The sequence below is a fragment of the Nasonia vitripennis genome, assembly GCF_009193385.2.
Source record: "Nasonia vitripennis strain AsymCx chromosome 4 unlocalized genomic scaffold, Nvit_psr_1.1 chr4_random0005, whole genome shotgun sequence".
NCBI lineage: Eukaryota > Metazoa > Arthropoda > Insecta > Hymenoptera > Pteromalidae > Nasonia > Nasonia vitripennis.
This window is the reverse complement of record NW_022279640.1, coordinates 15,115-137,010: the sequence shown is the minus strand read 5'-3', so window position 1 is coordinate 137,010 and position 121,896 is coordinate 15,115. Positions and strand designations below refer to the sequence as shown.

Genomic DNA, 121,896 nt, shown 5'->3' with positions numbered 1-121,896 from the left:
GTTGACAATCAACTGATTATTAGCTAATAACCAGCTGATAATATGCTGGTAATCTTGCCAAAACGCCAGCTGGTGATCAGGTGATATCAGATAATATTTTTATTTAAGCTGATAGTTACAAATATGCGTTTATATGAGATAAAATGCTAATGATAATCAGCTGATTATCAGGTGATAATCATCAACAATTTTTTAACCTTTAGTATATTGTTTCGAAGTTGTTTTAAATCAATAAAATTTCTTAAATTCACATAGTAAGGGGCAATACGAGTTTTCCATCCAGATGATAACACCAAAACACTGGCTGTGAGCTACAAAATTGCTTGCTAGCGTGATAAGTCATATTCCACCTCAATCTAAGTATAGTCTAATACACTACATTGCTTACAGTAGAACTAACTCTGGGAATTGGAAAATATATGATGATCTAAAAAAAAGTGTCATCAACCAATGGTAATATTGAAGTGAAAATAGCGATACTATTGTATATTTATGATAAAAATTAAAATTCTTAATGATGATGCAAAATGATTAATCAATTAATATCAGGTGTGACTAGTATCAGCAGCAATTAGATCCAATATTTGAATTTGTTAAATGCAGTTACATAAAACACTGTAATGAAAAAAAAATTAAATTCTTAACATTTATACAAACTACTGTCTGGTTAATTTTGAGACTTGTTACACGTGAGGTATAATAATTTTGAACTTTTAAATAATTAATAAATGAGTATATGTAGGTGCCCCACGTTAGGTGGCAGCACCTCCCGACTGCGGAGAGAGAGAGAGAGAGAGCAGCCATGCTGCGAGCGAGCGCCGACGCCGCAGCAGAGTTCCGCAGACCACGGTACAAGTCGGTTGAGCTGGAGAGAGAGAGAGGAGAGAATAAAGTTATCGTTCAGGAGAAGAGTGTCTAATCTCTGGCCTAGCCCAGACGTCCTCTTTCCACATTGGTGACCCCGACGCAGGCTTCTCGACGACGAGTCAACGAGCGCCGACGAGAAGAAGAAGAAACACACATCTCGGCAAGTCTCTCCAGCCGCGGAGTCTTTGTCTCGCACGTCGCGGACAAAGACATTTTGCGATTGCGTCATTCTTCACGCACATCGCACACTCCCGTGTGCACGCTGGCACGCCGGTGCACACGCGGAGCATTATCGACAACCAAGTCGATCTCCTCGACACACGTCTTTTCATGTCGAGAGCGGCAGCAACAAGTCCTAGCGGCGCGCCGTCACTTTGAGCTATACGCGCGCAGGCACGCCGGCGCGTATAGTCTCCCCGCAACTATACGTTGCACAACGTGGAAGCCCTCGCCGATGGACTAAATCTTCTGCGCGAAGCCACCGTCACCGGCGCCTTCTCATCGTCAAGGCCGTAACCTTTGGCGCTCTCCAACAAAGGATTTGCGTGAAGCCATCGACACCGGCGCCTTTTGTCCACCCAACCAACACCTCCTCATCGGCAGCAGTAGAGGTACATGGAGGAATGCTTCGCCTCGTGGTCGCAGAAGCAACCCACGAATCACGTCATTGAAAACAAGGCTGTAATGTCAACGACCTCGACCTTCGCAAGCTCGTCACTGGCAACGACAACAACTGCTAGCACTACCTGCTATAGTTTTTCCAGCTGGACGCCCAACGTCTTCGGCAACATTCCCTCAACTGGTCACACCTTTCAGCCTGACCTGCCTTTTGCTTCACGTAGCAATTCAGGAGCAGACTTCCAACAACGAAATCAGTTTCAAGGAAACTCCATGCTTGGACAGCCACACTGCCTTCCAACGGCACCAAGCACCAAGCATCTACAATTCTGGAACTTCCACAAACACGATCCTCAAGGATGGTTCAAGCAATTGGAAGATCTCTTCTTGACTCACAACGTTCATGACGACGAAGCCAAATTCAACTTCGTCGGCACACGCTTGAGTCAAGACATTCATCACGAGCTCCAGTACAAGATAAACACTCTTGTTAGAGGCTGCAAATATGAGGAACTAAAAAAAAATTCTCACGGATAAATATGCTGAGACTCCGGAGCAACAATTAGACAGGCTTTTCAAAGGTCTGGAAATTGGTTGTAAGCGACCATCAGACTTCCTCGCTGAACTGCTCAGCCTAGCGCAGGACCGAGTGCCCAGAGATACAGTAATTTCGCTCTGGAAAAGCCGTCTTCCAGCACAAATACGACTGATGGTTTGGAACTACAAAGAAGAAGCAGAACTTGTCAAAAGCGCAGATATGGCCTTCGGCATCCTTCAACAGTCACACAACATCAGTGCTTTGAAGGACAATAACCAGCCTGCCGCCTACCCGGTCGACAAGTTCGAACAACTATTAGCTGCACTTCAGAAGACAATCAATCCTGAACAGCAAGGTCGTTCTAGGCCAAACAAGCGTCACAACAGGTCTCGTACTAATTCAAAGAATAGACGCGATTCGACCTCGGGCAGATCAAAATCCAAGCCGCGCTATTCCAACAACACAAACTTTTGCACCTTCCATCGGAAATTTGGCAAGGAAGCGCGTAATTGTCAGCTGCCGTGTGCTTGGAAACGTGGCCCCGGCCAGGAATACAAGATAAGGCAGCCAAAAGAAACGGACAAACAGGAAAACTAAAGAATCCTGCTGTCGAGGAGACTGACAGCCGGTCCAACCTCACCGCACGTCTCCACGTGAGAGACAATCTATCAAATGAAGTCTTCCTGATAGACACCGGCGCGGACATTTCCGTAGTCCCCAAGCCAGACAATTGGCAAGGTAAGCCAGCTGACCTCAAGCTCTATGCGGTCAATGGCTCATTTATGGCGTCAAACGTCGCGAGTTGGACGTTGGCCTACCATACAAAATCGCTTGGAACTTCACCATAGCGGATGTTCCGCATTCAATCATAGGAGCCGATCTCCTGAAGCATTACCATCTTCTGCCAGATCTCAAGCTCAAGAGACTGGTAGATGGAAATCAGTTTACGCACGCTCCCGCTTTCGTCAAGTCAGTGCAGCCAGTGCAAATTTCCTTTTTGGCTCCGAACCATAAATACGCACACATCGTGAACAAATATCCCCAAGTCTTTGGCCCTGACCAGTTCAGAACGGTCAAGAAAAGAGGAGTTTTTCACCACATTGTCACCAAGGGCCAGCCAGTCTCGCAGCGAGCCCGTCCTCTCGCTCCAGCGAAGCTCAAGGCAGCGAAGCAGGAATTTCGGAAATGGTGCGAGCTGGGCATCTGCCGGCCTTCCAACAGTGCATGGGCCAGTCCACTTCACATGGCGCCGAAGAAAAACAACCAATGGCGTCCTTGCGGCGACTTTCGCAAATTAAATCTAATCACAGTCCCGGATCGTTACCCGATTCCGCACATGCATGATTGCATGACCTTCTGCCACGGCAAGAAGATTTTCTCGGCCCTAGACCTACGCCAAGCCTACCATCAAATCCCGGTAGCACCAGAAGATGTGCCCAAGACGGCAATAATTACACCTTTTGGACTTTATGAATTCCTAGTTATGACTTTTGGCTTTCGAAATACCTCATAAACCTTCCAGCGTTATATTCACTCGGCGTTGGGAGACCTAGACTTTGTCTTCGTCTACTTACAAGGAAAGGTACCCAACCCGAACTCACCGATTTTGATGATTTTCATATATGTTGTAGAACATAAAAAAATAAGAGACCGGTATTTTTTTTTATCGGCTAATTTTCACTTTTAAGGGGTAAAAACCTCCCCTAAAGTTAACCCCCAAAAAGCGTTTTTTTTAAATATCTCGGCTTAAAATTAATATTTTTCAATGAAACAAATTGGAGGTTATTTCTTACAAAAAGAGCAAGTATTTCATGGTGATTTGAAGAGTAAGGGTAGCATCCCCTATTTTTTAGGGGTTGAAAACATATATTTTTTGGCATAATTTTATAATAAAAATGTTTAAACCGACTAAAAAAAATTGGAAAAAATGTTTAAACATCCTTAATAACAAAATTTAGTTGACGTCTTTCGGTGTTTTCATAAATATTACCCCTAAGGGGGTTAACCACCCCTAACACAAAATAACTGTAAATATGTAATTCAATACATAATATTTCGTAGAAAGTTTGTATATAGAGGTTTTCGAGGTCGCTGATTACAAATCTGTTATCAGATTTTGAAAATTCAAAATGGCGGATCCAATATGGCGGACGGAAATATCGAAAAAAAATTTTAACTTTCAAAAAAACTTGTTTACAAATGTGTGATCTTTGTAGCCTGTACATGTGAACTAAAGAGCCTTAAACCCTAAACCCCTAAAGAACAAATAGGCTAAATGGTTGTGCATTTTAACCAAACGACTCCAAACCCCTAACCTCCAGACAAGCCGAAGGCCTATGCTTTACCGTAGACACGAGTATAACAAATTAACGATATTTTATTCTATCATTTTGTATGTAACAAATAACGTCGCGTTTTATGTTTCAATCAAAGATTATTTATTTTTCTGCTTTTATAAATTAGCATAATTTCAAAAGTAATTTCATAAATTATAAAGTATTTCATAAATTGCATAATTATATAATTTTATAAATTCAAAAAGTCCACACTTTTTTGCAAATGAAAAAACATAGGTTAATAAAATTAGTTTATCAAACTCTTTTGCGTTTTGTAATAAAATTTAATGTTGTCAAACTTGGGAGTTTTTCATTGTTACACTTATTTCGTAAGCCAAACGTTTTTTAGATGAATTCTCGAAGTAATGATTATTGTATCTATAGTAAAATATTTACAGTCTGGAATTCCATAATAATACTATTTGATACGATTTAATGAATTTATCAAAAAATCTAAATTTAATAATAAATATTATTCTAATTATTATTATTATTTTTCATTATCATTGCTATTATCAGTATTACTGTTATTATTGCTATTGCAATTATGCTTATTCTTCTTCTTCTTATTATTATTATTATATTACTATGATAATTTTTGTTATTGGTAAAAATACATAAAAGAATATTAATACTCGAACTTCATTTGCAATTAAAGAACACGTTGTTATTGAAAGGGAATTTTATATGCATTCATTAGTTTAATGAATGTTATCGTACATTCAATGATAATTCCACAGATAAATGTCTTTCACTCATAAAAGTTGTTGACAATATGTGCGAATCAGTTCTTTTTTTAGATTGTTTTCATCGAGTGTTTACCTCAGCTGTCTGTGTTATTTTTTAGGCAGTGAGTGAGTTTTGTGGGTATTCGGTGCCGGAAAGTACGAATAGTACGTCTTTTTGTTTGTCAGTGGTATCATACAGTTGTAGAAAATTTTCTTTAGTGATTTTATATAGATTTACATTATTCAATTTCAAAGTGAATAAAAGTTGAATAAAACCAAAAATAGAGTTTTCCGAACATCACAAAGTGGAACGAGAATTCTTCTCCAATGCATAAATTAATGATTTGATTCAATTTACATTCACTCGTTTTATTCTGGTAGAAATGTAGCAGTCGTGCCTTACATGCAAAAACACAGCTTGTATAAATTTTACCGCTTGTTTTCATTTTAGATTGAAAAATGAAAATTAATCCGTTAAACGTTCTAAACTTATTATTAGCATACTTTCAAGCGTTAAACATACCAGATAGTGTCACGAATTATCACGAAACAGAGTTGGCCGAAAAAATAAAAGAAATTTTAATAGATGCAACACATGATTTCAACGATGTAGAAATGATTACTGATGACTCTTTGGATTTTCAAGAAGAGTATAAAGACCATAATGTGGAAATAATTGAAGATGAAGTACAACATCATTTTCCTGATCCGGATATAGCACCAACAAATCAATGTACAGCAGATAATGAAGAACTAGATTTTGAATACAAAAAAAGAGCTGTAGAATTTTGGAGAAGTAGCAAAACGAAGCAAAATTTAAGTCTCAAAACAGTGCAAAACAGATTCAAAAAAGTATCATCTATTAGTCAGCTACGTCGTTGGGCTCATTCAATTAATAAAGGTGGCACGTATAGAGAAAAAGTAGCACAAATTTGTCAGTATACCCTGGATAATTTTCAAGCAGCTCTCGACAGTGGTTCAATTATCCATGATGAAGATATAATTCGATGGGCCTTACAAGCTAAAAAAGAAATTGGTTTTGATGATATTAGATTCAAAGCTTCTAAACATTGGTTACTCAAATTTAAGCAAGCACACCGAATAGTTTCTAGGAAAATAAATAAGTTCATAACAAGAAAAACACTAGAAAGTAGTGCAGAACTTACGGCTAAAGCTGAAGCATTTATCGATGACGTTAAATCGTGTATACCAAGGATTGGACTCGAAAATTTGTATAATACAGATCAGAGCGGATTTCAGCTAGAAATGCATTCTGGAAGAACATTAGCAGTAGAAGGAGAAAAGCAAGTGCAATGTCTGGTACAGTCAATTTCAGCAACAACGCATAGTTATACTATACAGCCACTAATATCAGCTACTGGACAACTGTTGTCACCGCTATTTCTTGTTTTAAAGGAACCAAGTGGCAAGTTTGGCCCTATTGTAGAACAAAACATATTTAGACCAGAAAACGTGTACGTGGAAGCATCCAAATCTGGAAAATTAACAACAAGTAAGGGAACTAATAACAATTTTTACATTGTAATATCGTTGATCAGTTAATTAGTAAGTCGTTTAATTGCAGATCACTTCAAAATCTGGTTGGAAAAAATATTTTATCCCTATGTAGGCCATCACTCAATACTATTACTTGATTCTTGGAGTGGTCATTGTGACAAAATTATAGAAGAAACAATGCCACAAAATAAAATTATTAACATAAAAAAATTCCAACTGGAACCACAGGAAAAATACAACCACTTGATGTCTATGGATTCCGTATTTGGAAAAACTTTGTCCGAACATTTTCTGATAATGTAATGTTAATGGATCATGATATGAATTTACATGTGAGAAATAATATAATTAAACTTCAATCATTGGTTCACAACCAACTGTCTTCACCGAGATATATAGATTCGTTTAAATATTCCTGGTATAAAAGCGGTTACGTCAATGAAAAACCAGATAAATTTGATAATCCTATAGATTTCAGTTTTGGAAAGTCTTGTGCAACACATTGTGAAATAGAAGGGTGCACAAACATTGCAATTGTACGATGTGGTTGGTGCAAAAAAGCATTGTACTTTAAACACTTTTATGAGGACTACCATTATTGTAAAAACATCGTAAAATAATATATTTTATGCTCAATACAAAAAATGCACTATGGCAAAAGATAAAAGATTGTAGATTATTATTATACTCTAATATTATAAACAAAAATACATTATAAGTTGAATTTACAATAAAGGAATTTCAATAACATTCTGATAACAATTTCTACGGAAATTATAAAACTGCTTCACACACAGAATTTTCTTGTTTACAAATTTAGGAATTTGTGGTGGTTTGGTTAAAAAGCATAACCATTTAGCCTATTTGTTCTTTAGGGGTTTAGGGTTTAAGGCTCTTTAGTTACAGGCTACAAAGATAACACATTTATAACAAGTTTTTATGAAAGTTAAAATTTTTTTTCGACATTTTCGTCCACCACATTGGTTCCGCCATTTTGAATTTTCAAAATCTGATATCAGATTTGTAATCAGCGACCTCGAAAACCTCTATATACAAACTTTCTACGAAATATTATGTATTGAATTACATATTTACAGTTATTTTGTGTTAGGGGTGGTTTACCCCCTTAGGGGTAATATTTATGAAAACACCGAAAGACGTCAACTAAATTTTGTTATTAAGAATGTTTAAACATTTTTTCCAATTTTTTTTAGTCGGTTTAAACATTTTTATTATAAAATTATGCCAAAAAATATATGTTTTCAACCCCTAAAAAATAGGGGATGCTACTCTTACTCTTCAAATCACCATGAAATACTTGCTCTTTTTGTAAGAAATAACCTCCAATTTGTTTCATTGAAAAATATTAATTTTAAGCCGAGAAATTGAAAAAAAAACGCTTTTTGGGGGTTAACTTTAGGGGAGGTTTTTACCCCTTAAAAGTGAAAATTAGCCGATAAAAAAAATACGTGTCTCTTATTTTTTTATGTTCTACAACATATATGAAAATCATCAAAATCGGTGAGTTCGGGTTGGGTACCTTTCCTTGTTAGTACCTACGGGCAGTGGAAACAGAGGACGAGATACACTCGGTTCCTGCCAAAACCCCGTCTCACGTCGGAATTTTCTATAAAATTGAATATGATAATAGAGTGTTATTTCTTTGCAAAGAAATACGAGATCATCAATTCAACACGGCAAGACTGGGAGATTAGAAGAGACGCCCTGCCCGGTGAAGGAGATATCCGGTACACGAATGGGTCCAGAACTGATAGTGGCATTGGCTCCGGTTAATATTCTCGCAGACTCGGGAGTGGAACCTTCTTTTTCCTGGGGCGGTTTACAACGGACTTTTAGTTAGAGATTCATGCTATATTGAACTGTACACAAAGGATCATGTAATTCGGTGCACTTAACAGAAAAATAAGTATATGCTCAGATAACCGGGCTGAGCTTTAGGCACTTAATACCCAGAAGACAACATCCAAGCTGGTCTAAGACTGCATGGCGACACTGAATCAACTGGATAATATCAAAAAAGTCAGACTACTCTGGATTCCAGGTAACATTGGAATTAGGGGTAACAAGATCGCTGATAGACTCGCCGCTCTGGGAGCTCGAACTCCCCCGATCAGATCAGAAGCTTTTGCGGGCGCTGCAAGGTGCCTGCTGGGAGGGGCGATTTGTAAATTGGTGGAGGATGAGCATACCAGAAAATGGCGTAATACCTAAGGATGTAGATATACCAAAGCAGTCATAGGACGGGACACCAACGTGAACTGAACTAAGTGTGCTAGTGGAGGCAACAGAACACGAGTCCAGACTCCTGTCTCAGATTATCACGGGACGCATACGTCTAAATACTATGTTTGGAAGACGAGAGGGGAGGCCACAGGTGTATGCAGATGGTGTGAGGACGCAGACGAGACGCCGATTTACATCCTGATGACATGCCCTAGATATGCTGAGCTTAGATATGAGCACTTGAGAAACTATTTCCTAACCCACAACGAAATAGAGACTGCTTACTCAGGAGTCATTCTGGAGAAGGGCTAATTTACTTAAGAAGGTAAGTAGAAAGGTTAAGTAGGTTAAGTAGAAAGTCTGTACAAAGAAAGGTACAATGGGTTCTGCCTAATTGCCTGGGATGTGTACGCTCCCTTCCCTATATAATAATAATAATAATAATAATAATCCACGCGGAAAAGCCTGACACCCCGTATGTGGCGCGTCTCCCGGGTGGCGGATGGGGAAGTGCTCGCCGAGGCACACACCTCGGGGGGTAGAGCAGAAATAAAATATGCTCCGTGGACCAAATCAGGCCGCCGCATTTGCCGTGCGGTGCGACCCGTGGGCTGCCAAAAGGAGATCCTAGATGGAGATGCGATCTAACGGTCTCTCTAAGACGTACGGTTGCGTGCCGAAGTGACCCGGACCATCTTTGGCTCTTGCTGACAGCAATACGAGAGGCCGGTTACCTAGCTAGTTTCGGTCAACCGGCTCGAGCGAGAGCGTGTTATTGTGTGACATCCGGCTGGAGAGTTTCCGGGGAGCCGAGCACCTGTGTTCGGGGTGGGAGGCTCGAGAGAGTGGAGGTGGGCTAGTGCGATAGCGCGTGCTATACCCTGACATGATGTACCCAGTCTGGCACCGCCTACAGTCATGTGTTGGGGCCATGTCAGCTGCCCCTATAAAGGGGGGGGGGGGATCCAGGGGGTCGGACACGTGCCAGAATGAAGAAAAATGCTTATAATACGGGAACCACAAACAAACTCGGGGAAAACTGACAGGAGAACCTGGAAGTTGAAATCTTAAGGGTGCCAACAACACAAGACGGTGGATATCCAATCCACAAATCAAGCAGTAGTACCAGTATAGGCAGCGCCATGAGTGCTGCAGCATACCGGTATGACAAGAACGCACCGGTAGGAGAAGAGAGCCAGACCATAAGGGATTGGCTACAAGCCCACGCCAGCCTGTGAGACAAGCTACGGGATGTGCGAGAAACAGCCAGGGAAATGGCCAAAACCCTGGAAAAGCAAAAGGGCGTGAATGTCAAAATCAAAGAAGGCTTACCCTTAATAGGATCCATGATGATCGATGCTTTCACGCTTCTTGACCAGATGGAAGATGCCGCGAAGAGACAGTCCCCCAAACAATCTAGTGAGGATAATGCAAAGCCTCAAAAAACGGTAAAATCGAAGAAGAGGGTACGGGCATCATCTGACGGAGGTGGTGGTACCCCCGCCAAACAAGACAAGAAGGATGTAAGTGCTCCCTCGACAAGTAGGGACAGCGAGGGGAACGGCCAGACTTCTCATGCTCAGACACAATGGGAAGTAGTTGCTGGCAGGAAGGCTAAAAAGAAACAGAAGGTAAAGCCGGAGCAGATCCAACCAAAGAAGAGAGAAGAGAAGGCTCCACGTCAGAGGATGGACGCCATTCTGATAAAGCCGGAGAGTGGCAAGACCTATGCTGACATTTTGTCTCAGATGAAGGCACAGGTAAAGCCGGTGGTTAAGTTTGTTCGCAAAATAAGAGAAGGCGGCGTTCTGGTCGGGGTGGGCAAAAGCAATGACGAAATGAAGTCATTTCAAAAGGCCATCCAAGAGGCAATCGGACAAGCAGGTACAATTAAGGGCATGATCTCCAAGATAATACTAGAGATAAGAGACATCGATGGACTTACGACGAAGGAAGAGGTCAACAGTGTTATCACAGCCGCAACAGGCTGCGACAAATAAGATGCCAAAGTCGAATTGGACCAGACCAAGGCCGCCGCACTGCTCAAAAAGGGAAAGATTGGCATCGGCTGGGTAAACTGCCGAGTGCGGGTGCGAGCGAGCGTCACACGATGCTACCGTTGCCTTGGCTGTGGATTGGATATCCACCGTCTTGTGTTGGACGGCCCTAAACGTAAGCAAGTTCCAAAGATAATGACGAGGATACTCCAAGGAAACCTGCACAGAAGTAGGCTCGCACATGATCTGCTAACCCAACACGTGAGGGAGCAGAAAGTGGATGTCCTATTGATCAGCGAACAATACAAGAACCTAGATCCACTCTTTTGGGTGTCAAACGGCGAAAAAACCGCAGCCATTTGGGTGCCCGGGAGAGGGTTGGTGAATACGGGTGCGGGAGAAGACTACGTAAGGGGAAGGATGGGTCGCATAACATTCTTCAGCATATATCTGTCACCGAACCTAACTGCCGCCGACTTTACAAGGAAACTAGGGGTATTGGAGGACGCTATTAGAGAGGCCCCCGGGGAAATCGTGATCGGGGGCGACTTCAACGCGAGGGCCACAGAATGGGGCATGCCGACGACGAACCCAAGAGGCAGAGCCATCCTCGAGATGGCAGCTAGGCTGAACTTGATAGTAGCGAACGAAGGTAATACGACTACCTACCGTTGAACAGGCTTTGGGGAATCAATACCGGATGTAACCTTCGCAAGCGAAATGAAGATCCGAAACATAAGGGACTGGCACTTTATGGAAGAATATACAGCTTGCGACCACCAGTATATTCCATTCAATATCAACGAAGACCGTCAAACCAGTACAAGGAGAAATCACAGTCGAGCGCCAAGATGGAACACCCGACGCATGAACCGAGAGACACTCGCGGAGTTAATTCAAAGCGCGAGCCTCCCATCCAACGGGATCCCGCACGAATTAGGCGGACGCGAAAGAGCAGAGACAATAGTAGAGAGAACTACTAATCTGATAACTGAGATCTGCGATGCGACCATGCCCAGGGTGTCTACCAGCCACCAGAGAAGACCGGTGTACTGGTGGACAGACGACACTGCGGAGATTAGGAAAGAAAATTTCTATTCTAGAAGAAGGGCTCAAAGAGCCTGGAAGCAGAAAAGGTCTGAAGCCGGGGACCTTTCCAAAAGACAGGACGAATCGCAAAAAAATCTCAGAGACGCGATAAAAGAGAGCAAGCACCGCTGCTGGACGAAGATCATCGACGAGGTCGAGAAAGATCCATTCGGCGATGGATACGCGATTGTTACACGAAAGATGGGCGAAATGAAACGCACGGAATCCATGGAAGCTGAAACGATGGAAAAAGTAATCGATGGGCTGTTCCCCACACATCCCATCAGACCCCAGACAGCAGCGGCGGAAATACCGGCATACGAGATACCTCTTTTTACAGAAGGCGAACTCATCGCGGGAACTTCGTCCCTTAAGAGTGGCAGGGCACCGGGACTGGATGGCATCCCTGCGGAAATGCTCAGGATCGTTGCATCGCAACGGCCTGAGCTGCTCTTGGAGATGTACAACCAGTGCCTGGTGCAGGAAGTTTTTAGCTTGCGGTGGAAAAGAGCGAGACTTGTACTGATTGAAAAACCGAAAAAAGAAGTGGATACAGATACTTCCTATAGGCCACTGAGTCTTGTAGACACAATGGGAAAGACGGGGGAAGCACTGGTTAAACCGCGAATACTAAGTGCTGTACGCGAAACAGGAGACCATTCCGATAAACAGTATGGCTTTAGAAAAGGACGATCCACCATAGGGGCTGTTAGAGAGGTAACAGACACGGTAAATAAAGTAGAGGAAGTTAGACACGCGACTAGAGACATTGTGATTCTGGTAACGTTAGAAGTAAAAAACACGTTCAAATCGGCAAGATGGACCGACATACTTGCTGCCTTAGATTCATTCGGTATGCCGCGATACATTATGAGTCTTACGGAAGATTATCTGAGGAACCGGGTTATCGAGTATAACACGAAAGAAGGGCGCAGAAGAAGGCCTATAACTGCAGGAGTTGCGCAGGGTTCGATCTTGGGGCCAGACTTCTGGGGTATCTTGTACGATGGGCTTCTGAAACTCGAAATGCCGGGGGACGTGATGCTCGTTAGATACGCCGACGACATGGCCGCGGTTATAACAGCACGGAATGTGAGCATCGCGCAAGCGAAGTTAAACGCGATCATGAGCAGAGTGCTATGGTGGATGGCGAACCACGGATTGACTTTAGCACTTGATAAGACCGAAATTGTCCTATTGACAGGAAAGCGGACACCGACCATCATACCCATGAAGGTAGGCAGCGAGACTATAACGACGAAACCATCAGCCAAGTATCTAGGAATAACTCTAGACACGAAGTTGAACTACGGGGAGCACCTAGATCGCGTCTGTAAAAATCCACGACTAGAATAGCGCAACTTAGCCGACTCATGGCTAACGTCCGTGGGCCTAGGCCAATAGTTAGGCGGCTACTCATGGCGACCACTAACTCTATCCTGTTATATGGAGCAGAGGTGTGGGCCGACGTTATGACTATGAATAAGTATCGGAAAAAGATTATGGAAGTACAGCGAAGAGAGGCCCTTAGAATAGCATGCTCCTACCGGATGGTCGCGACCGAGGCATCGGTGGTAATCGCGGGGGTCATCCCCGTAGATCTTCTTGCGATTGAACGCAAGCGGATCTACGAGGCTCGTTTAGCGTCGAATAGCACCTCGATTGCCGCGGAAGAAAGAGAAATAACAATGCGCAATTGGCAGACTAGGTGGATCGATTATCCAAAGGCTAGATGGACTAGGACCCTTATAAAAGATGTGGGCCCGTGAGTGGACAAGAAATGGGGGAGGTCAACTTTTACCTTACCCAGTTTTTTCTCCGGTCATGGATACTTTAGGAGCTACCTGTTCGAGATGGCCAGGGTGGCAACACCGGGGTTTAAGTCTGCGGTGACGAATGGGACGACGTGAGACACACGTTTTATTGACTGCCCCCACTGAGCTGACGATAGGGTCGTTCACACCCGAGACTGTAGTCGAAACAATGCTTGACAGCAAGCAGAACTGAGACGAGATAATGGCGTACGTGGAGACGGTTCTCCGCGCGAAAAACAATGACGGTTGTTTACAAGACTAGTTGACGGCTAGCACAGCTTAAGACAGGCGACCCCCCGAAGGAATGCGAAAGCGGTTACCGGGGGTGTTTTCGCGGCCCTATGAGAGGTGGAGTTTTAGTGAGTATGCCTGGCGTTGTCCCGCGTCAGGAGAGTCTCCTCGCACGGCTCCTGTCATGGTGCATTAAACATTTCTCCAAATCTCTGGATAAAAAAAAAATAATAATAATAAGAAGAAGAAGAAGAAGAAGAATAACAGAACGTGGGCGCTCTCTAAACAAGTATGTCCCTTTAAGTGAGGTCGCAGTACTTCCTGGATATGGGTATTGGGGCACAAAGCTGGAAGGCTGCGGAGAGAAGCTACTTGCAATACGCAGCAACCTAGCTAAGATGATGGCGCTGACAAATATTCAAAGGAATTTCAGGAACGAACTTGCTCAAAAAGAGTCGCATAAAAATCGGGTGAGTCAACTGCCGGATTCAACCTAGGCTTCGCGTTCTCAGGTGCTACAAGTGCCCCGGCTACGGACACATAAGGAAGACTGTATTGGACCAGATAGACGCGACAGCTGTTGGAAATGCGACAAGAATGGACATATAGGCAAGGCGTGCTAAAAAACACCTCGTTTCTTCTGCATGGGGTCAGCCAACCAAGACACTACTCACGGGCGCTGCATTCAAGACAGTTCTCACGGAACAAAGGACAAGACAAATAAAATGGACCTGACAATACTCCAATGCAACTTGAACAGGAGCAGCGTGACAAAGCTACTCTCTCAAATTTCGGCGAAAACGGACTAGAGGTGTGCGAGTCAAAAGTCGAGTTTTACATTTGGTTACGACATTATGGTGCAAATAATTAAACCAAAGACATATTAATATATTATAAGTGTTTAGATTTTAAGTTAACATACGGATTGAACAGATTCAATAGATTACAAAAGCAAAAAAATGTTGATAGGTTGAAAAATAAGTCCAAACAACCAATCAAGTTATTTTTTAGGCAAAAACTCGAAAAAGTACTCGAAGCTTTAAGTAACATATCATTGTTATGAAACAAGGAAAAACCATAGTATTCGATAGATATATGTAAAAACTCGACAATCGTGGTATTTAAGTAGATTTTCATCATCCCAGATTCATTTTGCAATCAAAAAAAAAAAGGTCGAGTTTGACTCGCACACCCTTAAAACGGACGCAGACGTGCAAGCAGTATGTCCGAACGTGCAGACGCAGCGAACAGAAAATGTCCGAGCAGATGGCTTTGTGTGTGTGTGTACGTATACCGTCCTGGTTCTGGAACCACGCGACCGATTGTAATAAAATTGGACATGCATATATGTTTACCGATTTTAAATTTGGGTACATTTTATTTCAAGATTCTAACCATTGTATGACCATATTATGGTCATTTGATGGTCATTTCATGTCCATTTTTCGATTTTAAAAAAACTATTTTTGCTTTTTTTTCAAACTAAATAGTCAAGCGTTTTGAAAAAATTATGATAATAGAAAATAGATAATATCTGCTTCCTGTAAAAATGTTAAGCCATTTTGACGAAATCCGTTCGGTTTTAGTTGACATTTACCTTTTACCTTTTCAAAATGCAAAAAATGCTTAGATCAGCTACGATTTGATCCTTTGTAACTCGAAGAATATTTATGAAAAAATTCTGAAATAATTCATGAGATCCTTGGAACACTTTGGGAACATATTCCCACAGTTTCAAGACAAGACAATACTGTATATTTGAACATCATTTTATGTATTAGAACTATAAATTCAGTTGGGAGAAGCTACGTGCCAAAGAATTGGCAGCAGTTTTTTTTTTAAACCATGCTCTGCTACCATGTGGAATAAATGAGTGTATGTAGACAGGATTTGGTTTATAATAATGATGTGATTTTTTTATCTGCTTTATACATATCACGTCCGTCGGCATTGTGTGCATTCGACGATGGCTCGAACCCAAGAGAGCGATTCGCGAGAATCATATATCATATTGATTCCTGCTGTCAGCTGGCTCCGTCTTGTACCGTCCGTTGTTTCAGGATATCCGTCCACCGTGCAGAGTTGAAGGCATTCCGTCCAGTGTCGCCAACAGAACCAGTGGTCTGGCTCCATGACATATGTCATTCGTTTTATTCACAATGTAATACGTCCGTTATTGCTCCCATGGTTGAGCGACTTTGTCAAAAACCGTGCTGTCGGTCCGAAATGTCACCGGCGGCTTCCACCGCTTGCAACAGTCTCGGTCATAACATTAGTTCGTACAATTTCCCCTGTGTATTGTAGGCCTATGGGAGGACGACAAAGCAGGATCCCCCCCCCCCCCACCTTTAATAATGAGGACCAGCCGCGCGCTCTTCCAAGGCCTGCCAAACACTCCCGCCATCAGACAGCCATTGTAGAGCTGTAGCAGCACATCGGGCTGTTCAGCGACGATGATCTGCATCAGCTTCCCAGGCACACCGTCAGGACCTGGAGCTTTTCAAGGCTTCAGCTTGACTGCAGCAATATCGAGCTTCGCCATCGTGAAAAATGGGCAGTTCATTGTGTTGTCTTTGTCCGTGTCGTCTGTTCTCTCTGGGTGGAATGGAAAAAACAATCGACGATCCTCTCCATCGTGTCCGCGTCCTTCGAAAATTACGATCTGATGAAACTAGTGTAAATAGTGCCAATTGCAATAAAAATAATATGAATTTGAAAGAGAACTGGCACAGAACATTAGGACATGTAAATTTTGGCTGTTTAAATATTTTGAGTAAACAACAGTTGTTGACGGGAATTTCAAGTAAGTTTGAATCGTAAATTTTCAAATGTAAAACGTGCATCAAAAATAAAATGCATAATTTACCGTTTAGTAATAATAGAATGAAAGCTCGAAATATATTGGAAAATTATACACACTGACGTGTGTGATAGTTTTAAGACCCCGGGTCCAAACAGTGAAAAATATTTTGTTTCTTTTATTGATGATTATAGCAAAAGAGCCAAAGTTTACTTCATAAAATCAAAGAATGAAGTAATTGATTGTATGATAAAATATGTAAATGAAGTAGAAAATTTAATGAAAAAGAAAGTTAAGACAATAAGATACGATGATGGCACAGAATACCTGAATAATCCTTTTTACAAATTCGCAAAAGAAAGAGGTATATATTTGGAGAATTAAGTAATTTGGATCTCTATCTTCTACGCTCCATAATAGGAGATAAGGTAGGGAAAGGCGAACGGACCAGGTACAAAGAATAAAGATAATGCTGAGAGCTGATTGTGACTAGATTATAATTATTTATGTACAAGATGACTAGGTCTGTTCGACTCGGCGGCCAGTCCGTAACTGATTCACGAAAGTGACTAAGCTTCTAAGCTCCCCTCGCGCTCGCCACGTCGTGGTGCTCCGCTAGGCGGCACTTCGGGCCACATATATATAAACAATTGTCCAGCGTATGTACATGAATTGAATGGTACTGCCGAAAGGTTGAATAGAACAATGAAAATAGCGCGTTGTTTGTTAGATAAGGCCCAAGTAAATAAAAAATATTGGTCAGAAATTATTAGTGCTGTGACATATTTGAAAAATCGCACGTTAGCAAATACAATTGAAAAGAAAACTCCAAATGATATATTTTTTAGAAAAAAAGCCAAATGTTAAAAATTAAAAATTGTCTGAAAGTAAAAATTTGTAAGAAAGCCAGAACAAAAGAAAATTTTAAAGTGGAATAAAAAAGCTGAAATGGGAATTTTGCTAGGTTATAGTGATATAGGTTATATAGTCTTATTAAACGGTAGAATATCCTCTATTATATTAAAATGTGTCTGATGGTAGTCTCCGACTATAAGTTCACTTCATCCCCAAAACTACCCCATCTTAGGGGCTGGGGTGAACCGGAAGTTGATCGGAAGTAGACCAGAAGTAAAATTCGTATTACATTGTCTTTGTACCACAAACAAGTCCAGTGTCTGTCTGTACTTAAACAAGAAAAAAGTATTTGAATATATTCTTTATGTCTGTATATCAATAGGTTGAATATTAGACAACCTCTGTAAATTAACTGTAGATTGCATATTAAAAATCGAGTAATATTTTAAAATGTTGTTAAATTCAAGTATATGGTTATTATTTAATTGACTTTTAGAATTAGATTAATTTCCAATTCCTATCAAAATAAGCACATGAGTATTATTAATGTAATATAAATCGTCTTATAACAGCAAATAATCTATTTTTTATTTTCATTTTTATCAGGTATTTGTGCAATAATTAATAGTTTGTGATTTGCAGCATAAATTTGTCTTATTATGTCACATCAACAGTGACGAATTGACGTAAAAAACTATAAAATTTTAATACATAACAAAATCACGTCAATGTTCCCGCCAGTGATAAATAACTATATGCATAGATAACTTTTTTTGATAATATAAAAATTTCACGTTGCTTACTAAATAATACTGAGACATTATATTTTTCTATTTGTTTACTAAAATTTTAGCATCTTTATTTTCACGAATCAGTGATTGAATAATTAATTTAACTTGTCGGCATAAATTTAGAAAAATTAATATTCGAAAAAATTAAAGCATGAAAGGCAAAAATTATAAAACTGAAATTATGAAATGGAACAATTTCTAAAACGAAAATGTTGAATTGTAATATTAGGAAATATAAAATAACAAGAGTTTAGAGTATTTTTGTTTTAAGGTTAGAATTTAAAATTAATTTTTTTAACTGTTGTCACGTGTGGATACACGTCACGGATGTCTAATTACTATAAGAGATCGAGTAGAAGAGTGCAATGCGGTGGCGGCTGTGGCGCGACGACAGAACGTCTACCTTGAAAGCCAGAGGATCTCGGTTCAAACCCGGGGTCTGTCACTTTTTCGTTGCCATGTCATCTACAAGTGAACTGTCTGTTCATAGTTATCTGTGTTATCTACAAGGAGAAATAAAAATGTATAATGCGTCTAATATGTGTGTTGCGTTCTGTGAAGAATGAAGTTATCACAAGGATCCGAGCGACACGTGCCGATAATAGAAGAATTCAGCAGTGCTGCGAGCGTTGCATTAACGGGGGCGCCGATCCGTTTGGGCCCTTGTGGATATCCAAACAATGCTTCTTCTTCATTTTTAAACCAACCTTTGGGAAAGTTTAAAAACGATAGTACTAATAATATTTTCGTACATTATTGTAAAATAGATACACCTTGTACCTTTGAGGAGGCGATGAATAGCTATGAAAGTGAAAATTGGAAAAAAGCGATAGACAAAGAAATGAGTAGTTTGTATGAAAATAAAACATGGGAATTAGTTACTAAACAAAAAGGAAAAGGGATTCTAGATGTAAAATGGGTTTACACAAAAAATTTGATTATGTATTTAAAGCCAGATTAGTAGTTCGAGGTTTTCAACAAACAAATATGATTGATGACATATATGCTCCAGTAGCAAAAACTCAAACGTTAAAAATTCTATTATTATTTTGTTGTCAATTTGGTTTAATTATAGAACAAATGGATGTTGTTACAGCATTTTTAATGGTAATAAAGTAAAGTAAGCTTAGAGGTATATGTCTATCAACCAAAAGGTTACCAGGATGGATCAAATAAAGTTTGTAAATTATCAAAGGCATTATACGGACTACAAGAAAGTCCAAGAAAATGAATGTTTTGATGAGTACTTAACAAGACTGAAATTTAAAAGAAGTAATATTGATTATTGTCTGTATACTTATGATGAAGGAAACGAAATTATATATTTACTACTGTATGTAGACAATTTATTAATTTGTAGTAGAAATCAGAAAAATAATTCAGAGAATAAAGATAGCTTTAATGGATAAAAATATTGACTTCTCTGTATTGGTCTTCCCGAGGCAGGTTATGTGGTGAGAAAGGAGAAAAAACTTTAGAAAATTTTTTCTTCTTTTCTCAACGTTTCGACGGATAATGCCGCCCTCATCAGGAGACTTAAGTGAAAAATTGTATTTATTCAAACTTGTTGATGTATAATAATGCATGTACAGTGTAACAAAAAACTTACAATCAGATCTTTCCCACATGAAAAAATCTAATTTTTTTGGAGAAAAACAAATAGTTATTTTGGTTAAAACTAATCGAAATCCAATATTTTTAAAGTTGCCAAAAACCTTTTGAAAAATTTCGAATTTTTAGCTGAAACATTTTAAGTAGCTTGGACATTTGAGTAGCTATATAAAGACCGTGCTTGGTATAAGAACGGGCTGCATGAGTTCTACAAATAATTATTTAAATTAAGAGAATCTAGCCTTCAGCTCGAGAGCCTTATGTTACTAGAGTTACGCGGAGACTGTGAGATCTAAGTACGTCCGACGCTACTAGTCTGTGCATACGCGAATTTGTGTGCGGACGGTATTCTGTCCGCGACTACGTTTGGCGGACGTAGGAGTGGCCACTGTTACTTGCGGTCGTTGAATGCAAGTTGGTTGTGACACTTTGGTTTCTTGCGGAGTCAGCATTATGTCCGCTATTCTCACGTCGTGTGTGGATGCTGTTGGGTGGTTCACAGGAATCAAACTCTTACCTGCACGTCGTGACAGCGTAGTTGATGTGAATTTATCTATACCAATTAAGGTTTAATTATTATTTACGAGGTAATACACAAGGGTTTCAATTGTATTGATTCTTATATTTTTTTGGCCCAGAGCACTTTACATACGTTCAGAATGCAGAGTTTCACTGAATTTAGGTGTTATATTATTATGTTTGCTAGTTCTACGTTTTTACAGTTGTTTCTTAGAATGTTTAGTCTAAGTTCTTAGTTGTATTTATAATTAATCTTAGCAACTTACAAATATTATTATCCTGCGCACTTGAGATGCTGATCGTATTAGTCTACACGCGTTCACGTGGCAATATTTTTAAGTTGGTTAACTGCTCTTGCTAACCCCGGAGATTCCACTCGACGGTCCTTAGCTTGTCCTTATCTCTGTGGTACGGATCTGAGTTCAAAGGGCTCTCCGGTGTATGCTATGCCAAGGGACAGATTTAGCACGATCCCATGGTGTTGGACGGATTTAGCACGCTCCGAACACCAACACTAGCAAACGCCGCCGCTTCACCTTAGAATCAGTCGCTACCGCAAGAGACATGACACTACGCAAAAAGGCACTGCGTGGATCAGCTCCGGGGTTTTTAAAGCCTCGGTGCCGATGCAAGCAGTTATGGAATTTAAATGAAGAAGATCGCGGTAGTCCAATCAGCATTTGCCATACCAAAGATTGACGCGTACGCTTTGCAGTCGTGGTTCACGCACGAGGAGTGCTGACACATAGGTCAGAGCACTCGCTACGATTTTCGGCGCTCAACATGTTTTGCAATCTAGTTGCTTCCTTACTCGGTTGTAAATGCATTGTCTGTGTGAATGCATGATTGCAATCACGCAGACGTCATTTTAGTCTTATATAAATCGTTGCATATATATTTTTATGTACTCGTACATTCATACTCATTCTTAACATATACACACATATATACATATATATTTATATAATTTGAACATGGCACATTACAGCTGGATTTTTTAAGTGCCCGACTCGACTTGGTACTCGGCTCGAGCTCGACGAGTCGAGTTTTTCAATCGAGTAACTAGAATTTTCGAGTACTTGCACAGTCCTATTCAAAATAACCGATAAATCCTTTTAATAATCTTTGAAATGTTACTCTACTGCCACTCTGTCTCATGGAAAGACGCGTATATTACCATAATTTGCGACACGAAATAATAAACACCGTTATTTCTTTCAACGTTTCCACAACGTTCGGTAACTTCTATAAGGAGGGGTGTGGAGAGAGCGGAGGGAAGTGGGAGGAAACGAAAGCGGGTGTAGCAATATATACATACACGTATTTTTTTCGGTTTATTAATTTAATAAAGCAAAAGAGTAACTTTTAGTTTAAAACATTATTATATATCTGTATAACTTAGTATGATGAATTTATAGGTGAAATAACGATGTGTAGTTTTAATGTATCTTTATTGGGACCAAGTAGATACTTTGATACTACTGTATTGGAACTTATAGAATCTTGTAAAGGATTAAGTTCTTCGAAAGGTAATATATTATCCAAGTTGAGTATTCTATCATTGGAATTAAATCTATAAATAACTTCTTTGACTCTAGCTATGTGTTCGACATCATCCTGAATTCCATAGATTAGTACTCCAATTTTAACTCGCATATCCAAATCACTATCACTGGGGGGCTCTTTACATGTAAGTGATAATCGAACTGATCGTATAACATGTTCTGGCATTTCAACGGTGCCTTGCCAAACAATTAAAAAAAACTTTTTGAACCATACACCTTTGGGATACAAATCAACAACCCATTCACAAGTTTTATCACCTGCATAATCAGACAAATGAGAATGACTTGAAAATACAAGTGTTCTTGTGTGGTAAGAAAGTAAACTATGAAAATTTTCAACCGTCAGCAAAGAGCTACAAGTATCTACAGTATAAAGCCTAGGTTCAAATAAAAGTAAACCATTATCTTCGGTTTTGATAATTTTGCGCACACGTTCGTTATGACCTGAATGAAATGACATGCCAATAGCCATCCTTTCTACGAAAAACTCCTTATATTTTTGTGTTAAAGGTGACAATAATAGTTCTGCTAACTGTCTAGGAGACATCATCGGAAATCGTATTGGTATCATGACTGCAATCACCATTTGCTTTAAAGTAGTCTCAACATCTGTGATAGGTAATTGACTTTTCAAACGATCGTTTTGATGATTAAGCCAAATTTCAAGATATTTAAATAATGACAATTCATCGTATATCACAAGACTACTTTGATGCAACAAAGATACAAGCACATCTAGTTCAAAATTAGCAAAGTCTGGCGTAGCTGCTACTAGTTCAATATTCCATTTGACAAAATTATGACACGCATTTGTTATTTCATTGTGACCGCAATTTAAACTATACTGAAACCAAGAGACAAGAGTCCCGTGTATAGCAGCTACAGGAATGTGATCTCGCATAAAATTTAAGCATGAAGCAATAAGATCTCTAACGTTGTATTTATCAGCAAGAGAAAGTATTGGTAAAACAATTTCATTACTAAAACCAATATGTCCAGTATAAAAGTAACGCAAGAATTCACTAAAAATAGTTGCGCATTGAGGTGTTTCTTGGAGTGCTACACGACTCTCCTGTGATTCACTCCATTGAGGACTCATTAGCATAACCTCGAAAACATCACTTGAAGCACATAAAATTAATCGATGAGCAGGGTATTCTACATCATTTACTACTAAACAAATATCGTTCATCAAACGCTCAGCATACAGAGTAGCAATTTTCATAAGAACGGTTCGGGAATTATCCACCTGAAACAAAAACATAGAAAACACATAAATATTTAAGAATCACTAAATTATTGAATCAATAATATTAAAATTTCCTTTAATATTGCACAAAAATTTGAATTTCTTCAAAGTATGATCATCATAAAGTTGATTAAATCTAAGTATTGCTAATCATTATTATTTTAAACTAGGGGGGTACCTCCCCTGCACGCTTCGCTCGCCAACCCCCGCGTTCGTTGCAAATTGGTGTGCCAGTGTCTTCAAAGATAACGCGTTTTTTTATAATAAAAAGTTTTACTGCCGCTGGTTCAGAAATTTAAAAAGTAGAGCGAAGGTAAAAAGAATAGCAAGCTATGCTATAAAACTTTTAGTTTTTATTAGGCTTACTTTAATAACAAAAAAACATTACAATTTTTATGCCGAGTAAATAAAATCAAGTTACTACAAAGTCTTCACAAAACAATTCCTGTATTTTTCCCAAACAGTTTGTGTTAACGATAATTTGTTTACAATTAAAAACCAAGCAAAAGCAAACGCCATTGCTTTGGTAACATAATTGTACATGCCTCATCTAATATACAGAAAATTCCTTCATCGGTTTCAATTAATCCCATGGCTATTGCTGTTTCAGTAAATGTTGAATACGTTTTATTTTCAAAGTGAAATAACTCTCTTTCGTTAGGAATCACACAGATTCATCTTTCTAAAGTAATTAAATAGTTTGTACGTCTAATCCACTTCTTTTTCGTAAAAACATTATGTTCTGGTATATCACAAAACAAACAATTTCGCGAGCGTGAGAGTTGCTCTCTGACTATAGCTTGATCGCAACCGCGCTTAGGCTGATAATGTGCTTAACTAAGTAAAATCATGACAGCTTTACATTACAATTTACTGCGTACACATGCACGCTGTTCGAATCGTGTCGCGCCGCACTGATAGTTTATGGAAAATTTGTGGAGTTAAACAAGCGATACCTTGACTAAAGTTTAAATTAGCTGGAAAATCACAAAATTGCCAAAATTAATAGTTCGACGAAATTGAAATTAAAATTAGTTCGATCTAAAATTATTTTAATAATAATAATTATTATGCTTGATTTAATGAATTTAATAAAAACCAGTTATATCAGGATATTGCATTAGAAATCTCTGAAAGATGTTCAGAGAAAACAATATAATTCTCTTCACGGATGAATTATAAGAAAGTTTTGTGCTGTCCAGACGGACGAGAAATGAGATTGATCAAAGTTCGAAGAAAATAAATTTGACCGCTTAAAAAATTTAAACGTTTTCAAATAAATATGTATATATCGAAATTCAAATAGCATGCATCATGTGCATGCGTGCGTGTGTACAACAGATCCAAATTATTGTGCTGGCCGGTACTTGTAGTGTAGTGTATGTTGTTGCTGCTACACTATGTATGCTGTGAAATCACAGGCCACGAGATCAGTTAGGCAATTAGCATTGTTCTTTTAATTGTCGTTCGTCAACTGAACATTTGCTCTAAACAACATTACCTCCTGTGATAAAATGCTATTTTTTGATTGTCGTTCGTCAGAGAAGTAGGCATCAAATCATGGAAAATCTAAGCAATCAGCATTGTTATTTTAATTGTTGTTCGTTAACTAAAAATTTGCTAATAAAATTGAAATTGCTTAAGTATGATTTTCCCGTAAGGGAGTTAAAGCTGGAGTAAGTGTGAAAAGAAATCGACAGAAAATGAGCCGAAGAGGTGGCTTCGGCTGAGGAGTTTTCTTTAAGCCAGTATAAAGAAACTCGGTCCAATATGAAATATGATGAGCCTGACAGTGTGAGGACGAATCAGTTCGATATTGTTAAAAAACAATAAGTTCGAAATGTTGGAAAACTTGTATTGTAATCGCAAGATGTGAAACCCACCCCAGTTATAAGTACATACAAATTGTTCAAGGCAGGGAAAGGCGGTCGTGCGCGCGAGATTGTGCTCGGAGTTGGTCTACGCCGTTGTCCAGGGAGCGGTGTTATCGGGCAAAGAGATGGCACGCGTGACCGTCGCGGCACATGCCAGCTCGATGGCATGTGCTTGCTCCTTGTGAAGCCGAGCGGATGAGATAGACCTACTTCCAGGTAGGAAGAGCGGATGGGTGAAGCAGGCAGGCAGGCAGGCAGGCAGGCAGGCAGGCAAAAGAGGCCTTGGAGCGAGTCTGGATGAGGGAGGGCCGCTCAACCCGGTGAAGGGTACACCACCCAGTTATGACAAAAGGGGGGGGGGGAGACTCCGAAGGATCTTCGGAGAGAGTGCTTCGTAAGCACAGCAGAAGGTGTCCCATGTGAAACGAAGAACACTCGGCGTGGAGCGGTGAGCGCTCGGTGTAGAGTGGAGAGCGCTCGGTACAGAGCGAGGAGAGAGCGATTCGTCGCTCTCCTCGCAAGCGATGGTGGTGAATCCGGAGAGTCTGCTAGACGCGGTGATGGTGTGTCTCCTGCTCCGGAGAGTGACGTTAGGCTAATCGGTGGGTCGTCCTGACGGTTGTCCCCTGGAGAGAAGTCGTCTTGGTAGCGACGTTGGTTAGCAGATGTTTTGTAGCAGCTCATCCCTGTTGATTGCCCGGTGAGTGACTGAGAAGTGCTTATCGTGGAAGGGTGAGAAATGATCACACGAGGTAATTATATCTCAAATAAAAATCAGATTTATTGCGTCTCGAAAGGGTTGTGGAGGACTTAAGGAAATAGCTACTAGAAATCGTTTACGATAAATTCTTAAATATTACAATATTTAACAGGAAATACTTCGAAAGGTTAAAAGTATGAGCTGGACAGAGAGATAACGTTGTTAGAGCTTAAACAAACCAAGCAATTTCATTTGGGAAGGATGATTTACTACTACGACAGTGAAGGGCACCACAAGCATAAGTGTAGGTAGGAAGATGTGCATTGGATGCAAGGATGTAAAATGCATGTTTGTTATAATTACCTTAACCCGAAAAACTCAGCTCAAAAAGTTAGTTCAAGAATATGAAAGTCGGAAAAAGCTCGATTTCTCGTATTCTTTATAGTCGGCGTAGTCATATTCGGAATACGAAATGTAAAATTTATAGCGCATCAGACTGTAATAAGATTGAGAGGTCTAAGTCTGATAGGAGTCAAGGCCGAGACTAATAACGACAAAGAAATTGAAAGGCCCTAAAACTGATAGTATTTCTGTTCTAAATTCCAAACCCGATTTCTAGTTGGCTCGTTGGAAAATTAAGAAGTGGTGTAGTGCATGTATCAACTTGGAATTGATTTTTAAATCAATGGCGATACTGAAAAGCTTGATATTTAATATGCGAATTTATATATTTCCGTGATTATAAATCCGGAGGGAGTAAGTAATGGTCGGAGTTACGCTACTGATGATTGTTGAATTGAGTCTAAACAACATAATCTGTCAAGTCATTATCTGGTAAAGTATAGTCTGTAAAAAATTCTTTTATTAAGGGATTAAGTATCCGTTCAGATAGTAGGATCATTGATATTTTAGATCTTATATTTGAAAGAACTTTAATCTCTGAAATGTATAAATAACTACACTGGATGATAGAGAGTAAAATAAACAGTTGGAATGGAAAAGAAAACAGTTTAAAACAAATGAAAGTGGTGTATAGTTAATCTCAGTGTGATGCACGTATTTGACAAAGATATAAACTCTAATAAGAAAAATATGCTCGAAGTTAATAGTTCGATTGTAGATCCAATATATAACAAGTAAGTGAACAATCGACAAAATCAGTTTGAAACTAAAGATGAAATCTTCAAGCTTGAAATTAAATGAAATTTTATGTTGTTGATAAAAACAATAAGTCTTATAAATGTATGCAAATTACTTTAAATGCTGAATTAGATATAGCAATGAGCTATGTTGTAGCTATTCAAACTTTGATAATTCATTGAGAATGTAATAAATAGTTTGAATGAGTTAATTTCTTTTAAAGCACAGATTGTAAATTGGTAAAATTAATTTGGTCGAGTCAGAAAATTTAGTACATACATATAATCATAAAAAGCTTGATTGATTTTATTTTCAATAATTTTTATTGAATTGATGACTTTCACTTTGTATTGTAGATAAATTTAACAATGTTTGTGCAGTGACACATTCGAAGAAAATACAGATTTCATATCTTAGATTAAAAATACATAATATCTGTATAAAATGTAGCTCGAGAACATGTCTCGAAAACATGTGCTCTATTTAGGCAGCATATATGAAAAACGTTGCTGGATAAGTTCACCAACTCTGATATATACCTGAAAATAACGGCATTGCTGAGATGACATCACACTTATACTATCAAATTTTGAACTTTAGCTGGAACGTAAAAGTTATACAATCCAAATCTGAGCTGATAGAAAATTGTATTTGAAGATGAATACAAAATATTTAATAAGTTCGATAAAGAAAATAAAGTTTTGATCTTCGAAACGGAGGGAGAAAATGGTAAATATTAGAAACGGAGGGAGAAGTCGGACAATCTATAACGTCACGTAAGGATGAAGTAAACTTAAACTTACTAAAAAACGTAAGTTGCGTATTAGTTGCGACTGTATAAAATGATCCAAACTCATATGAACTGACTATTGGTGCAGAAAATAAAAGCTTGAATAAGGAAAAATAGTTGTAGTAGAGATGAGTCCGTGTTAACAGAGGAAAAATGAAAGTTCGTTTGCAATTGATATCTCATTAAACTCGAAAGGCAAAAGCCAAATATCATTGTTTCAAAATGAAAACTGAAAAAGAAAGTTGGATTAAACAATAATGCCAGTGACAAAGTTTGGTTCCTAATAAAAGGTTTCAAAGATAAAAACTCATAAATGAAGTCAAAAATATGCATTACGATTGAGAGTTTGATACAATTCTGATTAGCATTAGCTATACTAAAGGAGTTTAATTTCAAAGTACAGCAACTTGACGTTTGAACAGCCATTTTGTAACCGATTAGTAGTGAAATAATATAGAAATACTGCGAGTATTTACTGTTCAACTGAAACTAAGTAAAATAAAGTTTGTAAGATTTGGTGTGCCTGCGACGTTTGCAATGTCGATACGAGGAATCTCGTTCGATGCGGCCAAGCCCTAAGTGCGCGAAAGAAACAAGCGAGTCATCTTGTTGTTGTCGGCGCCGGCCTGTCCTCAAGTTCGAAGAACGGGCTAGCTAACCATCAACGTCGGCGCGAGAGTAAGCATCGTTGGCGCGAGAGCGAGCCTCGTTGTCGCGGGCGTTGATTGGTCCTCCGCATGTCGCGAGCCAATCAGCGGGCGCCGATGCGTGGCTCGTTATCCGCGCGGACTGTGAGCCAATGAGGCGAGTTCTTCCCGACTGTCGACGGAGCACGTCGATTTTTATGAGAGTTATGTGTCCTCCTCTGTTTGTCGACTTGAGGTCGACAATTAGAGGAGATTGGGAGAGTCTCCCGAGTGTGCGAGAGTGCGCGGGTGTTTGCGTGTGTTCTAGGTGCAGCGCGTTGGCACTAGGAACTGCCAACGCCTGGCCGAGCCAGCGACCATCCCGCTCCGCCGAGGAAGGAAGCCAGCCAGTCAACTGCCATCATCGAGAGGACCCAAGCAGTTAGAAACATCGGCGTGGGAGAGCCGAAGCAGCCAGCCGCCACCAGGTCCGGGAGGAGTCCAGGAGGCGACGACGGGAGCACCGACGGACGTCCACCAGGAGCCTTGAGAGAGTTAGTGAGAGAGGGAGAGGGAGAGAGATAGGTCTTTATTTGCTAAAAGCAAAAAATAATACAATTTGGATCATATAAGACTGTGTCGCATACAGTCTAACAAAAAGAGAAAATAAAATATATAAAAATACCGTCACATAAAATCACATTTCGTCACATTTAATTATCACATTAAACTTTTTTAATATTCCGCTGTACATTTAAGGTATGGTCATAGACCTATCTGTATTGCACGCTTGAAATCTATAATACGTAATACTGAAAGAATTTTTACGGCCTAAGGGCCAAGTCTGACTAGATTAAAATTAAGAATGCAGCGCCAGAGGGCTCAGAGTCGTCACGATTCAGTGGCCAGCAGGTGCCGCCACAGTGCCCCCTTGAAGGAGGCAAGAGATGGCAGGTTTCGCAGAGTAGAAGGGTGAGAGTTCCAGAACCGAGCACCCTGGACCTGGAAGTCCCTAGCCTCGGTTTCAGTACTCACGGTAGGGATGCTCAGTTCCGGGGGAACCCCCTATATATATATATATATATATATATATATATATATATATATAAACTGTAACTTAACCACTAAGCATATGTGCAATGTAGATAGGTATATGACCAAACCTAATATGTACAACTCAGAGAAAGCCTATTGTGATATTCTAATGTGATACTTGCGACAGTATTTTACCTTAATTTTATTTTAATCTGCGACAAACAATACCTTTCTACGGCGTTGTTTTTATATATTAATTTGCTATCATTTATTTATTGTATGTTTTATTATTATATCTTATGCAACACAGTTGCCCACTTGTGATATTTTTTAAAAAGTGTATTATTTTGTTTTGCTTTACGTAAATAAAGGTCTCTCTCTCTCTCTCTCTCTCTCTCTCTCTCTCTCTCTCTATCTCTCTCTGGTGAGTACAGCTGTTCTGCTTTTGTTTGCACATCTTTCTTAGAACTCTTACTGCCGCACGCTGCCTTAGGGCCTTTTGTTTTTGTAGTTAGTTGCATGCGCTTTTTGCAACCTTCGTCGTGATATAATAATCACTGGAGGCTGCAATTCTCTTCAACGCTAATTTCCTGCACAAACATCTCTCGCTGGAACCTAACCTGCAAACTCGCTTGGCTTCTCTCCTCTTTGCACGGCGTCTTTTCTTCCTCAAAGCGATCCACGTGGAGCCACCTGTTGGACTCATCGAACACCATCAGCAACATCATCAATCGAAGTAAGTTATCGACGGAGACTCAAAAATTTTAAAAATGAGCGGGAATAGTGGAAAGAGTACCGAATCGCTCCCTACGTGTGCACAATGCAACAAATCGGCTAAGGGGAAGATGAAGATATGCGAGCTGTGCGAAAAGCATTTTCACTCAATGTGTATCAACCTCCGATCCATAATGGTGAGGGATGCCGCCACGCTCGCCTGTGCAGTCTGTGCGGAGGACTACGTCATCGTCACTCCTAAAACCACGCAGACGAGGGCGAAAACGGCAGCAGCAGCAGCATCGAACATCTCGGGCAAGGGCACACCTACAACCGCCGTGCACAACAATAAGAACAATAAGAACAAATCGGCACCCCCCTCCCTTGCGGGCTCCAGAGCCCAGTCGCCTGTACGACCACAAGCTACTACCATTGCATCGTCCCTTAAGGACATCTTTACAGCACTGGATGACATAAGAAAAATCCAGAGTGAGGCCCTTCAGGCGCAAAACACCATGTCTGAAAGGGTCTCACAAATAGAGAAGAGGCTAGTCCCCTTAGAAAACCGCCTCAAAGCCCTCGATGACATTCCTGCACTTAAGACTCGACTAAATACTGTCGAGTCATCTATCACCCAACTGCAGGAACAATACCATCAGCTATCGTCGAGGAGCACTGCAGAGCTTCAGAACATCAGCATCGCCCCTGCCTCAGAGGAGATCATCAACCTCCGCAGCGAGCTGGCTGAGGTTAAAAGGAGGCAGGAGCGCTCTGCCAATAATGTGGTGGTAATCTCTGGCCTGGCCTACACCAAGGAGTCGTCGTTACCGCTCCTGGCTCACGCTGTCCTGGCTGCACTGGATCCCACTGTCCTAAGACGTGATGTGGCAACCGTCAGGACAATGGGAAGACTAGACGCAAACAACATCAATACGCAAGGTGACAGCAGATCTCCACCCCTTGCTGTCACATTATCATCCAGTGCCCTGGCCCGCTCAATCATAGCGGCCAAGGCCAGGAAGCGCAAGTTACACACCACCGAACTCGATGCTGGACTACTGGAGGAAGCGAAAGCTCTATATCCAGACCACCAAGGACTCGTTAACATCAACGAGCTGCTTCCTCCAGACATCCACAAGCTGTGCATCAGGGCCAGGCTGGAGGCTAAAAAGAGGAAAGGCTGCCGGTCGTACGTGAGAGACGGGAGAATCTATATCCGTTCTGGCGAAGACAATGAACGGGCCACCATCATATCATCTGAAGAAAATCTACAGGCTTTTTTAGCCCGAACATCGACTACAGCCAACACGGACAACACACAAACACACTAAAACAGCTACACATCATCCCACCAAAACCTCCATCTAACACATCCACATCTAAATCACTCGCATCTATTTCCAAAGCGTCTCTGTCTGAAGGCCTACGAGTCTGTCATTTTAATGCGAACTCTCTCACGGGTCACATTGAGATGATCAGATTCTTCTTGTCCACTCGTGCCCCCTTTCACGTAATGGCTGTGACTGAAACCTGGTTAAGTGACAAGATATCATCCATCCCTTCACTGGATGACTACACTCTTTACAGACGGGACAGAAACAGGAACGGTGGAGGTGTGGCCCTCTACATCCATCATTCATTAACAGCTTCTATTATCTCGTCATCTGATGGTGAATGGTCGGGCAAACCAGGTAAGCCGGAGTACCTGTTCTGTGAAGTCACGGCTAAGGGAATATCACCCATCTTCGTGGGGGTTGTGTATCGCCCTCCTCATTCTCCCTTTATCTAGGGATCTAATTTTATTGACCAACTAACACTTCATATGCATAACTACTCCACGAAGGTCATCATGGGTGATTTCAACGCTGACCAACTTTCCTCGTCTGAAGACGCCAATTTCATCAAGGCGTTTATCGACGAGAACTCCCTTATGTCTGTGCCATTTGGTGCAACTCACCACAGACCGGACTCCGACACCTGGCTAGACCTCTGTTTAATTGATGAGCAGGATAGACTGCTCTCATATTGGAAGACTGACACCCCTTTCATAAACGGACATGACCTGATCACGGCCACACTCGACGTACAGATTCCACGCTACGTACCTACCACATACACCTACAGAAACTATAAAGGAATCTGTGCTGAGAAGCTAAGGGACTTCCTTAGCGCATGTGACTGGTCATCCTTCGCCACGCCATCACTAGACGAATGCATCACTATTCTCAACACTAACATCTCAAACGCCATCAACATTCTCGCCCCATTAAAAACTGTGACTCCCGGACGCAAACGTCACCCGTGGTTCACCGCGGCTCTTCGTGACCTTTTAACTGAAAGGAATAGGCTCTACAGGCGTTTTCGCAGAAGTCGTCTACTTTGGGACCTATATTTTTATAGAGTTGCCAGAGATGACGCCCACAAACGGATTGAGGAAGCTAGGCTGGATTATTATTATTCACGCCTATCAACCCTGACCGACGTTGCAGAGATATGGAGGGAACTACAAAAACTCGGTATTTCTACCTCTAAATCTTCTCCACCTTCTCGGTTCTCTCCAGATGCTCTCAACCATCACTTTAGTTCCATCTCAAATGATCCTCAAGCTCCATCAGTTGAGGAATATCTGCGAACCCTCGAGAGTCTAGACCTCCCTAAACACTTCATCTTTAGGGAAATCACTGAGTCGGACGTGTCTGCTGCAGTATCGCACTTTAATACCCAGGCCAGGGGGAGTGACGGCATCCCACAGGTTGTAATTACTAAAGCATTGCCAATACTCGCTCCTCTACTCTGTCAAATTTTTAACCTGTCATTGAGCGAGGCTTGCTTTCCCTCGGCCTGGAAATCATCGCTCGTAAGAGCATTAAATAAGATCAACTCTCCAACTGCTGTAACAGACTATCGTCCGATCTCTCTACTTTGTTTTCTATCCAAGGCGCTGGAGTGGCTGGTGCACAACCAGATATCTGAATACCTAGAGTCAAGACTCTACCTCGACAACTTCCAAACTGGTTTTCGCACTGGCCACAGCACGCAGTCCGGCTTAATTAAGCTGACTGACGATGTCAGGCTTGGGATGGACAGAAAGAAGGTCACCCTTCTACTTCTTTTTGACTTTAGCAAGGCGTTTGATACGGTGTGTCACGTCAGGCTACTCAGAAAGCTACCCTCTTTCGGCTTTTCTAAGCAGGTTATCCGCTGGCTTGCATCATATCTATCGGGAAGAGAGCAAGCAGTCATTGGTGACAACAATGAAATCTCTGCATTTCTACCACTTAACACCGGTGTTCCACAGGGGTCTGTCTTAGGACCCCTGCTGTTCTCGTTGTACATCAATGACATTGGCTATTGCCTTGATGCAGATATGTCCCATCTCATCTATGCGGATGATCTGCAGATCTACAGCCAATGCCACCTCGAGGAGCTCGACTCCTGCTCTGTCAGGATGAGTGCTAACGCCGAGAGGATTAGTAGCTGGGCTGCTTTGAACAGGCTTAAACTGAATGTTACTAAAACCAAGGCTATTGTCCTGGGTTCCCCCTATTATATAAATGCTTTACCTAATACCGCTAACACCTATATAAATATAGGGGGAGCCCAGGTCAATTTTGAATCATCTGTGCGTAATCTGGGGCTGGTGCTAGACTCCAAGCTCACATGGAAAGAGCACGTTACGCAAATTTGTAAACGTGCTCACTCTTTAATGTATCGCCTCTATTTCTTTCGGAAGAGCACCAGCCTCAGGCTGCGCAAACATCTGGTGCAGGCACTCCTTTTCCCTCTCATTGACTACTGCTCACTTGTTTACTGTGACTTATCACAAGAACTTGACCTAAAACTACAGAGACTTGTCAATACGGGGATCCGCTACATCTATGGTGTAAGGAGGGACGAGCACATCTCCCCTTACAGGCGTGAGCTGCAATGGCTCACCACCGCCGGACGTAGGAAATATTTTATGGCCTGTTTTCTAAGGAAAATTTTCAACACCTCTACACCATCTTATCTAGTTGCCTATTTTGATTTCCACGTCGCGCTCAGGCCTGTGAGGGGTGAGGTGACTCCACTGGACATTCCGCCCTTCAAAACGGAGACACTAAGGAACTCATTTTTCATCAGCGCCTCTTACCTCTGGAATAGCCTGCCATCTCAAATACGTAACACACAATCCATATCTAACTTTAAAATACTAGCGAAAAATTACTTTTTCAATATGGAAAACACTTAAACATCACACAAACATCCACACTTTCACTTTCATCTCATCTCACCTCATACCATTTCATTTCACACTCGTCACTCGTGCTATCACCAAACTCACACACGCCTACACCAAACTCACACACTGAATACCTTATACTTTTTATTTTACTTCTTTATATTGATATATGTACAACATAATGTACAATAATAAAAATTAATTAATCTAATTAATCTAATCTAATCTCTCTCTCTCTCTCTCTTTCTCTATAAGTACGATCTGATGTGCTCCTTTTCGCTTCACTTTTGCCTTGATTTTTCTCTGCCTTTGAATGCCTTTGGCGCTTTTTTTCAGATCCTTGAACGTACTTTTTTGCAAGCTCCCGATCGTGCTAATTTTTGTTATCTGAGTTCGGTACTTGCGGAGAAAATCCTATCTGAATTTTTCCATTATCGAGGCAACGGAGAGTGAGACCTCTCGCAGCCATCTTGGAGTTACTTGGCATCTCTTTAAATGTCTTCTGGAGCTAGCAGCGTCGATTCTACTAGAATACTAATAAAATTCGCCTGGTTCTCTTCGCGTCCCAGCATCGCCGATGGACCTGGCCTGCATCTGCTTTCCAGCTAGAGTGTCGTGAAGTCGTTACAAATTAACTTTGCGCAAAATATGTGCGGGCTCCGCATCAGCTTACGCGTGTGCAATTTTCAGCGTTAAATATTACTAAACTCATCTAAAATTAAGTTATTCTTATCGTAAATTGTGCGTAACTAAATTTGCTAGCTTATCAGTTACTTAGCTGTGGTCAGTGAACTGTGCACAAGTTAGCCGTTTTAAAGTGCTTTTATAGGTTATGTTACACAGTCACGTGGTAATTGATTTCTTCACCCGTCATTTTATTTTGCAATAAGGAATCGTATTCGGTGCTTGTTAGTTGCGCTGGTGCTAATAAGTTTGTTTTTCTTACATATATATCCGTTGAATTGTCGCGCGGGAAGCCCCTTAGGCGTGGATTCCCGCTTGTTCGTGTTTTGTAATTTGAATAGGAAGAGGTATGGGAGAAAAATAAAGAAGTCGATTTGAGCAAAAACGAGAGTGATTTAATACGCTCAGAATGAGAGGAAAAAGCCGTCCGGCGTAAAACCCCTCTCGAAGATATCACAAGCTGCGGAACAAAGAAGTGTGGACTGTGTGTGTGTGTATCGTGTACTTGATCGACTCTCAAAGAGAGTTTTCACTTCGTGTCAGCGGCGCAGTTCTGCTGACTCAAGTCGGTAGCGCAGTTCTACCGACTTGCACGATTCGACGCGCGTAACCACGTTCGCGGAACCGGTCGCGAGTCAAGCACGGCGTGCAAGCTGAGATAGAACGAAAGAGAGAGAGAATAAGAGACACCAAAACACCGAGATACCCAGAGAGAGAGAGAGAGAGAGAGAGAAGAGAGAGAGAGAGAGAGAGAGAGAGAGAGAGAGAGAGAGAGAGAGATCAGTGGAAGCACCAGCACCACAACACTTCGGCGGACGTTTTCGTACGAGCAAAATTCGCAAGGTCGAAATCGATTCGTCGCTTAGCTAGACAGCGTGAGCTGTCAACGGCTTGGCGTCTTATCGAGAACTGAACTCGGCGCTCGTCCGACCGCGCGCGACACGAGGCCGGCGGCTCTCGCTCGACGCCGTTTTCACGGCGGAACTCTTCTCCTCGGGTCTCGACGGAACATCCGTAAAAGCCATTTTTGAATATTTGTTTGCGTCTGACAGCACGTACACCTGCATCACTGTATATACGGGTTTAAAAGAGCGCTATAGTACCGATGTCTGATTGCATGCCGACCTTGTTCACTGATCTTTTATAATTTTATAAATCTTTTATTTACACTGTTGCTGCGTAAATCTAGCCTTATTATTGCCTAGTTTAATGTATTATTATTGCTAACTTTAATGTATCTTCGCGCTGCCGAATATATAGTTTATAGTCTAGATGCCTAAGTTTAGGAAGTGCGGAAATAATGCGGTTAGTAAATTTGTAACCTGTCAGACGTGCAGTAATGTATTCCATGAAGGTTGTCTTGCTAGATTCTCTAGTACTAAAACTTGCAAACCGTGTTGCCTGAAAACGTTTGAGCAAATCTCTTTAAACTCAAACCAGACCCGTACGAATTCCGATCTCAGTGCTCACCGAAACTATTTCTTCGATACCGGCCGTGACCTTGCTAATTTATCTATTCTTAGTGAGAGTGGGTCTAATCCCATATCACCATCTGACCATCTAACTTCTCTGCAATCGTTCACGAGTAACACAATTTCTTCGTCCTTGATTCCCCAGTCTCCTTTGTCCACAAACATGGTAAATTTGCTTCAGAATCGGCAATCTATGTCGTTAGACGACAAATTAACACAAGTTTTCTGTCTCGTGAACACAAATATTAAAAAAACTGACACATTGAATAGTAAAATAGACGTGTTAACTGAACAGGTGGAAAATCAACGCAAATGTATCGAGGATCTTGAGCAGGAAAACTTTTCACTGCGCATCAAAAATGCTAATTTAAAACAACGCGTGAGTGCTGCCATAGGCTATAAACCTGAAATTAAGGTCACTGGTATCCCCCAAAACTGTCAAATGAGTTTTGTCGATCTGATTCGCGCACTTCTTACAAAACTCGGTGTTCAGCTTTCGGTTATATTTGAAGTTTGCAAGATCAAATCTAGGGTTAATCCTTATAGTCAGGGTGCGCATTCATCGTCACAAGCCCGAGCACAGGAACAGTCACTCTCTTATATTATTCAATTTAAATCAGCCTGTGTTCGCAACAAGGTTCTCAAAACCAAACGTTCGCGTGGCATTCTCAAATATAGTGATATATGTAAGAACGGCAGTTACTCGATTGTTAATAGGTACGAAATGTTAACCCAATATGCGCATAATCTTTGTTTAACTACTAAGGAACGCGCTCGCCCCTCAGGGCACAAATTTATATGGGTCCGCGACGACATAATCTCTGTGCATAAAGATGAAAGCTCCGAAATAATTCAGCTAGTGACCGAGAGCGACCTTGAGCGCATTTCATGACCGTTATCAGCAGGTACAGTCGATGTCAATAACCAAAGTTCTGTAAACAGTTCGATTAGTAATATTGATGTAAATAGGTCTGAGCCTTTGGTGCAAAAATGCGCTGGGTTGCGTGTAGCACATATAAATGCGAATTCGATTAAAGCACATCTTGTATAAATCGAAGCTCTTCTTATCTTTGAAAAAATTGATATCTTCTGTATCTCAGAAACATGGCTCACACCCCTACACGAATTTGCCACTTTTAACATTCCGGGATTCAATCTCGCTCGCAATGACCGTGGCTTAATAGCAGAAGGCTATGCATCGAATTCAAACTTCAGCTCTAACCGTTATATGCAGGGTGGCAGAGTCACATGTTATATTCGCAATGATCTACATTTCGCGATCATTGATGCTCCAAAAATCGGGCATATCAACGACCCAGAGTATTTATTACTTAGCCTAACTTGTGACCGTAAACTTCTACTCAGCTCAATTTATCGTGGCCCGCAGGGTAGATCCCTCGGTGTCTTCTTTACCTCCCTTCAAACCATTGCTCACCTCTACGAGAACATTATCCTGGCCAGTGATCTAAACTCTGATCTATTGGCAGAAGATTATTATAGCTCAAATCTACGACAGAATATATACGAAAACTCATTGCTTCTTGTTCCGTTCGGGCGACCCACCACCTCGAAAATTCGGATACCTGGCTAGATGTTTTTATCATCGATTCTGCTACAAAATTGCAGGCACATAAAAAGTCAGAGGCTCCATTTATAAATGGGCATAATTGTATAATTGTAGATTACATATTCGACGTACCCCTAATCAAAGAGCTTGAAGTCACATCACGCGATTTCAGAAAATGCTCACCGCCATTATTTGCTAATGCTCTAATCGCAGATTTATCAGAGCATATGCCAATTTAAACGATGTGAATGCTGCTCTATATCCTTTTTTTAGAGCTCAGCTATCCAGCTTATCGACAAGTATGCGCATTTTTCTACCCGTGAACTACATCAGCGACCTCTCCCATGGTTTACGAGGCAGCTTAAGAATGCGTGTAAAGCGCGTGATCGTGTAAGTTAAGCGTGACATAAGGAGGGCCAGGGAGTCATATATTATTAAAAATCGTAATGATAAGTCTAAAACATGGCACGGCTGTTTTCTGACTGACTCCGTGTGAGTCTAAATATTTTCAGAAAATCTGGCCTCCCACAGGCTCCACGCGCCGGAGCATTACTGTATGGATCCTTAAAAAGAGCCAGGGAGACCATTCAAAACCTGTAGTGTCCCGGTGAGGTTAGGAGCGCAGCGGAGCAATTCGACGGGATTCTGGCGGACTTTTAATCTTGGCCATTGGCATCTCTGCTCCTTCGTGGTGACGTCAAGACTGGCGCAAAAGTTGAGCATCACTCAAGTGGATACCGCAATGGCACCAGAGGTATGCTCAGTCTGCAATGACGGCTCTACACCACCAACAAGTACGTGCCCGACCTGCCGTCTTCCGTGCCACACTCGCTGTTCAAGCAGGAAGATGAACGCAGTGTGCAAAAAGTGTCGGAAAGCAGAGACGCCAGAGATGCTCCCGCCAGAGACATCCACTCCTGCCGTGGCGACGCCTGCAACCAAGACAGCAAAGCAGAGTGTTGAAACAACACAGAGGAAGCCGTCCCCGCCTCCTGGAAAACATCAGATGAGCGTTCGCGCCGGGCCAGTGCTTCGAGCTAAGTCTGCGACACTTCGCGTCTCCCCCCATCAGCAGACGCAGCGAGCGGCGTCGACGCCGTGTGCAAAGACACGGTCAGGCGATCGCGGCAACAGTACCGCGGCGATCGTCTCTCCTGTCCGCTCCAACACGAAGCAGCAACAGCGCGAGAGCAGCCTGCGGAGCCGAAATACCTCTGCCGGACGGGTCACTGACTTCCAGGCGCCTGCCTCACCGGAACACAGGAGGATAGTCAACAGAGCCCGAACGGATCTATCGGGCGGGTCACCGACTCACAGGCGTCCGCTTCGCTCACATCAGCGTCAATTAATGACTCATCTGCACTGGACCCTGCAATTTTGCAGAAGAATAGAGCAAAGGATGCGCCATTGGGAGACACCAGCCTACTGGGTATCTCAAATATTTTACTTCCTGTGCTGTGCATTTCTTTCAGCGATTTGACATGCTCCAGGATCAGCTTGATGGCCTGAGGGCTCTCGTGAGCAGGGGTTCGGTACCACATGGTGTCTTCTCTGCACTTACAGAAGGGGGCGCCATAGTCGGTACGGAGGAATTGAATACTTGAATCTCTGCTCTTGAGACCCAACTAGACGATAACATCAGCGCGTCTAATAGACTGCTTGACGCCAACAGGCTGCTCCTGGACGAAAATATTATTCTTAGGGACGAGTTGCAACAAACGAAACAAATACTTAAAAAGCTCCATCGTGCTAGCCAGGACCTCGACACGGGCTCGGTGCCGGTTTCGGACTGCGGTCCGTTGCTTGCTTCGAGTCCTAGTATTATTGAGCGTGAAGCCACTGAGGTAGCAGGAAAACGTAAATGCTCCTATCCTCGGATGGCACCTACTGGCGAGTACGCGGGGTCGGGGGGAGACGTTGCTGAGGGGTGCGAGGTCATAATACACGGATTAATTCAGAATAGTGCTAATATCAACGAGAAAATCTCGGGCGCAGATGCCTTCGCACTGCTCAACACCGTTCTTCCCGCCCTACAGAAGAGCGACGTCGCCAGTACTCGTGTACTGCGCCAGCGTAGACTAGACAGGGCTCAGAGCAATAACACGATCGCGGCAAATTCAGCGACGCGTCGAGGTGTGCTGCCATCAATAGTCGTCAAGCTTGCGAGCCCGGGCCTGGTCAGGAAAATTATGCGAGCAAAAAGCACGCTAGCTAACAAAATACCTGACCACAAACGACATCAAGCCCGGGGCTCTAGACCCGGAGACTGCTGCCTGCTTGACCGGACATAAAGTCTATTTAAATGAAATGTTGTCCCAGGAAAAATCTCGTTATTTAAAAGTTTGAGGTCCATTGCACAGGGACTGGGCTTCAAATATGTCTGGCATACGAGTGGCAGGTTCCTGGCTAGGTATAGGGGGGGGGGAGGGGAGCGCGCGCACGTGTTTGCATCTGCTGCCTATTTGCAGGCTATTCTCACGGCGTGTCAGGCCGGCTCGAAACAACCTCGACGACCAAAGACACGCATGACTGTCACTGAAAAGGACGAAAACTCTGACCTGAGTCGGACCTGGCAAGCAAATCGGCTACAACTTTGCCAGCATCGATGCCATCATTGACGACTGTATCATCTGCATCAACATCCATACAGGCGTCATCATCGTCATTATCATAATCTGCGCCCTCTATATGACTCGCGAGGCCCCCTGACAATGCGCTGGGTGCTGGGAGTAGTTTGAGTGCGGGCTTTCTCAATGTGAACTCGCCCCTCGTTTGACATCTTTGGCTTTGCGGAGACATGGCTGGGTCAGACTGTGGATGATAGCCTAGTTAGCATCGGGGGATTTTTCATCATTAGGCAGGATCGAAATGTAAACGGAGGTGGCATCGCTTTGTTTGTACGCAATGGATTGAAAATTAAAAAGCTTGTGTCATCTGATACTATGGGTCTAGGAAAACCTGGAATCCCAGAGTACCTTTTTTGCAGCGTACAAAGGGGCGACTCACCTCCGGTACTATTCGGAGTTATTTACAGGCCCCCGAAAATTCTGATGCAAAAGGACTCAGACCTTTTTGATGTATTGCGGGACTTATGTGGCGAATTTAGTCATAAGATCATAATGGGTGATCTGAACTCGGATTTACTATCTGACTCAGACGACGCTGCTACTATCAAGCGTCTGTCCGAAGAGTTATCTCTTCAGATCATCCGGCATGGTCCCACAAATCATACCTCATCGTCTCACACGTGGATTGACCTTATCATGACCGACGAAGACGACACGATCTTGGACTCTATTACAAGTGCATAGACACAACTAGCCTTGTCGACCTCTTGTCTTGTTGTGACTGGACAGCCATGAATTCCATTGAAACCGATCTGGAGGGCGCTTTATGCGTTCTTAATAATAATATAAATTTAGCAATTGATGAATTGGCGCCTTTGAAAACGGTTTGCCCACGTAGGAAATATGCTCCTTGGTCTGGACCAGAGCTGAGGCTCCTCATCGATAAACACAATGCTACACTCAGACGCTATGAGCGCACGGGGAGAGTGGAGCTTTTCGATGAGGTCCTTCGACTCACCAACGAGGTCGACATGCGTTCTACTCAATAGCGTGAGTCCTTCCTTCGCCAACAACTATCGGACGCCTTTGATGAAAATATAAATATTTGGAAGGTAATGCGTCATCTCGGCCTCCTGCCTGGGCGTAAGGAGTTTTTTGGTTTTACGCCGGGGGAGCTGAACGAGCACTTCGCGGAAGTATCGGTGTCACCCCTCGAAAATATAGACAATGCAACGGACACTATTTTACTTGCAAGCGAGGAGGGCTTTACTTTTAGCCCTGTTAGTATGAGCGACGTCGTCCTTGCTATATCACATTTTTTCTCGCAAGCGAGGGGTGTCGATGGTATTCCATGCGGGGTGGTCGTCAAGGCCCTCCCAATTATTGGCAAATTTATTCTTAATCTATTTAACTGCTCCTTCGCTCAGGGGATCTTTCCGAGTATCTGGAAGCAGGCACAGTTAATCGCGCTAAGAGAGACCAGCGGTCCTTCCAATGTTAAGGACTTTCATCCAATTGCATTGCTCTGCTTCCTCTCAAAGGTACTTGAGAAGATCGCGCACACCCAGATCACGGAGTATCTCAATGAAAATCATATAATCGACCCCTTTCAAGCCGGTTTCCGAAAACACCACAGTACACAAACAGCGTTATTAAAATTGACCGACGACGTACGCATGGCAATTGACAAAAAGAAGGTGACGCTTGTGCTGCTGTTTGACTTTAGCAAGGCCTTTGACACCATCTCACCTTCCAAATTACTATCTAAGCTGAGACAGCTGGGGTTCTCTAGGGCGGCTCTCCTGTGGATTAAATCATACTTACAGGGGCGATCTCAGATGGTAATTTCGAATACAAACGGAACTTCAGAGTGGCTTGAAACCAATCTGGGAGTTCCACGGGGTTCTGTACTGGGACCACTGATGTTTTACCACTATGTCAACCACCTGCAAAATATACTCGACGGCAACACATTTAAACATCTTTTTTACGCGGATGACCTCCAGATCTATCTACACACCAACAAAAATAATTTCCTGGACGGCGTGACTCGACTTGTAGAAGCGGCACGGCTGGTGTCTGGCTGGGCGGAGAGCTCCGGTCTGCGACATAATTCTGGCAAAACCAAGTCTATATTTTTCGGGACTATGAAGAACGTTAACGATATTAAATCATGGAACTTGCCTGGGGTTCCGTTGCCGGAGTGATCGTCCCATTCAGTGAGACGCTCGTGAGTCTCGGTGTTGTATTAGATAGCAAACTTACTTGGAAACCGCAGGTGGATGCTACCACGAAAAAAGTAAACAAAGCCCTGTATAGCCTGCGGTTTATCATGGGCTGCACCACTGAGACTCTCCGCAGAAGGCTAGTTGAGACACTTATACAACCGCACATCGACTACTGTGCTGTGACTATCCTGGACGCGTCTACCGAACAACGAATACGGATACAGAGACTGAGCAATTCGTGTGTGAGATTCATTTTCGGGGTTAGGAGGGATGAACACATCAGTCCTTACCGGAGGCGTCTAGAATGGCTTTGCACCGATTCCAGAAGGCTCTACATTGAGGCCATTCTATACAGAATAATCCGGATCGGTGAACCTTCGTATCTGGCCTCATTGTTCAATAAACACAAGCAAAGACCCTCCAGTAGGGGAGTTCCCCCGGAAATGAGCATCCCTACCGTGAGTACTGAAACCGGAGCTAGGACCTTCCAGGTCCAGGGTGCTCGGTTCTGGAACTCTCTCCCTTCTACTCTGCGAAACCTGCCATCTCTCGCCTCTTTCAAGGGGGCATTACGGCGGCACCTGCTGGTCACTGAATCCTGACGACTCTGGCCCCTCTGCAATACAGATAGGTCTATGACCAAACCTTAAATGTACAGCGTAATATTAGAAAAGTTTAATGTGATAATTAAATATGACAAAATGTGATTTTATGTGATTTTATGTGATTTTCTGTGACGGTATTTTTAGATATTTTATTTTCTCTTTTTGTTAGACTGTACGCGACACAGTCTTTGTGATCTGAATTGTATTATTTTTTGCTTTTAACAAATAAAGACCCATCTCTTTCGTTCTCTCTCTCTCTCTCTCTCTCTCTCTCTCTCACTCTCTCAGTAGAATATTTACCCCATGTGAAATTTCCAAAAAGAAAATTAAAAGTAATAACGTAATTAATCGATTTTCGCATCAGTGTCAAAAAATGCAATTTTGCATTTGTGCAAGTTTTAGAGCAACACAATTGCCTGTGAAAAATCAATATTCATAAATCAATAAAATCTATTTTTATTATTTCAGATCCCTTCTAGCACAGATTTACCATTAATGTGTCGGCAGGCCTTATTGGGGATCGGCTAATAGGGCCGTTTGAGCTCTCACAGAGACTGGATAGGCCTCAACATTTGTAATTTTTGCTAGAGGACCTGCCTGTGATGCTAGATGTTTTGACACCAGCACATTTTGCTCTTTATGTCAGGAACCATATAGACAATGTTTTCCCTGAGAGATGGATTGATCGCGGAGGGACAACCCCTTGGCCAGTTCCGCTGGATTATTTTTTTTTTAGGGCTATTCCAAAGAGCCGGTGTACCATAACAGTGCACTGGCAAATGAAGAACAGTTGCGGGGTGACATTCAAGCGCACGAGAACAGTGTTTCAAACGACATGATCCAGCGAGCTACCCGTGACATCTTGCGACGTGCCAAAGCATGCATCAGAGAAGAAAAAGGACTTTAAGCATTGCCGAAGGGAGGGAAAAGCAAGGGACAACGATTAATATTTAAGAAAATTTTTATGTTTTGAATATACAGGGTGATTCTAAAACAATACAACATTTATATACCATCGTGATCAGCGTAAAAAACTGAGTCTAGAGAAATGTCCAAAAAATTTTCCTTCACTTTTCACTTTGCCATTTAGGAAAGGAAAATCCTCCCACTACAGCGCCCGGCGGAGAAGCGCGTGAGGGGAAGTGAACTCGGCAGCCGCGGCGTGGCAACAAGTGGGGCAAGCCGTTGCTAAGGAGGTCGGCGGCGGCGTGTGGAGGAACAGAGACAACTGTCAGCAGAGTCAATTGTCAACTGTACTCACCAGATTAGATTAGATTAGAAAGTTTTTATTTGCGTACATTATGTTGTACAATAATAAGATTCAGCATTATGAGGTGAAAGTAGAATACAGTAAGTTGAGGCGTGTTTAGATTATGTATAGTGTACCGATGGTGAAAATGCATAGCGCGAGAATGAGTAGGTGTGTACGTGTGCATGAGTGTGTATGAGTTATGTGTTTTCGAGTTGAAAGTAGTAATCTTTAGCAAGTTTTCTGAAGGTGGCAGTAGATGAGGTGTTTCTGATGTGAGATGGCAGGCTATTCCATAAGTATGAGGCGCTGATATGAAACGAGTTCCTCAGCGCCTCAGTCGCGAAGGCAGGTATTTCCAGAGGTGTCACCTCGCCCCTCACAGACCGGAGCGAGACGCGGAAGTCAAAAAAGGCCAGTACGTATGATGGTACGACCGAGTTAAACATTTTACGAAGGAAGCAGACTGTGAAGCACTTCCTGCGTCCGGCAGTGGTTAGCCACTGGAACTCCCGCCTGTAAGGGGAGATGTGCTCATCTCTCCTTATACCATAGATGTACCGGATTCCTGTATTCACGAGCCTCTGTAGTTTTAAGTCGAGTTCCTGCGTCAAGTCACAGTATACAAGAGAACAGTAGTCGATGATCGGAAATAGGAGTGCTTGCATGAGATGTTTGCGCAATCTGCGATTGGTACTCTTTCTAAAAAAGTAAAGCCTGTACATTAGCGAGTGAGCACGTTTACACACTTGTGTAACGTGCTCCTTCCACGAGAGTTTAGAGTCAAGCACCAATCCCAGATTACGCACAGAGGATTCAAAGCTAACCTGGGCACCCCCGATATTAATGAAAGTGTTAGCTGTTGAGGGAAGTAGGTTTGTGTAGTAAGGGGAGCCCAGGACAATTGCTTTGGTTTTTGTAACATTAAGTTTAAGCTTGTTTTACGCAGCTCAGCCCATTATCCTCTCGGCATTAGCACTCATCTTGTTTGATAAAGAATCGAGCTCCTCGAGGTGGCAATGACTGTAAATTTACAAGTCATCCGCGTAAATAAGATGGGAAACATCGGAGTCTAGATAGAAACCGATGTCGTTGATGTACAATGCAAACAGCAGGGGACCTAAGACGAAGAGGAACGCTCGCTATTGTCACCAACGACGGCTTGCTCTCTCCCAGTGAGATAGGAGGCAAACCAGCGGATAACCTGCTTAGAGAAGCCGAAAGTGGATAGCTTCCTCAGGAGCCGGACTGACATACAGTGTCAAACGCCTTGCTAAAATCAAAGAGAAGAAGGAGTGTCACTTTCTTTTTGTTTATCCCGACCCTGACATCATCAGTTAGCTTAATTAGGCCAGACTGAGTGCTGTGGCCAGTGCGGAAGCCTGTTTGAAGATTATCTAGTAGGAGCCTTGATTCAAGGTATTGTGAGACTTGCCTGTGCACCAGCCACTCCAGGGCCTTGGAGAGAAAGCAGAGAAGTGAAATCGGACGGTAGTCAGTCAGGGCTGTTGGTGAACTGACTTTGTTGAGTGCACGCACAAGCGACAATTTTCAGGCAGATGGGAAACGGGTTTCGTTCACAGACAGGTTGAAAATGTGACATAGTAGAGGAGCGAGAACCGGCAGTGCTTTTGAGATGACAACCTGAGGGATTCCGTCGCTTCCCCTGGCCTGAGTGTCGAAGTGCGATACTGCAGCCAACACATCCGATTCCGTTATGGTGCTAAACTCGAAATTTTCCGGGAGGTTAAGACTTTCCAGGGTTAGAAGATAATCCTCAACAGCAGGAGCTAATGTATCATTGGAGATCGAGCTGAAATGCTTGTTGAGTTCATCTGTGCTAAAGCGAGGTGGCAAAGGGGCCTTAGTGGCAGAAATTCCAAGTTTCTCCAGCTCTCTCCAGATCTCGGCAACATCAGTCAAGGTTTACAGTCGTGAATAGTAATAATTCAGCCTGGCTTCCTCGACCTGTTTGTGAGCATTGTCTCTAGCTAGTCTGTATAAGCGGAGGTCTTAATCAAGCCTGTAGTCCCTGAAACGCCTGTAAAGTCTCTCCCTCTCAGATACAAGGTCACGAAGAGCCGTGGTGAACCACAAGTGACACTGTTTTCTCGGTGTCACAGTCCGTAATGGGGCGAGATGATTAATGGCGTTAGTGAGGTTAGCGTTAAGTGTAGAGATGCATTCGTCAAGTGATGAAGCGGTGAGGGATGACCAGTCACATGCGCTAAGAAAATCCCTTAGCTTCTCGGCGCTGATTCCCTTAAAGTTTCTGTAGGAGTATGTGTTCCCAGGCGGAAACCGGGCTAAAAATGTCTCCAGCTCAGCGTCGGTGTTGATGATGGTAGCACGCTCGCTGTCATCGTTGCAGCGCATGTAGAGTCTCCCATCTCTGATGAACGTTTGGCAACCCTGCCTCTTCTTGGCCTCCAGCCTGGCCCTCGAACGCAGCTTGTGGACGTCAGAGCGGAGCAGCTCGTTGATGTTTACGAACCCTTGTTGGTCAGGGCTCAGAGCTTTAGCTTCCTCCAGCAAGATGGCGTCTAATTCGCTGGTGTGCAGCTTGCGTTTCCGGGCTTTGGTGATGACGATCGAGCGTGCAAGCGCACTTGAAGATAAGGTGACTGCTAATGGTGGCAGTCTACCGTCACCCCTGGCGGAGCTGTTGGTTGCATCAAGCCTCCCCATGGTCCTGACTGATGCTATGTCCCTTCTGAGGACCGTGGGGTCAAGCGCGCTCACGACTGAGAAAGCGAGGAGATGCAGCGAGATTTCACGGGTGTAGTGCATGTCGCCTCCTGACCTCTGCCAATTCACTGCGCAGGCTGCAAATCTCCGCAGCGTTGGACACAGTGCTGCTGCTGTCCTGCTGCATTGTCGAGCTCCTCGATGAGAGATCTTGAATTTGTGCTTGCAGCTCGGTGATGGTGGACTCAGCATTTTGTATGCGGGTCTTGAGTGCAGGCAGCTCATCGAGGGCCTTGAGTCGCCTCTCAATTGGGCCCAGACGCTGCTCAATTTTGGAGATCCTCTCCGACACGATGTTCTGTGTCTTGAGGGCCTCCGTTTGAGCATTGCGAATGTCGTCAAGGGCACTGCGAATATCCCTCAAGGCAGCCTCAACGGACCGCGTTGGTGTTGTCACATCGGCCGAGCGGGCTGGTGAGGGATTTCTCGACGTGTTCGTTGATGGTGGTGCTGACCTTATCTTCTTGTTCCCCGGCTGCTGCTGTTTGAGAGTGCTCTTGCCTGCTGATGTTGTTGCAGTTACTCCCGTTGCTGATGTTGTAGCAGAGGTGGACTTAGTCCTCACTTTGGCACCGTTGGCGTTGTTTTTGTCTGCACATGGTAGACAGGCGATGGTCTGCCTGTCATTCACCACGATGGCCTTCACGTTGGCTGTGTTCTGGCACCTGGCGTGATAGTACAGACCACAAAACTCACACCTTTTGGGGTCTTTGTGCTGTATAGGTTGTGTACAGCTGCTGCATGACTGAAAAGGCGCTTCCACACTCTTCTCGAGGTTTGAACTCATTTTTCGTCGATAACTTACTCGAAAAGTGTGAAGACGCCGTGAAGATTCTCCCGCGAGGCAGCAGATGTCGCCACGATGTTGATTGCAGTGAGAAAGAGACGCCGTGCAAATGAGAAATCAAGCCAAGCCTCACCTGGTCATAAAATCCGATCGAGAAAGCCAGGGTCTCCCTGATGCTCATGTATAATCAAATTGCTGAATATCAGCCGATGTTCGCGATCGCCTTCCACTATAAAGAAAAGCGTTATGAAGACTTGTTTTCTAGAACGTAACTAAATTTTGCTTTTCAAGCACATAATAAATTAATATTTGAAATATCAAGGATGAAAATTTACGAATATCGATGTGCTCTCCCTTTAAGTACAATACAATAATTTCAATAATTCGGTAATTATAACTTTCGTGGACTCGACGGTATTTGAAAACATGCTGGCCGTCCTCTTTCATATTTCTCCGTCGCTCTGGCGGCGCGGGTATTACTTCTTCTTCTGCCATAATCAATTAATCACTGCGTTTAGTGTACAACTGATATTGAATGTTGAAGCAATAGTGTAAAGTCAAAAACGAAAATTGAAAACATCACACTATCGTCGCTTCCATGGAGACAGCGCTACGACTTGCGTATGTTAAAAGCATGATATTCTAACATAAAAAATTCTTATCGAATGAACGCAAGCATATTTCGTTACTGCTTCAAAGGCGTAAAGCAGGAAATTTCGTCTTTTGGTCAAGAAAATCTATTGCTTTTTTAAGATTAAGTACGAGAAGTTTTCGGCTACTTTAGCGATAGAGGCATACCAGTAATTACCTGGTTTTTCGTTAAAAAATATAGGTATTATCTGCAGATCTGCAGGCACTGCTTCGAACAAGCACCTCTCGCAGTTCCGAATTTTCACTGTACAAAAAGGCTTATGTTTCAAGAGTTGATACGAATTGAGCCCATCGCGCAGTTTGCTATTTGCTGTTTGCTATAAGTATGGCTGTAGATTTCTCGAGCTTTTTTGGTCTCATCACTGTGGCAAACAGCATGAGAGATTCGATTCGCATCGTCGCTTGGAAGATAAGCTTTATGCCATGGAAAATAAAAAATAGAAGCGCTGCGCTTTAAAAGCTGCCGCTGCAGATTTCTCACGCTTATCTGGTCTTATGGCTACGGCAAACTGCACAAGGGGTTCGATTTGTGGCGACTCTTGAAACAAAATCTTTTGTTATCATAAAAATCCGAAAAACTGCAGCCACCTAAGTAAATGTCTTGCGCAAATCTCAATTTCATTGTTTATTTCAGAAAAAAGCTCCAGCTGAACGTAGACTTGCGAATAAAAGTGTGAGTGTTTTTTGCAAATTTTCGCTCATTATTTATTATCAAAACAGAGTTTGCACGCCTAAATCGGTGTAGCGATTCCAAATTTTTTGGCGCTCTTAGGGTTTTCAGTGATTACTTGTTGATGGAAAGAATATTTCTTACCGTCTGTATACGGCGAGCAGAGCGTACGCACAACGGTACGTGAAATAATGTCGTGCCCGCTAAATATTTAGTGCGCGATGATATTTACGCCCGCGAAAAATTTGTTGCGTACGCGAAGAATTTTCCGGGATTTTCTCGGATCGTAAAACTGTACGCGACGGAAGGGGAAGTTTCGGAGTGGGAAATTTTTCGCGTACGCTTTACTCGCCGTATAGACAGACGCCGTAATCACACATACTTCAAATCATAAGCGTCTTCGGTGATAACCTATCGATTGAAAGCTTGCACGGCCGAATAGGTAAAGCGTTTCCCAATATCTTATAGAAAACTGGATCTTACAGCCCCAGGAAACGTTTCAAAGCGCCGTAGTCGCACATACTACGACATATATGCGTTTTATTATAATTGTTAGATTAAACCTACTTGGATGGTTGGTGAGGAGAACTCGTAATTAAACAAGACTCTAATATTCTGTTATAACTCTCTTTATTTTCTTCTTATATATATAACTCGGGCGAAGGAGCTGTTGCTTCGAGAGCGGTCGGCAGGAGAGTGAGTACTTTGCAGAGCACGCGTGAATACCTAGCGCTGCCCGCATGGTGGCGCTAGATTAGCCCTGTAGTCTACTATAGACGGCAAGCGGCGCGAAGACTCGCCAACAATAATACATTACCATACATGCGACCTAACTTGCATATTTTTTTTGCTCGACGTAAGGTTACGAAGTTGAAAAGCCTAACTTAGACTACGAGTATCGAATAGAATTTTATTGCACTGCATGGCTTAAATCCGCGTTCAAGACACGCTTATCCGTGGCGTAAGTAGTACTTTCTGTCACTGTGTGGTTAGCACCCAAGCGTAGCAAGTCCCATTTTACACTGTTACCGCACGATCGTAGCGGGTGTGATAAACACAGTGCAAAAAGGACTATTTAGGTCACGGATAGGCGTGACTTAAGTGCGGGCTTAAGTCACGCAGTGCCATAATAGTATATTACGATACGTGTGACCTAAGTAGCCGATTATTGCACGGCGTGTATTAACGCCCGAGCGCAGCGAGGGTGATAAAACGCCACGCACTAATGGGCTGCTATGTCACAAGTATCATATACAATTTTATAGCACAGCTGCTTAAATCCGCCAAGTCGCGCCTATCCGTGATCTAAGCAGTCCAATATTGTACCGTGAGGTTAGCGCACAAGCGTAGCGAGTGCGATATACACGGTGCAATAATGGACTACTTAGGTCACGGATATATGTGACAAACGCGGATTTAAGCCATACTGTGCAATAAAATATAAAAGTTGCAATTGATTTATTTTACAAAAAAACTTCTACAAATAAATAGTAGAACCGTGAACTTTTTTATTTTATTTGTTGATACATTTAAAACAATAATAATCGGTTTTATCAAACGATTTTCTAGTTTAGGCTTTAATGCCAACGCAGTGGTAATGATACCAGATCAAACAATTGTTCCATCGAATACTGTTCTCGTTTACAGATTTAGTACATTAACCACAAGTAAACATATGGGTAGACTTTTCTTCTATATTAATTTCTGAAATTTTTCGAAAGCTGCAATTCGCATTAAATTTTTAAAATGTGAATGTCAACATTAAACAACAATCTAATAATTAAGTGATCCAACTCAAGTGAGTTCCGACAAGGAAAGGGTTTGAAACGCTTCGACTGAGCTCTTTTTATATTATTTTTTAATGGTCCGGGATGTCGTGGTATTTAAATCTCTTCTATATTTGAAATTCAATTTATATGCTATTTCTTAGTATTTCGTACTCGGCTAACATATTGTGACCAAGTCTAATATACCTGAAAGGAAATCTTATGTTTGATTTTTTTTAGGTCTTTCTCTTAAACAGACGTATTACTGTTTAAGATACTTTCTTTTTCTCGAATTTTATTCAAAGACGCAGCGTCCTTGAAGTATTCTGAAGAAGGTTCCGTTTGTAATATAAGAAATTGTGTATAGTTATCCTTTAGAGGACTTAATGTCTTTGAAGTCGTACTATCCGTATGCTGAAAAGAAAAAATACAAGAGAAATATATATATATATATATATATATATATATATATATATATATATATATATATATATATATATGTGTGTATATATACACACATTTATTTATATAATTTATTGATTTCTACGTTATACAGTTGTGATTGATTTAATTTTAATTTGCAAGTATAAGAGGCTCGACGCCTTGCCAGCGCCTTAACTCGCGCTCAAAAGAGGTGCTCTGACTGAACTCTACTTGGAAAAGGAGTCTTATTCCTCCTGTCCGTTCGAGCTCGGTCGAGCGAATGAGGCTGAGGAGCTGAGCGAGGCGCCTTTTATCCTGTAAGGCGCTACTGCGCCGAGCCACTGTTGCGCGTTTCTCTCTTCAGTCCGTCGCTGCTACTGCTGCTGCTTCCCCTTCCAGTCCGCCGCCGCTGCTGTTCGCTGATTGGTTCAGCGCTGATCACTTTTTTGATGTACTCCCTATTCGCGATATTTTTTGTGCACGAGACGCTCGCAGTGCACACAAGTCAGGACCGTTACAGGTTGAATGAGTGAAGGGTTTGTAAATGGACACTCGTAAAAACCATTACGGAATAGAGGAAAAAGCCGCAGCAAGCGTGAACTTTATTGAAAGAAAGGAAAGGAACTTATACAATTAAAAGAAAAAGAGAGAAAAGTGACTCTAAAAGAGGATAAAAACTCAAGAGACGCACGCAACGACGCAAGGTACCTTTGTTCGCACGCTGAGAGATCTCACGGACGCGAATTTTCCGCAATAGACGCAAGTTACAATAGCGCAGAAGAACGATGTGAACAGTTATCGCACTGTGAATGACTAATTCACTGATTCACCTTGACAATGCACAAAGAAAGCGTAAGGATGCCAAAAAACGTGCGAATCGCCTGGCGGCCCTGACAGGAATGAACACGTGCGGAAGCGCGCGCCTCGACGCATGCACGCGTTACGCAACGTCGCAGCGGCGCGAAATTCAAACACTCAACCCAAATCTACACTACTTAACCCATTAGCGCTTGAACGGACACTTTTCGACACCAAAGTTCAGAGATTCACGGTACAATGAATTTAATCGAAAAAAAATGTTTGAACCACTGTACCTCATGTTTTAAAGGTCGCTCTTTCGAATAGTTAGAAATCCCTAAAATAAGTACATTTCATACAAATACATAGTGCAATATCAAAATAACAAACTTTATGTGTTCTTGAATACAATTCTTGCGAGATCAAATAAATTTCCGGAACTGGAGAACCTCTTCCGCAAACGGAAAATTTGAAAAAACCTTTTTGTAAATGGTCCTTAGCACATCTGACGTCACAATATCAGGGAAATCTCCTATTTCAGATAAAACGGATGTCAACTTTTTAAATTTTGTCGGGCTATCCACTAATCGAAAAAACACAGACTTTCTCGGCATTTTGAACACGATTAGAATTTAAATCCTTCAAAATACCAGTCGCAAAATAGTAAAGGTTAATGTCGACTATACATGAATTACGTGAACATCGAATATAACCTTTAATTGTCTATCTTGAGCATTTCAAACCAAACAAGCTTTCTTATTAAAGAAAAAAACAATTATTGCTACAATAAAAAATTTATTTTTAGAACATAAATCAAATATTTACTGCGTTTAAGAACAAAATTTAATTAGGTGAAGCAGACCAACTAAAAATACTGATTTGTAGCAAAGTCTACTTTTGTATTTTTAAGAGTGCTGTCCTAAAATCCAATTCTTAAAAAAATTAGCCAATGTAATCTTCAAACAGGACTTATCTTTCAAGTCTTGGCGATAACTGAGTACCTCGTGCTGTTTTCTAGTACGTTAAGGCAAGAATAACGCAAAAAGAAAGCCGCAGCTGTCCCAAAAAGGCAGCTCTCGATCTTTTCCGAATTTTCGCTTTAAAAAAGCCTTATCTTTCAAGTCTCTACGCGAACCGAGCTCCTAGTGCACTTTGAAAGTACGTTAAGGCCAGAAATGCGCAAGAAGACAGACGCATCAGCTCCAAAATCGAAGCTCTTGCCGTTTTTCGAATTTTCGCTCTAAATAAGCTTTACATTTTAAGTATCCACGCGAACCGTGCTTCTGGTGCACTTTGAAAGTAAGTTAAGGTCAGCAAAGCGCGAGAAGACAGCCGCAGCTGCTCCAGAAAGGCAGTTCTCGCTGTTTTTTGAATTTTCGCTACAAATAAGCGAAAGAAAACTGCAGCAGCTGTTCCGAAATCAAGGCTCTCGCCGTTTTCTCATTGACTTAACAATTCGTTGACTTGACCTGGAAATTAAGTGTCTGGAAAATAAATTAAAATCAGTTCTGTAAGTTGAACGAAAATCTTTCGCACATGCAGATCGTCAGACGTTGCGAAATAATTGCGCTTTCCGATCTCTTCGGCTCTCTCTGTTCCTCCATTTGCCGCCGCCGACCTCCTTAGCAACGGCTTGCCCCACTCGTTGCCACGCCGCGGATGCCGAGCTCACTTCCCATTACGCGCTTCTCCGCCGGTCGCTGTGGTGGGGGGATTTTCCTTTCCTAACTGGGAAAGTGAAAAGTGGAGGAAAATTTTTCGGACTTATTTCCCTAGACTCAGTTTTTTATACCGATCACGATGGTATAGTTGGAAACTATTTGTCATGATTGGACCAGTACTTCAAAACGATATTATTCTTAGTAGTTGGACATTGTAGTCAAATGTGTCCAACTACTGCTTTTGTTTTCGAGGTTATATCTTCTATTTTATTACAATACTAAATATAAGAGTGGCCAAGTGTAAGTTTGAATTTTCATTTTGTCTAAGTATTGGGCATTTTACCTTAGCTTATGTTAATGATAAATATTCTATTCAAATCGAATACTTTTGTTTTCAAACATTTTTCAAGAAATTTTTTAAGCATTTTAGTGAGCGACAATAGTACATTACGCAACAATGGGTCAAAGTAGAGGGGATAGAGTTAAAGATTTTAGGATAAGTCTGTCCCGCGGGAAAAATATTCTCGTGAGGGCAGTATAATCAGCTGTTACGAACAGAAAGCAGACATAATCGAAAGGCGAAGAAGTAGACGACGGGACTCGAACTCGCGGACCCGAGAGCCAGAGGCCTGTGCTCTAACCACTGAGCTAACGTCTACGATGCATTCGGACGCCATGCGTAGTACGACTCGGCGAACTCTTATCGCTGACTCGTCTCGGTGCTCGCGTTGCAGACGTGTGCGTCTGTGCCACCACTCCCCTTTGAGGCGAGCCGTCCTCGGCTCGCGCACTTCCTTACCGATAGGCAGTTCCTGCTTTCTTCGGCATTGTGCCTCGGTCCTCGGCCATGTTCGGACACAAGACTGCAGACTGCATTACCACGCAGATTAGAAGCGTCCACGTATGATCTTTCAGACTCATGACTAACAGGGGCTTGATCTGGGGCGTCTATTGGTGGAGTGCTATGGGTAAGGTAGGAATTTGTCGTGGGTTCGAAGAGATCTATTTTAGCCAGGTTCTACACCAATGATCTCCCCCCTAAGGGATGCCAGAATGTTACAGAAGTGCGAGGGAAGTCATGGACGGTGCGGTGTGGTGTAGAGACAAGATAGTGGTTGATGGTGTACAGAGGGAGTTGAGAGCTAATAGAAAAATCTACTTTTGCCTCGTGTTGCATATAGTATTTTGTTTGCCCGCGGCCGACTTTTTTTGCACACTGCTCACTTTTTTGCCCGCTGAGAAAATTTTGCTGATAACTGCAAATTTTGAGGTTGTGAGGGTTTTGAAAATTTAAAAAATTTTAATAAATATTAATACTTGTGTTAATTAATGAAAATGCCCTGGTAGAAAATTTGCCCCATATCTGCGCAGAATCTGGCGAATTTTATGCTGAGTGTCCAGAATATCTTATAGAATCTAGGCAAAATCTACTCCCAGTGGCGACGTTACTCGGCCAGAATAGTAAGTATTTTGAGGTTATACATTAATCAAAACAAGGTTTCTCCTGGAGTTTCGATAGAATTTAAAACGTAATTAGTCAAAACTCGTGACTCGGGGGTTTTGTAAGGTCGCTGAAAACGAATGTAGCGACGGCAACACTCCCCGAGGTACCTGGTGCCCAGGGTAGGCAGTATCAACGTCGTCTCCTGGAGTTTTATGGGAATTTGATAGAAATTGAGTTAAATACGTTACTCAGGGATTTCTTGGGCCACGGAACACGGATATGGTGTCCTACTTTAAATAATTCTAGGAGACGACGTTGATACTGTCTATCCTGGGCACCAGGTACCCCAAAAGACCTTGTCATTGCTATATTTGTGTTTAGCAACCTCGAAAACCCCCGAGTAACGAGTCTCAACCAAATATGTTGTTAATTTCTCGTGAAACTCTAGGGCACGACGTTAATACTGGCCACCCTGGGCACCAGGTACCTCGGAGAGCGTTGCCGTCGCTATATTCGTGTGCAGCGACCTCAAAAACCGCCGAGTAACGAGTTTCGACAAATCATGTTTTAAATTTTCTGTAAAACTCTCGGGGACGACGTTGATACTGCTCACCCTGGGCACCAGGTACCTCGAAGAGTGTTGCCGTCACGATATTCGTATTCAGCGACCTCGAAAACCCCCGAGTAACAAGTTTCGACTAACTATGTTTATTGGCCCTTTATTGACCAAAGAAAATTTCATTTTCATTCAATATAATAAACTTGACTTTAATTGATCTCATTTAGACAGTACTTGCATGCTGATATACCATATTTTTACGTTTTCAATGAAAAAAACAAAGAAATGGATACGAAGAAAAAGAGTTTAGGAAGCCAATTAGAAGTGGAATGTACTTTGTAAATCTGAAGGATCGTGAAAGATTTTTTTTAAGATTATTGTTAATACATGTAAAGGGGGCTTAATTTTATGAAGAATTAAAAACATTGGAGAATGTTACATACGCAACATTACATGAAGTAGTAGTAGCTAGAAAATTAATAACCACCGATGAAGAATGGGACAAATGCTTGGAAAAAGCAATCAAGGTTGAATTTCCGAAAGCCCTGTGTAACCTGTTTGGTTATATATGCGTATTTCATAACCCAGTACATGTTAAAGAATTATTTGAAAAATATGAAGCATATTTTCACAGTCCATTGTTAACTAAAGAATGACGTGAAAATATCTCACTGATACATATCAATTCTATTTTAACAAGTCATGGGTATATAATGACTTCAATTTAACTAAATTTAGTGAGAATATTGAGGAAACCAATTATGAAGAATCTTATGCATAACAAATGAAATTTAAAATGATTCATTATACAATATAAGCTCTTTAACGAATAAGCAACGTGAAATTTTCGATGCAGTAATAAATAGTGTAATTAATAAAGCTAATCGAGTAAAGTGTTTCATTCTTCACGGACCTGGAGGTAGAGGAAAAATCTACTTATTAAATACAATTATCACTCATTTTTAAATAAAGAAAAAATAAGTGTTTGACCTGTAGCATGTACTGGTATAGCAGAAAATTTATTAATCAGTGAAAGAACTTCACATGTAATTTTTAAATTACCATTAAATATAAATGAAGATTCAACGTGCAACATTACTCCCAATTCAATATATCGAGAAAAATAAAAGTTATAATTTGGGATGAAATAACAATGACATCAAAACATGCTTTTCATGCAGTGGATACATTATTTAAAGCATTTCCAAATTTATTATGTAATAATGCCATTGAATTTGGTGGCAAAGTAATGATTGTAGCAGGTGACTTCTGACAATCATTACCTGTTGTCAAACATGGGAATCGAACAAAATTATTGAAAATTGTGTGAAAAATAGTCATTTATGGAGTAAATTCCAAATAATGACTTTAAAAGATAAAATGAGAGTTAGTAATTGTGACAGAGTTTAAACGATGGCTATTAAAAATTGGAAATGGAAAATACTCTAACAAATTTAAAATGGATAATGATAAAACTTTACTTTCAACAGAATTATTATCAATTAGTGATATCATTATGGAGATTTATGGAGATTGCTTTAATGATAATAATGCCAATAAACTTTGCGAAAAAGTAATTTTAGCGCCGTAAAGCAATGATGTACTAAAAATTAAGTGAATTATAAAAGACTATCTAAGTGTAGATTCATGTAAAGATGATAATAAATAGATGTTACCAATAGAATTTTTAAATTCACTTACGTTTAATGGCCTACTGCCTCATAAGTTACGTTTAAAAGTAGGTGCTGTAATTATTCTGCTGAGAAATTTAAATTTAAATAATGAGCTTTGTAATGGTACTTGATTAATAGTAAGGAAAATGATGCAATTCTGTATACAGGCAGAAATAATTAGTGGTAAACAATTTGATAAAGTTGTTTTAATACAACGAATTGATTTGACTTCTTCAAAAGAAGAAATTGCTTTTGACATGACAATACGATAGTTTTAGTACGATTAGGATATGTAATAACAATCGACAAATCACAAGGCCTAACATTTAACAGAGTTGTTGTCTATTTACGAAATACAGTCTTCAGTCATGGTCAATTATACGTAGGGTAACGTTAATTATCCAGGGTAACGTTAAAGAAAAATTTAACAATTTTACTTACAAAAAATTTAAGTTTCAAGGAGAAAAGTAAAAATAATGATGATTCAAATAAGATATATACCAACAATATCGTATATCATAAAATATTAAATTAATAATAAACTAATAAAATATGTCAGTTATTGAGAAAAGATGTGAAAGATTCACGCCACACAGATACCTTAAGTATACTTAATATAATAGTAAGTACATATATATAAATTAATAATGAAGAAATAAATCATCTCCTATTTTAAATATACATTGGCAACATGTAAATAGTGCGCTTTGAATTATAAATAATAATAAACAAATAAAATATCTTCTATTTTAGATATATATGGGCAACATGTAAATAATGCGCTATAAATTATAAATAATAATAAAAAATAAAATTTGTCAGTTGTTGAGAACCCGGTTGAAAATAATTAGGTGAATTTAGTATATGATATTGTTATATAATTTTATTACATTTTTTATTATATAATTTTTTAGTCCCAAATATTCATGTAATAAAATCATGTACAAAAATTATATAACTTGTAACACAACGAAATTTTACCGTGCATCAACGGCGTTTGGCGCGGTCGGGGTAGACCGTCTCAAGGCTGTATGAATGAGAGAGAGAGTGCATGTGATTAATTGCGCCGTTTATTTTTCCGAGTAAACGGCGAGAGAGGAGTAGTGGTTCGTAGTGACAGATGCCACACAAGTCAAGGGCCCTAACGACGGGGAATTGGGAGTCGCTACAGGTTCCACGGCCAAGAGCAATCTTGGTTGTCTGTGAGTGAAAGGCGGTCTGAATGTTATGAGGGTTTGAATTTTGCGCCTATCTTCTCCGACAGTGTGTCCGCGGGAATATCAGTGCGCATGCGCGACCGCGCGACGCGGCAACGGTGCGTGAACCGATAGTGTTGCGAGCAAGCGGAACGTCGGGCCGCGAGGTGCTGACCAATCACATTTGAGTAGCAATCGTTTTTCAACAAACCTATCCCAATCCTGATTTTCACATAGTGTTATTTTCCACTTTCAGCAATGGTCACTTTATGAAAAAAAATATGAAAAAAATTTTAGAAAAACAATTTTTAAATACTTTTAATAAAGTTCCTACCTCAATTATGTTTGTTTTTTCTTCATTTGGTTTGTTCCATTTTGAAGATTTGTCTGGCAAACTATTTTTCTTTATTTGCTTGTTTTCGCGAATGTTATCCATTTAATATTTTTAGTAGCCCAATAATATGCATGTTTTAAAAAAATGTTTCTTTATAATATTTTTCTCTGTAAAAAAATAGAACATGAATTTATTTTATATTAATACGCTTTTAAGATTTCAAGTTATAGTTAGTAAAATAAAGTAAAAAAAATTAGGAGGGTGATCTTGCCTTAATAAATAACAATTACTACCATTGAATAGGCTGTCACGGCGTCCAATAAAATGAATAAGTGACTCAATAAGTGGGACTTAACGAGTTAAGTAAAGACAAAATTGGGGGAAAAACGTACTTTTAAAAATCAATTTTTCAAAAAATTTAAAATCTGTTAAAATAAAACGGCTACAACAAGAAATAAGCTAGTAGGCTGAAACTTTTACAAAATGCACAAACAAATTAAAGATGTTGCCCAAATCACAAGAGCAAGTTATAAGAATCTCTGCATGGCAGATGATAACTTACAGCAATGCCAACGATCAGGAACTCAGGGAAGGAAAATCCAGACAACCTCAAGGCTTAGATCTCGGAAGGCGGATACAACAAAGGAAGCCCCAACTACTCCGCAGGATAGAAATGGAGGAAGATAACCAACCTAAAAAGGCAGCGTGGCAGCAAGTCGTCACAAGAAAGTAAAAGAAAAGGAGAAAAAGGCAAACAAAGAGGATAAAAAGACCCCAGGACCGAAGCGGGCAAGACCTCCCAGACCGAATGCTTTAATCATCAAGGCTGCATATAGTCGTTTGTTTGTACATGCGGGCGACGCACTAGGCTTTCTCACATGGCCTCCTCACAACTCCGGGAACACCTTCCGCCGCTATGCTCCGGTACTATGCACTTAGCATTGCTTTCGGTATTTGTCCACGGCCCCTCGACATTCATACTCTTCTTTTTTACAATCAGCTTGACTGGGCGAGTCATAACATTCACACGTAGCTCGATAAGCCGTAAACTTTCCCTACTCTCCAACACCGCCTACCTTTTCCTTTGCTTCGCAGCTTCTAGTGCATCCGTTCTATTGCTTGGACATGAACCGAGATACGTTCGGATCAACGCAGTCCCCGGGTTCCGGGCCCGCTTTCCGCTTTGTCACCCGGGAGCCTACTGATTGTGCTTGTTATTGGTGGGAACTCACACCCGCTCAGTGGGTGGTGGGACCCATCCAATCCCTACGCGCTCTGCCAGGCACGTACCCGAGTCGTCGCATACTATGCAGCTACTAACGACCTCGAGCTGCTCCCAGGCATTACCTCAGGTGGCCTATGCCTGGCTAAGGCATCTTAGGTTTTCAGACCTCCCCTTAGAACGGCGTGCTCTTGCTCCTAAAGCGATATGGAGCTAATTCAACCAACTGCCACCACGAATCCGTTACCCTGCCAGGACAGGACCGAAGCCCTGCGGCTCCCCAATCCCGTGGTACTGAGTTTATCCTCTCCAGTACAGAGTTCACAAAGGTTTCCGCTCGGCGTACTACACAACGCTACCACATTATAAAACCCCACTTATTCTTAGCATTGGCCAACTATGACTCACGCCGAAGCGTCCCCAGGGCTAGAGGGGGTCAAAACGTCAAAAAAGGTCAAACCCCCCCGCGGTCGATTAGAGCCCGACCAACCACGGGAGCCTGGGAGTACTAGTTTTGTTATTTACCATTACGAGTGGTTCATCCAACACTTGACTAGTCACAGCTCGAGGCATTGCTGCCCCTTCCTCTACACGGAGAAAAAAATAGTAGCGTTTACTGAACCTAGTTAAGTAAAGCATTTCAGTAGATGCTACTGAACAGACTTCAGTAAAATCTACTTGACTGTGTGCGACAGCGAAGGGGGACGGCGCACCTAACCTAAAAAAAGTATACTAGTATGGTGTAGCGTGAGACACGAGAGACTGAGAGAGAAAGAAAGAGATATATAAATATGCAATATAATGTGTCTCATCTGAGACGAGACACAAAGAACGTTGGATCTGCGCCAATCACCCTTCCCTGTGCTCATAACTTCTGTCTGAGGTGCCTTTGCGACACAGTCGAGCATGGCCTTCTTATATTATTATATGGCCTTATTTTGTTGGTTTTACAAACCAAATATGACTAAGGCTATGTCGAACATAGTAATAATATCTATCATGCAATTATTATTTACAAATTTTATTTAATACTGAAGTTAGTTACCGAACTGTTCATTCAGTTGAAACTACGCGAGCGACTTCAGTTAGATTTACTTAATAGCCGTTACTGAAAAATGTAGGTTACATTTACCTAAATTTTGAGTAAGCGCAACGTTTTATTTTTCTTCGTGTATCCTGTCGTGAGAGTCCTTCCTACCGGGCTTACCGAAACGCAGGCTTCAGCCATCTTGACCTGACGGGCACGAACCACCGAAGGAAGGCAAGTCCTGTTTTTGTTTTTACATGCAGTACCTGCCTTTCGGCTCACCCACATGGCCCTCTTGGCACACTTACTAATCAGCAGAAAACTCGCCAGTGCTCACCACTCGGCCTTAATACATCCACACTCTTTATGCACACACACACTTTTAAAACACCACCTCGCAGCTTGTCCCGGCAAGCCTCCACTGATTTTCGATGCGCCGTAGGACAACGGGCCGAGATACGCTCGGCCAACGCGACCGATGAATGCACGTTAACATACATGGCCTACCGAAGCCCAGTGACTTATGTGGGAAGTCAACCGGCCGCTCGGATGGGCGGCGGGATCCCATCCAATCCCTCATGACTCTGCAGGTCAATACCCGAGTTGTGCACTGCAACTCACACATCGAAAGATAAACTTTCTGCCCAGCATGCGGGCTAACCACCGCCATCACGAGTCCTTTACCCTGTCGGGACAGGATATGCTATCCTGCGGCTCCCCGACCCCGTGGTACTGATTTTATCCTCCCCAGTAGAGAGTTCACAAACGTTTCCACCCGAGTGTACTAAGCATGCTACCACGTTTTAAACGTCCCACTCATTTTTGGCATTGGCCAACCATACATTACGCCGGAGCGTTCCCAGGGCTAGAGTTCCAAGCAGCTAGTTAGAGCCCGACTAACTTACAAGGGCCTGGGTATACTAGTTTCGATCTTCGCCAACCGGATGGTCCTTCAATCACTCGACTAGTTACAGCTCGGAACATTACTGATCCTTCCCCCTTCCTCTCGTGGGGGGTATACCGAGGCTACCGAAATCTCAGGGTTCACCCAACTGCCCTGGCAGAAATTCCACCCTCCCGGGGCTCTTCCGTTCGGAGGAAGGCAGAAGGAAAGAGCTATGCAGACATTTTGTCAAAAATGAAAGCGGCTTCATCACTTAACACGCTGGAGAATAGCGTAAATGAAATACGCAGAACAGTTACAGGAGATCTTCTGATAGAGCTTAAACGCACAAGAGAAGTCTAAACCTCGGACTTCCAAGAAGCAGTTATTAGATAGAGCTTAAACGCACAAGAGAAGTCTAAACCTCGGACTTCCAAGAAGCAGTTATTAGATAAAGCTTAAACGCACAAGAGAAGTCAAAACCTCGGACTTCCAAGAAGCAGTTAAAGCAGTACTAGTGGAAGGCGCCACAATAAAAGCACTCCAGCAAGAAAAAACCATTAAAGTAAAAGATCTAGACATGCTTACCTCAAAAGAGGAGGTACTAGAAGCACTACAGAAGGAAAAAGGCGAAGAGAACATCATAGAAGACTCTACGATAAGATCTCTGCGAAAGACGTACCATGACATGCAGATTGCAGTGATACGGATACCAGCTCAGATAGCGGCTAAGATCACTAAGCTACAGAAGATCAGAATAGGATGGGTCAACTGTAGGATCCGAGTGTCTAACCGCAAAAACTAGCCCCTTAGGTCTTCTAAATGCCTAGGTTTTGGCCGTATCAGCAGAAACTGCACAGTAACTGAAGATAGAAGTAAGATTTGCTTTAAATGTGGAAAAAATGGACGCAAAGCGAAGGAGTGTAAGAACTAACCCGACTGTGTACTCTGCAAAGAAGGCACAGGTGGGATGAGTGACCACGCAGCTAGAAGTTATGCAAGCCCAGTTTACCGAGCTCCAGTAGAAGCCACTGACAGACGAGAAAATGAAAATAGTGCGGTTGAATATAAATTACAGCGCGACTGCACAGGACCTACTGAGCCAATATGTCCGTGAGACAGAGATCGACATAGCCATCGTCTGTGAAAAAATGAAAAAACTTTCCAGGAAAAAGTGACAATATGTAATGGAGGATTCGTACGTGCTAAGGTCGCAGGCATACACATTTACAGTTGCTATATTTCTCCTGACGCGTCGATAGAACAATTCAGACAACTGATGGACTGGGTAGTACAGGATGCTGTAGGAAGAAAACCGGTACTGATAGCAGGCGATTTCAATGCCTGGGCAGTAGAGTGAGGCAGCCAAAGGACGAACAAAAGAGGACGAGCGCTAATGCAAGCATTCGCCCTTCTTGACTTGGTCTTAGTTAACCAGGGATTTTCTTACACATTTCAACGAGGAGACGCAGGGTCCATCATAGATCTCACGTTTGTTAGTAGCTGTCTAATTGGTTTAGTTAGATCGTGGACGGTAAGCGATCATTACACAAATAGTGACTATCAAGCGATAATGATGGAGATAGGAATATCAAACCGCAGATCCAACGGGAGGACAACGACAAAAAGAGTTGGTTGGAAAACGAAGGATTATGATAAGGAGACATTTCTGCTGGTTCTAGAAGAAATACAGCTGTTTGCATATGCGAATGATAAGGTCGAGCAGGTAATAGGAAATATTACCCGAGTCTGCGACGCAACGATGCCGATGAGGGCTCCCAATAATAGACGACCATCAGTATACTGGTGGGATAAAGAAATTGACGCTGCCCGCTGCGAGTGTCATCGAACCAGAAGACGGGAACAGCGGGCCCGGAAGAAATACTACGAGACTGGTCGACGTAAAGAAGTAGTAGACGCCCTAAATAAAGGATGCTAAACGGATACTTAAGAAAAAAACCGAGAAAATAAACGAAGGTGCCTCAAATAGTTACAGGACGAGGTTGAGATGGATGCCTGGAGGCGACCGTACCAAGTAGTAATGAAGAAGATAAAGGGAGGTTATATTCCCCCTGCTAAAAGCCCGGAATCGCTGGACCGTATTGTAACCACGCTGTTTCCCCTTTAACTGGAAGCAACAGCTATCCCTGAAGCGGAGGGAAATGACAAAATCATTCCAACAATCACCACAGAGAAATTACTGGCTGCATGCAAAAGAATTGGGAACAACAAGGCTCCAGGCCTGGATGGCATACCCAATATTGCATTGAAACAAGCTGTACAGACACGCCCCAATGTCTTTGTGGACGTGTACAATTCATGTCTCGAAGAAGGGACGTTTCCTAAGAACTGTAAGAAGCAACGCCTGGTACTATTACCAACAGGAGATTAGCCACCTGGAGAAGCTGCCTCATACAAACCACTCTGCATGTTGGACACCCCGGGCAAGATTTTAGAGGGCATAATCGGCGTTAGAATGGACTAACAATAAGTCATCGAAAAACCAGGTGGACTAGCGGAATATCAATACGGCTTCAGGAAAAAACGCTCCACTCTTGACGCCGTCAGCTTAGTAGTCGACACCGCTAGAATTGCAATAGAAGTATTATGTTTACTAAGGACTGGGAGATTGATGAGATATTCAATAATCGACTATACTCGTTGGTGGTTCAGGCGTAACTCTATTTCCTCGGATCATAATATGACGCTAGGAGCGCTAGCGTATATACATGTGTATATGTATAAGTGTACATATACTACATCCTTCCCCTTTTATAATGTTCACATAAATTAATAAAGGAATTATTTACACTATTTACATGGTCATTTAGTGGCATTATAACGTTGAACAGGTTTCTTGATACGCGTGGATTTTCTTATGAGAGCATTACTCTGTGTGCTATCTTTAAGATCGATCGATTCGCTTTTGCGTTCTTTGTATCGAAGTCGTTTCGCCAATGTGTCAACTGATCGTAATGTCTCTTATGTTCTCCTCCCCGTTCAAATCGTACAATACAGCTTCTTGGGAAACGTTCCTTTACAATATCAGCTCTTGACATGTTTGGATGGTATTTACGAAAATCTTTAGCCATTACTACGTCTCCTTTCAAAAGTTTCTTTTCTGTTATCGTGAAATTTTTTTATTTGACTTTCTTGTTTTAATTCTATCAATTTTCTGCTATCAGGACGTAGCAATACTAAAGGTGTTTGTAACTCTCGGTTCTACAACAATTTTGCGGGAGATTCCCCAGTGGTCGTATGTTTGGACGTTCTATACGCAAATAAAAATGTTTGAATCGCGTTTTTCACATCAACTCGCTGACTTTGCATAATAGCTTTTATCTGCCTTTTGAATGTTTTAACAATGCCTTCTACTGCACCATTTGTCGCTGGATGGCTTGTAGCTGTATATGTATGTTGTATACCTAACATTATAAAATACGTATTACATTCGTCGCTCAAAAATTGAGTTCCAGAATCTTTAATAATGTGAAAAGGCAATCCACGTTTCGCAAAAATTTTCTTGAATATTTTTACTGTATGTTGCGCTGTCATATTTTTTAATACATATACTTCGGGCCATTTGGAGAGAGAATCTAATAGTAAGAAATACATGTACCCTAAATAAGGCCCTGCGAAATCTGCATGAACTCTATGCTAAGGTTGGTTGGGATATGGCCACGGAGAAGGTGTTACTCGTTTTGGACTATCTTTAACCGTGATACAATATTTACAATATTTTACTTTCTCTTCTAATTGTTTATCAATTGCCGGCCAACACACAGCCGACCTCGCCATACTTTTCATTCTAACAATTCCAAAATGACATTCATGTAGTTTTTCCGTAACTTCAGCTTGCAACTTAAATGGTATAATAACTCGTTGACCCCACTCTTTTTCAATAGTTATTTCGTCTTTCCGTAACCCAAAGAGTTGTAATTCAGTCGGCCAATCTTTTATTTTATTCTCTGGCCATCCAGTTTGTACCATTCTTTTTACTTTTGATAAAATTTTGTCTTTTGTCGTTTCGCGTGCTACGGCCTTATAATCCAAACAAGCTATTTTGCTCTCGGCTACGTAGTGTAAACCGATAAGGTGTCTGCTACGATATTATTTCTGGTGCTTATGCATTCAATTTTGTAATTAAATGAAGATAAAAAAAGAGAAATTTTGCAGTCTGCTTGCTGCAATTTTAGGTATACCTTTTTCAGGTTAGAAAATTCGCGATAATGGTTTATTATCTGTTCTTAGAATAAATTCTCTAGCAAATACGTAATCATAGAATTTTTTGACACCAAATATTATCGCAGCAGCCTCCTGATCGATTTACGAATAATTTTGTTGAGCTTTTATTAAGCTTTTCGAAGCGAACGCTACCGGCTTATCACCATCGGCATATGGTTGACTAATAAAAGCGCCCTGCGGTGACGCATCAACCGTAAGTATTAATGGTAAAGAAGGATCGTAATTTACAATTATTTTTTTCAACTCTTGCTTTACGCTTTCGAACGCTTGGTTACAACTATCAGTCCATATAAATTCTTTTGTGTTATTACACTTATAAAGTGGCGCTGATATTTGTGCACGGTTTTTAAGCAATCGACCGTAATAGTTTACTTTTCCGTGTAATAATTGTAAATCTGTGTGATCTGCGGGTGTTTTCATTTCAGCGATCCCTTTATATTTACCCTCATCAATAGTGATATTATTGCCCGACAATTTGTATCCAAGATATGAGACTTCCCTTTAGAAAAATTTGCATTTATTTACACGCCCTTTTAGGCCGCACTGTGCTAACTTTTGTAAAACCTTGTCTAGATTTTGCAAATGTGCGGCATCGCTATCACCCGTGACTATTACATCGTCAGCTACAACCGCGACTCCCCGAATATCTTTCAGAATTTCTTTCATCCTCATCTGGAAATATCCGGGCCCTGATGAAATGCCGTACATCATGTATTTATAACGGAATAAACCTTTATGAGTATTTATTGTCATTAGGTGTTGACATTCTTCATCTACTGGGACTTGTAAGAACGCGTCTTTTAAATCTATTTTCGAATACCGCTTACATACATTTTCTTGCCCTTTTGTATCTTGCGTTTGTAAACGTAGCATATCGTATCGTATTTAACTGGGGATTTGCCGTGGTTACGAAGTCGCCAGATGATCGTATGTGGCCATTCGGCTTAAACATGGGTACGACAGGTGTAGCCCAATCGCTTGTCTCTATGGGAACATCTCCGACAATTCTTCCAAGAATTTTCCGTACGCACGCAATAGGGAAGGAAGCTAGGAAGGGGAAAGCAGTGGAAGCGAGCTCGAGCTCATCAAAAGCACGCGAAAAAAGCGCGACGACAGCACGCTAATCTACAGTAAAAACGATATACTAGCCATTTTGAATGAGTTCGACGGATTTTACTTATGCCGCGCCACAAGCAACATTTATCATGATGACGACATAATCAAGATACAATGGCTAACAGCTATCCAACGTTACATTGAAAAAATTAGATAGCAGCTACTTAGCACTGTCGTATAGAAAGCATTCTCGCTGAATCAATAGATTTTAGAGAACAGTTTTTGGGCCAGAATCAGTAAATTCAGACATCTCAGAATTTTCGAGCGAACGCAATATCACCAAAGAATTGCGCCCACACTATCGATACTTGGCATCCATCAAAGGCAAAGAGACACGCTCGAAAAGAAAACAAAGCGCAAATTCGCGAACACTTTATAACCCAAGCAGTTCGGACGACAGCGAATAAAATACGCTTCCGCCGATAAAAATCACAGTCGCTTCTGAAAATTAGTAAGTTTTAACGAGTCGCGCGAAACCAACGTCGCAATCTTTCTCGTGAGAAATAAATAGCTCCTAAACCAGTGTCAACGTTATTCGAGCCTAAGCTAAATGACGCATTGCCATTGCTGGGTGAGAAATTAAACACAAATTTTATAGTTAACGTCAGAGAAGAACAATACGGGAGTAGAGACGGAATTCAAGTTAATATCCACGAAGCAAAAATCCAAAAGGCAAGCGATGGCGAGGAGTCGGGTTGAATCGCGTACATGTCGCATGCAAACGGCAAGAGCAACAGTTTTAATAAAAATAACACCAAGACGGTGAACGCCAACGGAAATTCCAGACCGCGTGAGCGTAAAACAACACCATCCATTGCTGCACCCGAAAAGAGTTAGAGCGAGCCAACACTGCGAGAATAGCCCAGAGGATCGAGAATCATCTCAGATGTAATCCTACCCCGGTCGAGTCACGTTAACGCTACGCTACCACAATTAACTCCGTTGTCTCCGAGCTGCGAAGCCAAAGACATAGGATTAAAAATTTTTAAAGCAGAAATTAGAGTCTCGCATCTTGCTAGAGCTGGAATTAAGTTCTCCCTAACGTTCGACTCATTAGAGGAGGCAAATAGTTTTGTCGAGGAGGGAGTTTCGAAGGTGGATCCACTTTGGAGAGCCTTTATTCCCAACTCTGGAATTTATATTACAGGCGTTGTATTTGGCGTGGGCAGTGATGCGACAAGCGAGGACATTCTTGCGGGTCTTGACCCTGTTTCAGGACAATACATTGATAAAGTGGAAAGAGTTTTTAATGTAATCAGAACTAAGGATGGAAACCCGACTCTATCTCCTTCAGACAAAGTAAAGATCTTCGCTAAGGGAAAGTTCCCTAAATACATAGCTATGTTCGGCATATTCCATAGAGTCTTCTATTTTGTACAATTGTCAACGTTTCGGACATGGTTCAGGTGCCTGTAAAAGCACCCCTAGATGTATAAACTGTGGTGAGGATGACCATTCAAATTCAGATTCATGCCCAAATCAGACTAAATGTCCAAATTGCCAGGGCCCTCATAAAACCTCAGATAGATAGTGCATATGGTTTGAGTTTAATAGAGAGGTGAATGCCATGATGACTGTTCAGAAGATTAGTAAGCAGAAAGCAACATCTTTGGTTCAACAGAAATTTTCAGACATAATTAAATCTTCTTTAGAGCACACACAGGCTAAAATATTCCTTGACGAAAACTCTCCTTTCTTGGATAAGAGAGAGCTTTTTGAATTACAGTATTCTGACCCAGGCATGAATAATATTGAATTTTTGAACAGTACTGAGGCTGAACCCAAACGGGGTGTGCAGGAGGGTGATGGGACACCTGCTCCCAGAGTCCAGTCATCTCCGAAAGATGGATCCTTTACAGATCCATCTCAAATTCTTCCCTCTCAAAGGATGTCATCAACTCCTTAAAAAAAAAAAGATAAAGGGTATGTTTACCAAGCTAAAGGTGATGATGAAGATGCTCCCTGAACTCTCCTCTTTTGCAAATAAACTTAAAAATAATCTTCCAACTCACATCAGAAATCAACTCTCAAAGAAATACAAAATGTTCCTACAAACCTTACCCCAGCTCCCCATCAAAGCAAAAAAGAGTGAATCCTTCAAGCACCCCCTCTCAGAAAGCACCAAAACCATCACCCAAAACTTCTCCACCCAAACCTGTATCTACAAAAATTAACTCAAATGAAACTAAATAAACCCAAGAAAGAAAGTTTGAAGTACTGAAGGCTCTTCAGAAGCTGGGTTAAGAGGTTACAGTCAGCGACTTAAATTTGGATGAATCTGCGCTACTCAATCTAACATGAATAAACTCAAGGTGATTTCGTGGAACGTTAGGGGGCTCAAGGGAAAATGGGCAGATATATCACAAATTCTTAACTCCTGTGACATACTATTTCTTTCTGAAACGTTTCTCAATGACCAGGACTACCACTATCCGGCAAAAGGCTTCAACCTCATTAAAGAGGTTCGAACCAATGGACGCAGGACCTTGGGGGGGGGGGGGGACTCTCCCTTTATATCAGAGAGAATATCCAATACAAAAAGATTACCGTACCCTCCACTCACAACTTTGTTGAGTATCTAGCTATCAAATTAGAATCTAAAATTTCTGAAAATTAATTTTTAACTTTATATATAATCCACCAAACAATAATATCAATGCACGTATTCTTACAAATTGGTTAGAGAATTGTTCATCTTACTCGAATATGCTTATTTCCGGTGGTTTCAACGCTCAACACAAAGCTTGGGGTAGCGAACTTGAGAATGCACTGGATAACATCTTAAGTGACTTTTTGGAATTCTCCCCACACTTTCGAATCCTCAATGATGGATCCACTACCAGGATTTTCTCCAGGAAAAGTTGCCCAGACGTATCACTAGTTTCAATTGACCTACATAGTAAAATCAACTGGGAGGTACTAGAAGATTCAATGGGAAGCAACCATTTTCCTCTTCTTCACTCCATCCTCTTAGAGGATATCTTTCTTACCCACGATCTATCTAAGATCAGGCTGTCTATGATAAATTGGGAACAGTTTACGGATAATATGATTACTCATACTCCAAATATCGACGTATTAAATGCAGGCAACTGCCTTGAAATGTATGTTGCACTCATAAATTCCATATATGAAGTAGTATCATTATCAGGTGGAAAGGTTTGTGACATCGCCAAAAAACCTAAGAAACGACCCAGAAGTTGTATTTGGTGGAATGAGGATTGTTCATCCTTGGTAGATGAGAGAAGAGACGCTCTCAGGAATTTCAGAAACACTCCCAACAGCCAAAACCTAGCTAATTATTTCAAAACCTGTAAAAATGACTCTAGAGGTCTATCAAAAATCAAATCTTCAAAGTTTAAATCATTTCTAGGTACGTTAAGTCCTTCCAACTCCCTGATTAAAAATTTTCAATTTATTAAAAGATATAAGAATAGATTCTATAACGATCTTCCTACTTCTAGGGATTCTCTTTCCATTGATAAAGACCCAGCTCTTAAAGCTGCTTTTGGTAAAGTTTCTTCATTTTACCACTACCATAATACCGAGATCTTAGAAAATTATACTTTCTGCACAGATAGTGTCCTCAACGCACCAATCTCCCATGCAGAAGTAATTTCATCAATTGAAAAGTCTAAAAGTAGATCTGCCCCGGGTTCGGGTGCCATCTCATATGCCTTAATTAAAAATCTTCCCGAGATAACTACCCTCTTCATAACTAAACTATATAACATAATTCTAGATTCAGGAAAGTTCCCTGAAAGTTGGAAGATTTTCAATGTAATAAGGGCTTCAGGCCTATAGCACTATCTAATTGCTATCTAATTCCTTAAAATCATGGAAAGAATAATTAATGACCGCTTGCAGTGGTTCACTGAAAACAAATATATTCTCCCCAACTCATTTTATGGCTTTCGTAGGAATAGATCTTGCCAGGATTGCTTAAGTATTTTAGATACTGATATTCGACTGGCTGGACTAAGAGGTCTTAAATTGGGTGTTTTAAGCCTTGACCTTGAAGGTACATATGATCTGGTCAACTTGGAGAAATTACTGAAGATCCTATCTGAAATGGGAATTCCCCCGAGGGTCCTGAGGTTCATCAGAAATAGTATAAATGATAGAATATTATTCGGATTCTTCAATGGATCCAAATTTAACCAAGGCTCAACTAATCAGGGCCTCCCACAGGGTTCCATCCTTAGTCCCTTACTGTTCAACATCTATATTTGCGCTCTCATCTATAAGATTACCCATAATGTCAAAACTATTTCATTCGCAGATGACATTATTGTATACTGTTCTGATGTAGATGCAACTCGGATTGTCAGAACTCTGGAGGAGAATTTGGCCTCTCTCAATACATGGTTTATATCTCTTTCACTCAAAATTTCTGTACCGAAATCCTCTTTTATTGTCTTCAATGATCCTGGTATCGCTCCTGGTGAGCTGTCAATTAAGCTCGGAAATCATGAAATTGTCAATACAGATAAATGGAAATATCTAGGAATTCTTTGGGACCAGAGTCTTTCTTGGGAACCCCACATCACCAAGCTCAAAAAGACTGCAACCAGAAGCGTTGCCAAGTTATCATCATTAGGCAACTTCAGCTGGGGAATCCACCCACAAACCATGTTGTAATTCTACAAGTCAATTATCAGACCCAGACTTGACTGGGGATCATATCTCTTCGCCAACGCTGGGTCATCCCTGCTCCAGAGATTGGATAAAATACAGAACAGTGCCATCAGAAAATGTATTGGGTGCCTCATAACTACACCTATTAATGTAATCCACCATCTAGCTGGAATCCCTACACTAAGTATACGTAGAGAAGCCTTGACAACAAAATACATTTTTAAAACCACTAGTTATCTGAATAATCAAATCACCCCTAGGCTATTAATCAGAGAATCGTACGATAACAGACCTTTTAAAGAAACATATAACAAGAAATTTGGATACATCTATCACATCTGGTCCTACTTTTACTCTTTAACTGATAAATTCATAAAATCACGTAAACTATTGACATACATCACCCCATATTTCTCTCATTTTCTTAAAGAAAAAGTCAACACAAACCTTGGTAGAAACTTAAAGAGCCACTCAAAAAATATAATAGAGGATTTTAAGAATATTACACGTACTAAATTTCCTAATCACATTTCTCTTTTCACAGACGGATCCAAGATCCCTTCTGGTGGGTGTGGTTCTGGCATTTACTGCGCTTTGCCTTCTGGGGACCGAGAAATATCATTTAAACTTCCGGCTGGTTTCACTATCCTCAGCTGTGAGGTGTATGCAGTGTGGCAGTCTCTGTTGGTCATTGGGAGCAGCTCACTTTCAGCTATCGCTAGGAGTGGTCTCAATTCCTCAATGCATTTTTTTATATTCCAGTGCAGAATGCTTCTGTACAGACTATCATGTTCGGGTTATAACATATCCATGGTATGGATCCCCAGTCACAGGGGTTTACCGGGAAACGAGAGAGCGGATAGAGTGACTGGCGCTGCTGCTAACATTGACCATATTAGTTTCAATAGAATACCTTTCCACGATCAATTGCATGAAATCAAATCTAAAACCGTTAAGGACATAACCTTGTTCACCCAGAATTACAAGGGGTATACAGCAGGCAGAAGATACATGGCCTTTCACCATGACTTCTCACTTGTCCCATGGTTTCATAATGCTATTATAAACAGTAGGAAAAATATATGTCTCCTTAACAGATTAAAATCATTCCACACTAAATCTAGACACCATTTATTTCAAAAAAATATCATACAGAATGACCTCTGTGACTGTGGTGAGGGATATCAGGATGTTGACCATTTGGTCTGGGAATGTCCCTTGCTCGAGGATCATAGAGATGAATTTTTGGACTGGTGCTTGAGCAATGACATTAAAACTGAAACGAATATTAGTGAAATCACAAACGTATATAACTACAGAATTGGTCTTCGTATTGCTTCCTTCCTAAATCTCTGTAAAGTGGATTTGTAGTTTTATCCTCTAAATTTGTGTTTATATATCTGTAACTTGTACATATCTGAATGTTCCCTTCGTAACTAATATATTGACGCACAGCTTCCCGGATGTGAAGAAGATAATGGAGCGGTAATAATCCTCCAGAAGTGGAACTACCGTTTCAAATCTGGCGAGTTTTCCTCGCTTCTCTCTTTGTCTATCAGCACTCCCACCCAGAGGTCGCCGTTAGAAGAAGGAAAAAAGAAGGGAAAAAGAAGGTTAGAAGAAGGAAAAAAGAAAAAAAATTGTCCAAATCCAGCATCTTTAAGTACGCAAATTGGTAATGGGTACATGCGGGTCGGCTACGCCGGACTTGAAATAACCCTCAAGGAGAAAAAAAAATGCTAATCTAAATTATAAACCAGATCAGGACTTTTGTTGACAGAAAAAATTGGAAACGAAAGAGAAATTATGCTGACTTTTGCAGACGTTAGCATAATTTTTGTTAAGATTGCTTTAGCGAAAAAGGACTTATGCGGACAAAAAAAGTCTCTTTTATGTATGTGTGTGTGTATATAAATATAATACTATTGTTACAGTTTTTTATTGTGAAAAGTGACAGGATTTGGTCGCGAAACTTGAATTTCCGACTATATATGTATACACACACACACACACACACACATACAGGGTGAGTCATTTTAATCTTTAATCTCAATTATCTCGTTGGCAAAGCATGCCAGCGAAAAAAGTTTCGGGTAAAAGTTTTAGGATTTTTCCCTGGCTATCTGATGATGACCTTGATAATGTCAATGAGCATGACCTTCAAGGTCATTTGAAGGTCAAGTCGTTTTTTTCAAATAGAAACCCCTACTTTTGGCACCAGAAATGGAAAGAGCGGGAAATTTTACGTTCGAACATGTGATTTTGGAAACAAATCATCTTTTGTGCGGAAATTACCTTTGACATCAGCCGAACCCAGGATGCACCATCGAGGAGGTTGTCAAAAGGATTTAGCATCCCATTTTTTGTTTTATTTTTTTTTTTGTATTTTTTTGTATTTGTTTTTTTTTTGTTTTTTCCCTTTTTGTTATTTTTTGGTATTTTTATGGAATGTTAACTGGAGTTAACCATTGATTAATTGTTCGAAATTACCGCCGTTTTGTTGGATGCAAAGATCAAGTCGAGCTCTGAATTGTCTTATGGTTCTAAGTAGAACATCTCGAGGGATTGCTGCACAAGCTGTACGAATGCGTTCGATCATATTATCTCGCGTTGTTGGCCGTTGAGCATAAACAACATTCTTAAGATATCCCCATAAGTAAAAATCGGGAGGGGTTAAATCAGGTGAACGAGGGGGCCAGGCAACTGGGCCACCTCGCCCAATCCACCTGCCATTGTAGCGGGTGTTAAAATAATCACGAACAATGCGTGCATAATGTGGTGGTGCTCCATCTAATTGGATCCACATTCTTAGCCTTGTGGCTAGGTCTACATTTTCTAGTAATTCAGGTAAAATGTCTCGAAGTAATCTCAAAAAGTTTACCCCATTCACGTTCTCTTCAAAGAAATAAGGACCAATCAAATAGCCATTGATGATTCCGCACCAGACCATAACACTCCAGCGGTGTTGATTGTCTATGGGCCTGAACCAATGAGGATTTTCATCTGGCCAATAATGGCAATTATATCTATTCAATTCTCCAGTATTTCTGAATGTTGATTCATCTGAAAAAAGAACGTGCCTGAAAAAGTCTTGATCTTGTTGAATCATTCGTATTGCCCATCGACAAAAACGTACTCGCAAAATCATATCATTTGGAGTTAACTGTTGTGTTAATGTTATGTGATAAGGATGATATCTTCTCGCTCTCAATATTCGGGATGCTGTTGATTGAGGTATACCTATTTCTCTTTCTATTTGTCGAGTACTAATGTGAGGATCAAGATGAATAATCGCTAGAATGGTAATAACACGAGGATCGTTTTCGTCGTATTCATGATGACAGCGTTGACGAACAAAAGCTCCATTTCGAGCTCTCTGAGTTAAGGTTTGAATAGTAACATTACTTGGGTGTCTCCTATTGGGATAGCGTTCAGCATAAAGTCTGGCAGCTGCTGCATAATTATTTCGACTTTCTCCCAAAATCATGATCATATCAACGATTTCGTTGGGACCATAATCAGCCATGATCAAAATCAAAATAATTTGTTACAGACCAGTAAACAGGGAAACAGATTTTTTTCAATAATAATTATCGATTTACAAGAAGTAAAAAACACGATTAAGCTTTTCTGCACTAATTTGCTATCTACATAACTGTTAAGAGTAGTTCACTCTCAAAAATTGACACTAATACAAAATAATGGAATGACTTAACTACATCAAGAATTTTGAAAATTGACACTAATACAAAATAATGGAATGACTTTGAAAATTTTTGAAAACTGAAAAAATTACGAAAATTTTAGAAAATATTGAAAATTTCTGGAAATATCGAAAATTTTTTCATTTTTGAACGCATGTCACTCTCTTTTCATTTATGGGGCTAAAAGTAGGGGTTTCCATTTCAAAAAATCAACTTGACCTTGAAATGCCCTTGAAGATCCTGTTTAACGACAGGGTCAAGATGACCATTCGTCAGCCGGGGAGAAAACTGAAAACTTTTGTGGGTAACATTTTCTTCTTGAATGCATTCGAGTTCAGCTAACCAGTTGTACTGTTATCGGCATGACCAATGACCTTGTCCATTGAATTCAAGGTCAAGGCAAGGTCATATTCAAACGTAAAATTTCCCGCTCTTTCCATTTCTGGTGCCAAAAGTAGGGGTTTCTATTTGAAAAAATCGACTTCAAATGACCTTGAAGGTCACGCTCAATGACATTGTCAAGGTCATCATCAGATAGCCAGGGAAAAATCCTAAAACTTTTATCCGAAACTTTTTTCGCTGGCATGCTTTGCCAACGAGATAATTGAGATTAAAGATTAAAATGACTCACCCTGTATATATATATTTTTTTTCAGTGCATATTTTAGCGCAATTTATATAACATTGTTAAGCGCATAAACATGCTGTACTATATATTAAGAATATCCCATCGGACAGAAGTTTCGAGAATACGTATATTCACGAAGCTAAATAATAAGAAAGCGAATAGGCGTGTCTATGTATATGGGTGTAAGCCCTGTGTGTATATATATGTGTTTATGTATACGCATGCGGCGTTCAGCGCGTAAGCGCGTCTAACCAAGCAACTAATCTGCCTCAAGCAATAGATACGAGCACACGCATAGGAGTTCGGAAGCTCTCGTGTACATCAAGTCCGATGAGTCCAAGGACGATGATATTCGGTGTGTCGGAATAAAGATTGCTGATTTTATACGCACATTGGAATTATTATCCCGCCCTGTCTCCTCTAATCATCAATAGGCAACAAACGGTGAATCGCCGCTGCACCTGAACAAGTTGGATGGGAGTAATTATCAGTTATGCAAATTCCAGATGCGAGTGACGCTCACGACGAACGGTGTGTTCAAGGTAGTGACTGGTGAGTCGAAAAAGCCAGATGATATGACAAAGCCCGAAGGAAAAACGTGGGCAGCAAACAATGCAAAAGCAATGTGCTTGCCCACTGGCTCAATGATGCCATGCCAACTAGAGAACGTTATCACATGTGACAGTGCATACAAAATGTGGTCAAAGGTCAAACTGATACACGAACAAAAATCGGCAGCTAACAAGGCGAGTCTTCTGCAAAGGTATTATGCGTGCAAAATGGAGCCGACCGAGTCCGTGGTTCAGTTTTCTACAAAGGTGTTAAACATGGCTCGTATGTTAGAGGACCTAGAAGAGAAAATTTCGGAGCTTGGCATCATGTCTAAAATTCTCGGAAGTCTACCGTCGAAATTCAATAATTTTGTAACCGCTTGGGATAGCGTGAGTTCGAACGACCAAACGCTTGACAACCTTCAAGAGCGCTTAATTAAGGAAGAGAAGCGGCTTAGTGAGAACGAAGAAGAAACCACCGCTTTTATTGTAAACACGAGGCAGAATAATAATGACTCAATATAAAGACGAAGAGAGAACGAAACCGAACGAGAGAGAGAGAGAGAGAGAGCGAGAGAGAGAGAGAGAGAGAGAGAGAGCCATGGACAAACAACAACAAACTTGACCTGCTACTCTTGCAAGAAGGTTGGACACTTTGCTCGAGACTGACCCAAGAAGAGAAGATCATTCAGTAGAGCTAAACAAACATCGAATAAGCGATCAGTGGCTTTCATAGCAACAACCAGAGGCGAGCAGTCGAATCCAGATGGCAGCAATGCTCAGTCGGTAGTGGAGAAATTCAGCAGGATCGATTGCCGAGATTCCTGGATAACCGACAGCGGAGCTTCGAGACATCTGACGTACCGGAGAGATTGGTTTATATTCTTCACGCCGTGCAGCGGCGAGAGCGTAACGCTGGGCGACAATGAGGGCTGCGATGTCGAAGGCATCGGCACGATCGAGATTGAGATGTATGACGACAGGTGGGCACCTGGTAAAATTTATAATGTGCTTTATGTTCCAAGGTTACGTAAAAATTTATTCTCGGTCGGAGTCTGTGCTGCAAAGGGTTATCGAGTCGTCTTTCATGGCAAGCGAGTAGAGTTTTTCTTTGGAGATTCAAACAAATCTATAAGATGTTTCGACCCATAATGCAGTGTGAAGCAAATGTCACAACTACCAGCCTGCAGCGGCTGCACGAGCGACTAGGACACGTAAATAAGAAAGCACTTCTGACTATGGACCGAGAAGGATTGGCAAAAGGACTCGATGCCAGGGGGGATGACGCGGTCGTCTGCGAATCCTGCAGGATGGGCAAATCGCATCTGCATCCGTACAACAAGGACCAGGAGCACAGAAGCTGGCAGCCTGGAGAGCTCATACACACGGATGTGTGTGGTCCGATGAGTGTGACCTCGCTCGGCGGAGCGAGATACTTCCTGACATTCATCGACGATGCTACTGACTACAGGGTGGTATATTTTTTAAAACATAAGACAGATGTATTCGATTCTTTTAAAATTTTTGAACGTCAAGTCTTCAATAAGTTTAACCTTGCTATGAGAGTTCTAAGAAGCGATAACGGAACCGAATATTGCAACAGTGCAATGAAAAAGCTGCTCGATGAAAAAGGGATAAAGCACGAGAAGACAGCTTCACACACGCCACAGCAGAATGGCAAGGCCGAGAGGGCGAATATGACCATCGTGGAGAGCGCTCGCACTATGATGCTGGCATCCAATGCAGCAAAGAATCTATGGGGTGAAGCTGTCAGCACAGCTGTATATGTGCTGAACATGACATCTTCAAGCAAGAGCATCACTCCATATGAGGCCTGGACGGGGAGAAAGCCTGACTGCAGCCATCTCAGGGTTTTTGGATCGCCTCCGTATGTCCATGTGCCAAAGATGTTCCGCAAGAAGCTAGATGGAAAAGCATTCAAGGCGATGTTTGTCGGATACCAGGATGACTCTCGAAACTACCGCTTCTACAACCCTAAGACCAGGAAGGTGACAGTATCCAGAGAGGCTGACTTCGTCGAGGACCAGGTTGGACAGGCTTGGGCGGATCCACACGAGCTAGGGCCTGTACTCGAGCTGCGAATGAAACAAGATGACAACGAGCAAAGAGGCAACGTCGAGCAGAGTATTGCAAAGAACAAAGTAACTCAATCGATTTCTCCTAACTCTAAGAATGGAAAAGACACTGCAGGTTCGATCATGGAAACGACTGGCAAAGTCCACGCCCCATCACCAGAGGCAGCTGAGGGTCAGCAGCCAGACACCGTTTCTCGGGAGGCTGACAAGCGAGCCAATGGTCATGCAGCCGCGCAGCAGACAGACGAGAGCACGATGGCAAGGACACAGCGGGAGCATGGCAGCACAGGGGAGCCAACCGATCCCTGTCGCCGTCAGCTGAGAGACAGAGCCAGTCTGAAAACGCCACGGAAGTACCAGGCAAACGTGGCCGTATACGATGACCCGCAAACATATCGAGAGCCGGTCTCAGGACCGGATGTCGAGCGCTGGACAGCTGCAATTGAGGAGGAGTTGCAAGCTCACCACAGAAACGGAACTTGGGAGATAGTTCCGAAATCAGCAGGGCACAACGTCATCGACTCAAAGTGGGTCCTGAAGTACTAGGAGGCAAAGGCAGGCAGGCAGAGTCGCTGCAAGGCGCGTCTCTGTGCTCGAGGCTTCGGCCAAGAGTACGGGAAAAACTATCAAGAGACGTTCGCACCCGTTATCAGGTATGACACTCTACGAACCCTGCTCGCAATCGCAAACCATCATGACTATGACATCGTTCAATTTGATGTCAAGACAGCGTTTTTGTACGGCGTACTCGATGAAGAGGTATATATGTGTGTACCGGAAGGTTTAAGTGTGAGTGCTGAGCGTGGCAATGTTGTATGTAAACTAAATAAAGCGATGTATGGTTTAAATCAGGCGTCGAAGTGTTAGAACACCACTTTTAAAGAATTTATGTACAGTTTAGATTTTGATATGTGTGACGCGGAAAACTCTGTATTCGTGGGTATGATGGATGGAGAGTATGTGTATGTTGCGTTGTTTGTAGATGACGGCCTTGTTATGGCAAAGAATGGAAGTATGCTAAAAAAGATTGTAAGTGCGCTGAGAGAAAAGTTCGAGATAACTTTGTGTGAGCCGCGTGTATTCGTAGGTGTGCAGATTGAGCGTGACCGCGAGCGACGAACTATGTTCCTTCATCAATCTGACTACGCGTGGAAAATGTTGAATCGTTTCAAAATGCTGGACGCCAAACCAGCTGCTACGCCCGCTGAAAAGGAGAAAGAAGATAGATCCAGAGGTGATGAAGGAGCATAGTCCTGGCGAAGAAAGCCGCCCTTATCGCGAACTTATAGGTTCTTTGATGTACTTATGTACGGTAACGCGTTTCGATTTAGCATACGCGGTGAATTTGTTAAATAGGTATCTTGATTGTTACACTGACGGTCACTGGGTGACCGCGAAGCGCATATTACGATATCTAAGAGGTACGATAAACCGCGGCTTAATGTTTGAAAGCAGCGGGAGCGAATGTGAGTTGACGGGCTATTGTGACTCCGACTACGCAAGCGACAAGGAGACGAGAAGGTCGACATTCGGCTATGTATTTCGTTTTTGTGGTGGTCCGATTTCATGGTCGGTTCAAAGACAGAAAACCGTGGCACTTAGCACCACCGAGGCTGAATACGTCTCAGCCTGCGGCGCGACTCGTGAAGCGATTTGACTAAGAAAGCTGTTGAGGGATATTGGACTTCCGTGTGCTGGTCCTACTAAAATTCATATTGATAATCAAGGAGCGATCCAGCTCGTTAGAAATCCTGTTTTCCACAGGCAGACAAAGCATATTGAACCCTCGTGTACATCAAGTCCGATGAGTCCAAGGACGATGATATTCGGTGTGTCGGAATAAAGATTGCTGATTTTATGCGCACAATTGGAATTATTATCCCACCCTGTCTCCTCTATATCATCAATATATACATATATACTATACGTATCATAATCGATAATAATCTATATTTGCGAATACTACTAAGAATAAATAATGTAAAGATATGAAGAAAAATATAAACAAAAGAATTAGTTTTGAAAACAAAGCTTAAGTATTGCATATACACTAATAAACATACTGGCAAGGACAGTCATTATGAAAGTTACAGCTAAAATATACAAACATCTAAAAGGAAGCAATAATAGAATTTTTGTTGAGTATCAAAATTTTGAAATGTTTCACTTGATTCATACCAGGCAATGCTACAAGTGTAGTAAATTTGGTCATAGTGGTCATAAAGTACATACATGACACTATATTAATAAAGTGTTTAGATAAACATGATAAAAGTAAATGTTCTAGTCAAGATTTGAAGTACTCCAATCGTATTTTTATTAATAAGAAATGTACCCTACTGAAAAAAAGTTGTATTAGCCCTCATTATGTGAAATTTATAAATTTTATTTATTTTAAACAACTTTGAAAAAATATACTAAAGGTTAAAAAATTTTTGATGATTATCACCTAATAATTAGCTAATTATCAGTAGCATTTTATCTCATATTAACGCATATTTGTAACTATCAACTTAAATAAAAATATTAAGCTGATATCACCTGATAATCAGCTGACGTTTTGGCATTATGATTATCAGCAGGTTATCAGCAAATAATCGGTTGATTGTCATCTGCTTTTTTTCAGTAGGGGTATAACCTGTGCTCTAAATATCTGGCTGGATATCCATGTGGATTATCTACATGGATAATCCACATGGATATCTAGCTAAATATTTGCAATAGAGAAATCAAACGATGATATTAATCGCTCGGCAATGGATATGAATTTTTAAGTCTACAAGATCAAAATTGAAAGTCAATCAAGATAACAGAATATCTAGTCAAACCTGTATTACCGAGTAAAAAGCTATATAAGTGATCCGTAGCACATTAATCAGGGCAAACTCAACAGATGACAGCATCTACTTCTTCAAACAGCAATACATATATATATATATAAGTATTCTTAGAGCAATATACTATACCAACCCAGAAAAAACTCAGCATAATGGAAGAGAATATTGATATAATAGAAAATATGCAATAAGATTACTAAAAAAACTCTCATTTGCTGAACTTAAAACACTCAACAAAAGCTTTCACATTGAGGACAGTATGATATGATATATCAATATTAGAAGTTTAAAAGCTATTCATAATAAAGTAAGAATTTTTATTGAGAGTTTGAAGGTCAAACCATGCACAATTGTATGTACTGAGACTTGGTATATGACACTACAGATACCTGGTACTGTCAGGCTGCAAGATATTTTATAATAATAGTACCATACATAAATCTGATAGTTTAGTTGTGTGTATTGAATACATTAATAGCAGTGAAACAACAATAGGAATCTTATACTATTGTCATTATATAGGTCACATGACCTACTTGCCTTGAATTTCTCATGAATTTTGAAAATCAATATTATTATAATTGAGGAAAACTACATAAAATTTGAATTTTTAAAAAATGTCTAAGAAACAGCATTCCTTCCTGATTTTACTAGTACTAGCTACTTTAAACGCACTTCGCGCATTCTTGCTATGTATTCTCAAAATTTACTTTTTAGGCCACAAATTCATAAAGGTGTGAAGATGTAAAGATCTTGCGCGAAAAGGAACAGCCACTCGCAGTTTAGTATCTCCAGTTAAAATCTGACATTTCAAGGTTTTGTTGAACCTGGTTTAAAACTTTACAGCAATTGGCGAGTAACATGTGAATTCGATATACATTTCCTTCATTTTAGGAATAATAAAAACATCGAATAATAGCAACATGGGAGCTTTATTTTCCAAAACTTTGAAACTAACAGCATCCATAACTGATTATGCTCTACTTTTCATCACTATAGATAAAATACCAAAAAAATAAATAACAAAACAATGGAATATTTTTATAATCATAATAAACTAGAGAAAACAGCCAAAAGTAGAATATGGAATAATATAGTTTCAATGCATGATCCCAATAAAGCCATGATTTTTTTTAATCAAAAAAGAGATACAAATAAGACTATCTAGATAAGTCCAAATATATACCAAACTGTAAGTGTTCCAAAAGATATGAATATTCAAATTAACGATAATATAATAAAAAGACTTGAATTAGAAATTAGAAGTAGAGTTAGTTTTGTAAATTTAATCTTGTAAATATTAGGGGATACATTTTTACTACAACTTGAGGTGGACCATAAAAATACAGCATATTTTTAAAAAGACTATTATTTATTATGCATAGTGCATAAAATGCCAAAATATATGCAAATAGATATACTTAGAATGGTAATATTGTATGCGGTGGTGCCTATAATAATTGGCATTTTGCAACCAAAAAAAAATTTTGAAAATTATCATTCAGAATACTTTTGAAAGAACATTAACTCTATGGCAACTTTTTGCATATGAATGTCTTATTTGCAAGTATTTACTCTAATTTAACTAGTATAATATAACTTGGAATGAAAATATTGAACTGCTGATGTCAAACAAAGTTGTCAGTAAAAAAAATATAATCATTATAAAGCTATAAAAGTATTTAATTATTTTGAAAAATCAAATCATCTTTTGGTTTTACTTTTTTATATTTAATATATAAGTGTTTGCGTATACTGAACCACTAACAGATAATTTTATTACCTACACAGAATTACTATTCCTATTTTTGTTTTTTTAATGTAAATATATAATTTATTTATCTGATATTAGATAAATAAAAAAAAAATTTATATCCCAATAGTATATTATTTATTTCTTTAAAGTATTATATATATATATATATATATATATATATATATATCGTATATACCGTATAGGAGAGGAAACGGGATACAACTTTCCGTCGGCTAGCGTGCTAGCCCTAAGACCTGGACACTTAAAAAGGAATATGAAAAACATAGGAACAGTAAAGAACAGCCAGGAACTACGGTAGCGCCTATACGCCACCTATACGAAATAGGATAAAGCAAGTTTTAGGCTAGAAAAAGAGTTTTTAAAGCGAATACTTCTATAGGCTCGCCGGGTACACATTTTACTGGAGAGTGAATGAATCAGCGATCGCCGACCGTCACCGCACACGGCGCGGGCGGCGCGACAGACAGATCGTCACCGATCGTCATAGCAGCGGCAGCTCTCTCCCCTTACCACGCACTCTTCCCCGCGCATATTCCCGCGTGAAAATATTATATGAGATCTCATATGAGATCTTATATGAGATCTCATGTAGATCTCATATAGATCTCAAATAGATCTCATATGACTAAAATACGTACTGAGATCTATATGAGATTTATATGAGATGTATATGATGAGAGTGGTCGCGTGCGACAGCGTCTCCGTGAATTTTCGCATGCTTTACCTTATTTTGGTGCAAGATAATTACAAATAAGTGTATCGGAGTGTTAATTAGTACAAACGTGATAGGCGGTGATAATAATTTTATAGTTTTATTGTACGGGCGGACTGCAAAAAGCGATTGCAAAGTAGGATTGAGATTGCGGGTTAGGTAGGTTGCGGAGAAGCGTGCTCTCTTTGTCTCGAGAGCGTGCGAGTTCCAGAGAAATGACGGGCAAGTCGACGAGGACCAGCGACGAGATGAAGGAGAAGGAAGATAAGAAGGAAACAAGGACAAGAAGCGGTTTGAAAACTACGGTAGACTCGAAGCAAACGACGTTGGACAACAGAATCAAGAAGCTGGCATTCACGGAGAAGGAAAAGGAGTTCAAGGAGAAAATTGAAGAGGAGGTAAGAAAGATTAGGCAAGAAGCGTTAGCGATGGATAAAATGAATATCGAAATGAAAACGCGCGAAGTAGAATTGATAGAAAGAGTAGAAAAAGTAGAGAAAAGATTGAAAGAGTTAGAAGAAAGGGAAAGCGAGCGGGACGCACGCTGGCGCGAGGACGTAGATTCGAGGCTAGACGCGATCTCGGGAGATGGCGCCTCGTGTCTCTCTTCGTTGCGTGGATCGCTGCGAAGCCTCGCGAGCGGCGGCTCGGCGGAGAGCGAGCATACGGGAATAAGCGGCGCGAGTCGGTGGAGCCGTGCGAGTTTTTCGGAGAGAGAAGTTGCGCAAATGAAAAGGATGTTATCGGAACGAGAAAGAATGGAGAATATGAATGTAATAGCAATAAAAGGATTAGCGTTTGACGAAAATAAAGAAACGGTAAGTACGACGGTGCTGAAATTTTTAAGGGATAGATTAAACGTGGAAGTATTAATAGGTAGCAATAATGTTAGAACGAAAGGCAAAGTGATTGTAATAAAACTTAGTAGCTCGGAGGTTAAAGAGGAGATAATGCGGAACAAAAGTAAATTAGCGGGAACTAAAATTTTTATTGAGCACTTTAGAAGCTATGAGGATAGGAAAAAGCAGGAAGAAATTGTCGCGTGGGTTAAGGAAAAAAGAGAAAAGGGTCTGGCTTTTAAAATAGGGTTCGGTAAAATTTTTTACAAGAATACGTGGTATAAATGGGAAGATAAGGTTGCTAATTAAAATTGCTAGAGAGAATAGATCTAGAAGAAAGGAAGGATAAAGAAGAAGAGAACTTGAGATTAGCCGCGGAAAATAGGGAAGCAAACAAGTGGACGGTTCGTAATGAGGGTTTGCATTTTTATTAGATCAGGAATGGAATCAAGAAGAGAGGTATGATGACAAGTTTGATAGCGATAATGTGAGGAAATTTATTTTCTGGAATGTAGCAGGGGTTTTTAATAAAGATAGAAATTTTTGGAATTATATTGAACAAGGGGATTTTATAAGTCTTACGGAAACTTGGGTGGAAGAAAAACATATTGAGGGATTTAAAAAGAAATTAGCAAATGAATTCGAATGGAGCCTAATACCGGCTGAAAAGGTTCATAAGAGGGGAAGAGCAAAAGGCGGTTTCTTAATAGGTGTTAGAAAAGACTTAGTTATTGAAAAAAGTAAAATAGGAGTGGTAAGCGATGAAGGGCTAATAAAATCAGAAATAACAGATGGGGGAAAAAAATGACAATATGGTCAGTCTATAATACAGGTAATGGGGAAAAAATATGGAAAAAACTCGATGAGGAGGAATTGGTAGAGGTAGGGGATTTAATAATTGGAGGGGATTTCAATATACGTATAGGAGAGGAGGGAAAAAATTACAACCTAGATGGAAGGATAGGGGTTGATAAGAGGGTTAGCAAGGACAAAATTATAAGCAATGGGGGTAAAAAAATGGTAGATTTTATAGAAAATAAAGGATGGATTATTTTGAACGGTAAAACAGGGTAAAAAGGGGACGAAGAAGGGGAATTTACTTTTATAGGACCTAGGGGAAGTTCGGTAATTGATTACATAATAGTGAATGAAAAAATGAGGGAAGGGATAGTCAGGTACAAGATAGAGGAGAGAGTGGACTCGGATCATGTCCCTGTTTGTATGATGATGGCAAGAAGTAACATACTCAAGGGTTACCAAAAAAAAGAAGGAATGAAGAAAAAATATAAAAAAGCAGAAGAAAAAGAAGTGCTGTCATGGAGCGAAGAGGACATAGCGGAATTTAAAGAAAAAACATTGAATATTGAAGGAGAAATAAAAAACGAGGATTCAGCGCAATATGCATGGGAAGAAATAAAAAAAGTTGTCAAGGTCTCAGTCAAAAAAAAAAGAAGATCCAAATAAAAAAGTGGAAACTAGGCATGAGAAAATGGTGGGCAAAGAGCTGCACCAGAGAGAAGAGAGCTGCAAACAGAGCATTAAAACAATGGAAAAGGGTTTTATATCTAAAGAAAAATATATAATGAAAAGAAGAGAATGGCAAGAACGCTGCAGGGAAAAAGAAAAACTATATAAGGAACTAGAAGAAGCAGAATTGAGAAGCATAAAAAATGAAAACGACGTTTGGAAGTTCTTAAACCGATTCAGAGGGAAAAAAAGAGAAAAAAAAACAACATTAAAGAGGAAGACTGGATCAAACATTTTAAAGAACTACTACAAGGTGCAGAAGAGCGCCAATTGGGGGAAAAAAGAAAAAAAGAAGAAGTATTAACAGAAGAAGAGAAAATTACAGGATTAGAAATCAAAGGGGCATGGAAAATGTTAAAAAAGAAAAAAGCAGCCGGAGCAGATGAGATTCCTAACGAAGTTTGGATGCACGGAGGAGAAGATCTGACAAATAGATTGATATGTGTGTTAGGAAAAATCTGGGATGATGATGACATGCCTGAAGAGTGGAAAACGGGATTGATAGTGCCTCTTTTTAAGAAAAACGATGCAAATGACACCAAGAACTACAGGGGAATACCTCTACTATCAACGGCGTACAAATTGTACACGGAAGTGATAAGAAAAAGGCTAGAAAAAGAGGTGAACGAGAAAAATATTTTGCCGGAAGGGCAAGCAGGTTTCAGGAAAGGAACGTCAACTTTAGATAACATCTATATTTTAAACTACCTGGCACAGAGGGCAAAAACAAGGAAAAAGAAGTTATACTCAATCTTCGTGGATCTAAAAGCAGCTTTCGACACTGTAGATAGAAAAATCTTATGGGAAATTATGAAGAAGTTAGGAATCAGCAACTATCTAATAGAGAGAATAAAAGGAATTTATGAAGAAACCAAAGTTAGCATCAGGATGAATAAAGGAAACTCGAAAGAATTCTGGACCAACATGGGCTTAAGGCAGGGGTGTGTGCTGAGTCCATTACTCTTCTGTCTATATATTGCGGGATTAGAAAAAGAATTTGAAGAAAGAAATATAGGAGGGGTAAAAATAGGAGAAATTAGAATATGGTCTTTAGCTTACGCGGACGATATTGTGATGTTAGCACAAAATAGAGAAGGTCTAGTAGACATGTGCGACACGCTCAAAAGGTTTTTAAAAAAAAAAAGGAAACTTATTTTAAGTGCGGAAAAAACAAAAGTATTAGTTTTTAACAAAGGGAAAAATAGTAAAAAAGAGAAATGGTTTTGGGAAGATAAAAAAATAGAAGAAGTCAGGAGTTTCGAATACTTAGTTTTCGTTTTCAATACGGACGGAAATTATAAAGACCACATCGATGAATTAAAAAAGAAAGGAATATGCGCAGCAAAAAAAAACACGGGGATTAGGAGAAAAATGCTGTAAGGGGGACTTTGAGAGGAGAATAAAACTGTTCAATTATCTAGTAAGAAGCGTAATGGATTACGGGGTAGAGATATGGGGATGGGAGGTTAAAAAAGAGTTAGAAAAAATAAAAACTGATTATATAAGATGGATTCTAAGGCTTGACATATGGACGCCAAAATATATATTATATAAGGAAACGGGTACAAGAAAAATGAATCTAAATTGGGGTGCGAGAGCGGTCAGATTCGAACAAAATTAGCAAAACAGGGCGAAAACAGGTTGACTAAAATATGTTGGAGGGAAATGCAGAAAGAAAATTACGAGAATCTTTATAGTATAGAAAGGAAAAGGTATTACAACGAAGCAGGGCTAAGTGTACAATACATTTTAGATAAAATTGCGCAGAATATCGTGGTAGAGGGCGAAGTATTTAGAAGGAAAGTTGATATAGAAAATCAAATGATAAACGTGAATATAGAGAATTCCAGATACAATGTAAAATACAAAGAAATATTATGTGATAAGCTACCTATGTACCTTAAAAAAGGAAAAAACGGAAAAGTCATGTCTGTAATAGCTAGGGTTAGATGCGGTAACTTCGAAAATGTGAATAAATATTGGTTAGGCGAAAGAGAAAAAATATGTTACCTATGCAGGGAAGATTGGGGAACGTTTGATCATTATATTGAAGAATGCGAAAAAACTATTGAATGGACGAAAAACTTACCGGGGGAAAAATACGAAAGATTAAATTTATTATTTCAGGGAGAAGGTAATATAAAAATTGTAAATGCGATTGAAAATATTGTAAAGGCGATAAAAGAAAAAACAGAAAAAGATTAGGTATAGTAAGTGAGTTTCTTCAAATTATAAAAAAAATAAAAATTTAAATTGTATTACGGTCTAAAATTCACGGAGACGCTTCGGTGTGGCGGTATGTTCTGTATGAGTGTGTAGTATATCAAGGTTTAGAAAAATTTATATATATATATAGGATAAATAACATTCATTAAGTATAAATTGCATGTACTGTAGAATGCGTCAACTAGATTGTATAAAGGATATTTAAGACTTTAACTGTGCGCATATGTACACATGTAAAAATGTAGATTATATAGTGTAAATATGTAAATAAATCAAAAAAAGAAAATGTAAAAATTGTAAAATGTAAAAATGTAAAAATGTAAAAATGTAAAAATGTAAAAAAAAAGCGAGCAAATACAAAGTTCAGACATACACCTGTTAAGTGAAATACCAGTAGAAAAATAGATAAATAGAAAAAGATAATATGTAAGAGGTATGTGTATGATTACGAGGTATGAATGAAAATTATTTTTTCACGTGTAACTAGCCAAGTCTATTTCTCATATAGATCTCATATAGATCTCAGTACGTATTTCAGTCATATGAAATCTCATATGAGATCTCAAATAATATTTTTACGCGGGTTAGCACGCTCGCACAGCTCAGCTCTTTCCTTACATATCAGCCGCACTTATTTACACAAGCTGCAAGCCACTACAGGGGCGTCTTTAGGGTTCATGGGGCCCTAGGCCCAGATCGCTTCGGGGTCCCCCATAATTTAATCCAAATTAATTTTTCCCAAGCTTGCGTGTAAACATAATATTTCTTGGAACTTTAAGTAAGTATATTTTAGTATTTTAGGCAAAAACTCACAAAAGACGAATTGTATTATTTTTTACAATGAAATTTTAACTGTATGAATAACATTTTCTACAAAAATAGATGTAAGTAAATCAAAAATATAAATTAAAAAAATTGAAAACTTATCATATATAAAAGTATTATTCATACAATTTGAAAAGTACGCATATTTTTATGAAATTGAAAAATTATCAATCAATGATTTACATATGTTTTTGTACAAAAATACGTTTAACTGAAATTTCGAATTTAAATATTCCCGCTCAAATCACGTGACTGCGCACAGCGCGGGCGGCGTTCATCTCTGGGTGTGTTCCAGAGGGAACGCCAGCAGCGGTACAGCAGTCCGGTCCGCGTTCGAAATTCCGGTGCTGTGCTGTTACTGTGAAATCGTTCCGCGTCAGCTGATTCTGTTTGTACTGTTTGCAGTTGTAACCTCTTGAACATTACAAAGTTCTTATTATAAGTTCAGTTATTATAGTATGTAATACATTGAAAGAGTTGTACAATTTTAATCACGAAATGGAAGATTTAATCTTGCTAGATAACTTTTTATCGTCTTCTAGTAGTGAAAACAGTGATGATGAAAATGACGCGATCATGTTTTTCATTCCGCGTCGTGAACGTCGAAGAATTCCTCGAATCAATAATTACATAGAAACTGTAATTGTAAGATACAATAATAATGATTTTAAAGAAAATTTTCATTACACGAAGAATAATGTTTTCGTGCGTTTCAGGGTCATAAAAAGTAATTTTCTCTGTATAATTTGCCATACTAATTTGGTAATAACTTTTACAGCACCATGAAAAAAAGATACCATGCAAACAGCTGACGCGGAACGATTTCACAGTAACAGTACAGCAGCGGAATTTCGAACGCGGACCGGACTGCTGTACCGCTGCTGGCGTTCCCTCTGGAACACACCCTCTAGCGGTAGAGTTTTTTAAACAAGTCATCACTTGTCTGTTTACTTTCGTCTAAGTTCAATAGCAGGCTTTGTCTTGCTCTCAGTTGACTGGCTAACGGCAACGGATTTCGGTCTCGTTTTTTTCATGGTTTGTTCTTGTGCATGCGATATAAGTTTTTTTATTGCACATTTTGTTTGTGTAATAAGTAAGATATTCGCATTTTTCGTTTATTTATTCGTGCAGATGCGTAGTGTTTAAAATGAAGCGATATATAAGTGGTGCAAAGAAAAGACATATAGCAGATGAAAAGAAAGCTTTTGTGTCAAAATTGCCAAAAATATCTTCTTTTTTAAAATCCGATAAAGAAGATGTTGCATCTACCTCAGCTGCGATAAGTGAAATTCAAGATAGTGAATTACCTATTGAGAATGATTTAAACAAAGGTACCTCAGAATGTGTTAATGCAGACAGGAATGATAAAAGAAAAGAACCTGCAGGTAAGTTAAATTGTTTCAATTGTTTTTAAAAATTTTTTAATTTGAAAAGCACATATTCTTAGGATTTCAAATCATGATTTATGGTATTATGGTATTCGTTTAAAAATGTATAATTATTTTAAATTATATGTAGGATTGCAGACGATATTATCAAATAAGAACGCTGAAAGTACGTCGACATCGTCACAAGCAAACAAATGCCACGAGTCATTATCTACCGGTAAAATATAATATATCTAATATCAATTATTTCTATAGGATACATTGAACATTAAATATAAAATATCAAAACGATTATTTTGTTAAATAGATACTGCACACCCGACAGTCTCTACGGATCCAGCACTTTGGCACATTGATGAGAATTTAATATCGTATTGCGTTCAAAAAGGGCCAACTTTTTGTAGAAACAAAGATTCTAATTTCAAAAAGTCTAGTAGGATTTACGAAGAAGCAGATCGAAAGAAGACGCGAACTTTTCACAAATCTTTATTTAATTGCAAATTGAAAAATGGCGAAATAGTCGATCGCGAGTGGTTGTTGTATTCACCTTTAATAGGCAAAGTATACTGTTTTTTTTGCAGATTATTTTCGCCCCAACATAGTAAATTTAGCGTATATGGTTTTGACAACTGGAAAAATCATAAACGGATTCAAGAGTATGCCGAAGGTTATGAGCATAAGACATCTTTAATTACTTACAGCAAAAGTAGAAGTCTTAAGGGTCGCATTGACGACAGATTGATTCAAGAACTTGATAAAGAATGTAATTATTGGAAAGATCTATTACGACGTTTAATCACAGTAGTAAAGTTTATCGCAAGTAGAGGCCTGCCTTTTCGAGGTGCAAACCAAAAAATAGGATCGTCAAAAAATGTCAATTATTTAGGTATTATTGAATTAATAAGTGAATATGATCCTTTTCTCAAAACTCATTTTCAATTTATGGCAATAAAGGTAGCGGCGTAACTTCAGATTTATCTGCAAATGTTTGTGAAGAAATAATCGAATTAATTCCGGACCTGCGAACAGGAAATACTGTTTTCCTCTGCAGGATTTGCGGCGTTATAGTGTGTTATTGTGTAAATAATATCAACTCTGTATCGGATGCAAATGTTTGTAACTCAGGAGTTAAATAAATAAATAAATAATGGGTAAAAGAGTATTTCAATTCATCATCGATGAATTAAAAACGGCAAAATACTATTAAATTTCCGTAGACTCGACTCCAGATGTTTCGCATGAAGATCAACTTACATTTATCGTACGATATGTGATTAACGATGGTCCCATTGAAAGATTTTTGAAATTTATTCCGATCAAAGCACACGGCGCCGAATACTTATCAAATGTCGTTATCGATTTTATAAACGAAAATAAAATAAATTTGAATGATTGCAGAGGGCAATCTTACGATAATGCTGCAAACATGTCAGGTGCTTATTTTGGTTTGCAAGCTAGGCTAAAGGAAGAAAATAAATATGCTGAATACATACCATGTGCCGGTCACTCTTTAAATTTAGTAGGCGTTAAAGCTGCTGAATGTACATTACAAATTATTCAGTTTTTTAGTTTAGTACAAAAGTTGTATACATATTTTTCTACATCAACGTTTCGGTGGAAACAATTAGTAAACGCTCTTGAATCTCATAAGAAAGTCGTTAAATCATTATCAGATACGAGATGGTCAGCTCGAAATGATGCTATTGACGCTTTACACGATGGCCATGGGAATATTATTAAAGCGCTGGATCTAATTTCAAACAACGAATTGCAATCAAGTGACACGCGTCTTGAAGCCTTAAGTTTACAGGAAAAATTGTTGAAATTCGAGAATGTTTTTTTACTGATCGTTTGGAAAGATATTCTCACTAATATACATTCGACTAATTTGTCATTACAAAAAGAGAGCATTAGTTTATCTGTGGTTGTAAATTTACTCAACTCATTAGAAAAATATTTAGTAGATTTAAGAGACAAATTCAATGAGTTTTTGGATAAAACCAAAATATTTCTTGGCGTTGAAGAGATTCCTAAAAATGAGCAGAGATCACGAACGAGAAGTGTCAAGATAACTAGATTTGAAGGGGTCGCTACTGATACTATTTTTTTAGTGAAGAAGATAAATTAAAAATTAACATTTTTTATCCAATAATAGATTCTCTCTGCTCTAACATAAGACAGCGAAAAGAAGCTTATGATAACGTTCACGCAAATTTCAGTTTTTTTACTATATTCCACAAAATGAATAATGAAATAATTCAAGAAAATTGCGAAAATCTTGCAAAAAACTATGATTTCGATATATCAGCAGAAAGTTTAGTTTTAGAATGTTACAATTTAAGTATTACATACACGAAACAAGAGAGGAACAAATTTTATCAATTTCAGATCTATTTAAATTAATAAAAAAAGATTGTATAGCATCTACATTTCCAAATATTGAAATATGTTTCCGTATTTTTTTATGTATGATGGTAACAAACTGCAGTGGAGAAAGATCATTTTCAAGTCTTAAATATATAAAAAATGACTTTAGAAACACGATGTTACAGGATAGGCTTAACTATCTATCAATAATGTATATAGAATCGGATGTATTAAATTGTATTTCATTTGATGATTTAATCTGCGATTTTGCAAGTAAAAAAGCAAGAAAAACAATGTAGCTTTCATAGCGATGTCATTTTATCTATAATAAATTACCTATTATTATAGTGTAATTACATTCTATTATTTCATGTTTTTGTTTAGATATTATTTAATAGTATTTACGTTTTATTTGGCTTCGTGAGGTAGTAGGGTTCTTGGATTTTTGTTTAAATATTATTTAATAGTATTTACGTTTTGTTTGGGTTCGTGGGGTACGAGGCTTATATTGGGTTATTGGGTTAATTCTTGGATTTGGGGGCCCCCAGGACTTCGGAGCCCTAGGTCCGGGCCTCCTAGGCCTCTGTACAAAGACGCCCCTGAGCCACTATCGGGTTTTCTCAGATTTGAGACGCGCTAATATAGCGGTACCTTTTCATGACGCTTCAATTTTTTGCGTCAACTAGACGACGTGACTTTTTTCATATGCGCAAAACGTTTGCAGGTACAACATTATTGACTTCCCTGTTGGAAAAGGTAAATAGAAGTCGATGAGATCACTTATCGACTTGAATAGTGAATCTTAATTTCACTTTTTGCATTAGAACTTGATAAAAAGTGATAAAATACGATAAAAATCAATATAAATCGATAAAACTTAATATGAAAAATTACAATTGAAATTGATAGAATTTCAAGAAGATTATGGTCTATCGATTTCAATTGCAATTTTTCATATTGAGTATTATCGACTTATATCGATTTTTATCGTATTTTATCACGTTTTATAGTATTTTATCGCGTTTTATCAAGTTCTAATGCAAAAAATGTAATTAAGATTCACTATTCAAGTCAATTGAAAACTTATCGACTTTAATGGTGAATTCTAATCGATTTCAATCGATTTCTATTCACTTTTTCCAGCAGGGTTATTGCGGTAAACATTATCACTGTATGACACGCCCTTGCGTAAACCTCGATTTACCTCACGCTCGTGCACAAATGCACTCTATAAATCTCAGATTACGCACGTTGTGTCATAAAATATCGTACGATACTATTATTCTTATTATATTTTCTTTATTCGTATTATATTTTGCCTATCCTAAATTTACTAGTTGATCAATGATTATTTTAACTAAGATTTTTTAACTCTCTGTCAAAGTAGCGATTAAGCTGGAAAAATAAGAAAATGGCGGCGATTCACGCATCAAAACCACTAAATCAAAAAATTATAAAAATTTATCAAAAAATTTATAATTATATTTATCCTTGATCATTACTACTTTGCACTCAACGAAGACGCATTTGAATTTGCGTCGAAGACTAACTCATTTCAGTTTTGCCGCGAAGACTATAATATATATATTATATTTTTAACTCTTGCGCCTAAGACTATAAAGTACATTTGTAGTCTCGCTGCGAAGACTAGTACATTTATCACTTCGTAAAAGTTTGATTCTGTGACAACGAAACTATTAAAAATTTTAAATTTTAATTTAGATATGTTTTATTTTTGTACATTATGTTGTACATATTTACAAAAAGAAAACAAGAAGTAGCATACATTTTTGTGTAAGTGTGCTAGGTATGAGCGCGTGAAATGGAATGAAATGAAACGAGATGAAGGAGTGTATGTCTATGCGTCAAGATAATCCATATTGATAAATCTCAGGTAAGATCTCACATGAGATCTCATGACAAAATCTCATCTGACCAAGTGCGTAAATTAACCCTAGTGGAAAAAAAGTTTTGCACATAACTGTTTTTATCTGAAGATTTCAGACTAAAACAGAAGATAACTGAAGAAAACCGAAATTAACTGCAGGAAAATGTCGGAATTGAGACAAAGACAACAGTTATTTAAAGTTATCTGGAGTTTTTGTTTCGGTATTCATCAGTTTTCGTCAGTTTTCTGCAGATATTAACAGTTATCAACAGTTATATTATCTTGTTACTTTTTTCTTATTATAGGCACGATTTTAAAAAAATAGAGAAAACAGCAGAAATCTGAAGATAATAGTTTTGTTCGGAAAAAACTATTGAATACAGAAGACAACAGTTGTAAGTTGTAAATTGAAGGAAACTATAAAATAACTGTTGTCTTCATTATTAACAGTTATTATCTGTTATACTCATTTTTTTTATTTACAAAATCGGAAAATTTTATACCTGAAGAAAAATGAAAAAAACTGAAGAAAACTGAAGAAAACTGAAGATTACTGATGTTTGCGTCTCAATTTCGACATTTTTCTGCTGTTATCTGCAGTTAATAACTGTTTTCTTCAGTTTTTTTCATTTTTCTTTTTCGCTAGGGAACTAAGTCCCACAGCTGAAAAAATTTCCGTGGGAAAAAATCTACTTGTAGAACTGTGTTTTTTATGCGTTTCAGATGATTTTGAATCGTTCTACATATTTGCTAAATGTACATTTCAAAAGTTTTTATTCATAAAAAATTTACTTATAAAGAACTATACAACTAATTTGTATACAAATTGTGTAGAAACAGTCTACCATAATAATTTTTACTCAACTGCTTTAGTTCACACTTCCGCAGTGGTCTCTATGGCTGTGGCGGCTTAAAAAATCACATGAGTACTGATATGAAAACCATAAATATATTAGTTAAGATAAAAACCAAAGGGCTTAAACCGAGCTATTCCATGCTCCTTATTTAATAATTTTGATTTATACTCGCCTTCCTCTAATGTGACGACGTGTTCTTTTAAATAAATTATTGAGCTTGGGAATCAAGGTGTAGTTGAGTTTAACCGCTTAATTTTTGATTTATACTCGCTTTGCTCGCCTTCCTCCAATGTGCCGAGATGTTGAATAAATAAATTATTGAGCTCGGGGAGAATGGGATAGCTCGGTTTAAGCGCTTTGGTTTTTCATTTATAATTGCTTCGTTCGCATTCCCTTTACGTGCCGATGTGTTGATTCAATAAATTATTGAGCTCGGGGAGTGTGGTGTAGTTGGGTTTAAGCGCTTAGGATTTTGATTTATAATTTCTTCGTTCGCATTCCCTTGACGTGGCGAGGTGTTGATTAATTAATTAATTGAGCTGGAGGAGCATGGCATTACTGGGTTTAAGCACTTTGGTTTTTCATTTATAATTGCTTCGTTCGCCTCCCTTCGTCGTGCCGAGGTATTGAATAAATAAATTATTGAGCTCGGGGAGCATGGTGTAGTTGGGTTTAATCGCTTTGGTTTATCATTTATACTTGATTCGATCGCATTCCTTCGACGTGTCGAGGTGTTGAATAAATAAATTATTGAGATCGGGGAGTGTGGTGTAGTTGGGTTTAAGCGATTAGGATTTGGATTTATACTTGATTCGTTCGCATTCCTTCGACGTGCCGAGGTGTTGAATAAATAAATTATTGAGCTCGGGGAGCGTGGTGTAGTTGGGTTTAAGCGCTTTGGTTTTTCAATTATACTTGATTCGTTCACCTCCCTTCGACGTGCCGAGGTGTTGAATAAATAAATTATTGAGCTCTGGGAGCATGGGATAGCTGAGTTTAAAGCGCTTTGATTTTTCATTTATACTTGCTTCGTTCGCCTTCCTTCGACGTGCCGAGGTGATGCATAAATAAATTATTGAGCTAGGGGAGCGTGGTGTAGTTGGGTTTAAGCGCTTTGGTTTTTCATTTATACTTGATTCGTTCGCCTTCCTCCAATGTGACGACGTGTTCTTTTAAATAAATTATTGAGCTTGGGAATCAAGGTGTAGTTGAGTTTATCCGCTTTAGTTTTTGATTTGTACTCGCTTTGATCGCCTTCCACCGATGTGCCGAGGTGTTGAATAAATAAATTATTGAGATCGGGGAGCATGGGATAGCTGAGTTTAAGGGCTTTGACTTTTCATTTATAGTTGCTTGGTTCGCATTTCTTTGACCTGCTGGGGTGTTGATTAAATAAATTATTGAGCTAGGGGAGCGTGGTGTAGTTGGGTTTAAGCGCTTAGGTTTTTCATTTATACTTGATTCGTTCACCTTCCTTCGACGTACCGAGGTGTTGAATAAATAAATTATTGAGCTCGGGGAGCATGGGATAGCTGGGTTTCAGCGCTTCGATTTTTCATTTATACTTGCTTCGTTCGCCTCCCTTCGTCGTGCCGAGGTGTTGAATAAATAAATTATTGAGCTCGGGGAGCATGGTGTAGTTGGGTTTAAGCGCTTTGGTTTATCATTTATAGTTGATTCGTTCGCATTCCTTCGACGTGCCGAGGTGTTGAATAAATAAATTATTGAGCTCGGGGAGCATGGGATAGCTGAGATTAAGCGCTTTGGTTTTTCATTTATACTTGATTCGTTCGCCTTCCTTCGACGTACCGAGGTGTTGAATAAATAAATTATTGAGCTCGGGGAGCATGGGATATCTGAGTTTAAGCTCTTTGATTTTTCATTTATAGTTGCTTGAATCGCATTCCTTTGACGTGCTGAGGTGTTGAATAAATAAATTATTGAGATCGGGGAGTGTGGTGTAGTTGGGTTTAAGCGATTAGGATTTGGATTTATACTTGATTCGTTCGCATTCCTTCGACGTGCCGAGGTGTTGAATAAATAAATTATTGAGATCGGGGAGTGTGGTGTAGTTGGGTTTAAGCGATTAGGATTTGGATTTATACTTGATTCGTTCGCATTCCTTCGACGTGCCGAGGTGTTGAATAAGTAAATTATTGCTCTCGTGGAGCGTGGTGTAGTTGGGATTAATTGCTATGGTTTTTAATTTATACTCGCTACGCTCGCCATCGTCCGATGTGCCGAGGTGTTGAATAAATAAATTATTGAGCTCGGGGAGCATGGTGTAGTTGGGTTTAATCGCTTTGGTTTATCATTTATACTTGATTCGATCGCATTCCTTCGACGTGCCGAGGTGTTGAATAAGTAAATTATTGCTCTCGTGGAGCGTGGTGTAGTTGGGATTAATTGCTATGGTTTTTAATTTATACTCGCTACGCTCGCCATCGTCCGATGTGCCGAGGTGTTGAATAAATAAATTATTGAGATCGGGGAGTGTGGTGTAGTTGGGTTTAAGCGATTAGGATTTGGATTTATACTTGATTCGTTCGCATTCCTTCGACGTGCCGAGGTGTTGAATAAATAAATTATTGAGCTCGGGGAGCGTGGTGTAGTTGGGTTTAAGCGCTTTGGTTTTTCAATTATACTTGATTCGTTCACCTCCCTTCGACGTGCCGAGGTGTTGAATAAATAAATTATTGAGCTCTGGGAGCATGGGATAGCTGAGTTTAAAGCGCTTTGATTTTTCATTTATACTTGCTTCGTTCGCCTTCCTTCGACGTGCCGAGGTGATGCATAAATAAATTATTGAGCTAGGGGAGCGTGGTGTAGTTGGGTTTAAGCGCTTTGGTTTTTCATTTATACTTGATTCGTTCGCCTTCCTCCAATGTGACGACGTGTTCTTTTAAATAAATTATTGAGCTTGGGAATCAAGGTGTAGTTGAGTTTATCCGCTTTAGTTTTTGATTTGTACTCGCTTTGATCGCCTTCCACCGATGTGCCGAGGTGTTGAATAAATAAATTATTGAGATCGGGGAGCATGGGATAGCTGAGTTTAAGGGCTTTGACTTTTCATTTATAGTTGCTTGGTTCGCATTCCTTTGACCTGCTGGGGTGTTGATTAAATAAATTATTGAGCTAGGGGAGCGTGGTGTAGTTGGGTTTAAGCGCTTAGGTTTTTCATTTATACTTGATTCGTTCACCTTCCTTCGACGTACCGAGGTGTTGAATAAATAAATTATTGAGCTCGGGGAGCATGGGATAGCTGGGTTTCAGCGCTTCGATTTTTCATTTATACTTGCTTCGTTCGCCTCCCTTCGTCGTGCCGAGGTGTTGAATAAATAAATTATTGAGCTCGGGGAGCATGGTGTAGTTGGGTTTAAGCGCTTTGGTTTATCATTTATAGTTGATTCGTTCGCATTCCTTCGACGTGCCGAGGTGTTGAATAAATAAATTATTGAGCTCGGGGAGCATGGGATAGCTGAGATTAAGCGCTTTGGTTTTTCATTTATACTTGATTCGTTCGCCTTCCTTCGACGTACCGAGGTGTTGAATAAATAAATTATTGAGCTCGGGGAGCATGGGATATCTGAGTTTAAGCTCTTTGATTTTTCATTTATAGTTGCTTGAATCGCATTCCTTTGACGTGCTGAGGTGTTGAATAAATAAATTATTGAGATCGGGGAGTGTGGTGTAGTTGGGTTTAAGCGATTAGGATTTGGATTTATACTTGATTCGTTCGCATTCCTTCGACGTGCCGAGGTGTTGAATAAATAAATTATTGAGATCGGGGAGTGTGGTGTAGTTGGGTTTAAGCGATTAGGATTTGGATTTATACTTGATTCGTTCGCATTCCTTCGACGTGCCGAGGTGTTGAATAAGTAAATTATTGCTCTCGTGGAGCGTGGTGTAGTTGGGATTAATTGCTATGGTTTTTAATTTATACTCGCTACGCTCGCCATCGTCCGATGTGCCGAGGTGTTGAATAAATAATTTATTGAACTCGGGGAGCATGGGATAGCTGAGTTTAATCGCTTTGACTTTTCATTTATAGTTGCTTCGTTCGCATTCCTTCGACGTGCCGAGGTGTTGAATAAATAAATTATTGAGATCGGGGAGTGTGGTGTAGTTGGGTTTAAGCGATTAGAATTTGGATTTATACTTGATTCGTTCGCATTCCTTCGACGTGCCGAGGTGTTGAATAAATAAATTATTGAGCTCGGGGAGCGTGGTGTAGTTGGGTTTAAGCGCTTTGGTTTTTCAATTATACTTGATTCGTTCACCTCCCTTCGACGTGCCGAGGTGTTGAATAAATAAATTATTGAGCTCGGGGAGCATGGGATAGCTGAGTTTAAGCGCTTTGATTTTTCATTTATACTTGCTTCGTTCGCCTTCCTTCGACGTGCCGAGGTGTTGCATAAATAAATTATTGAGCTAGGGGAGCGTGGTGTAGTTGGGTTTAAACGCTTTGGTTTTTCGTTTATAATTGATTCGTTCGCCTTCCTCCAATGTGACGACGTGTTCTTTTAAATAAATTATTGAGCTTGGGAATCACGGTGTAGTTGAGTTTATCCGCTTTAGTTTTTGATTTGTACTCGCTTTGATCGCCTTCCACCGATGTGCCGAGGTGTTGAATAAATAAATTATTGAGCTCGGGGAGCATCAGATAGCTGGGTTGAATCGCTTTGGTTTTTCATTTATACTTGCTTCGTTCGTCTTCCTTCGACGTGCCGAGGTGTTGAATAAATTAATTATTGAGCTCGGGGAGCATGGGATAGCTGGGTTTAAGCGCTTTGATTTTTCATTTATACTTGCTTCGTTCGCCTTCCTTCGACGTGCCGAGGTGTTGCATAAATACATTATTGAGCTAGGGGAGCGTGGTGTAGTTGGGTTTAAGCGCTTTGGTTTTTCATTTATACTTGCTTCGTTCGCCTCCCTTCGTCGTGTCGAGGTGTTGAATAAATAAATGATTGAGCTCGGGGAGCATGGTGTAGTTGGGTTTAAGCGCTTTGGTTTATCATTTATACTTTATTCGTTTGCATTCCTTCGACGTGCCGAGGTGTTGAATAAATAAATTAGTGAGCTCGGGGAGCATGGGATATCTGAGTTTAAGCGCTTTGATTTTTCATTTATAGTTGCTTGAATCGCATTCCTTTGACGTGCTGAGGTGTTGATTAAATAAATTATTGAGCTCGGGGAGCGTGGTGTAGTTGGGTTTAAGCGCTTTGGTTTTTCATTTATACTTGATTCGTTCACCTCCCTTCGACGTGCCGAGGTGTTGAATAAATAAATTATTGAGCTCGGGGAGCATGGGATATCTGAGTTTAAGCGCTTTGATTTTTCATTTATACTTGCTTCGTTCGCCTTCCTTCGACGTGCCGAGGTGTTGCATAAATAAATTATTGAGCTAGGGGAGCGTGGTGTAGTTGGGTTTAAGCGCTTTGGTTTTTCATTTATAATTGATTCGTTCGCATTCCTTCGACGTGCCGAGGTGTTGAATAAATAAATTATTGTGCTCGGGGAGCGTGGTGTAGTTGGGTTTAAGCGCTTTGGTTTTTCAATTATACTTGATTCGTTCACCTCCCTTCGACGTGCCGAGGTGTTGAATAAATAAATTATTGAGCTCGGGGAGCATGGGATAGCTGAGTTTAAGCGCCTTGATTTTTCATTTATAGATGCTTGGTTCGCATTCCTTTGACGTGTTGAGGTGTTGATTAAATAAATTATTGAGCTCGGGGAGCGTGGTGTAGTTGGGTTTAAGCGCTTTGGTTTTTCATTTATACTTGATTCGTTCGCCTTCCTTCGACGTACCGAGGTGTTGAATAAATAAATTATTGAGATCGGGGAGCATGGGATAGCTGAGTTTAAGGGCTTTGACTTTTCATTTATAGTTGCTTGGTTCGCATTCCTTTGACCTGCTGGGGTGTTGATTAAATAAATTATTGAGCTAGGGGAGCGTGGTGTAGTTGGGTTTAAGCGCTTATGTTTTTCATTTATACTTGATTCGTTCACCTTCCTTCGACGTACCGAGGTGTTGAATAAATAAATTATTGAGTTCGGGGAGCATGGGATAGCTGGGTTTCAGCGCTTCGATTTTTCATTTATACTTGCTTCGTTCGCCTCCCTTCGTCGTGCCGAGGTGTTGAATAAATAAATTATTGAGCTCGGGGAGCATCGTGTAGTTGGGTTTAAGCGCTTTGGTTTATCATTTATACTTGATTCGTTGGCATTCCTTCGACGTGCCGAGGTGTTGAATAAATAAATTATTGAGCTCGGGTAGCGTGGTGTAGTTGGGTTTAAGCGCTTTGGTTTTTCAATTATACTTGATTCGTTCACCTCCCTTCGACGTGCCGAGGTGTTGAATAAATAAATTATTGAGCTCGGGGAGCATGGGATAGCTGAGTTTAAGCGCTTTGATTTTTCATTTATACTTGCTTCGTTCGCCTTCCTTCGACGTGCCGAGGTGTTGCATAAATAAATTATTGAGCTAGGGGAGCGTGGTGTAGTTGGGTTTAAACGCTTTGGTTTTTCGTTTATAATTGATTCGTTCGCCTTCCTCCAATGTGACGACGTGTTCTTTTAAATAAATTATTGAGCTTGGGAATCACGGTGTAGTTGAGTTTATCCGCTTTAGTTTTTGATTTGTACTCGCTTTGATCGCCTTCCACCGATGTGCCGAGGTGTTGAATAAATAAATTATTGAGCTCGGGGAGCATCAGATAGCTGGGTTGAATCGCTTTGGTTTTTCATTTATACTTGCTTCGTTCGTCTTCCTTCGACGTGCCGAGGTGTTGAATAAATTAATTATTGAGCTCGGGGAGCATGGGATAGCTGGGTTTAAGCGCTTTGATTTTTCATTTATACTTGCTTCGTTCGCCTTCCTTCGACGTGCCGAGGTGTTGCATAAATACATTATTGAGCTAGGGGAGCGTGGTGTAGTTGGGTTTAAGCGCTTTGGTTTTTCATTTATACTTGCTTCGTTCGCCTCCCTTCGTCGTGTCGAGGTGTTGAATAAATAAATGATTGAGCTCGGGGAGCATGGTGTAGTTGGGTTTAAGCGCTTTGGTTTATCATTTATACTTTATTCGTTTGCATTCCTTCGACGTGCCGAGGTGTTGAATAAATAAATTAGTGAGCTCGGGGAGCATGGGATATCTGAGTTTAAGCGCTTTGATTTTTCATTTATAGTTGCTTGAATCGCATTCCTTTGACGTGCTGAGGTGTTGAATAAATAAATTATTGAGCTCGGGGAGCGTGGTGTAGTTGGGTTTAAGCGCTTTGGATTTTGATTTATACTCGCCTTCCTTCAATGTGACGAGGTGTTTTTTTAATAAACTATTGTGCTTGGGAATCGAGGTGTAGTTTAGTTTAAGCGCATTGGTTAATGATTTATTCTCGCTTCGCTCGCCATCTTCCGATGGGCGAGGTGTTGAATAAGTAAATTATTGCTCTCGTGGAGCGTGGTGTAGTTGGGATTAATCGCTATGGTTTTTAATTTATACTCGCTACGCTCGCCATCGTCCGATGTGCCGAGGTGTTGAATAAATAAATTATTGAGCTCGGGGAGCATCAGATAGCTGGGTTGAATCGCTTTGGTTTTTCATTTATACTTGCTTCGTTCGTCTTCCTTCGACGTGCCGAGGTGTTGCATAAATAAATTATTGAGCTAGGGGAGCGTGGTGTAGTTGGGTTTAAGCGCTTTGGTTTATCATTTATACTTGATTCGTTCGCATTCCTTCGACGTGCCGAGGTGTTGAATAAATAAATTATTGAGCTCGGGGAGCATGGGATAGCTGAGATTAAGCGCTTTGATTTTTCATTTATAGTTGCTTTGTTCGGATTCGTTTGACGGGCCGATGTGTTGAATAAATAAATTATTGAGCTCGGAGAGCGTGGTGTAGTTGAGTTTCAGAGATTTGATTATTGATTTATACTCGCTTCGCTCGCTTCCTCCAATGTGACGACGTGTTCTTTAAAATAAATTATTGAGCTTGGGAATCAAGGTGTAGTTGGGTTTAAGCGCTTTGGTTTTTCATTTATACTTGATTCGTTCGCCTTCCTTCGACGTACCGAGGTGTTGAATAAATAAATTATTGAGCTCGGGGAGCATGGGATAGCTGGGTTTCAGCGCTTCGATTTTTCATTTATACTTGCTTCGTTCGCCTCCCTTCGTCGTGCCGAGGTGTTGAATAAATAAATTATTGAGCTCGGGGAGCATGGTGTAGTTGGGTTTAAGCGCTTTGGTTTATCATTTATACTTGATTCGTTCGCATTCCTTCGACGTGCCGAGGTGTTGAATAAATAAATTATTGAGCTAGGGGAGCGTCGTGTAGTTGGGTTTAAGCGCTTTGGTGTTTCATTTATACTTGCTTCGTTCGCCTCCCTTCGTCGTGTCGAGGTGTTGAATAAATAATTTATTGAACTCGGGGAGCATGGGATAGCTGAGTTTAATCGCTTTGACTTTTCATTTATAGTTGCTTCGTTCGCATTCCTTTAACGTGCTGCGGAGTTGATTAAATAAATTATTGAGCTCGGGGAGCGTGGTGTAGTTGGGTTTAAGCGCTTTGGTTTTTCAATTATACTTGATTCGTTCACCTCCCTTCGACGTGCCGAGGTGTTGAATAAATAAATTATTGAGCTCGGGGAGCGTGGTGTAGTTGGGTTTAAGCGCTTTGGTTTTTCATTTATACCTGATTCGTTCGCCTTCCTTCGACGTACCGAGGTGTTGAATAAATAAATTATTGAGATCGGGGATCATGGGATAGCTGAGTTTAAGGGCTTTGACTTTTCATTTATAGTTGCTTGGTTCGCATTTCTTTGACCTGCTGGGGTGTTGATTAAATAAATTATTGAGCTAGGGGAGCGTGGTGTAGTTGGGTTTAAGCGCTTAGGTTTTTCATTTATACTTGATTCGTTCACCTTCCTTCGACGTACCGAGGTGTTGAATAAATAAATTATTGAGCTCGGGGAGCATGGTGTAGTTGGGTTTAAGCGCTTTGGTTTATCATTTATACTTGATTCGTTCGCATTCCTTCGACGTGCCGAGGTGTTGAATAAATAAATTATTGAGCTCGGGGAGCATGGTATAGCTGAGATTAAGCGCTTTGATTTTTCATTTATAGTTGCTTTGTTCGGATTCGTTTGACGGGCCGATGTGTTGAATAAATAAATTATTGAGCTCGGAGAGCGTGGTGTAGTTGAGTTTCAGAGATTTGATTATTGATTTATACTCGCTTCGCTCGCTTCCTCCAATGTGACGACGTGTTCTTTAAAATAAATTATTGAGCTTGGGAATCAAGGTGTAGTTGGGTTTAAGCGCTTTGGTTTTTCATTTATACTTGATTCGTTCGCCTTCCTTCGACGTACCGAGGTGTTGAATAAATAAATTATTGAGCTCGGGGAGCATGGGATATTTGAGTTTAAGCGCTTTGATTTTTCATTTATAGTTGCTTGAATCGCATTCCTTTGACGTGCTGAGGTGTTGAATAAATAAATTATTGAGATCGGGGAGTGTGGTGTAGTTGGGTTTAAGCGCTTTGGTTTTCCAATTATACTTGATTCGTTCACCTCCCTTCGACGTGCCGAGGTGTTGAATAAATAAATTATTGAGCTCGGGGAGCATGGGATAGCTGAGTTTAAGCGCTTTGATTTTTCATTTATACTTGCTTCGTTCGCCTTCCTTCGACGTGCCGAGGTGTTGAATAAATAAATTATTGAGTTCGGGGAGCATGGGATAGCTGGGTTTCAGCGCTTCGATTTTTCATTTATACTTGCTTCGTTCGCCTCCCTTCGTCGTGCCGAGGTGTTGAATAAATAAATTATTGAGCTCGGGGAGCATCGTGTAGTTGGGTTTAAGCGCTTTGGTTTATCATTTATACTTGATTCGTTGGCATTCCTTCGACGTGCCGAGGTGTTGAATAAATAAATTATTGAGCTCGGGTAGCGTGGTGTAGTTGGGTTTAAGCGCTTTGGTTTTTCAATTATACTTGATTCGTTCACCTCCCTTCGACGTGCCGAGGTGTTGAATAAATAAATTATTGAGCTCGGGGAGCATGGGATAGCTGAGTTTAAGCGCTTTGATTTTTCATTTATACTTGCTTCGTTCGCCTTCCTTCGACTGCCGAGGTGTTGCATAAATAAATTATTGAGCTAGGGGAGCGTGGTGTAGTTGGGTTTAAGCGCTTATGTTTTCATTTATACTTGATTCGTTCACCTTCCTTCGACGTACCGAGGTACCGGAATAACAAATCATTGAGCTCAGAGCATGGATACCAGCGCTTCGATTTTTCATTTATACTTGCTTCTGTTCGCTCCCATCGTCGTGCTGAGGCGAATAAATAAATTATTGAGCCTGCATGCCGGTGTTTAAATTTTAAGGCCGGTTTATCATTTATACTTTGATTCGTTGGCATTCCTTCGACGTGCTGAGGTGTTGAATAAATAAATTCATTGAGCCGGTAGCGTGGTGTAGCTGGGTTTAAGCGCTTTGGCTCTTTCAATTATACTTGATCTGTTCACCTCCCTTCGACGTGCCGAGGTGTTGAATAAATAAATCATTGAGCCCGGGGAGCATGCCGGGATATCTGAGCTTAAGGCTTTGATTTTCATTTATAGCGCTGCTTGAATCATATCCCTTGACGTGCTGAGGTGCTGAATAAATAAATTATTGAGCCTCGGGAGCGGTGTAGTTGTTTGCTGACGGATTTCTTAGATTTATACTGGCCTTCCTTCAATGACTATGGTGTTTTTAATAAACTGCTGCGCTTGGGAATCGAGGTGGAGTTTGAATTTAAGCGCATTGGTTAATGATTTATTCTCGCTTCGCTCGTCATCTTCCGATGCATGGAACAAATAATTTTATTGAACTCGGGGAGCATGGGATAGCCGAGTTTAATCGCTTTGACTTTCATCATAGTTGCTTCGTTCGCATTCCTTCGACGCCGAGTGTTGAATAAATAACTATTGAGATCGGGAGTGTGGTGTGCTGGGATTAATCGCTATGTTTTAATTTATACTTCGCTACGCCCGCCATCGTCCGATGTGTCGAGAGTGTTGAATAAATAATTTATTGAACTCGGGGAGCATGGATAGCTGAGTTTGAACGCTTTGACTTTCATTTATAGGCTGCTTCGTTCGCATTCCTTTAACGTGCCAGTGGAGTTGATTAAATAAATTCATTCAGCCTGGGGAGCGTGGTGTAGTTGGGTTTAAGCTGGTTTTCAATCATACTTGACGGTTCAATTCCTCTGACGCCGAGGTGTTGAATAAATAAATTACGGAGCTCGGGGAGCATGGGATAGCTGAGTTTAAGCGCCGCTTTGATTTTTCATTTATAGTTGCTTGGTCTGCATTCCTTTGACGTGTTGAGGGTGATTAAATAAATTCATTGGTCAGGAGCGTGGTGCAGCTGGGCTTAAGCGCCTTTGGTTTTCCATTTATACTTAATTCGTCTGCCTTCGACGCACCGATGTGTTGAATAAATAAATTATTGAGCTCGGGGAGCATGGGATAGCTGAGTTTAAGCGCTTTGATTTTTCATTTATAGTTGCTTCGTTCGCATTCCTTCGACGTGCTGAGGTGTTGAATAAATAAATTATTGAGCTCGGGAGCGTGGTGTAGTTGGTTTAAGCGCTTTGGTTTTTCATTTATACTTGATTCGTTCCATTCCTTCGACGTGCCGAGGTGTTGAATAAATAAATTATTGAGCTCGGGGAGCATGGGATAGCTGAGTTTAAGCGCTTTGATTTTTCATTTATAGTTGCTTGGTTCGCATTCCTTTGACGTGCTGAGGTGTTGAATAAATAAATTATTGAGCTCGGGGCGTGGTGTAGTTGGGTTTAAGCGCTTTGGTTTTTCATTTATACTTGATTCGTTCGCATTCCTTCGACGTGCCGAGGTGTTGAATAAATAAATTATTGAGCTCGGGGAGCATGGGATAGCTGAGTTTAAGCGCTTTGATTTTTCATTTATAGTTGCTTGTTCGCATTCCTTTGACGTGCTGAGGTGTTGATTAAATAAATTATTGAGCTCGGGGAGCGTGGTGTAGTTGGGTTTAAGCGCTTTGGTTTTTCATTTATACTTGATTCGTTCGCCTTCCTTCGACGTGCCGAGGTGTTGAATAAATAAATTATTGAGCTCGGGGAGCATGGGATAGCTGGGTTTAAGCGCTTTGATTTTTCATTTATACTTGCTTCGTTCGCATTCCTTCGACGTGCCGAGGTGTTGAATAAATAAATTATTGAGCTCGGGGAGCATGGTGTAGTGGGTTTAAGCGCTTTGGTTTTTCATTTATACTTGATTCGTTCGCATTCCTTCGACGTGCCGAGGTGTTGAATAAATAAATTATTGAGCTCGGGAAGCATGGTGTAGTTGAGTTTAAGCGCTTTGATTTTTCATTTATACTTGCTTGTTCGCATTCCTTGACGTGCCGAGGTGTTGAATAAATAAATTATTGAGCTCGGGGAGCATGGGATAGCTGGGTTTAAGCGCTTTGGTTTTTCATTTATACTTGCTTCGTTCGCTTCCTTCGACGTGCCGAGGTGTTGAATAAATAAATTATTGAGCTCGGGGAGCATGGTGTAGTTGGTTTAAGCGCTTTGATTTTCATTTATACTTGCTTCGTTCGCATTCCTTCGACGTGCCGAGGTGTTGAATAAATAAATTATTGAGCTCGGGAGCATGGGTAGTTGAGTTTAAGCGCTTTGATTTTTCATTTATACTTGCTTTGTTCGCCTTCCTTCGACGTGCCGAGGTGTTGAATAAATAAATTATTGAGCTCGGGGAGCATGGGATAGCTGAGTTTAAGCGCTTTGATTTTTCATTTATAGTTGCTTGGTTCGCATTCCTTCGACGTGCCGAGGTGTTGAATAAATAAATTATTGAGCTCGGGGAGCATGGGATAGCTGAGTTTAAGCGCTTTGATTTTTCATTTATACTTGCTTCGTTCGCATTCCTTCGACGTGCCGAGGTGTTGAATAAATAAATTATTGAGCTCGGGGAGCATGGGATAGCTGAGTTTAAGCGCTTTGATTTTTCATTTATAGTTGCTTGTTCGCATTCCTTCGACGTGCTGAGGTGTTGAATAAATAAATTATTGAGCTCGGGGAGCGTGGTGTAGTTGGGTTTAAGCGCTTTGGATTTTCATTTATACTCGCCTTCCTTCGATGTGACGAGGTGTTGAATAAATAAATTATTGAGCTCGGGAGCGGGAGTAGTTGAGTTTAAGCGCTTTGGTTTTTCATTTATACTTGCTTCGTTCCATCCTCCGACGTGCCGAGGTGTTGAATAAATAAATTATTGAGCTCGGGGAGCATGGGATAGCTGGGTTTAAGCGCTTTGACTTTTCATTTATACTTGCTTCGTTCGCATTCCTTCGACGTGCCGAGGTGTTGAATAAATAAATTATTGAGCTCGGGGAGCATGGTGTAGTTGGGTTTAAGCGCTTTGGTTTTCATTTATACTTGATTCGTTCCTTCCTTCGACGTGCCGAGGTGTTGAATAAATAAATTATTGAGCTCGGGGAGCATGGATAGCTGAGTTTAAGCGCTTTGATTTTTCATTTATAGTTGCTTGGTTCGCATTCCTTTGACGTGCTGAGGTGTTGAATAAATAAATTATTGAGCTCGGGGAGCGTGGTGTAGTTGGGTTTAAGCGCTTTGGTTTTTCATTTATACTTGATTCGTTCGCCTTCCTTCGACGTGCCGAGGTGTTGAATAAATAAATTATTGAGCTCGGGGAGCATGGGATAGCTGAGTTTAAGCGCTTTGATTTTTCATTTATAGTTGCTTGGTTCGCATTCCTTCGACGTGCCGAGGTGTTGAATAAATAAATTATTGAGCTCGGGGAGCATGGGATATCTGAGTTTAAGCGCTTTGATTTTCATTTATACTTGCTTGTTCGCATTCCTTTGACGTGCCGAGGTGTTGAATAAATAAATTATTGAGCTCGGGGAGCATGGTGTAGTTGGGTTTAAGCGCTTTGATTTTTCATTTATACTTGCTTCGTTCGCATTCCTTCGACGTGCCGAGGTGTTGAATAAATAAATTATTGAGCTCGGGGAGCATGGTGTAGTTGGGTTTAAGCGCTTTGGTTTTCATTTATACTTGATTCGTTCGCATTCCTTCGACGTGCCGAGGTGTTGAATAAATAAATTATTGAGCTCGGGGAGCATGGGATAGCTGAGTTTAAGCGCTTTGATTTTTCATTTATAGTTGCTTCGTTCGCATTCCTTTGACGTGCCGAGGTGTTGAATAAATAAATTATTGAGCTCGGGGAGCATGGGATAGCTGAGTTTAAGCGCTTTGATTTTTCATTTATAGTTGCTTGGTTCGCATTCCTTCGACGTGCCGAGGTGTTGAATAAATAAATTATTGAGCTCGGGGAGCATGGGATAGCTGAGTTTAAGCGCTTTGATTTTTCATTTATAGTTGCTTGGTTCGCATTCCTTTGACGTGCTGAGGTGTTGAATAAATAAATTATTGAGCTCGGGGAGCATGGTGTAGTTGGGTTTAAGCGCTTTGATTTTTCATTTATACTTGATTCGTTCGCATTCCTTCGACGTGCCGAGGTGTTGAATAAATAAATTATTGAGCTCGGGGAGCATGGGATAGCTGAGTTTAAGCGCTTTGATTTTTCATTTATAGTTGCTTGGTTCGCATTCCTTTGACGTGCTGAGGTGTTGATTAAATAAATTATTGAGCTCGGGGAGCGTGGTGTAGTTGGGTTTAAGCGCTTTGGTTTTTCATTTATACTTGATTCGTTCGCCTCCTTCGACGTGCCGAGGTGTTGAATAAATAAATTATTGAGCTCGGGGAGCATGGGATAGCTGAGTTTAAGCGCTTTGATTTTTCATTTATAGTTGCTTGTTCGCATTCCTTCGACGTGCCGAGGTGTTGAATAAATAAATTATTGAGCTCGGGGAGCATGGATATCTGGGTTTAAGCGCTTTGATTTTTCATTTATACTTGCTTGTTCGCATTCCTTCGACGTGCTGAGGTGTTGAATAAATAAATTATTGAGCTCGGGGAGCATGGGATAGCTGGGTTTAAGCGCTTTGATTTTTCATTTATACTTGCTTCGTTCGCATTCCCTTCGACGTGCCGAGGTGTTGAATAAATAAATTATTGAGCTCGGGGAGCATGGTGTAGTTGAGTTTAAGCGCTTTGGTTTTCATTTATACTTGCTTCGTTCGCATTCCTTCGACGTGCGAGGTGTTGAATAAATAAATTATTGAGCTCGGGGAGCATGGGATAGTTGGTTTAAGCGCTTTGGTTTTTCATTTATACTTGCTTCGTTCGCATTCCTTCGACGTGCCGAGGTGTTGAATAAATAAATTATTGAGCTCGGGGAGCATGGGATAGCTGAGTTTAAGCGCTTTGACTTTTCATTTATAGTTGCTTCGTTCGCATTCCTTTGACGTGCGAGGTGTTGAATAAATAAATTATTGAGCTCGGGGAGCGTGGGTAGTTGGGTTTAAGCGCTTTGATTTTTCATTTATACTTGATTCGTTCGCATCCCTTCGACGTGCCGAGGTGTTGAATAAATAAATTATTGAGCTCGGGGAGCATGGGATAGCTGAGTTTAAGCGCTTTGATTTTTCATTTATAGTTGCTTGGTTCGCATTCCTTGACGTGCTGAGGTGTTGATAAATAAATTATTGAGCTCGGGGAGCGTGGTGTAGTTGGGTTTAAGCGCTTTGGTTTTTCATTTATACTTGATTCGTTCGCATTCCTTCGACGTGCCGAGGTGTTGAATAAATAAATTATTGAGCTCGGGGAGCATGGGATATCTGAGTTTAAGCGCTTTGATTTTCATTTATAGTTGCTTGGTTCGCATTCCTTTGACGTGCTGAGGTGTTGAATAAATAAATTATTGAGCTCGGGGAGCGTGGTGTAGTTGGGTTTAAGCGCTTTGTTTTTCATTTATACTTGATTCGTTCGCTTCCTTCGACGTGCCGAGGTGTTGAATAAATAAATTATTGAGCTCGGGGAGCATGGATAGCTGGGTTTAAGCGCTTTGATTTTTCATTTATACTTGCTTCGTTCGCATTCCTTCGACGTGCCGAGGTGTTGAATAAATAAATTATTGAGCTCGGGGAGCATGGATATCTGAGTTTAAGCGCTTTGATTTTTCATTTATAGTTGCTTGTTCGCATTCCTTGACGTGCCGAGGTGTTGAATAAATAAATTATTGAGCTCGGGGAGCATGGGATAGCTGGGTTTAAGCGCTTTGATTTTTCATTTATACTTGCTTCGTTCGCATTCCTTCGACGTGCCGAGGTGTTGAATAAATAAATTATTGAGCTCGGGGAGCATGTGTATATTGGGTTTAAGCGCTTTGGTTTTTCATTTATACTTGATTCGTTCGCATTCCTTCGACGTGCCGAGGTGTTGAATAAATAAATTATTGAGCTCGGGGAGCATGGGATAGCTGAGTTTAAGCGCTTTGATTTTCATTTATAGTTGCTTGTTCGCATTCCTTTGACGTGCTGAGGTGTTGAATAAATAAATTATTGAGCTCGGGGAGCGTGGTGTAGTTGGGTTTAAGCGCTTTGGATTTTCATTTATACTTGATTCGTTCGCCTTCCTTCGACGTGCCGAGGTGTTGAATAAATAAATTATTGAGCTCGGGGAGCATGGTGTAGTTGAGTTTAAGCGCTTTGATTTTTCATTTATACTTGCTTCGTTCGCATTCCTTCGACGTGCCGAGGTGTTGAATAAATAAATTATTGAGCTCGGGGAGCATGGTGTAGTTGGGTTTAAGCGCTTTGGTTTTTCATTTATACTTGCTTCGTTCGCCTTCCTTCGACGTGCGAGGTGTTGAATAAATAAATTATTGAGCTCGGGGAGCATGGGTAGCTGGGTTTAAGCGCTTTGATTTTTCATTTATACTTGCTTCGTTCGCATTCCTTCGACGTGCCGAGGTGTTGAATAAATAAATTATTGAGCTCGGGGAGCATGGTGTAGTTGGTTTAAGCGCTTTGATTTTTCATTTATACTTGCTTCGTTCGCCTTCCTTCGACGTGCCGAGGTGTTGAATAAATAAATTATTGAGCTCGGGGAGCATGGGATAGCTGAGTTTAAGCGCTTTGATTTTTCATTTATAGTTGCTTGTTCGCATTCCTTTGACGTGCTGAGGTGTTGATTAAATAAATTATTGAGCTCGGGGAGCGTGGTGTAGTTGGGTTTAAGCGCTTTGATTTTTCATTTATAGTTGATTCGTTCGCATTCCTTCGACGTGCCGAGGTGTTGAATAAATAAATTATTGAGCTCGGGGAGCATGGGATAGCTGGGTTTAAGCGCTTTGATTTTTCATTTATACTTGCTTCGTTCGCCTTCCTTCGACGTGCCGAGGTGTTGAATAAATAAATTATTGAGCTCGGGAGCATGGTGTAGTTGAGTTTAAGCGCTTTGGTTTTTCATTTATACTTGATTCGTTCGCATTCCTTCGACGTGCCGAGGTGTTGAATAAATAAATTATTGAGCTCGGGGAGCATGGGATAGCTGAGTTTAAGCGCTTTGATTTTTCATTTATAGTTGCTTCGTTCGCATTCCTTCGACGTGCCGAGGTGTTGAATAAATAAATTATTGAGCTCGGGGAGCGTGGTGTAGTTGGGTTTAAGCGCTTTGATTTTTCATTTATACTTGCTTCGTTCGCCTTCCTTCGACGTGCCGAGGTGTTGAATAAATAAATTATTGAGCTCGGGGAGCATGGTGTAGTTGGGTTTAAGCGCTTTGGTTTTTCATTTATACTTGCTTCGTTCGCCATTCCTTCGACGTGCCGAGGTGTTGAATAAATAAATTATTGAGCTCGGGGAGCATGGGATAGCTGAGTTTAAGCGCTTTGATTTTTCATTTATACTTGCTTCGTTCGCATTCCTTCGACGTGCCGAGGTGTTGAATAAATAAATTATTGAGCTCGGGGAGCGTGGTGTAGTTGGGTTTAAGCGCTTTGGTTTTTCATTTATACTTGCTTCGTTCGCATTCCTTCGACGTGCCGAGGTGTTGAATAAATAAATTATTGAGCTCGGGGAGCATGGGATAGCTGAGTTTAAGCGCTTTGATTTTTCATTTATAGTTGCTTGTTCGCATTCCTTTGACGTGCCGAGGTGTTGAATAAATAAATTATTGAGCTCGGGGAGCATGGTGTAGTTGGGTTTAAGCGCTTTGTTTTTCATTTATACTTGATTCGTTCGCATTCCTTCGACGTGCCGAGGTGTTGAATAAATAAATTATTGAGCTCGGGGAGCATGGGATAGCTGAGTTTAAGCGCTTTGATTTTTCATTTATAGTTGCTTGGTTCGCATTCCTTTGACGTGCCGAGGTGTTGAATAAATAAATTATTGAGCTCGGGGAGCATGGTGTAGTTGGGTTTAAGCGCTTTGTTTTTCATTTATACTTGATTCGTTCATTCCCTTCGACGTGCCGAGGTGTTGAATAAATAAATTATTGAGCTCGGGGAGCATGGGATAGCTGAGTTTAAGCGCTTTGATTTTTCATTTATAGTTGCTTCGTTCGCATTCCTTCGACGTGCCGAGGTGTTGAATAAATAAATTATTGAGCTCGGGGAGCATGGGTAGTTGGGTTTAAGCGCTTTGGTTTTTCATTTATACTTGCTTCGTTCGCATTCCTTCGACGTGCCGAGGTGTTGAATAAATAAATTATTGAGCTCGGGGAGCATGGGATAGCTGAGTTTAAGCGCTTTGATTTTCATTTATAGTTGCTTCGTTCGCATTCCTTCGACGTGCCGAGGTGTTGAATAAATAAATTATTGAGCTCGGGGAGCATGGTGTAGTTGGGTTTAAGCGCTTTGATTTTTCATTTATAGTTGCTTGTTCGCATTCCTTCGACGTGCCGAGGTGTTGAATAAATAAATTATTGAGCTCGGGGAGCATGGGATAGCTGGTTTAAGCGCTTTGATTTTTCATTTATACTTGCTTCGTTCGCATTCCTTCGACGTGCCGAGGTGTTGAATAAATAAATTATTGAGCTCGGGGAGCATGGGATAGCTGGGTTTAAGCGCTTTGATTTTTCATTTATACTTGCTTCGTTCGCATTCCTTCGACGTGCCGAGGTGTTGAATAAATAAATTATTGAGCTCGGGGAGCATGGTGTAGTTGGGTTTAAGCGCTTTGGTTTATCATTTATACTTGATTCGTTCGCATTCCTTCGACGTGCCGAGGTGTTGAATAAATAAATTATTGAGCTCGGGGAGCATGGGATAGCTGAGTTTAAGCGCTTTGATTTTTCATTTATAGTTGCTTGGTTCGCATTCCTTTGACGTGCTGAGGTGTTGATTAAATAAATTATTGAGCTCGGGGAGCGTGGTGTAGTTGGGTTTAAGCGCTTTGGTTTTTCATTTATACTTGATTCGTTCGCCTTCCTTCGACGTGCCGAGGTGTTGAATAAATAAATTATTGAGCTCGGGGAGCATGGGATAGCTGAGTTTAAGCGCTTTGATTTTTCATTTATAGTTGCTTCGTTCGCATTCCTTCGACGTGCCGAGGTGTTGAATAAATAAATTATTGAGCTCGGGGAGCGTGGTGTAGTTGGGTTTAAGCGCTTTGGTTTTTCATTTATACTTGATTCGTTCGCCTTCCTTCGACGTGCCGAGGTGTTGAATAAATAAATTATTGAGCTCGGGGAGCATGGGATAGCTGAGTTTAAGCGCTTTGATTTTTCATTTATAGTTGCTTCGTTCGCATTCCTTCGACGTGCCGAGGTGTTGAATAAATAAATTATTGAGCTCGGGGAGCGTGGTGTAGTTGGGTTTAAGCGCTTTGGATTTTCATTTATACTTGATTCGTTCGCATTCCTTCGACGTGCCGAGGTGTTGAATAAATAAATTATTGAGCTCGGGGAGCATGGGTAGTTGGGTTTAAGCGCTTTGATTTTTCATTTATACTTGCTTCGTTCGCATTCGACGTGCCGAGGTGTTGAATAAATAAATTATTGAGCTCGGGGAGCATGGGATAGCTGAGTTTAAGCGCTTTGATTTTTCATTTATAGTTGCTTCGTTCGCATTCCTTTGACGTGCCGAGGTGTTGAATAAATAAATTATTGAGCTCGGGGAGCATGGGATAGCTGGGTTTAAGCGCTTTGATTTTTCATTTATACTTGCTTCGTTCGCATTCCTTCGACGTGCCGAGGTGTTGAATAAATAAATTATTGAGCTCGGGGAGCATGGGTAGTTGGGTTTAAGCGCTTTGGTTTTTCATTTATACTTGCTTCGTTCGCATTCCTTCGACGTGCCGAGGTGTTGAATAAATAAATTATTGAGCTCGGGGAGCATGGGTAGCTGGGTTTAAGCGCTTTGGTTTTTCATTTATACTTGATTCGTTCGCATTCCTTCGACGTGCCGAGGTGTTGAATAAATAAATTATTGAGCTCGGGGAGCATGGGATAGCTGGGTTTAAGCGCTTTGATTTTTCATTTATAGTTGTTTGGTTCGCATTCCTTTGACGTGCTGGGGTGTTGAATAAATAAATTATTGAGCTCGGGGAGCGTGGTGTAGTTGGGTTTAAGCGCTTTGGTTTTTCATTTATACTTGATTCGTTCGCCTTCCTTCGACGTGCCGAGGTGTTGAATAAATAAATTATTGAGCTCGGGGAGCATGGGATAGCTGAGTTTAAGCGCTTTGATTTTTCATTTATAGTTGCTTGGTTCGCATTCCTTTGACGTGCTGAGGTGTTGAATAAATAAATTATTGAGCTCGGGGAGCATGGTGTAGTTGGGTTTAAGCGCTTTGGTTTTTCATTTATACTTGCTTCGTTCGCATCCCTTCGACGTGCCGAGGTGTTGAATAAATAAATTATTGAGCTCGGGGAGCATGGGATAGCTGGGTTTAAGCGCTTTGATTTTTCATTTATAGTTGCTTCGTTCGCATTCCTTCGACGTGCCGAGGTGTTGAATAAATAAATTATTGAGCTCGGGGAGCATGGTGTAGTTGGGTTTAAGCGCTTTGGTTTTTCATTTATACTTGATTCGTTCGCATTCCTTCGACGTGCCGAGGTGTTGAATAAATAAATTATTGAGCTCGGGAGCATGGGATAGCTGGGTTTAAGCGCTTTGATTTTTCATTTATACTTGCTTCGTTCGCCTTCCTTCGACGTGCCGAGGTGTTGAATAAATAAATTATTGAGCTCGGGGAGCATGGTGTAGTTGGGTTTAAGCGCTTTGGTTTTTCATTTATACTTGATTCGTTCGCATTCCTTCGACGTGCCGAGGTGTTGAATAAATAAATTATTGAGCTCGGGGAGCATGGGATAGCTGAGTTTAAGCGCTTTGATTTTTCATTTATAGTTGCTTCGTTCGCATTCCTTCGACGTGCCGAGGTGTTGAATAAATAAATTATTGAGCTCGGGGAGCATGGTGTAGTTGGGTTTAAGCGCTTTGGTTTTTCATTTATACTTGATTCGTTCGCATTCCTTCGACGTGCCGAGGTGTTGAATAAATAAATTATTGAGCTCGGGGAGCGTGGTGTAGTTGGGTTTAAGCGCTTTGGTTTTTCATTTATACTTGATTCGTTCGCCATTCCTTCGACGTGCCGAGGTGTTGAATAAATAAATTATTGAGATCGGGGAGCATGGGATAGCTGAGTTTAAGCGCTTTGATTTTTCATTTATAGTTGCTTCGTTCGCATTCCTTCGACGTGCCGAGGTGTTGAATAAATAAATTATTGAGCTCGGGGAGCATGGGATAGCTGGGTTTAAGCGCTTTGATTTTTCATTTATACTTGCTTCGTTCGCATTCCTTCGACGTGCCGAGGTGTTGAATAAATAAATTATTGAGCTCGGGGAGCATGGTAGTTGGGTTTAAGCGCTTTGATTTTTCATTTATACTTGCTTCGTTCGCCTTCCTTCGACGTGCCGAGGTGTTGAATAAATAAATTATTGAGCTCGGGGAGCATGGGATAGCTGGGTTTAAGCGCTTTGATTTTTCATTTATACTTGCTTCGTTCGCATTCCTTCGACGTGCCGAGGTGTTGAATAAATAAATTATTGAGCTCGGGGAGCATGGTGTAGTTGGGTTTAAGCGCTTTGATTTTTCATTTATACTTGCTTGTTCGCATTCCTTCGACGTGCCGAGGTGTTGAATAAATAAATTATTGAGCTCGGGGAGCGTGGATAGTTGAGTTTAAGCGCTTTGGTTTTTCATTTATACTTGCTTCGTTCGCATTCCTTCGACGTGCTGAGGTGTTGAATAAATAAATTATTGAGCTCGGGGAGCATGGGATAGCTGAGTTTAAGCGCTTTGATTTTTCATTTATAGTTGCTTCGTTCGCATTCCTTCGACGTGCCGAGGTGTTGAATAAATAAATTATTGAGCTCGGGGAGCATGGGTAGTTGGGTTTAAGCGCTTTGGTTTTTCATTTATACTTGCTTCGTTCGCATTCCTTCGACGTGCCGAGGTGTTGAATAAATAAATTATTGAGCTCGGGGAGCATGGGATAGCTGGGTTTAAGCGCTTTGATTTTTCATTTATACTTGATTCGTTCGCATTCCTTCGACGTGCCGAGGTGTTGAATAAATAAATTATTGAGCTCGGGGAGCATGGTGTAGTTGAGTTTAAGCGCTTTGGTTTTTCATTTATACTTGATTCGTTCGCCTTCCTTCGACGTGCCGAGGTGTTGAATAAATAAATTATTGAGCTCGGGGAGCATGGGATAGTTGAGTTTAAGCGCTTTGATTTTTCATTTATACTTGCTTCGTTCGCATTCCTTCGACGTGCCGAGGTGTTGAATAAATAAATTATTGAGCTCGGGGAGCATGGTGTAGTTGGGTTTAAGCGCTTTGGTTTTTCATTTATACTTGCTTCGTTCGCATTCCTTCGACGTGCCGAGGTGTTGAATAAATAAATTATTGAGCTCGGGGAGCATGGGATAGCTGAGTTTAAGCGCTTTGATTTTTCATTTATAGTTGCTTCGTTCGCATTCCTTCGACGTGCCGAGGTGTTGAATAAATAAATTATTGAGCTCGGGGAGCATGGGTAGTTGGGTTTAAGCGCTTTGATTTTTCATTTATACTTGATTCGTTCGCATTCCTTCGACGTGCCGAGGTGTTGAATAAATAAATTATTGAGCTCGGGGAGCATGGTGTAGTTGGGTTTAAGCGCTTTGATTTTTCATTTATACTTGCTTCGTTCGCATTCCTTCGACGTGCCGAGGTGTTGAATAAATAAATTATTGAGCTCGGGGAGCATGGGATAGTTGAGTTTAAGCGCTTTGATTTTTCATTTATAGTTGCTTCGTTCGCATTCCTTCGACGTGCCGAGGTGTTGAATAAATAAATTATTGAGCTCGGGGAGCATGGGATAGCTGGGTTTAAGCGCTTTGATTTTTCATTTATACTTGATTCGTTCGCATTCCTTCGACGTGCCGAGGTGTTGAATAAATAAATTATTGAGCTCGGGGAGCATGGGATAGCTGGGTTTAAGCGCTTTGATTTTTCATTTATACTTGCTTCGTTCGCCTTCCTTCGACGTGCCGAGGTGTTGAATAAATAAATTATTGAGCTCGGGGAGCATGGGATAGCTGGGTTTAAGCGCTTTGATTTTTCATTTATAGTTGCTTGGTTCGCATTCCTTCGACGTGCCGAGGTGTTGAATAAATAAATTATTGAGCTCGGGGAGCATGGTGTAGTTGGGTTTAAGCGCTTTGATTTTTCATTTATACTTGCTTCGTTCGCCTTCCTTCGACGTGCCGAGGTGTTGCATAAATAAATTATTGAGCTCGGGGAGCATGGGATAGCTGGGTTTAAGCGCTTTGGTTTTTCATTTATACTTGATTCGTTCGCCTTCCTTCGACGTGCCGAGGTGTTGAATAAATAAATTATTGAGCTCGGGGAGCATGGGTAGTTGGGTTTAAGCGCTTTGATTTTTCATTTATACTTGCTTCGTTCGCATTCCTTCGACGTGCCGAGGTGTTGAATAAATAAATTATTGAGCTCGGGGAGCATGGGATAGCTGAGTTTAAGCGCTTTGATTTTTCATTTATAGTTGCTTCGTTCGCATTCCTTTGACGTGCTGAGGTGTTGAATAAATAAATTATTGAGCTCGGGGAGCATGGTGTAGTTGGGTTTAAGCGCTTTGGTTTATCATTTATACTTGATTCGTTCGCCTTCCTTTGACGTGCTGAGGTGTTGAATAAATAAATTATTGAGCTCGGGGAGCGTGGTGTAGTTGGGTTTAAGCGCTTTGGATTTTCATTTATACTCGACTTCCTTCGACGTGACGAGGTGTTGAATAAATAAATTATTGAGCTCGGGGAGCGTGGGAGTTGAGTTTAAGCGCTTTGGTTTTTCATTTATACTTGCTTCGTTCGCATTCCTTCGATGTGCGAGGTGTTGAATAAATAAATTATTGAGCTCGGGGAGCGTGGTGTAGTTGGGTTTAAGCGCTTTGGTTTTTCATTTATACTTGATTCGTTCGCCTTCCTTCGACGTGCCGAGGTGTTGAATAAATAAATTATTGAGCTCGGGGAGCATGGGATAGCTGAGTTTAAGCGCTTTGATTTTTCATTTATAGTTGCTTGGTTCGCATTCCTTTGACGTGCTGAGGTGTTGATTAAATAAATTATTGAGCTCGGGGAGCGTGGTGTAGTTGGGTTTAAGCGCTTTGTTTTCATTTATACTTGATTCGTTCGCTTCCTTCGACGTGCCGAGGTGTTGAATAAATAAATTATTGAGCTCGGGGAGCATGGGATAGCTGGGTTTAAGCGCTTTGATTTTTCATTTATACTTGCTTCGTTCGCATTCCTTCGACGTGCCGAGGTGTTGAATAAATAAATTATTGAGCTCGGGGAGCATGGTGTAGTTGGGTTTAAGCGCTTTGGTTTTTCATTTATACTTGATTCGTTCGCATTCCTTCGACGTGCCGAGGTGTTGAATAAATAAATTATTGAGCTCGGGGAGCATGGGATAGCTGGGTTTAAGCGCTTTGATTTTTCATTTATACTTGCTTCGTTCGCCTCCCTTCGACGTGCCGAGGTGTTGAATAA

General features: G+C 40.5%; 4 protein-coding genes across 19 annotated transcripts; 3 read left to right on the top strand and 1 right to left on the bottom strand.

Annotated features, from left to right (window-relative positions):
• Positions 1 to 13,308: 13,308 nt before the first annotated feature.
• LOC116417085 lies at positions 13,309 to 13,704 on the top strand. The gene has a single exon (XM_031928218.1). The coding sequence runs from the start codon at positions 13,309 to 13,311 to the stop codon at positions 13,702 to 13,704; it is 396 nt and encodes a 131-aa protein (XP_031784078.1).
• An 8,173-nt stretch (positions 13,705 to 21,877) lies between these two features.
• On the bottom strand, positions 21,878 to 84,526 carry LOC100120504 (BTB/POZ domain-containing protein 17). Of its 16 annotated transcripts, none has more exons than XM_031928234.2 (4): positions 84,453 to 84,515; positions 59,554 to 59,720; positions 43,447 to 43,605; positions 21,878 to 23,370 (listed from the first exon to the last, which is right to left on the bottom strand). In XM_031928234.2, exons 2-4 carry the CDS (start codon positions 59,653 to 59,655, stop codon positions 21,955 to 21,957), a joined length of 1,677 nt encoding a protein of 558 aa, XP_031784094.1. In that variant the 5' UTR covers positions 59,656 to 59,720; positions 84,453 to 84,515; the 3' UTR covers positions 21,878 to 21,954. The 16 variants fall into 16 exon arrangements, with proteins under 16 accessions (XP_031784094.1, XP_031784093.1, XP_032457842.1 ...); XM_031928233.2 differs by lacking the exon at positions 84,453 to 84,515 and adding an exon at positions 84,284 to 84,423; XM_032601951.1 differs by lacking the exons at positions 43,447 to 43,605; positions 84,453 to 84,515 and adding exons at positions 83,211 to 83,493; positions 84,284 to 84,419.
• A 6,170-nt stretch (positions 84,527 to 90,696) lies between these two features.
• LOC116417084 lies at positions 90,697 to 91,367 on the top strand. Its single transcript, XM_031928217.1, has 2 exons — positions 90,697 to 91,111; positions 91,185 to 91,367. Exons 1-2 carry the CDS (start codon positions 90,905 to 90,907, stop codon positions 91,365 to 91,367), a joined length of 390 nt encoding a protein of 129 aa, XP_031784077.1. The 5' UTR covers positions 90,697 to 90,904.
• Positions 91,368 to 91,553: 186 nt separating this feature from the next.
• Positions 91,554 to 94,522, top strand: LOC116738675 (zinc finger MYM-type protein 5-like). The gene is made up of 3 exons (XM_032601950.1): positions 91,554 to 91,791; positions 91,925 to 92,011; positions 92,102 to 94,522. Exons 1-3 carry the CDS (start codon positions 91,554 to 91,556, stop codon positions 92,758 to 92,760), a joined length of 984 nt encoding a protein of 327 aa, XP_032457841.1. The 3' UTR covers positions 92,761 to 94,522.
• The last annotated feature ends 27,374 nt before the right edge of the window (positions 94,523 to 121,896 follow it).

Coding starts and splice junctions, on each gene's coding strand:
- LOC116417085 (XM_031928218.1), top strand. CDS start 13,309: ATGGCTAACGTCCGTGGGCCTAGGCCAATAGTTAGGCGGCTACTCATG.
- LOC100120504 (XM_031928234.2), bottom strand. CDS start 59,655: ATGGATAACATTCGCGAAAACAAGCAAATAAAGAAAAATAGTTTGCCA. Junction 43,606..59,553: donor AAAAAACAAACATAATTGAG/GTAGGAACTTTA, acceptor TCTGTATTGCAG/AGGGGCCAGAGTCGTCAGGA. Junction 23,371..43,446: donor CTCCGGTTTCAGTACTCACG/GTAGGGATGCTC, acceptor TTTTTGTTTCAG/GTGGATAATTCCCGAACCGT.
- LOC116417084 (XM_031928217.1), top strand. CDS start 90,905: ATGGAAGATTTAATCTTGCTAGATAACTTTTTATCGTCTTCTAGTAGT. Junction 91,112..91,184: donor ACACGAAGAATAATGTTTTC/GTGCGTTTCAGG, acceptor TAACTTTTACAG/CACCATGAAAAAAAGATACC.
- LOC116738675 (XM_032601950.1), top strand. CDS start 91,554: ATGAAGCGATATATAAGTGGTGCAAAGAAAAGACATATAGCAGATGAA. Junction 91,792..91,924: donor TAAAAGAAAAGAACCTGCAG/GTAAGTTAAATT, acceptor AATTATATGTAG/GATTGCAGACGATATTATCA. Junction 92,012..92,101: donor CCACGAGTCATTATCTACCG/GTAAAATATAAT, acceptor TTTGTTAAATAG/ATACTGCACACCCGACAGTC.